The sequence below is a fragment of the Chrysochloris asiatica genome, unplaced genomic scaffold, assembly GCF_000296735.1.
Source record: "Chrysochloris asiatica unplaced genomic scaffold, ChrAsi1.0 scaffold00128, whole genome shotgun sequence".
Taxonomy (NCBI): Eukaryota; Metazoa; Chordata; class Mammalia; order Afrosoricida; family Chrysochloridae; genus Chrysochloris; species Chrysochloris asiatica.
Window position 1 is genome coordinate 5,696,982 of NW_006408646.1, and position 102,612 is coordinate 5,799,593.

Here is a 102,612-nt window from a genome sequence, read left to right on the forward strand (position 1 = left end):
CATGGACAAGGACATAGCCACAGAGGGCTAGAGCTGAGAGTGAAGCATCCAGCTGATATGAAGTGAGGGGAGATGCACAAGAACACCCAAACTTGAATACAGTACCCTTTTGACCTAGCCTCCATGGCTCGATAATCAGAACTTGACTAGAGGAAGATGAAAAAAAAAAAAAAAAAAGACACTCAAGATTTCTTTTTTTAAATCTCAATAACTGGGTGGTGCTAAACGAAAAGTTGGAAGCTCAAATCTACCCAGAAGCACCTCAGCCTGGTAGTCTACTTTAGAAAAATGAATCCTTGAAAACCCTATGGAGCATAGTTTATTCTGACACACTTGGGGTCACTATGAGTCAGAATCGCTTAAACAGCAACTATTTTATTTTGTATTTTCCTCTTCAAAATTATTATGGGAAAAAGTTTGAAAATTGTAAACATTAATGATAGTAAGAGAAGGGTCAGAATGTAGCTGTTTCCTTGCTTAAATAGCTTGCTCTGTAAGTATCTGTTGGCGAATGATATTCTTTATACAAAAGTAATTTTATAAGTATCCCTTTTTAATAATTCTAATGTTGTTGTTGTTGTTGTTAAGTGCCGTCGAGTCGGTTCCGACCCATAGCGACCCTGTACAGGGTTTCCGAGGGTGTAAATCTTTACGGGAGTAGAAAGCCTCATCTTTCTCCCGCGGAGCGGCTGGTAGTTTCGAACTGCTGACCTTAAGGTTCGCAGCCCGATTCGTAACCACTACGCTACCAGATTTATTCTAATTATTGTCATTGCTTTTAATAGTTAATAATTATAATGCTCTAACGGAGTCCCTGGGTGGTGCAAATGGCTAGTAACAAAATGTTGGAGGTTCGAATTTATCCAGAGACACCTTGGAAGAAAGATTTACGGCCTACTTCTGAAAAATCAGCCTTTGAAAACGCTAAGGAGCACAATTCGATACTGATACATGTGGGATCGCCATGAATTTGGAGTCAATTCAACAACTGGTTTTAATATTCTAATATGAATGCGCAAGTGTTTTTTTAAAGGGTTCCACTTGTTCTAAAAGTACAATTAAATAGAAAAACTTGTCTACTCAGAAAGTTTAGAAGTGGTAGAATGTCTGGCCCTGAAGCTGCACACTGCACCCGGAGGAGGCATTGCTAATCAATCACTGCACTCTTCTCCACAAATCTAGAGACTGTCTGTGTATCTTTTTCAATTCTTCACAAAAGGCAGTCAGTCGCTCCTCAGAAACCCAACACATGGTCGCTATGAGTAGCAACCGACTCAGCAGCACTTAACAACAAGAGTGGATCGGAGTCCGGGTGTGGTGTTGTAAGATAAGCACTGGACAGTTCAAACCCACCAGCCATTCCTCGGAAACCCTATCAGAGTCGCCATGAGTGAGAAACAGCGCGATGGCACGTAACAACAACAAGGAGTGGATCAGAACTGATACATGGCGGCAAAAATTCTTATCATTTCTGTGCTCGTGCAAAACCAAGACCCCACCTAGTGATGTTGTTCTTGTTGTTATGTGCCGTGGAGTTGGAACCGACTCATAGCGACCCTGTACAGGGTTTCCGAGGGTGTACCACCTAGTGATAGAATTTCCTAATTGCAGGCAGAGTACCTACAAAGAGGAACAGCCAGCTCTCCAGTTTTGCAAAGACAAACAAAATGACAGTAAATGAAAGTCTTGATTAATTATGGTGTCCTTTCTAGTGGATCATTCTGAATCTCAGCATAAATTTCACTTCCTTTAGCTCAAGAGCTTAGCCAGTAGAAGATTTCAGGTAGTTGTTGGTAACAAAAGGCTTTTAGGAAGCCCCAGATTCTTCCCCAATATTATCTTTGCCAGAGAGTACAGTGGCTCAATAGGAGCTCTGGTAGCGTAGTGGTTACTAATCGGGCTGCGAACCTTAAGGTCAGCAGTTCGAAACTACCAGCTCTTATGCCAGAGAAAGATGAAGCTTTCTGCTCCCATGAAGATTTAAAGCCTTGGAAACCGTATACAGGGTCATTATGAATGGAAACAACAAATGCCAGCAACAACAAATACATCAAGCTTTTCTCTGATGGTTACTAGAGTAGTTTCTTTCCCAGAAATCTTAGAACAGTCATAAAAGGTAGTTAGCATTTCTGCCTGCATATGACCCAAGAGAGGAACTAGACAAATCAAGAGATGATTCTGATATGTGTTGTGAGTGGAGAACCTACTGGGCATTTGGGAGAGGAGAGGTGATGTCTGAGCTGAAGCTGAAGAGTGAGCAGATATTGGCAGGCAGAGGGAAAGGGATGGAAATGCTCTGTGGTCAGCTGAGGGAACCAAGAGATGTTTGGATGTAGGGTGAGTGAGGACCAGTAGGCTGGGCCATGTTCAGAGGGCAGTGGAAAGATGGACAGTTGTCTCACAGCATTACCCAACTCTGTTGCTTTGGGGAAGGTTCTGGAGGATTGAAGAATCTGAGGAAAGGTGAAAGGCTACCAAGGAGATTGATGTCACATCCCAAGACTAGATAGAGCTTGGACAGTAAGTAGTCTGGGAGTAGGCAGATGGAGAATAGCACAGCCTTGGAGGTTGAAGGGTGTGTGCACTGCTGAGGTTGGAGATAGCTGTAGGTTAATGCCCTGCCCCTGCTCCATATGTCCAATTCCCAAAGAAGCCAAGACCATCTCTTCTTCCTGGAGTGCCCCTTCTGTCTGTCTGCCTGTTTCTCTTTTCTATCCGTCTGTCTGTCTTTGTCTTTCCCATCTGTCTCTTTATTCATCTCTGCCTCACTCCGGCTTGCCCTGTCTTGGTCTACTGTCTCTCTTTCACTTCCTTTATCATTGTCTCTATCTCCCTGTTTTTCTCTCTGGCACTTTCTCTCCCCTCCTCTTGTTTCCTCTTCTTCAGGGCCCCCTCCCCAGAAGTATAAATTATTCATCTTGGGGACTTCAGGCTGGGCAGGCCTGTGCGCTCATGAACAAAGAGACATCATCTGGGAATAGGGAGATACCAGAACTGGCTGGCAACTCCAGGGTCTGCTCTGACTGGCTCTTCTCTACTGCCCTTCACTCTTGTCCTATCCACCTAATCATAGAAACTCATGGCTGCAACTCCATATGTGGCCAGTAGGGGGTAGGCTTCACCTCACAGGGACTGGAAAGATGAACAACCTTTCCACACAGAATGCCTTTACATTCCACAGACCTTGGTCCTAGGCTTCTGGCCACCAAGCATCCTTATCATCAGCCTAGAAGTTCCACTGCCAATGATTTTAGGCCCAAAGGAGAAAGAACCCTTGCTAACCATCCCCAGCATTCAATATATCAGCCATTCACATTTTAGTATGAATGAGGCAACACCTTCTCCCTCCCCTTCCCAGCTCAGCAGCCACAGCTCAAGTGAAACTCTATTAGTCCATTTAATGGGAGGAGAGGTGTGGGAATCGATGTAGAATAAGAAACCCCAGAGTAGGGTAGTAGGACAGAGGTGGGGGTAGGATTCGAGAGGAGGCATCAGAGAAGGAAAGTGGGAATCTTGCCAAAGAGAGGCTTCACATCTGTCCATCCCTTCACAGTCAACAAAACACAGTCACAAAAAGTCTTCAAATTCTCACATTATCCTGTTTTCCAGATGGGGGAACCAAGGCTCTAGACCACACAGGAATCAGGTCTCGTAGCTCCTAATACATGTGCCCTGCCTCTGACTTGTCCCCACACTCCACTCCTGAAGAGAGCAGGAAGGTCTTGATCATAAATTAGGGAGGGGCCCAAATTTATGATTTTCTGACAGCTTCCTTCCTCCCATGTCTCCCCTCCAGCTCTGGTCCCAGTACCAGGAGGAAGGACCGAATTGGGTGACAAGAGCAGCTCTGTGGACCATAAATAACTCTGCCAGGCAGCTGCAGGCTGGCCAGGTCCCCCAGCACCTCCACCCCAGCCCAGCAGGTTGCTCCCTGCTTTGAAACAGACAGGCAGCAGGGCAGGCCCCCCTTCATTGTTCCCTAACCTGGAAATACTTGGGGAAGGACCGGCCCTCCAGCCCTGCCTTTTGTCTGGGCCGCAGCTTGGAAGGCTGCTGGTGTGGACAGGGCCCCTCCCCTTTTATACCATTCAGGCGCTTTCCTGGTGGCCATCATGCCTGGGCCCTTGAGGCATTTGGGGGCTGTCTTCAAGGTCCTGGGTCTTCTCACCACCACCCCCTAGGCTCTTTCTTACCTTTAGAAAGGACACCATATTGGTACCTATCAGATAGCCCAAGCCAGAGAGGCTGTTCTGGGGGACACATTCCATGTAGAGGAAGGAGCCACATGGGAGGAATGAGGGTCTAGGTGTTACCCCATGGGAGTTCCCAAGGAAAGGAGGCTGTGGCTCAGGTTTGTTTGCTGTGAAGAGAAAAGCATTTCCTGTTTGGACTACACCAGGATGGACACGTCCGTGAATCTGCAAGAGAAGAGGCTGCAGTTCCCAGACCTGGGAGGTTGTGTGTGTCCAAGTTCATGACCCTGTGTGGCCCACACGTGTGATTCCAGGTCTGTGTGTGTGAGAAAACAATAAGGGCTACCTAAATCTGAACCCAGTTGCCTCTCTTCCCACAGAAGCCCCCTGCTAAGGGCTGTGCCTGAGGGAGGCAGTGCGGCCTGCTGGGTAAGACAAGGGTCAACACACTCACTCTCTAGCTGTGGGCCCTCAAACCAGCCCCTCTTCCCCCTGAGCCCACACCTGGGGACAATAAGAGTAGTGAAGAGGAGGGACGAAGACAATGTAAGCAAAGTGCTTAGCACAGCGCCTGGCACAGGGTCAGCGCTCAGGAAACGGAAGCTGGTGTCCTTATTGGCGGTTGTGGTCTGGTCTTGGCAACATTGCAGACCAGGCCCCCAAGGAAGAGGCCCCACCCACAGGGCCAGGCCTTAAGACCTCCAACCAGTGGGCCCCTCTTGTCTCCATCTCTAGCATACACTGAAACCTCAAATGACCAAAACCCAAGCCTTTGAGGCATTTCCTGCCTCCACTCTGGAAGGAAAGAGGCTGAGGACCAGAAAGCAGACTGAATGTCACCAGGAAGGTGTGACTTTAAAGGGGACTATGCCCCAGGACCACTGCAGGGTGGTCAGAGTCTTATATACTTTCCAGAAGCACAGACCCTTGAGCAACAGAGATCTTTTAAAGACCCAATGATTCATTTTTTCCAGACAAGGAAAGGAGGCTTACAGTGGGGAAGTGATTTGCCACACAGTGCCTAGGTGATTGCTCAGATGCTGATGCCAAGACCTGTGGGGCACTGAGTTTGTGTGATAATCACCAGAATGCACTGCCATAGGTCTAGCTCTAATTATAAATAAACATCTAGACCTGGTGTGCTGGACCGCACGGTCGGCAGTTCAAACCCACCAGCTGCTCCTCAGAAATGCTATACAGGGTCACTATGAGTTGGAACCCACTCTATGGCACTTAACAACAGTCCACAGTAAGGACAGGACCCTCTTTGAAGATAAAATGTCAATAATGGCTTTTACAGAGAGAGTCCCTTTGCTGGAGCAATCCCACTGACAGCTCCTATAAGGTTGGTGGCACTGGTAAAGGAATGTGTATGTCATCACAAACATCTCAGACATGTTGCAAAGGGGTCCCAGACACCTCTCTGTCCTTCTGAGGCATCTCCTGGATGGAAGTCACTGCCCAACACTTTTACTCCCTAAAGATTTGTGTCCCCTTCAAAGTAGCCCCTTGGAGTGATGCCTTTGTTTTTTTGAATCCCAATAAAACTTTATTTGTAAAGACAAGTTATGAGCCATGGTTTATTGGCCCTTGCTCTTGAAGAGCATCACCTTTTTTTTTTTTTAATTGTGGCTTTCATTTGTAACGATATTGTGTTCACATATATAACAAAAAGCTTGTCATTTTAACCAATTTTAAGTGAATAATTCCATGCCATAAGGAGCTCTGGTAGCATAGTGGTTACGAATCAGGCTGTGAACCGCAAGGTCAACAGTTCGAAACTACCAGCGGTTCCGCGGGAGAAAAATGAGGTGTTCTGCTCCCATAAAGATTTACAGCCTCGGAAACCCTGTGCAGGGTCGCTATGAGTCGGAACCGACTCCACGGCACTTAACAACAACAACAACAACAACAATTCCATGCCATTAATTATATTCACCGTGTTGTGTTCCTGAGGTGATGGTTTTTGAGCCCAGCCCCTCAACCGAGTCCTCAGACAGACCCCAGGATCCTCCTGAGAATGGTCCCTCAGTGGGAAACCAGAGTCAAAAAGCTGCTTTTTGAGGGTAGTGGGGCTCACACAGATATACAGAATAGGTGTCAAACATCACGCATGGAAGAAGGTAGGCAGATCTCCAAGGGGGTAAAAGTTGGTTCAGTATTGATATCATGGAAGAAGTAGGGGGCCCTTGGGCATCATGTACAGAGGGAACCATGTATGCCAATCTTACCCACACCTTTATAATGAAGGTAAAACTACCCTCCACCCAGAGGAGAATCTGAGCCCAGACAGGGACAGGATTTGCCCAAGAGGCTAAGAAAGGGCAGAGGCAGGATTTGGACCCAGCTCTCCCTGCCCACACCATGTCAGTCCCAACAGAAAGGGAGAAATGGTCCTGGTCTTTTGGGGATTCTGGGTTCCCTCTGATGAAAGCTTTAGTCCCTCTACATAAATAGGCACTCCTATCTCAGTTCATATCACACACATGCACACAAGTATCACATACATGTAGTATACACATCACGTGCTCATGACCCCCTTCACATACATCATACACATCACACATACATCACACACTCATCCAACAAACATTACACGTACAGTTATCACACACATGCATCACACATCACATACGCATCAAACACAAATCATACATATCCCATACACACACATACTACATACTTGCATACATCTTTATGGAATTTACTGAGCCGCCTGCCTGGTATCCCACATGAGAAACTCCACATGTTGCTAACCCTTACTAGGTGAAGCTGGTGGCACTCTTCCCTAATTGTGGCTAAGAGCTCTGGAATCAAGAGATCTGGGTTCAGATCCTAGCTCTGCCAGTCACTGGAAGTGGGGTTTAGACAGATAACATCTCTCTGAGTCTCAGTTTCTTCATCTGTAAAATGGTCCACACTGCACTTACAGGGTCTATGCAGGGCCTGGCTTCCAGTCTTCACCTCCCAGGGGGATTGTGAGTACCTGAGCCTGAGTGTTCTCATCTGTGAAATGGGAATAACTAATGTCTACCTGACTCACAATCAAAGAAGCTCTGGTGGCACAATGGTTAAGGTCAGTGGTGGGCGCCAAAGCATGAGGTGGCAGTAGATTTCCGGCCCTGGAAACCCTGTGGGGTAGTTTTACTGTATCCTACAGGGTTACTGAGTTGAAATCAACTCCATGGCAATGGATTTGGTTTGGGTTTAGTTTGGAGCATGAGACTGAGCCGGGAGGTGACGTGCCCGCATACAGTGGGGCCTTAATATTCACGAAGCTTTGGTTAGATGGATGGGAGACCGGTGCATCTTATGTGCCGGATCCCACAAAGATGTGGATTCACCCACATTCACCCACCCCCATAATTCCTGAAGGCGTGGCGAGATCGAGATCGGATCCTGGCTATGGCTGTTTTCCAGCTGGTACCGCGCCCTCAAAGGGCCAAGCGGTGCGGGAGGCCGGGCTCAGGTGGGCACCTGGCCGGCCTCTTGACTGGGGCGCCCGGCCTCCCCCCCCCACCCCCCAGCTCCTTCCGGGTTGGCAGCCGCGCGCTAGAGGGCTGGGGGCCAGCGCCAAGGGGCCAGGGCAGGCCAGAACGAGAGCTCCCGCCCCCTACCCGCCTCCGCCCGCCCCCTGCCGCTCGGCGGGGAACTGGGCTTCGCGAGCGTCCGGGGCGGCTGGCGGCGGCGAGCGGCGATTGCCGGGCTGAGGGGCCGGGCGCAGCATGGGCGGCCCACGGGCCTGGGCGCTACTCTGCCTCGGGCTCCTGCTCCCAGGGGGCAGCGCCGCGTGGAGCATTGGAGGAACCCCGTTGTCAGGACGCAGGTAAGGTCTGGGATCTCCTCAACCAGACTCCGGGCACCCCCCAACTTCGGTGCAAGCCCAGGATTGGGAAAGGGACTCCTGTACCCCTCCATGGGGTCATTCGGGAATGGGGACCAGGTCGACAGACCAGCCTGATATCTAGTCCTGTCTCCAGGGATTGCAGGGATCCCGATACCCGGGAGTCTCCTTCAACTCTTTCCTGCCGTTCAGTTCCCCAGAGCCCAAGAGGAGGAGAAAGGGGAGTAAGGAGGACAAGTCCCCAAGACTTTCTCATCGTGGCCCCAAAGACCCTTTTCCTAAATATGGGAAAGGCCTAGGACACCCCCTCGCGGTCCCCCTCCCCTTTCCCCTGCTCTGGCTTTTTTTAACCCGGCTATTTATTTCTTTCTGAGGGAAAGACTGGGGTGGGGCCTCAGAGCACGTGGGTCACTGTCTGCCCCAGGGACCAGGCATTTTGGACAGAGATTGAATCTTCCCAAGGCCGGGAACTGGGAGCTGGGAACATTCCCAACTGGCCTGGTTGGAGCATCTCCCAATACCTGCTCTGTGCTGGGTCTTAGATTGATGTTTCAAGGACTGAATGGAGTAAGGAGATTGGTCCCCATTTAACAGATGAACAAGCTGAGGCTGAAGAAAATAAGCATCATCTTCTAGGCTCAAGGGCAATTGATGGAAGAACTGGGACACCAATCTGGGTGGCTCTGACCTTAAGCACTGCGTGGAACCCGCTGTCCTGTCTGTAGCCCCCGCCCCTGCGGGGTCTCCTCTCAAGACCGCTGCTGTTGTCCAGAGCAGACAATACCGACTGACCAGGCCTCTCCAGTCTTTTTCATGCTTTCATCTCATTCAAAGGCCTGCCCAGCCTCCACACCCCTACGGCCTCAATTCTATAATGCTTTTCAGAAATTCCCTTTTCCCAAGGATCAGAGGCCAGCACCCTTCCCTGCCCCCCACCTCCTTCCAGGCTAGCAGGACCAGGTAAGATGGGTAGAGGTGGCCTAGAATCAGAGGCTAGAAGAGCAGTACCCCAAAGCTTGGATGAGTGGTAGGTGCCATGGCTTCCGACTGTTATGCCAGATTGTGGCTGGCCTGGGCTATCACATCCAGAATCTCCCCAATCAGCATATTTTTATGGTCCTGTTTCCTAAAGGAGGCTGAGGCTCAGAGAGGGGATATGACCTGCCCAAGGCATGGCTGTGAGTCCTGGATCCCAGGATGCTAATCAAGAGGGCATAAAGCCCACTCCCCTCCATACAGGGCAGGACAGAGCCTCACAGCCAGGCCCCCTTGTTGTTGTTAAGCGCCATCAAGTGGGTTCCAACTCATAGCTAACCTGTATAGGGTTTCCAAGGAGCCGCTGGTGGGTTTGAACTGCTGACATTGTGGTTCAAAATCCAGTTCTGAATCTACAGCGCCACACCAGGAGTCCTTGTCCCCTAGCATTTCTTAAGTGGGAGGTAGACAGAAGGGGCCTGGGGCTATGGGCAAGTGCCTAGTGGTCACAGAGGACCCTTACCCTCTCTACTCAACAGGAGGCTGTAACAGCAGGCTAAGCATTCCATAGACGCTGTAGGCAATGCTGTTGACCCCATTTTACAGATAAAAAGACTGATACCTAGTGAGACAAGAGAGACCTGAATCTAGGCAACTCCATTTCCAAATCAAGTATCCTTTTCATCCAAAGAGCCCTCCTAGAGGTCAGATTTGGGGGGGAGGGGTGAGTTTCAGAGAAAGATTTACAGGTCATGATTTGGAATTAGGGGCTCTGCTTCAGACAGAACAGGGGTTTTACTCCTAGCTCTGTTGTTGCCCACTTAATGTATGACCTCAAGCAGGTCACTTCATAGCCTTAAGCCTCAGTTTTTCTCTCTGTAAAGCAGGGGTGATAATGTCACTTCCCGGGCTTATTCTGAACATGGAGTCTGACACACAGGAGGTTTTATCATGATTCCTATATTGTCAACATTAAGTGGGGGGAGGGATCCTGACACGGGAAAGTCTGGGCCTCCATTGCCAGGACCTGTCCCCATGGCCCCCATCCCAGGTTGTCAAAGATAGCATGGGGATGTTATGCACCATCAGCCCGCCCCCTCCACCTCCAGCCCAATGCCCCAGGCACCCCTTGGCAGCCAAGGGACCAGAGATAGAAAAGAGGCTTTGTGCCTGGGGAGGGGAAGGCCTGGGAAGGCATCCAAGGGGCCGCCCCCAGCCCTAGGAATGTGGTGAGACTTTGGGACCCCGTAACCAGGGCTCCTACCTTGCTCACTCCTGCCCTGAAGTTCCCCCAGTCTCTGCAGAGCAGCTTTCTACCCCCTCCAGGATCCATCCCAGCCTGAACTGTGGTTTCCTCTGACAATCTCAGTACTGTGGTTCTAAGATTCAAGCTATCACCAGTGTCCTAGCCCATGCCTCTACCTACTCCAGCATCAACTTCCTTTGGGTAAATCCTAGAACCAAGAAAATGGAGAACTATAAGATGAATGGACTCTTCCACAGCCCCTCTCCATGGGTCAAATCCCGGCTCTACACCCATTGTGTAATATGGGCAGGTGACTTCTTAGAGCCTCAGTTTCCCTCTCTGTAAAGTGCTTCACCACTAATTGTTGTCTAGTTGACCCCAAATCATGGCAACCCCATGTGTGGTTGAGTAGAACTGTGCTCCATAGCGTTTTTAATGGCTGATTTTGGGGGGAAACAGAGTGCCAGGCTTTTCTTCTGTGGAGCCTCTGGGTGGATTCAAACCTACAACCTTTCAGTTAGCAGCCAAGCACATTAACAGTTTCAACCATCCAGGGACTCGTCTATAAAATGCAGAGCCTGTCATTTAATGTTCCACAGTTGACGGAAGGACTTGGGAGGGAAGTTGCATACAGGTATCCCTACGTCCTAGAGAGCTGGGCCTGTGTCTACCTGCAGTCCAGGAACCAGAATTAGCAATAGCTGCTAGCATGCACGCATCAAGCACTTGTCATTAAATCACCCTGCTGGATGAGATTCTACTGTCCCCATTTGCAGATGGACAAAGTGAGGTCCAGAGAGGGCCCAGGCATTGTCCAAGGTTATGGGGTTAGGAAAGAGCCAAACCAGGACAGGATGTTGCCTCCAGTGTAAGGTTCTGGTTCTGGGCTCCCTGCCTCCACTAGCACACCCCCTTTCTTTCCTCTCCTTTTCATAACAGCCCTTGGCCCCCAGCCTGTTTGGCTGCCTCCTGCAATTAGCCCCTATCACTGTTCCGGATCGCAGCCCAGGGCCCCACAGAGACAAAGTCCCCGGGGCCCCTCATGGCAGGGGTGGAAGCGGGTGGGGGACTCCAGTGGGGACAGCCAGTGCCAGGCTAAGCTGGTCTGGCCTGTTTCCCCCCTCCCTGGGGGTTCAGGGAGTCCAGGAGGTACTAAGTGGACAACCATGGCTGCCCAGAGGAGAAACCTATCTCCTCCAACCCCGCCCCTCACATATCCCACAGGAGGCTGCTTATCAATGGACTCTTCAGCAGCACATCACTGACCACATCCACCCCAGAAAAGGAAGTCCCAGGAATAGAAGGAATGAAGGGGAGCTTCCTCAACCAGCTCTTCTCTGGTCTCCCTCATCCCATCATCCAGCAAGCACCCATGAATGCCGTCAGCCAAACCTCAGACTAACTGGGTCCCTGCTGAACCTTCCTCCCAGCACCAGGGGCTGAGGAAGACCCTCAGGCCTGTTGTGGGTGTCTGTGTGGGCACATGGTGTACCTAACCCCACCTGGGTCTTCTGGGAGACTGAGATCCAAAAGATGAATCAGTTTGCTGGGGCAGGCGAGGGACTTTCCAGGCAGAGAGACCTCATGTGCAAAGGTCCTGAAGTGTAGGAGGAAGGGTAGGAAGGTGAGAGAGGAGATATGGAGGCTGTCAGGGAAGGTAATGGGGAGCTCTAGCAGGTGGGAGCTCCTTGCGGGGTGGTGGCAATGATAGGTGTGGGCAGTAGAAAGAGCCTCCAAGTGGGTAGAGGGTTGACTGTGATTATGTATCTCTATGGGCCTTCTTGGGCCTGTCTGTGTGCCATGAGAGGCCCTCTGAGTGTTTGTGAGTAGCACAGCCCTGTGTCTGCAGGTGTGAATGCATGTACCCAGAGGACGGGCATTCCTTAGGCTATCTGTTCTGTAGGATTTGCCTTTGTGTGCACATATGGATTTGTGTGTGCTTGTGTATGTGTCGGTGCACATTTGTGTGTGTGTCTTCCCAGTGCTGTATGTGTGCATGCATTTACATATGTGCACTTTGTGTGTGTTTGTTTGTTTACATCTGTACATTGGCATGTAGTAGGCATTCCATGCCCAGGGATTCCCCCAACTTACCTGGCATTTAGACCTCTCCCCACTCGCTTCCTGGCTTCTTCCCTTACTCCCCACACCCTCAGGTCAGTCTAGGAACCTCACCCAGACTACACGGAACTCACCGCCCCCTGAACTTGGGTACCAGGTTGTATGCATTTTGGTGGGGAGGAGCCATAATGCACTTCAATTTCCCAAAGAATTTATGCTCTCCGGAGCAAAACCCCATCTCTAGAGATCTAGAGAATCCAAGGAGGCAGGGACTTTTTTGAAGTTCATCTTTTTAAACTTATCAAATTCTCACTTGTTCATTATGAGAAAAATCTCCAACCTAAGGTTAAGTCCTGAACTCCAACTATGACTGTGATGCTCATCCTGGAGGCCCTGGGTATGTCACCAGTCTCCAGAGCCTCAGTTTTCCCATCTGTAAAGTGACCATTTAATGGGGTGTGATAGTTCAGGTATGCTAATGCATGGAAGAACCTGGTGCCTGGTACACAGCAAGCGTGATAAACAATGGCTCCTATTAAAATAGACTAAGAAGAAAAGCCTGGGAATCTGCTTCCCAAAATTAGTCAGTGAAAGCCCTATGGATGTCGACAGAACACTGTTTGATATAGTGCTGGAAGATGAGCCTGTCTTTAGGTTGGAAGGCACTAGAAATACAACTAAGGAAGAGCTGCCTCCTCAAAGTAGAGTTAACCTAAATAACGTGAATGAAATAAAGCTTTGGGGACCTTCATTTGCAGATGTGCACTACTCAGAATGAAAAGGAACAGCAGCAAACACCCATTAGTAATCAGACCATTGGATGTGGGATGTACAGTACGTAGATGGACACTGGACCAGGCTCTATTTCGTTCTGTTACACATAAGGTTGGAGCCAGCTTGGTGATAACTACACACCAACAGCTGTTACTGTAGGACTCAGAGCAGACAGAACGCCCCACCCATACCCAGACATGGCAATTTGATGTGCATGCACAATTTTTCCTAATTGTATATATGTGCATACGTGTATAAATCGTTCTTTGGCTCACTCTCGCTCTCTTTTTTGAACAGCAGTGCAATCATTCTGTGATTTGTGATCTGTGCTTACTTTTCCCCCTGAGCTAGGTATGATGGATGGTTCAAGAATCCGTACATGGGCTCAGCAGCAATGTCAGGTTTTCTGTGTCTGGTTCTTCCCTAGCCATCTCGGTTGTCCCCGTTTTGTGTGGTTAGCCACCGTGCTGCAGCAAGCTCCTATCCCCTCTGCTGTGGAGACAACCATTTCCTTGGACCAATTGGAACCAGGGCTTCACCCAGTCTTCCCACCTCACTCCTCTGTCCAGGTGGTTTCCTTGCCCTGAGCTGATTCTGGTTGACACTCAAAGGTGTAAGGACTTCCCATGGGTCCCAACCAAGAACTTTCTCATTCTCATGGATGGGGTGGGGGCAGGGCAGCAGCAGGAAGGATGGAGGTGGGGTGGGCACCTCCCAGGTGGCTGGGGCATTCCAGCTGCTCAGCAGCCCTCAGCCCGACACAGGGTCAGGGCTAGAGGACAAGGGAAGGTTTCAGATAACCCTCTTCAGCCTAAGCTCCCCACGCAAACTTCCCTTTGTGGCCTCAGCCCAGGGTCAGTAGGTTCCCAGACTGGGGCCCCTCACAGAGTCATGGACTGAGGCTGGAAGAGATGGAAGGATTTGTGCATCTGCAGAGAGGGGTCAGAGGCCGAGCTGGGCCATCTACATTCCCCAGTTCAAATCCTGGCCCCACCATGCACCAGCTCTTGTGCAGTTGTCTTCACCCCCCTGAACCTCAGGGTTTCCTCTGTGAAATGTGGGAGGGTGGTGTAAATGCCTATGGCATACCATAGATGCTCAGTATGTGCAGCTAGGATTGTGAGTTGGTCATTGGATGAGAAGTCTGTCTTCCGATGACACATCCCGGCTTTCACACCTAGAGAACTTGGAGATGGGTGAGACAGGGGACCAGACACAAACCTGCAGCTTCATTCAGCCCAGTGGATATGTGGCCAATGGACCCAGGGCAGGGACCTTGGCTCTGTGAGGGTGCAGGTGGGGAAGGACTCTGGGAGAGAAAACGGAACAGGCACACTTTGAAGGTAATGGTTAAAGGAGTCCCTGGGTAGTGCTGTAGGTTAGGCATTGGGCTGCTAATCGAAGGTCAGCAGTTCAAATCCACTAGCCGCTTCTGAGGAGAAAGATGCGGCTGTCTCCTCCTGTAAAAACTAACATTCTCGGAAATCCTAAGGAGAGTTTCTTCTCTGTCCTACAAAGATCACTGTGATTCAGAATTGCCTCAGTGGCAGTAGGTGAGTGGTGCACATGGTTAAGCACTCTAATACTAGCTGAACAATCTGGGAAGATGGGCTTGGAAACCTTCAGAAAGGTCACAGCCTTGAGAACCCTATGGAGCAGTTCTGCTGTGTCCACATGGGGGCGCCGTGATTCAGAATGAATTCCACAGCACCTAAGAGCAATGGGGGCTAGGTGGAGAAGTGGGGGAAGGGCAGCACAGGCAGTGAGCCAACGAAAACCTGTAGGTGTGGGAATTAATGGCAGGCGTGTGAAGAGAGGTTCCAAGTGAAGGTCACTGTCCAATCCACATGTTACAATAGCCCATCTAGAGGGATGTTGGAGAGGAGAGGACAGAGGGCCACTGCTGTTGGCCAGGGAGAGGCAGGAGGCTGTGAGGACCTGGATGGGTCAGGGTTAGAAAGAAAACATCTAATGCTGACTAAACACCCTGCCCCCATTTTGCCCTCTACTGATTGCTCCCTGAGACCTCCCAAGAGCCCCCAGCTCAACTGACCCCTCTGGGCCCATGGACTTCACCCTTCAGCAACAAATAGCATGGTAACACCAACCCGGGGCCCAAGGATTCTGGGAACTCAGGGGCCACGCTGCCTGGGGCTCCTCGCCTATGCCCCCAAGTTCTAGGCATGGGCCCTGAACTCTTCTTTGGGTCTGTTTCAGGAACTGGTGCTCATATGTGGTGACCCGCATTGTCTCGTGCCATATTCAGAATGGCACCTACCTTCAACGAGTACTGCCCAATTGTCCCTGGCCCATGAGCTGTCCTGGGAACAGGTAAGTTGAGCTGTGATAGAGAAAGTACTAATGGGCAAAGGTTAGGTTTCATTGAGTGCAGGGCAAAGCTGGGGCCACAGGAGTAGGTAAAGCCAGGGGGCAATGACCCTATACTTATTCTGAGCACCTCCCGTGTGCTCCAGAGATGCCCCCTGAAGAGGCACCCCACCCTGCACTCACCTCTCTTCCTGAGTGTTCTTGGGCGGCAGGCCAGCCCAGCTTGCAGGGGCTTCCTGTCCAGTTGGTATCCAAACCCTCCCACCTAGGAGGAGTGGGAGGGCTGAACCCCAGAATGCAGGGTAAGAGAGGCTTCCAAAGAGCACACTGGAAGAGGCAGACGGGACTGAGGGATAGGTTGCAAAAGGCCCCTGTCTAAGCTGGACCACTCTTTCAGCTACAGAACTGTGGTGAGACCCACATACAAGGTGATGTACAAGACAGTGACCGCCCGCGAGTGGAGATGCTGCCCTGGGCACTCAGGGCCAAGCTGCGAAGAAGGTAAGACTGCCCACTGGCTCCGGAGCCCCTGCGGTAGTCAGGTGCCTCCCATGCTGGAGCCACTGCAAAGAGCTGCAGAGAGAATCTTAGCCCATATAGAAGTCATTGCCTACTGTCCTGGGGCAGTGGCCGAATGCCTCTTGGCAGACTCAAAGGATCCCTGGGGGAAATTTTGTATGTGCTGTGTAGCTCACATTTGAAGTCACATCACTGTATAATCCAAACGTAGGAAATCCTGAGCTGACATTTCCATGGCATGTGGTGGCAGACATCACATGGAATTGCCATTTCATTCAGAATGGCTCAGTAAGGTGGGGATGGTTGGTTCTAAGGTGATGGGCACCTAACTCCTAATAGTAGTCAGGATTTGAACCCTGGTCTTCTTGGCTCTAATACATACCGCTTCTCCCTGCCTCCAGGGCTTTGGGGATTGGCGGACTTCACTGGGCACCCAGTCCCACTGTGCATGTCCCAGACCGAGGGTCTGGCATTCAGTCTCCCTGTGACCCCACCCACCTTCTCTGAGGTTTAGGGTGGCCCAGGCCAAGCACCCAGCAAGGATACAAGGGAGAAAGCCCCACCTAACCAGACCAAGAGTCCTGGTGTGGCACTGTGGTTTAATGAGCCAGATTGTAAAGCAGTTTGAACTGCAAGGTCAGTGGTTCAAGCTCACCAGCTACTCCTTGGAAACCCTATACAGGGTCACTATGGGTCGGAATTGACTAGACGGCACTTAGCAACAACAACAACAACAAGGTCAGGCCCCACAACCACCTGAATAGCCTGTACCCAAGGTCACCTTTCTCTCTGCTGGGCATCCCAGTCACTCCCACTCCCACTGCCTGATGGAGCCCACTAAGCTCAGATTTTGGGGCACTGAGGGGTGCATTCCCAAAAGGGGCCCTAAAGAGGTTGAACTGGCCTTGAACCAGCCAAGACCTAGGCCTGTTGCCCACAAGAGGCAGCTCGATGGAAACAAGCTTTCCAAGCACAAAGGCAGAACATAAATGCCGTTGTCGGGAGCACCCTGATTCTAGAAATGTGAGCAACCGTCCTGGCACTAACAGAATTCACCATCCACTGAGGCTTCAAGAGAGATTGCCAGTTCACACATGGAGCCCCTGAAGAGGTGGTGTCCCCTATTCAAAGCCCCACAGCTAGGAGGGCAGAACTCACATGCAGTAGGAAAGGGCAGGGCCATGGCAGATTCCAAATATGGCTTCAAAGGGCTAAGCCCAGTGAGGTCCCTAGTAGAGGCAGCAGGGAAGCTGGGAGTGGGCAGGTGTGTGAAGGAAACCAGGATCCGCACCCTCACTGGGAAAGGAAGGTGAAGAGAAGCCAAAGGAAGAAGGGAAGGTGGTGAGACCTAAGGGGCAGGCAGAGAGGCAGCTGGGAGGGACCCGTGCCAAAGAGGCCACAGAGGAGCCAGTGGTGGGGAGGGTGTGCATCCCTAGAGTGTGGGGGCCGCCTGGCTTAGAGACATGAATAGACAGGGCCTGCCAAGACAAAGAAAACTCTGTCTTTGGCTTCCCTCCCAAGGGTAGCCCTTCCTGGGTTCCCGGAGCCTTCAAGGAGTGGCCAAGGGTGGAAGAAAGGTGGAGGCAATACACGTGCCTCCCTTGAGTCCGGCCACAGGGGACTGCACATCCAGAAGGCTACTGATGGTGATAGGGCAGCAAAATGCACTGGGGCCAGGCCAGCCCTCACATCTGCCAGTCCCCACCCTGGGACGGGGTTGTCCAGAGCTGCATGGGCCAGACAACACACCAGCTGTGTGGCCTTGAGCCAGGAACTCCCTGGTGCATTGTGCAAGCATTGTACTCGGGTGCCCGGCTGGGGAGGCGGGTGAGGCTGGAAGCTGACGGCAGGCTTCTTGTGCCCACTCGGAGGGAGGACATCAAGTTGCCAGCACACTTGCAATAGCCTGAGCTGCCCCTAACCAAGAACCACTTTCTAACCTGTGCAAGGGGCAGGGTGAGAGGGTCTGGCTCCTGGGGATGCTGTGAAGTGATGAGTCAGCTTATGATGACTGACAGTCAGGAGGGGCCTCTCCCCATTCATAGGGTTGGACAGAGCAAAAGGAAGTGGGAGAGAGGATACTCAGGCCTGACCATTCTGGAAAACTGCTCTGCTGGAGCTCAGTGATGAGGAGCAGTGGGTCATGGGGACATTGCTGTTCCATCCCAGGCCCAGCCCTTCCTCCTGAAAGCAGGGTTCAAGACTGGGCTCCCGCCAGCTGTTTCCTGTGCTGGTGAGTGTCCTCCTGGCCTACCTAATGTCATGGCCTGACCCTGGGCTGCATAGCTACATCACCAGAGACAACCGAGTCTGGGAGCAACCTGAGGTGAACTGCAGAAGAGAGGGAACACTGGCCTTTCCAGACTCCAGCTCTGCTGTGTGGCCTGGGGCAAGTTGCTTCACCTCTCTGAGCTTCTGCTTTATCTGGAAGTTGTCTAGGATTGAGAAGTAGGGACTCACATCTGGCATATAATAAATGCTCAATAAATGTCTCCCACCTACCCCCTTCTGCCCCTGGGCTGGGGATGCTGTGGTGACTCTTAAGAAGGACCCTGTCTCCTTCCCCTTACTCCATTTCTCAATAAGCTGCTCAACACACAGGTCTTTACCGCACCTAGCCCTGACTTTCTTATCTGCAGAATAGGGGGGATAAGATGATGAATGACTATAGTCTAACTTGATGTTTACAACTCATGGAGAAATGGCAAAAATGGGCCCCATTTTATAGATGGGGAAACTCCGACTCAGAGAAGTTAAGTGTTTATCAGTCATTCAGCATCTAAGAGCTAGGATTGGAACCTGCCAGACTACGCATCCCCTCCCATAGGCCGTGGGGAGCTGGGCTGGATGGTAGGGAGGGGCCTGGTGATCCTTCCATTTGGCTGCCCACTTGTGCTAGACACAACATAGGAGGAAGGGCCAAGGCAGGGTTACATCACATGGGCAGCCTGCCTAGAAGACTGGGCACAGGTAGGCAGGTGGACAGGCACAGTGACAGGGCTATGTCAGGAGGCGGGCAGGCCTGTTCCTGACCCCATGAGTATCCCAGGCAGACAGGCTCTGCTGAGGAAGATACAGCTCTTGTGTCACCCCAGCCCTGGGCTCCCTGTAGACGTATCTCTCTCCCATCAGTCCATTGTCCAGATGATGAAAGTGAGGTTGTGGGTCTTACACAAGATCACACATCGATACGGCTCATGGCTGGGATTCTCCCCAGGGCCTGTCTGCACTGTCTCAAACCCTCTGGAAGCCATAATATGGATGGGGGTGGGGGTGAAAGTTGCCAATCTTCTTTGTGCCAAGACCTGAGGTGCTCTCCTTTGTCCCATCATCCTGCCATGTTATTGAAGGTCCAGGTGTGGAAGCTGAGCTTCAGAGAGGGGAGTGCCTTGGTCAGATTGCAAGAGGTGGAGTTACACTCAAACTTAGTCTGAACCCAGAGCCAGCATTCTTTCCCTGCAGCAGAATGGCTGTTGACTTGGAGGTGCACGTGTTCAGACAGCTAGGGTGCTTTGCGGCTGGTGGAAGTGGGTCTCAACTCAACCCCTCCTAGAAAGAAAGATAGAGGGGTTGGGGGCTCCCTCCTCACTGCCCCTTCCTCTTTCTCATCGTCCCCACTGTCCTCAGAGCACTGGTCCCTTTTCATCTTAGACTCGGTTCTCTAGAGAAGCAAAACCAGTGAAGTGTACACACACACATATGGAGCACAGTGACTGTAGGATAAACACTGGATTACAAACCACAAGGTCAGTGGTTTGAGGACACCAGCTGCTCTGTGGGAGAAAGATGAGACTTTATGTTCCTACAAAGATTATAGCCTCAGCAACCTTATACAGGCCCGCTTGGAGTCAGAGTCAGAACCAACTTAACAGCACTTAACAACAACAAATACATATATATATATATATATATATATATATATATATATAGAGAGAGAGAGAGAGAGAGAGAGAGAGAGAGATGTATCTCAGAGAAATGGCTCATGCATTTGTGGGGACTTGCAATTACCAAATCTGTGGGTCAGGCATCAGGCTAGAGGCTTCTTCTGACTTATGTGGTTGCAGGGGCCAACACAGCCACAACTGACACATCAAATGACAGCCTGTTGGCTCACAGGGTAGAAACGGGTGAATCCCAAAATTGGCACGTTAGGTGGCAGGCTGCAAATGCTGGGAAATCCCTGAATAGGCAGGTCAGACTATAGGCTTCTACCTCGAGTCCCAACAACCAGAGGTCAGATGATGATCAGCCTGATGCATGATCAAAAAAAGGGAAAGCCTTGCTCAAGTATCCATATGCATGGAGGGGATTGTAATCATGGCAATGAAACGATATGATAGGATGAATGTATTGGCAAGCTTGCTAAGTATTGGCCCCTAGCTGACGCCATAATTATGCCTTTAGAAGGCTGTTCCATCATTTTATCATGCCAGCTGCTTCAGGATGAGGGGGAACATGGTAAGACTGGATTATTCCATAAGCATGGGCCCATTGCTACACTTCATTTGTTGTAGAATGAGTCCCTTGATCTGAGGCAATATTGTACAGGATCCCATGATAATGAATAAGGCATTCTGTGTTCATTTTGGCAAAAGCATTGCAGGCAGGGGAGGCTAATTGCATCCAGAATAAGTGTCTATCCCAGTAAGAACAAAACACTGCCCTTTCCATGGTAGACATGGTTCAATGTAATCAACCTGGCTGATAACCTCAAGGAATTGTGCCGTTCCAGGGGCTCTGTGCTGGTAGCTTCTGCTGGCAGATTGGGCACTTGACAGTGACTGTAGCCAAGTCAGCCTTGGTGAGTAGAAGTTGTTGAGCCTATGTTTAGCCTCTGTCCCTACCACTGTGGTCACTTTGTTCATGAGCCCACTGGACAATGGCAGGAATGGCTGGGGAAAGAGGATAACTGGTTTCCATAGAGCACGTTATTCTACCCACTTGATTTAAAATCCTCCTCTGCTGAGGTCACCATTTGGTGGGCATTCACATGAGACACAAGGGTCGTCACTTCTTTGGCTCTTTCAGAGAGGCCTAGCTACATAACTCTTCCACTAACACATTGTCACCAGGTTTCCAGTCATTTTCCTTCCAAGTCTCTGACCATCCAGGCAAACCTTTGGCCATAGCTCACTGGCTGATGATGCATGGAGGGGATTGTAATCATGGCAATGAAATGATGCGATAGGATGAATGTAAAGCTAATGTTCTCCCATGTAAACTATCACAGAATTCACATTTATCCTCCCAAGCAAAGTTGGGGCAGCCAGGTGGACTGCTTGAAATTATGCCCATTGGGAGGATTCCTCTTGCTACTGTCCTTTAGGAAGGTCCTAGAAAGGGGTTTCAGTACTACTGCTGTCCACTTTCAAGTGGCCTATGTAAACCAAGCATGAGTTTTCTCTTCCTCAGTCAATAGATCATAAGGAACTTTCCATGAAGCCATAGGTGCAGGCTAGGAGAGGAAAGGTAATGTGACAAGGGTGAAGATCATTGGCGTTTGAGCCACTTCCTCATGCAACTTACTTGTGCCTTCAGGTCTTGCTCAAGCCCAGTCTCGTATGTATCATTTAATGATGGAGTGCTGCTATGCACATCCGACTTTATGACTCCATGAGTCAAACAACACCCAATTCATGTTGGCCACTCAGGCTGCATGGTGACTTAGTGGCCTGTGGTTCAGTGTTCAGGCCCAGTAACAAGCAAATAGCTGTTTCTCAAAAGAAGAATAGTTTATCTGTAGAGGATGGCAGGGCTTTGCTCCAAAATCCAAAGGGTATGCACTGTAATTCACTAAAAGGGGCCTGCCAAAGACTCCAAACTGTATCTCTATTTTCCACTGTCACTTCAAGCACCATTGGAACAGCTAGATCACATGGCCCTAGAGACAGAGCGGATTGCACGGCAGCCTGAACTGACTGCAGAGCTTTCTCTTGTTCTGGATCCACTCATCATTAACAGCTTTTCAAGTCCTTGGTAAATAAACTGGAGTAGCAGGAACTTACTCAACAGCACTTAACAACAAGAGTGTACCCAAATGAGGAATATGTCGCTTCCAAAACCCAGAGAGGCCTCCTTTTTAATTGTGGGAGGGGTCAAATGCAATAGCTTATCTTTCACTTTGGTAGGAATAACCCAATATGTTCCATACCACTGGATCCCTAGAAATTTTACTGAGGTGAAAGATGCCTGTATTTTTGTTGGATTAATTTCTCACCCTTTAGCATGCAAATGTCACCAATAAGTCTAGAGTCATTTCTTCTTCCTTACTGTGTCTAATCAGCATAACACTATCAATGTAATGGACCCGTGTAACATCTTGAGGAAGAGAAAGGTGGGCAAGGTGTTTGAGGACTAAATTATGACATAAGGTTGGAGAGTTGGTATACCACTAAAGTTGGACAGTAAGGATGTATTGCTGGCTTTGCCAGCTGAAGGCAAACTGCTTCTGGTGTTCCTTCAAAACTGCTATGAAGAAAATGGTATTAACCTAATCAGTAACTTCATACCAGATTGTTGTTATTGTGAAGTGCCGTCGAATCAGTTCTGACCCATAGTGACCCTGTAGAGGGTTTCTGAGGAGCAGCTGGTAAGCTTGAACCACTGACCTTGCAATTCAAACCAATGGAGATATATTAATTTGCTTAAGCAAAGAAATCGCATCTGGAAGAGCAGCTGCAATTGGAGTCACCACCTGGTTAAGTTTACTGTCGTTCTCCAAGATCCATCTTTTTTTAAATTTTTTTTTGCATAAGCCAAATAAACAAGTTGAATGGCAATACACATCTTTTTTACTTTAATGTTTTATTGTGAATTATGTGATAGTTTATATAGGAGAACATTAGCTTTACATTCATCTTATCGTATATCGTTTCACTGCCTTGGTTACAATCCCCTCCATGCATCATCAACCAACCAAAGGATATACCCTGCAAGCCTTCCCTCTGGTCATCAGCACACAGCCCCTCTTTGGGTCTAGAGTCCCCAGCCATTCCCTCTGTCCACGTCATCATCTCTGCCTCCATCTCTGGTGTCACTGCTTCACTGGGTAGGGTCCCGCATTCTGCTGTTCTCTCTTGGTAGTTCCAGGGACTTGCGCTCCTGGACTGCAAAGTCAACCACTCCCCTTGTTTTGCATCAAAATGTCCACCTTTATATTTCCAACCTTCACAGTCAATCCTGATAGCAATTATTCACTATTGTGCCCCATGAGTGCCCTCCCCATCTCCTTTCTTCAACCCTGCCCAGACAGATTGGATACTACTCAGTGGAGAGTCTACCTTCCTCCGTGCCCTCTGGATCTAGGCTCCCTCTTGAAAGCTTGTAAGTCAGTCACTTCTTGCCTTTGTAGCCCCCTATTTTGGGTATCCAATGTCCAAGTTGCCCATCCCTGTCTACCCTGTGTATTGAGGGTATGGGAATGATCCTCACTGTAAAGATTTGTTCTCTCTTTTGAGCTACTGCATCCATAGGTATAGGTCAAGTTCATCAAATTGTGTCAGATTACTCTTGTTTTCCTCTTCTTTCTTCTTCTGGTTAAGTTCTGATCATCCAGCCATCAAAGCCAGGTCAAGTGGGTATTATCTGCACATTCTTGTGCATATGCCCTCACTTATCCACTGAACAATTCACTCTCCACTCTAGTCCTCTGTGTCTATGTCACTGACTCTGGGCCCAAGAGTCCCCAGGTCTTGCCACGCTGCTGGCCAACCAGGTCTCCACCTAGGTTTACAGGAGTCTATTGAACATAGTAGGGCTTAGCTTGCTGCTTCATTGTTGTTTTTCCCTCACTTCCCCTTACGGTGACCAATGTGGTCACCAGTGGGAATACACATCTTTTTAAGTTCTTGATGGTGACAATAATCTCTGTATTGCTTTTGGTTCATTATATTTGTAGGTAGAGGAGATTCTAATGGCTTCCACTTGTTTTTTCCCTATTATGATAATCTTAAGGAGCTCTGGTAGCGTAGTGGTTACGAATCGGGCTGTGAACCTTAAGGTCAGCGGTTCGAAACTACCAGCCGCTCCGCGGGAGAAAGATGAGGCTTTCTACTCCCGTAAAGATTTACACCCTCGGAAACCCTGTACAGGGTCGCTATGGGTCGGACCCGACTCGATGGCACTTAACAACAACAACAACATGATAATCTTTATTTCATGTGTCAAGTATCCAATATGAAGATTCTGAGTATTTTTGAGTATGTCTTTTCCAACAATGGAGTCCTGGTGTGGCGCTGTGGGTTAATACACCAGACTGCAAAGCCGTTTGAACTTCAAGGTTGGCGGTTCAAGCTCACCATCTCCTCCTTGGAAACCCTATACAGGGTTGTTATGGGTCAGAACTGACTCAACGGCACTTCACAACAACAACAATTCCAACTATGCTTTCTGGAACTGGGGAGATCACTACAGGATAGAGTTGGGCACTCACTGGACCTGCTGTGAGATGGGCTATCAATAATCAATAATCTGACCTCTGTGCATCCCCACTTTGACTGATGGGTCACTGTGACATTTTGGGTCTCCTGTCACTAGTGTCAGTTCAGAGCCAGTATACAGTAATCCTCAAAAAGCCTGATGACTTCCTTTTCTTTAGTGGACAGTCACCTTCATAAAAGGCAGTAGATTCCCTTGGGGAAAGGATGTGGAAAAGATTAACGGTATACATTTTTGGCAGTGTAGTAGGATCGTTCCTCAAGAGGACTTGGCCTCCCCTTTCATTTAAGGAGATGTGAGTCTATAAACTAGCTCAAATCTGGAAATTGATAAAATGGTTGTGACTCTAGTCTGACTATTCGAGTTAAACTGTAATTCACTTGATCTAGAATTCTCCCACTTGTACAGATCAATTAAATAATAGATTGCTCATCTGTTTCACTCCTAGGAACACCTTGATTAAGTAGCTAATGCCGTAAATCCATATGAGTCAAACTATTAGAATTACTGCCTTGACTCTGCTGCTTATTATGGTAACCATGCCCACCTTGTCTTTGTCGATTAAGTGCTGTCATTTGAGCCCTACCCTAATTCAGTTAGGGCAGTTCCCAATCTCAAATATGACTTACATAAAATAGCCATCACAGCCATCTTTAAGGATGCTGGATCTTCCTCACAAACGTGTTCCTCATCATGTAGTAAAAGGTGTGTCGTCTGGACATTCCATGGATGGGTCTCTGGGTCCAACCTGATAAATGTACTCTAACTTGCCAATATCTCTAAGTCTTTGGATACCTTCTTCAACAGTACACCAAGGCAGGTCCGGCACTTCAGTTTAATCAAGTGTAGGCCACTGCTTAACGTATGCTTCAGTGACCTAACCAAATAAACTATTAGAGGCCTTCTTAACCTGTGGAACTGAAACACTGTGTAGGATCTGTGCTTAGTAGGATCATTTTAATAAACATAGACTGACCCAACTTCATGTTCTTTGCACTATTATCCCACACCCTCAATGGCCATTCCAACACATATTCTCCAGGTTTCTGTTTGTAAAGAGGGCACTGCTAATCCGTGACATGAGGTAGCAATAAAAATAAGTTAATTTCTATTAGAAAAAGCAAGCAGTTCTTTTGGAGTGTAGCATAACTCTGCCTGGGCCACAGTTTGTACTTTACGTTTTGGGGCTTACTGGGACTTCAGTCTAGTTATATGTCTACGGTGATGGTGGATCCTAGGAACATTCAGCAATGTTCCCAGGTGCCATCTCAGATGAATCTTTAGGCATAGCTGGGTTGATCTCATCAAATGGGCTTGGAAAGAATAATGGTTTTCCTGGGGAGGGTGGTTTAGCAGACAAAGACGGCGTAATCTCTTCTGATGGGAGGAGTGGCAGGAGTAATTCAATGGAATTTAGCTTCCTAGTTGTCTGCCCAAATGTTCCCATCCCAGGTTTCAGGATCCAATTTCTTCCCAAGCATTGCCCTCACTTTAACTCCAGACACCATTCAAGGTTGGGAATTCAATTGGTTTTGTAATTCAGCCATTCTTACAATAAAGCTCCGGGGATTTTGTTTTCAGCAATATTGGCTCTTTTATAACAAGAAATAAGACTTTCTTTCAGGGCACAAACAACAACGTTCAGGTTTTTTTATGCAGTGATAGAGCTGTGACTCAGAAGCCCTGGACTCAGCTCTTTCTTTTACCACTTTGTCTAGTGAGAGTAGGACTAACCAACCAGATTCCCTACACTTCTCATTCTGAAAGAAAAAAAATGTAGAAAAATAGCCAATATGCAGTCACCCAGAGTCTTGTTTCTCACCAGTATTTGATTATTGATGATGATAATTTGCTCATTCCTATGCCTCATAATGCTGTGGGTTAGCAGTGCCCTCTTTACGCTGGAGGCAAAGCCATCAACACCAATAAGACTAGCCAGAATTGAGAGCCAATTTAGGAAACTTATCCTTACTTTCTCTAGAACCACTCTCAGTACCAAATGTTTTAGACCAGGTTCCCTAGGGAAGCAAAAGCAGTGACACGTATAGAGCGAAAGCTTTATGTCAAGGAAATGCTCGTACAGTGTTGAGGTTGGCAAGTTCCAAATCCTTGGCTTCTCCTGACTCATATGGATGCAGGGACAGAAGAGCGAATCAGCAGGTCAGATGACAGCCTCGCAGCTCACTGGGCTGTAGAAACTGGTGAATCCTAGAATTGGCAGGTCAGACTGTTAGCTCAAGTCCCAAGAACCGGAGGAGGTCAGATAATGGCAAGCCAGATGCAGGATCCAGAGTAAGGGAGAGCCTTGCCACACAGTCACATCCTCAAGGAAACTCCCTTACATGAAAATAAGGGTGTGACTTGAGTGAGATGTGACTTTAGTTGTACCCTCTGGTAAGGTTGTGACTCAAGATACACTCTATACTAATCCTGTCTCATTATTATATGTTGTTATATTGTTAGTGCCGTCAAGTCTGTTCTCCCTCATAGCAACCCTTATAGGGTTTCTGAGGAGTCCTGGTGTGGCGCTATGGGTTAATGTGCTGGAATGCAAAGTCGGTTTGAACCGCAAGATCACCAGTTCAAGCTCACCAGCCACTGTTCACCAAACCTCCAACCTTGTGGTTAGCAATCCAATGCTTATTCTACAGCTTATCCCAGGACTCCATTAATATGTAGCAGTTAGGATTTAAAACACGTAAAATGGAGACTAAGTCTACCAGGTCACAAAATAATGGATAACCACACAATACTGTGAAGCATAGCTAAGCCAAATTGACTCATAATATTATCCATCACACTTCCCCATCCACAGACACCCACAATGCTTCTTTTCCATGACAGGGAACCAGAGAGGGGACTAAGCTTGCCAACGCTCACATAACAAATGAGACTCAAAGTTCCAGCCCAGGTCCTTTCCTGGGGCTCTCGGCCTCCCAGGGGTGGGTACTTTTTTGTACACATTTTTTTGTACTCTAACCAGGTGCCAGGCACGGTGCCAGACATGTGCTTTACTTTTCTAATTCAGAGTTCCAAGGGCTGAAACTGGGGGAATCCGGCCAGCCCGTCCACCCCCACTCCTGTCTGGGAGCTCAGCAGCCCCCACCTCTCATCTCCTCTGCAGGCCATCTTGCACCCCCCTCAGCCCAGGCCTTCCCCTGCCTTCATATACTCCTTGCCCACCCTAGTCTTCTCTCCCACCTCAGGGCCTTGGCAGTGGCTATCCCCCACTGTGCCCCCACCCAGCTGTCATTACTCTTAGCTCTCTAGTGCCAGTGCAGGCCTGACCCACAGCGGGTGCTCTGGAAATGAATGAGAACCTCACCTCACCCCAAATGGGGCCAGGCCAGACCCACACTCAAGCTTCCCCAGGCTTCTGGGATGAGCTGGAGGGTGCTCAGAACTCCCAGCCCAGTCCTGACCCCAACCCCTGGCTGAATAAATATTTACATTTGCAAAGTAAATTCCCAGAAAGAAACCTGACTAAGAGGCCGAATCCCCGTGTCCTGTGGTCACTGAACTTAGCAAATGGGTGGGATGTTGGGGGAGGGGAGAGCATAAATTGTGAACAAGGAAGCCCCTCAGTTGGCCCCTCTCCTGGGAGAGAGCATCTCTGAGGTGGAAATGGGACACCCCCAGCTTCACACATCCCCATCCCAGCTTAGGAGCTGTGGTGGCATAGGGCTCCAATCCCAACTGTGTCTCCCTCCTCCTGTCTCTCTGAGCCTAAGCAGCTTCTCCTCCCTACACCTCACTGTTCTCATTTGTCTCATGGGATGTCTGGCATGAGGATCAAATGACAAAGACCATGCATCTGGTCCTGGGCAGAGGAAAGAGGTGTGATTGTGGGGCACGGAGTCTGGAACTGGAGACAGCTGCCCAGGGCAGGGATCATGTCTATCGAGGAAGGCTTCCTGAAGGAGGAGACCACAGCAACAGCAGTAAGGGTAGGGGAGTGTGATATGTGCATGTGTGTGCGCGCATGCCTGCTTGCATGTGTATGGAAGGCAGGCAGGGACTTCCCAGAGAGTGGGAAAAAACTTGAAGTGGGATTGGATCTATGGTCCTGGGCCAACCAGGAGCTCAGTTCTTCTGGGAGATGGAGTCAATGGCTGAAGACAGACCTTCAGGATGGTGAGGGAGGCTCTTAGCCCACTGGGGCCTGCTCCAACGTCCTGGTCACACACCAGTGGGAGCGATGGAGCAAACTCATCCAACAGGATACCTTCCCTCAGCTGGGCTTCTTTCTGGCTATAATTTTGTGCCATGTGGAGTGGTTTTACAGCCTCGTATGTCCCTTCAAGTATTTCTGCCTGTTAATCAGACTTGAAGTGAGTCCTTTTGGATAACTTTTGTGAACCCTGAATCCACAGTCCACATTTTCTCATCTTTTTGACAGTTTTGTTATTTATTGAAACTTCCTTGTGTTTATTATTTTAATTTGATGTTGTTGTTAGCTTTTCATTGTGAGTTGAGCAAAGCTTTACAAAGCAGATCATCAGTTTTACATTCAGCAAATCATAGACTTCGTTTTGTGTCAAAGCCGTCCCCTCATGTAACATCACTTGCTTCCATTCCTCCTTCTTTCCCCACCCTTCTGAATTTTATCCTTAGGTAAAAAATGCTGCCCTTTTGATCTTGAATGGCTGACTATTCTACAGTGTGCGTATGTTGCTGTTGTTGTTGTTGAGTTGGTTCCGACCTATAGCAACCCTGTATAGGGTTTCCAAGGAGTGGCTGGTGAGCTTGAACCACCGACCTTGCAGCTCAAACCAACCTGGCAATCCAGCACACTAACCCACAGCACCACACCCCTATATACCTATCTATTGCTTAACTGAAGATTCAACCACAGGGATTTTCATTTTCATTTTAACTGGTAATTACTTTGAGCCTACTATGCCTGCCCTAAGGGTCATGTTTTCATTCATTTTCCTCATTCTTTCTGGTTCCCAGTGAAATGTCCAAATGAGTTGAAAAAATAATTTCTAACCACAAGTTCATGGACTAATAACCCAGAACTGCCCTACTGTGGTGTTAGATAATTGTATCGCTTAATTTGCTCGTTTTCAAGAACCACTGTGTCTGTGTTTACATTGTGTTGCTCTTTATTTTGTTTGCTTTAAATGCATGTTCAGCTCATGAGTCATCAGTACTGACTGCTGGGCTCTGTTCTAGGCACTGGTCAGTGCAGAGAGCGAGACAAGGTCCCTTCCAGGTGGACAGTAGACTGTGGACTGGGAACTGTACCATAACTAGCATATGTTGTTGTTGTTGTTGTTGTTGTTAAGTGCTGTCACGTCGGTTCCAACTCATATAGCCAGAAAGAAAGAAAACCAAACTAGGGGTGGGGGAGACTTAATACTCTGCCATTGCTTCCTCACAGGGAAAAAAAAATTTTTTTCCAATATGGGGGAGCGGCAACTGATGCTTTCTGTCAACTTCCTACCAAGACCAATAAGATGGTATTTTACATCTTCACCTGGAAACAAAAAGGGTGAGGACGGTTGGAACAGTTTTTTCTCCATCAGCAGTGTTCCTGCTGGACCCTGGGCCTCTCTTCCTTTGACTGACAAGGACTTGGGTGGTTGATGCAAGGTGCTACGCTGCCCAGGAAAGAGGGGTCAAATGAAAACCAGTAAACCCAATTGCCATTGAGTGGACTCCTATTCATGGTGACCCCATGTGTGTCAGAGTAGAAATGTGCTCTGGAGGCTTTAGCTTCAGAAGAAGAAATGTGCTCTGAAGCATTAGCTTCAGAAGAAGATCACCAGACATTTATTCTAAGGTGCCTCTGGGTGGACTTGAACCTCCCATCATTTGGTTAGCAGCTGTAAAAAAAGGGCATGAGGGCAATGTCTGACCTCCGCTAACTTCAAAGGGGGAGGACAAGAGAATTATAACTATTAGCATCAGCCCAAAGCTAATTTCTGTGAGGCGGGGGTCCGAAATGATTCCACCTCCAAATTTTTACCTATTCTGATACCAACTGTCCCTCCCACTGACTTTTTACTTCTCTGCTGAGTTCAATAATCCATTGGCCACACAGAACTCACAGACATTACTGACAATTATGGGGTTTTTTGGGGAAATAACAGGTTACGTTTCAGGATCAGGAATGCTCAGAATAGAGTTCTTCAATCAGGAGAACCTCCTCCTTGCTCAGGCCCACCTCTCTCTGCCCCTGGGCCTGCCCTACTCAGTCATGTGTTACACTTAGTTAGCTCTGCTGGTAAATATTGCCCCCTTACCATTCATCCCAAAGTAAGCCTCATCCCAAAGGCACTCAGCAATAGCTCCTATGGGTCAGCAAACCTGTTGTGTGCCATTGAGTTGATTCTGACGCATGGCGACCCTGTATAGGTTTTCAGCAGCTATAAATCTTTACGGGAACAGAAAGTCTCATCTTTTTCCTGCTGAACAACTGGTGGATTCAAACTACAGACTTTGCAGTTAACAGCCCAGCTGGTAACCCACTAGGCCAATGTATAACCCAATTACGTGCCTGGAGGCAACCCACTCCACCAACCGGCCTTCTGTCCAAAGGCACTCAGCTTTCTCACTCTATAGGCCAGAAAGCCCACCACACCATCTTGTACTCTTGGTTCTGCTGCTGCTGTGGTCGCTACTTCTCTGCCACTGCTTCACACCATCTCTCGTGGTCTCTGGAGTCATAGCTCTGTCTCCTGGAACAAGGGGGCTCATCATCGAAAGGATCTCAGGTCCAAAAGAAGTGCTCATATCATGGCACTTCTTAATTGATGATAGTGAGATCCCCTCTTTTCACCTTGGGATGGCTCATTTTAAACCTGCTGTTGTGGTTAAGTGCCATCAAGTCAGCTCCGACCCATAGCAACCCTGTATAGGGGTTCAGCAGAGCAGCTGGTGAGCTTGAACTGCTGACCTTGAAGTTCAAATGGCTTTGCAGTCTGGCGCATTAACCCACAGGGTCACACCAGGACTCCCTTTTAAGCCTAGTAGGATAGCAATATGACCAATCCCCATGTGAATGTCCCATACACCTTATTTGAAGTTCTGGTGTGATGCTGTAGGATAAGCACTGGACTGCTAACCATAAGATCGGAGATTCAGACCTACCAGGCACTCCTCAAAAACCCTTTACAGGCTTACTGTGAGTTGAAACTCACTTGACATCACTTAACAACAACAACAATCCCAAAGGTGCCTTGTACATTATATTATTAACAAACTATCCAATCCACTTGGTAGGTCACAAGTACCTTACATTTGCACAGTCCTACCCAGTCAGGTGTGGCGCTGTGGACTAATGTGCTGGACTGCAGAGTCTATTTGAACCACAAGGTTGGCGGTTCAAGGTCACCAGTCACTCCTCGGAAACCCTATACAGGGTTGCTGTGAGTCAAGAACTGACTTATGGCACTTAACAACAACAACACCTAGTCACTTGGAGTCCTGTTGTGACGCTTTGGGTTAATGCACTGGACTGCAAAGACGGACCCTGTGGGTTGGGCCACTGTGGGTTGAAACTGACTCAACGGCACTTAACAACAACAACCCAGTCACTTGGAAGTTACAAAGGTGATGGTTGGAATTTCAAAGTAATTTACAGCAGTTCATTGTCTTTCCATGGTCCAATAGCGTGTGAGAACTTTTAGCAGGGAAAAGTGGGAATGAGTCCTATTCACTCATTCTTTTTTGTGAGCATGGGAAATGGAGGAGTGATGATACCAAATTGGTGTAGCTCAGTGGGTTAATGCGCCAGACTGCAAAGCCATTTGAACTGCAAGGTTGGCTGTTCAAGCTCACCAGCGTCTCCTTGGAAACCCTATAGAGGGTTACTATGGGTCGGAACCAGCTCGACGGCACTTAATGACAACAACAACAATACCAAACTGCCCCGTCCCTCAGTTTCCCCATCAGTACAGCAGAGGTGAGACTGGCACCTCCTTACAGGGCTCTGTGAGGATAAAATGAGACTGGATATGTGAAGTGCTGAGACTATGTCAGGCATGAAGCAAGGACTGCACACGTGTGAGCTGTTATTATTGTTGTTGTTAGTTGCTGTCAAGTCTAACAAACCTGAAGTGTAACAGAATGAAACATTGCCGGGTCCAGTGCCATCTTCACAATCTGTGGTGTGGTTGAGTCTGCCGTTACAGCCATCTTGGAAGTCCATCTTGTGGAGTGCTTTCCTCGTTTTCCCCGACTCTCCTTTACACCATTATTGTTGCCCACCTTCTAAGACCAAGTTGGTCTTGGGTAGTACAAACGGTTAACACGCCAGGTTGACAACCAAAAGGTGGGTGGTTGGAGCCCTCCCAGGGGTGCCTTAGGAGACAGGCCTAGGAATCTACTTCTGGAAAAGCAGCCGTGGAAGACCCTGTGGAGCACAGCCACACATGGGGTCACCTTGAGTTGACATCAACTTGACAGCATAGGACATGGCTCACAGCCATCATGCCTCCTACCTAGAGATCCTCGGCCCCTGCCTCAGTCCCGGGCTGGAAATTTTCACCCTGGGTAAATCCTGGGTGAGATTCAACCCCTGAGCCTGGCAAGTCTCTGGTCCGTGTGGGGTTATGCTGGAGACGTGGGCCTAGACTGAGCAAACGCTCTGCAAGGGGACCCAGAGCAGAGCCTGGCAGCATCCCCACTGGGGGCCGGCCAGAGGGGCCCGTCTGGTTTGAGTTCCTGGCGCCTCTTGCTCCCTGCACCAACCCACAGCCGACTCCAAGCTGCCAGGCCTGTGCCTTATTTGGGTCTTGTCTCCCCCCAGATGACACTTCACAGCCTTAAAAGGCAGGCCTGGGGGTGGGGGTGGAAGGGATAGTTGCCACTGCTGCTACAGAGTCCCTCCAGCTGTGTCCCCCTTCCAGCTTGGTCAGCCCATCCCTCCAGCTGTGACCACTGTCCACCCCCAAGCCAAACCTGCCAGGACAGCCTGCTTCTCGTAGGGGTGGTGGGCTCCTGGAACGAGTCCCCCATGTCCTCCCAAGCAGTTGTCTCCCTCTGGTTTTCATTTAAAACCATGGCTGGATCCACTTCAGTCTGATCTTACCAAGTGGGACAAGATGAGAGTGGACAGTGACAGTTGCAGCTTGCTGAAGAGGAGCGCCAAGCCCCCCATGTGTGTCCTCGGGCCTTGCACAAGCCCGGGATGTATTTTTCACCATTTTACAGGTGAAAAAATAGGCAGATCCAGGGAGGACAATATATACGGGTCAGTAAGTGACAGAGTTACCACCTGACCTCATGGCCCTAAACGCTCCAGGAAAGTGAGGCCCCCAGCCTCACTCACAGCCCCCACTCCACTGCTAGTCCACTTCCCAACCCCACTGATTTTCTGCTTTGGTCCAGATGAGCCCAGTTCAGGCTGTATGACCCAGGTAAACTGCCCCACCTCTCTGGGCACTGAAAAGAATAGAGGCTGTGGTGATAGGTGGCCAGGGGCACGGCTTCACCCCACCATCCCTCAGTTGCAGGCTCATCTGGCCGTGCGGAGCCTGGGTGGTCAAGTAACACCATGAGACGAATGGCTCTTCGACCCTCGGCCTTCTCAGGTGGGTCTTGGGGGCAGCTGCTTGGGCCCCCTGGGCTGGGGGAGACCTGGAGGGAGCATGGGACAGTGTGATGAACCAGCTGGGTCCAGCTGTGGAAGGCTGGGGACAGCCCTGCCCTCCCTCCTGGTCAGGAAAAGAAGAGGGGAGAGGAAGAGTCTCAGAGGGAACCTGGCCTGGGTACAGGCATCCTAAGACCCACAACCACTGCTGGCCACCTGCTGATGCAAGTTTTCCCCACTTTGTTTAACACAGCCCCTTCTGAATACCTGCAGTGTGTGAGGTACCCCCTGGGGCTGTCCATCATCAGCTTACTGAAACCTTCCAGTGTCCCCAGGGAAGCTTCATTGTCCCCATTTTTAAGAGGAGGAAGCCAAGGGTCAGAGAGGGGATGTCCCTGCCCCAGGCCCCACAGCTCCAAGCTATGTGCTCATCCTGAGTCAGTAGGTGTGAATCAGGGATGACCCACATCCTAACACACAGGATCATCCCAGGATGAGGAGAAAGGCTTGTAGAGTGCCCAGCACAGTGACTGACAGCTAGGAGATGCTGTCAAGGGTGGACTGTCAGTAATAACGTCAGCGTGTAGCTGAGGAAGCTGGAAGAGCTTCCGGAGGAAGGCTCAGAGGATGGCACCCCTAAGGCCACTGTGGTCCCCAAAGCCCACAAGACCAGACCCTGGCGCCACCCAGGCGGCAAGTAACAGGATTTCCTGCCCCGGCTGCTGCCAGAAAAATCATTCTGGGTGTAGAGACTTCCAGGTGGGGTCCCTGCCCTGCTTTGGGAGGAACAGATTCTCTCTGGAGACTCCATGTCAAATGAAATAATGGTAGACCCCCAAAGGGCAAGGACCACCCTAGGTGGGCACTGGAGCTCTGCTTGCTTGTGTGTGGGGGGATTGTTGGATTAACTCCTCCCTCCTATAACCCTGAAGACTGAGGGGCTTCAAGGGGAACCAATGTCCCCTGACTTCAGTTTCAACCTCTTGCCTCTCCACAGGTTGTCTCAATTGCAGCAAAGTGTTGGAGCTGACAGAGCGGTTGAAGGTGCTAGAGGCTAAGGTGGGTGAGCAGTGCCCCAGGTGCCTCCTGCCCCAGGACGCCCTACCTTCTTCTCCATGCCCAGCCCACTCAGGTCCCTACCATGCACCTGTAAGCTAAGCTTCAACACCCTCACCCTTCAGGACTCCTCACCGATGCCCCCTGTCAGGCAGGTACTTCTCTCTCTCCTCCAGTGGCTCCCAGTCAGATACCTGGCCCTCTCTTCAAGGTAGCTCTACCTCCAAGGTGTGCCCCTCCTCCAGAAAGCTCCCTCCGATGCACCCTCACCCCCATCCCAGCCACCAGCAAGCACATAGACACTCTAGAGGTAGATCCCCCTCATCCACCTATTACCTTCTTCCCTTACCCCCCACAATATTACCTGCCTAGTTTCAAAGCTAGTGAGTCCTGGTGTGGCGCTGTGGGTTAATGCGCCAGACTGCAAAGCTGTTTGAACTGCAAGGTCAGCGGTTCAAGCTCACCAGCTGCTTCTTGGAAACCCTATATACAGGGTCACTATGGGTCAGAATAGACTCGATGGTGCTTGACAACAACAAGTCTGAAAGCTAAAATATGTACTGCACATCTTAAATGTTTTCAAAATAAAAGGTTGAGAAACATTAAAAAGTACGACCTTCTAGTTTAAAAAGGTAAAAAACTCAGAAACAAAAACCTACCAGAAAGCGATTCAGAGCATGAGTCACAGCAGACACCTGTGCCCCTAGACTGAGCAACTGTTCACATTCCAGTATCTTCCTTTCTCCCAGATTTTCTAAATGTCCATGTTAAGTGCCGTCGAGTCGGTTCCGACTCATAACGACCCTGTATAGGGTTTCCAAGGAGCGGTAGATGAATTTGAACTGACCTTGTAGTTCAAACCGACTTTGCAGTCCAGCGGTTTATCCCACAGCACCACACCAAGATTCCACATGTCCTTGGAAGCATGTATATTTCATCTGCCATTATGCCACTCTTCCCTTCTCTGGGAATCTGTCTTAGTTGTGCAGAGCTACTGTAACAAAAATAGTACAAGTCAATGGCTATAAAGAACGGAAGTTTATTTTCTCACAGTTCTGGAGAAGTCTGAATCAGGGTGTCAGCCATGCTAGTTCTGTGTACTTCCTTGTAGGTTGTTGTTGTTAAGTGCCATCGAGTCGGTTCTGACCCATAGCGACCCCATACAGGGTTTCCAAGGGTATAAATCTTTACGGGCTTTCTCCCGCGGAGCGGCTGGTAGTTTCGAACCGCTGACCTTAAGGTTCGCAGCCCAATTCGTAACCACTATGCTACCAGAGCAACCCTTGTAGGTAGTCCTGGACAATTCCTGGTTCGTTACCTTGTCGTCAGTCTTCTTATGAAAATGCCCTTGTGTCTGAACTGCTCTTTGTATAACTCAGAAGTGATTAAGTTTACTCTGGGATTGGTTGGTTGAGTGACTGATAACAATGCATTAGATTGGTGCTGTAGGATAATACACTAGACTGCAAGGTCAGTTTGAGCCCAGGGTTGGCGGTTCAAACTCACCAGCCACTTCGAGGAAACCCCATATAGGGTCGCTATGAGTTGGAACCAACTGGATGGCACTTAACAACAACAGCAACCAATTGCATGATGGAAGGTCATTCCATTCTATTCCATCCTACAGATATAGGGTCAGGATTTCAACACATGTGAGGTCAACTTCAAAAAGTTCATGGAAAAATTCCATTGCCTTTTAGTTACATTTTTCTACAGACTTTGAAGCCCCATTGTATTTGGGTAGGGGGAGGCACAATTTGATCCTTATCAAGGATATGATTAGATGTGAAGATTATTTACCAAAGTTATAGCTAGCAGTGGGAAGGTGTGAAAAACCAAACAGGAGGGTTAGATATCAATGTTGTAACATCCATTTTGTGGTGTATATATACTAGGCAGTCATTAGAAGTATCTCCATTTTCTGTCCCTGATTTATTAAGTGAAAAAAAATAAGCTACTGAACAGAATGTGCTAGAAACTGAATCATGAGGCACAGGAACCTCACGGCTTCTGCCCAAGGTCCTTCCTAGGAGAAGCCCCGTGAGAAGTAGCTCAGTCCTAGATCCAAGATGGTGGTTCTCCCATCAGAATCTGCCAGGCAATGAGTCTAGCTTGTCTTTGGACAGGCTCCACAAGATAAGCCCCATCCCCTGCCCCAGTCAACAGTCTTTCTGGCCTTGCTTGATCCTAGCAGCTCAGGATGGGGAGGGTACATTGGCAACTGAGCCATAAAGTGAGTTTTGTGAACCACAAGTTGCTTCATAGAGTTTTCAAGGCTGTGACCATTTGGAAACAGATCTTGGCTCTCCAGTGTGGCATTGTAGGATAAGCACTGGAATGCTAACCACAAGGTCCTCAGTTCAAACCCACCAACCCCTTCTTGAGAATTCTGTACAGGGTTGCTATGAGTTGGAACCAATTTAACAGCACTTAACTAACAAGTGTCCCTTCCAGCTGGCCTGTCCCAGACCAATGCTGATCCATCCCCACTCCTCCTCCATAGGTGGCTATACTGACTGTTATGGAGCAGGCAGTGCTGCCGGCCTCAACTGCCCCCAAAGACCCTGCCCCACTCTGGGGCTCCCCACCTTCCCAGGGCAACCCTGGGGATGGACACCTGCAAGGTGAGTGGGTCAGGGATGGCACCCACACCCCCCTATGAGAAAGAACACTGGAATGGGAGTCAGAAGCATGAGACTGTGGGCTCTACCCTGCTGCTGACTCCCAACATGACCCCTCATGTGGGGCCTCAGTCTTCCCAGCACCCCAGTGGGCCTGAGGGGATGGTCTACAGGGACCTTGTCCCAGGGAAGAGCTGGGGGCAGGGACTCTGGGTGACTCTCCTTCACCCAGGCCCAATTGGAACACTCACCCCTGCCTACCCAGGGCCACCGGGAGCCAGAGAGAATAAGAGGGCCCCACTGCTTCCTCGAAATGGTAGGTGTGGGCTGAGGGGTGGAACCAGGGTGGGCGCAAGAGCAAAGCTGGAGTTGCCAACCGCATATGTTTCCACCCCTAGACCGAGTGGGTGCTCGGGGGCTGCCTGGGCCCACTGGCCCCAAGGGGGACACCGGCAGCCAGGGCCCTATGGGGATGAGAGGCCTGCCAGGTAAGTACTGAAGGACTGTCCCCAGCTCCACTTGTCAGCTCTCCAGCTGAACTCAGGCTAGGGCCTGCTTTCTTTGACTCTGACCCTGGCCCAAGGTGTTCTGGGCCCTTCTGCCCCTTACGCTTGTCTTTCTGCTCACCACCCTTCCAAGGGTGCCCCACTCACATCTGGGCTTCCTGGAATCCTGTCTTACATCTACTTGGCCCATTTAGGCTCTGAATCAGGCATTGGGTGGTCCCAGCAGCTTGAGGGGATTTTGGAGACAGCAGAAGAACAACAGTGCCCTTCTCACATCACCAGCTCTGATGGAGGACATCAGGGATAGAGCAGCCACGAAGAAGGAAGCCCAGCTGCAGTCTGGGTGGGTGAAGGTCAGGGAGGGCTTCCCAGCAAGGTGACATCTAAACTGTGACTTGAAGAATGAGCTGAAGTTTACACCAAGGAGAGTAAAGAAAGGACTGATAGAGGGAAGAACTCATGCAAAACCTGGAAGTAAGAGGAAATTAGTGTGCCAGCTGCTCCGTGGAAGAAAGGCGTGGCAGACTGCTTCCATAAAGAAAACCCTTTGGAGCATAGTCCTACTCTGTCACATGTGCAATTATCATGAGTTGAAACTGACCTGACAGCAATGAGCTCCAGGTCTTTTGTTTGGTTAATTGGGGTTTTTTTTTTTGTGCGAAGTGTCTATTTTCATAAAGACCCTAGGGAGAGGTAGGTTCTTCCCCCTAATAGGCATAGAAACTGAAGCCCACCTGGCCAGTGAGAACAGAGCCAGGGCTTGGCCCCAGAACCCACTCTGATGTTCTGCCCAAGGCCCTTGGAAGCTACCCTGGGTCTGTCCATGCCTCCTACACATCTGTGGTTCTGTTGCAGGTCCACAGGGCCCTCCAGGGAGCCCTGGCCAAGATGGAGCTGTAGGCAGCCCTGGAGAGAGGGGACCTCCAGGCCCCCCTGGGCCTCCTGGCCCCCCTGGCCCCTCAACCCCTGTTGGACCATCCCTCACTCACATCTCTGAGCATGGTGAGTCCTTGAGGAGTCATGCAGGTCAGGGAGGGGAGGAGGAGCCTGGAACCCATGACTGTAGAACCCTCTAGCGCTTGCCCTTGACAGGTTATTTTCATCTAGGCCTCCAACAGGTGCTGTTCTCTGTGCACAGATTGGGGAAACTGAGACCAGAGAAGAGGCCACTTGCTAGGGTCAGCCTCTGCTGAAAACCACCTGGTTCAGGCCATCTCGCCAAACTTCAGAGCTGGCTGGGATCCAGCTCTCAGAGCACCAGGAAGCCCAAGGGCTGGCAACAGGAAGCCAGCCCCAAGCTCCCAAGGCCACAGTCTGGCCCAGTGCTCTGAGAGGTCCCGCCCCCCTCTGCCCACGTGGGACTCCTCCCCAAAAGTGTGCCCCATCTGCCTGGGATCAGAGCTTGGAGTGCCAGGTTCAACCTCGTCTACATCATAGCTTTGGTGCGTGGCCAGGCACATCATTGTCCCTCTCCAAGCCTCAGTTTCCTCAACTGTAGAATGGGATGTTGACAGTGCCAGTCTCTCAGAGATCTATGACACCCATGCATAGAAGCCTGGCATATAGTTGATTTTAATAAATGGTAGCTTTTGTCATTCCCATTTCACGTGTGCCAGTACAGGCTCAGCAAGGTGAAGAGTCTTGCCACATGTCACCAGCTAGACTCTGGTTGTCCTGTTCACTAACAGTTCCCCAGCTCAGTGGGCCCAGCTGTATTGCAGGTCACCCCTAGTACAGTGGCACCAGGCTTGACCGAGGTAGCAACTGAAGACTCCGGCCAGACCCACCCATTTACCATCTCTTCTTTCCCCAGGGGACCCATTACTATCCAACACCTTCACTGAGACCAGCAGCCACTGGCCCCAGGGACCTGCAGGGCCCCCAGGCCCCCCAGGCCCCATAGGTAAGTTTATGACAAGCCTGAGATAAGGAATGGGGTTCGGAGATGCAGAAGGACTAGGGCTGTGGCCATCAGGAAGGATCCAATGATGAACTTCTGGCATTGTACACTTCTCTTATTCCAGGTCCTCCTGGGCCTCCTGGTCCCATGGGCATCCCTGGGAGTCCAGGACACAAGGTGAGTTTTCTCCAAGTTGTCTCACCCACCCATGCATGCATACTCCCATTCATTCAATGGAACTACCTTCCAAAGAGCTGATTCAATCCATGTTTCAAGAAGTAAGAGTGTCACCTGAGGCCAAGAAAGTTGGAGATTCTGGCCCTATGGCTGCATCCAGCAGGGTCCAGATGAGGCTGGCTACTGTCTGGCTCCAGGGCTAGACCTCTTAACACTGAGCTATGTAATCTGCCCACTTGGCCCCTCTGCTCCCCAAGTCTCCTGTTTATTCTGCCTCACCCCAACACAAGGCTGAGGCTCTGTCTTGTTGCTTAGGGACCTCCGGGTCCTACTGGCCCTGAAGGAACCCCTGGCCGCCTAGGAGAGAAAGGCGAGCGAGTGAGTACCGAGGTGACCCCAAGCGGGGAGATGGGGGGATCATGGGACCCTCAGTCAGGCTCTTCCCACAGCTGACTACCCTCATTTCTTCCACATAGGGACTGCGTGGGGAACCTGGCCCCCGAGGCTCCACTGGACAGCGGGTAAGTGATATCCTTCTCCCTTCAACTCCTCCAAGATCCCACAAGCCCAGACCCCTGCTCTGACTCCATCCCCTATGGCCAGAGCCCCTGACTCTCCCTGTCTGCCCTGGGCATGCTCCATCACCTCTCAGTTGTTCCCTGTTTCTGGGGCCTGTCTCCTTCACTGTGGTCCTCATGGCCTATCTGTTTTCTTCTTCTCTCTTCGCCCTGTTTCTCTGTATGTCTCTTTCACTTCCCATCTTTCCAACTGTGATTGTAGATTTGTCTATTTTTCCCCTTTAGATAGGTCAAGTTTTGCAATAAGTATTTTGAAGCTCTGTTATGAGATGCATAACGCTTAAGATTTTAATATCTTCTTAGTCCTTTTATCTCTGTGGAATGAATTTTTTTGTCTCTGGTAAAACTTCTTGTCTTAAATTTTACTTTTTTTGACATTAAAATAGCCATATCAGCTTTCTTATGCTTAGTATTTATATAATGTATCTATTTCTATCCCTTTAGCAACCTATGTTTTTAAATTGTTACTCTTTTTAAATAACGTATGCTTGGATATTGCTCTTTAAAATAGCTTAATTTATTTGTATTTAAATCAAAAGACGTATTGCATTAGGCAAATCTGCTGCACAAGACCTTTTTAAAGCATTGAAGAACAAAGATGTCAGCTTGAGGACTAAGGTGCGCCTGACCCAAGCCATGGTATTTTCAATAACCTCATATGCTTGTGAAAACTGGACAGTAAATAAGGAAGACCATAAAAGAATTGACGCATTTGAGTTATGATGTTGGAGGAGAATACGGAAAGTGCTATGGGCTGTCAAAAGAACCAATAGATAGATCCATTTTGGAAGAAGTGCAGCCAGAGTGCTCCTTGGAGGCCAATATGGCCAAACTTCATCCCTCATACTTCAGACATATTGTGAGGAGGGACCAGTCACTGGAGAAGGATATCATGTGTGGTAAGGTAGAGGGTCGGAGAAAAAGAGAAGACCCCCAACGAGATGGGATTGGCCAGGTGGCAGCATCGATGGACTCAAGCTTGGCAGCAATAGTGAGGTAGGCCCAGGATCGGGCAGTGTTTTGTTCTGCTGTGCATAGGGTCACTGTGAGTTGGTACTGACTCGATGGCACCTAACAACAACAACACATGTAATTATTGATATGGCGTCTGTTCAAGTCAACCATCTTGTTTGTTTTTTGTGTTTTATTTATCCCATCTGTGCCTTGTCTTTTTTTCCTTTCTTTTCCTACCTTCTTCTGGATTGAGTATGTTTTACAATTCCATTTTACATACCTCCACTAATGACATTTTGAAGGATCCCTGACAGTGCAGTGGTTGGTTGGTTGGCTGCTAGCTGAAAGGTCAAATCCACCCAACAGCTCTGTGAGAGAAGACAGTGATCTGCTCCCATAAAGATTGTTGTTGTTAAGTGCTATCGAGTCGATTCCGACTCATAGCGACCCTGTACAGGGTTTCTGAGGCTGTAAATCTTTACGGGAGCAGAGAGCCTCATCTTTCTCCCGCAGAACAGCTGATAGTTTTGAACTGCTGATCTTAAGGTTCACAGCCCGATTTGTAACCACTACGCTACCAGAGCTCCTTCCCAAAAAGATTACAGCCTAGGAAACCAGTCGGGCAGTTCTGCTCTGTCATATGGAGTCCTGGTATGGCGTTGTGGGATATAGCACTGGACTGCAAGGTTGGGTTGAACCAAAAGGTCAGTGATTCAAACTCACCAGTTGCTCGTTGGAAACCCCATACATGGTCACTATGAGTCGGAACCAACTTGACGGCACTTAACAACAACTCTGTCATATAATGAGCCCTGGCAGCATAGTGGATTACGAGCTGGGCTGCTAACCACAAGGTCAGCAGTTCAAATCTACCAGTCACTCCCCAGGAGAGAGATGAGGCTTTCTGCTCCTGTAAAGATTGATGAGCCTTAGAAACACTATTGAGAGTATCTATAAGTCAGAACCAACTAGATGGCACAACTACCACAACCACCACTCTGTCATATACATTCACTATGAGCCAGATTTGACTCCATGACACACAACAACATTTTAGTTCTACCTCTTGGTATTATTTTTTTATGGTTGTTCTAGGGTTGTTCCTCAACATACAACAATTTTCTTGAATTAACATTGTAACACTTCATGTATAAGTAGAAATGTTACAACTATATAATTTTATTTTGATCCCTTCGGCCCTTGTGTTATTTCTACTATGGTATTTTACATCTACATTTTTCATAAACCCACAGTGACTTATTATTGTTTAAAACAATCAGCTGACTTTTGAATAATTAAGAAAACAAAGAAAAATTCATTATTTTGTATTTACCCATGTATCTACCATTTCTAATACTCTTTATACCTCCTGTAGATCCAGATTCCCATCTGGTATTATTTCTCTGCAGTCTATAGAACTTCTTTAGCCTTACTTGTAATGTGGGTCTGCTGGCAACAAGTTCTCTTCACTTTCATTTATCTAAAGATGTCTTTATTTTACCTTAATATTTGAAATGTATTTTTAGTGTATAGAATTATGGTTGGCAATTTTCCCCCTTTAAAGATACTGTTTCATGGTCTTCTGGCTTGTGTAGTGTCTCATGGGAAACTGCTTACCTTATGGTTTTTGTCCGATATGTAATATCTTTTTTCTCTGGCTTAAAAAATTTTCTCTTTATCCTTGGTTTCCACAGATTGATTATGATGTGCTTGGGTGTGATTTTCTTGATTGATCCTGTCTTGGGTTCATCGAAATTCCTGGATCTGGATGGTTGCAAGGAGTTTTGTTTTTATTGGTTATTTTGTTTTGTTTTTAAATAAAATGGTGAGGGGGGCCAGCCAGTATTCTTCAGATATTTTTTATGTTCCTGCCTTCTTTTCTATCATTCTGGAACTTTGGGTTGGTTGTTACTGTTGTTAAGTGCCGTGGAGTCGGTTCATGCTTACAGAGACTCTGTATAGGGTTTCCAGGGCTGCAAATTTTTGTGGGAGTAGAGAGCCTTGTCTCCTGAGGAGTAGCTGGTGGGTTCGCAGTCCAGTGTTTATCCTACAGAGTCACTGAGCTCCCTATTGTACTTGGTATTCTCCCACAAGTCTTTGAGGCCCCATTAATTTTTTAAAACAATTTTTTCAGGTTTTGACCTTTTTAATTTGCATTTTTAAAAACGTGTGCATGCCAACAATTCAGATCACTTGAACAATAACAACAACAACAACAAATGGCACTCCAATCCTGAACGTTTTCAAGACTCTGCCGCACTTCCCATGTTTGGTCCCTAGTGACAGTCCGTGGGATATTGATGTGCAGCGACGGTCTTGACACCTCTCTGCTTGGATACACCTGCTTTATTCATGATATAATATTTCAAACTTCAATACAGTGCATTTTATAATCTTCTTGCCCTTTCTCATCATTTCAAATGTGTATATACTGTTAACAAAATTGTAACTGGAAAACTAAAGCACTGATATTTTCTGGTGACTTATATATCCCATGTTATAAGACAATTTATTAATAAGAGCAAATGTGAAGATTTCATTTATAATCTAGAGAAATAAATATATTTTATTTAATGTCCAAAAAATGGCACACCAATTAAACTATTCTGTGCCTGCAGGACACCTTGGACCAGCTTTGGTTTTACTGTATATATTTATTCTCCGTCGCCCCACCCAGCTCTTTCCTCACCAACGTGCAAATCCTTTTCCTTCCTTGACAGCCAGACAGGCCTGTGGGAGTGACAGGCGCCAACGTTCTAAATTCTTTGATGTGAGAAGGGACAGCACAGCCATTTAAACTTGATCCAACCTCTACATCTAACAAAGTTCAGTAGATAACATAAGAAAATAAGAAGGCGATGCTTGCTTCTCCTGTTCAGTTGTTTCTTTTGATGGCAGTGGCTTTTTCTTCCGTTTCTGCCTTTTTCAGTTTCGATTTAGAGGATTTCTCAGTTTCAGCCATGTTGGATTTGTCAGACATGGTTGGCGAGGAAGCAAACCAGCCTTCAGCGGATGAGTCTGTGTGCATGTGCGTAGTGGACGCTGCCAAGTGCTGGGTGTGGTCTTATAAAAAAAAAAAGTTTTTTTCTCTCTGTGCTTCAGTTTGAATGATTTTATTGCTCTATATTTAAATTAACTGATTCTTTTGTGGCGTCCAGTTTAATCTGTTAATGCCACCTACTGAAATTTTTATTTAGGGTATTACAACTTTCACTTCCAGGATTTCCATTTGATTCTTTCTTGTAATAACCCCATCTCTCCTGAAATTCCCCTTGTCACCTATTATATCAATTCCAGTAGATTCTTTAGTATATATTTATCTTTGTTGTTGTTAGGTGCCATCGAGTCGGTACCGACTCATAGCGACCCTAGCCCTGCACCAACCGTTGCTATAACCAAACAATTGTTGCTATTTTTGAGTTTGTTGCTCCTGCCACTATGTCAGTCAGTTTCGTTGGGGGCCTTTCTCATTTTCACTGACCCTCCACTTAACCAAACATGATGTCCTTCTCCAGGAAATGGTCACTTCTGATAATTTGTTCAAAGTATGAGAGTCAAAGTGTGGCCATCCAGACCTGTAAGGAGCATTCTGGCTGTACTTCCAACATATTTGCTTGTTCTTCTGGCAGTCCATGGTACTTTTAATATTCTCCAACACCACAGCTCAAGTACATCAATTCTTCTACAGTCTTCCTTATTCACTGTCCAACTTTTGCATGCAGATGAGATTATTGAAAATACCATGGCTTGGGTCAGGCACACCTTAGTCCTTAAAATGACATCTGGACTTTTCAACACTTTCAAGAAGTCTTGTGCAGCAGATTTGCCTAATGCAAAACGTCATTTGATTTTTGATTGCTACTTCCATGACTGTTGATGGTGGATCTGAGCAAAATGAAGTCTTTGACAACCTTAATCTTTTCTCCATTTATCATGATGTTATTTATTGGTGCAGTGGTGAGGATTTTTTTTTCTTTACACTGACGTGCAACCCATACCAAAGGCTTTGATCTTCATCAGTATTTTAAGTCCTTTTTGCTTTCAGCAAACAAGGTTGTATCATCTGCATATCGCAGGTTATTTCTGAGTCTTCCTTCAATCTTGACGCCACGTTTCTTTTCATATTAATCATAGTTTTTTGAAATTCCTTGTCTGCTAATAACAGGTTTGGCTATAGGAAGCCCTGGTGGCACTGTGGGTTAGGCTTGGGCTGCTAATCTCAAGTTTCAGTGGTTCCATGGGTTAAAGATGAGACTGCCCCCATAAAGATTTATAGTCTCTAAAAGAGCATATGGGGTCCCCATGAGTCCGAATTGACTCTATGGCAGTAGGTTTGATGAGTTCTAATGACTGATTGATCTATGAATCATATTTTCCCATTTCTTTACATCTGCTAATTTATAATTGTATACTAGACAATGTAGATGTTAAAGAGACTCGGGATTATGTTCACTTCCTTCCCCTGAAGGATATTTGAGTTTTGTTTTGTTGTTACTGTTAAGTGCCATTGAGTTGGTTCTGACTCATAGCAACCATATGCACAACAGAAAGAAATACCGCCCTGCCCTGTGCCAGCATTACAGTTGTTATTACATAATGTTTGAGGCCATTGTTGCAGCCAGTTTATCAGTCCAATTTTGTTTTAGCACAAATAAATCACCTTGCTCTTTTTTTAACTTTTCATTATGAGTTGAGTCGAAGTTTACAGATCATTAGTCCCACATTCCACAAATTATATACTTTGTGTCATTACAATGCTTGCAATCCACTCCACGTACCATCAGTTAATAGTATTTACCTATGTTCACTTTATTTTTTTTCCTCCCGCAGCACCCACCCACCCTGTAACCATCATAAAATATTTCATTTAGCAAGAAAGTCCTTTCTTAGCTTTTTACAGCTGTGGTCTCATGCAACATTTGCCTTTTTGTGATTGATTAATTTCACTCAACTTAATGTCCTCCGGGTTCATCCATGTTGTGGTGTGTTTCACAGATTCTTCTTATTCCTCAACGTTTCGTAATATTATATTACTATTTAACCATTCTTCTGTTGATGGGCATTTAAGCTGTCTCCATCTTTTTGCTGTTGTGAGTAGTGTTGCAATGAACATGGGTGTGTATATATATAGCCATACCACATCTCTTACTTCTTGAGGATATCTACCAAGTAGTGGAGTTGCTGGATCATACATTATTCTATTTCTAACTTTTTGAGAAAGCACCATACCATTTCCACAGTGGCTGCACCATTTCACAGTCCTATAAAGACCACAGCCTTTGGTATGGATTGCATCTCAATGTAAAGCAAACAAAAATCCTCACCACTGGACCAATAAACATTCTTGTCAACAGAGAAAAGATTGAAGTTGTCAAGGACTTCATTCTTCTTGGATCAACTATCAACACTCATGGAAGCAGCAGTGAAGAAATCAAACGACGTATTGCATTAGGCAAATCTGCTGCACAAGACCTTTTTAAAGTGTTGAATGAAGAGCAAAGATGTCAACTTGAGGACGAAGGTACACCTGAACTTATGGTATTTTCAATAACCTCATATGCATACGAAAGCTGGACAGTGAATAAGGAAGACCGTAGAAGAATTGATGCTTTTGAGTTGTGGTGTTAGAGGAGAATATTGAAAGTACTGTGGGCTGCCAAAAGAACCAACAGATCTGTGTTAGACGAAGTGCAGCCAGAGTGCTCCTTCGTCTCTCATACTTTGGACATATTGTCAGGAGGGACCAGTTGCTAGAGAAGGATATCATGTTTGGTATGGTTGAGGGACAGAGAAAAAGAGAAAGACTCCCAGCAAGATGAATTGGCAATATGACAGCATCAATGGGCTCAAATGTGGCAACAATTGTGAGGTTGGCCCAGGACCAGGCAGTGTTTCGTTCTGTTGTGCATAGAGTCACTATGAGTCAGTACCGACTCAATGGCACCTAACAACAACCAACAGTGTAAGGAGGGTCCCAGTCTCTGCATACCTTCACCAACATTTTCTGTGATTTGGAACTTTGCTATTAATGCTGGAGTAAGATGATTTCACATTTTTGTTTTGATTTGTATCTCTGGTATGGCGCTGTAGGATCAGCAATGGACTACAACCCCAAGGTCGGTGGTTTAAACCCTTGGAAACCCTATACCGACCGGGTCACTATGAATCAGAACTTACTTGATGGAAGTTGATAACAACAACAATGGCTAATGATTTCGAGACTGTCTTCTTTGGTGAATTGCCTGTTCATGTTCTCTGCCCATTTTTAAACTGGATTATTTGTCTTCTTGTTGAGGCGTTGAAGTGTCTGATATGTTGTTGCCAAACATTTTTTCCTAGTCTGTGCATCCTCTTTTTATTCTTTTGATGAAATCCTTTGATGCACATAAGTGTCTAATTTTTAGGAGATCCCAGTCATCTAGTTAGTCTTCTTTTTGTGTGTTTTCAGTTATGTTTGATAGTACATTTATGCCATGCATAATTGCTCCTAATTGATTATCTGTATAGTTCTAGGTTTTATATTTAGGCCTTTAATCCACATTGAATTCATTTTTGTATATGGTATCAGATATGGGTCTTGTGTAGTTTTTGTGTAAACAGATTTCCAATTTTTACAGCACTGTTTATTGAAGAGACTGTCTCTTCCCCATTTAATGTATTTTGGCCCTTTATCGAAGATCAACTGACCATAGGTGATTAGATTTACTTCTGGATTCTCAATTCTGTTCCATTGATCTAGGTGTCTTTTGTTGTACCAGTACCAGGCTATTTTCACCACTGTGCCGGTGTATTAAGTTTTGAGGTCCAGAAGTGAAAGGCCTCCTACTTTGTTCTTCTTCTACCATAATGCTTTCATTTCCATATAAAGTTAGGTTTATTAGTTTTTTATTTCTTTAATAAAGTTTCATTTTTCTATTTCTATTTAGTTAGTTTTTCTATTAATTAGTTTTTCTATTTCTTTAAAGAATGATATAGGAATCTGAATTGGGATAGCATTTTATCTATCGATTGCTATCGATTGTAGTGTTGACATTTTCATCATGTTAAGTCTTCCTATCCATGAGCAGAGCATAGTTCTCCATTTCTGTGTGTCTTTTTGGGTTTCTTGTAGTTATATTTTATCATTTTCTTTGTATAGATCTTTGGTTTCTCTGGTTAGAATTATTCCCAAGTATCTCCTGGTGTGGCACTATAAGATAAGCACTATATTAATAACCAAAAGTTCAAACCCTCCATCTGCTCCTGGGAAACCCTATACAGAGTTGCTCTGAGTCGGAACCAACTCCATGGTACTCAACAACAACAACATTTCATCTTTTGGGTGGCTATTGTAAATGGTATTTTTTTTCTTGATTTCCTTTTCAGACTTCTTTTTATTAGTACAAAGGAATCCATCTGATTTTGTATGTTGATCTTGTACCCTGCCACTTTGCTGAATCTGTCAATGAATTCCAGTAATTTTCTTTCAGAGTCTTTGGGACTTTCTAAGTATGTTGTTGTTGTTAAGTACCATGGAGTCAGTTCTGACTCATAGTGACCCTGCACAGGGTTTCCGAGGCTATAACTCTTTACAGGAGCCTCATCTTTCTCCTGAGGAACAGCCAGTAGTTTTGAACTGCTGACCTTGAGGTAGGCAGCCTGATTCATAACCAGTACGCTACCAGAGATCATATTATTTGCAAATAGAAAGAGTTTTACTTCTTCTTTGCCAATTTGGATGCCTTTAATTTCTCTTTCTTATAGCTCCAGAGCTATAAGACTTCCAGCACAATATTGAATAGAAGTGGGGATAGAGGGCATCCTGGTTCCTGTTCAAACGCCTTGCTGTTTTGAAAACTTGGTTTTATGCTTTATTAGAGAAAGTCCATTGTGGTTTTGCTGTTAGTCCTAGAGCAAATCCCTTAGTACTGGGATTCCTAAGTCACGTACTTTCTGGTGTTTTATTGGAAAGCCTTGAGTATACAATAGGAAATCTTAGTGGGCACTGTGGTTTTAGTATTAGGCTGCTAAATACAAGGTCAGTAGTTCAATTCCATCAGCTACTCCTTGGGAGAAAAATGAGGCTGTCTGCTCCAAAGATTTAGTCTCAGAAACCGTATGCAGAGTCACTGTGAGTCAAAATCAACTCAATGGCAATGGATTTGGAGTTCTTTTGTTGTTGTTGTTTTGGTTGGAGGGCGTATTAACAAGCCCTTCAAACTTGGTGGGATTTAAGCTCCAAATTCTGCCTCCCCCCAAATCCACTGTTATCAAGTCAATTATAACTCATAGCCACAGGTTTCTGAGGTGGTAAATCTTTATAGGAGCAGAAAGCTTCATCTTTCTCCTGTGAAGTAGCTGGTGGGCTTGAACTACCAACCTTGCAGTTCACTGTGGGTTTTTTTCCTATTGTACCACCAGGGCTCTTATCTGTCTTCCTAATGGTGAGCAATTGCTGAAATCTATGACTAGTTCTACCAACTTTTCGATGGTTTTTCCCCCTGGGCTCCTTGGAGTTTTGTCCAGTTCAGGGACCATCCAAAGATGAGGTCTCTTTTCTCCTTCTTGTGGCTCCCCGCTTCCCAGTATTTCCCCCTTAACTTCTTCCTTCCTTAGTAGCCTGAACTCCAACTTCTGGGTCCTCAGTCCAATTAGATTTAAGCTTTCTCCTTGAGTTCCCTTTGCTAGGCTGAGGGGACTGGGTATGCTGACCGATGTTGCAGGGGCAGGGGTGGATGACACAAGAATATGGATTTTACCCAATGCAATTCCTTCTTTCAAGGTTCAAGTATTCTCCAGTTGCTGGCTGCTCTTGTTCACTTTCCATTACCTTCAAACAGTTTTTGTTTTCGTTCATTTAATCCACCATTAGTCCAATTCAAGTTACTCTCTGTCTTTTTCTGTCTCTTGCTCCTCTATATCTGTCTCTGTCTGTATCTCTCTCTCCTCCTTCCTCTTTCCTCCCGTATTGATTCTCTCTCTATTGCTCCTTTCAGGGAGAACCTGGACCCAAAGGAGACCCTGGTGAAAAGACCCACTGGGTAAGCTGTAGCCCAGCACCCCACTACCCCCAGCTCCTCTCTCTCCCTGAGTGTTCAGAATAGTATTCTATCAGTGCTGGGCCCTTGGAATTGGGGTGCCCCATCCACATCCGCAGTGCCACCTGGTAGATCTCAGCCCTAGCTGTCTCCCCCATTTTGTTCCTCCCAATTGGGCAGGACCAGTCCAATCCACAGACCCCATGCTCTCTGTCTTTGTCCTGGTCTCTGTCTTCCTTTTGTGGCCTTTCCAGGCCAGAGTGACTTCACCTGTTTTTCATGGAAGGTTTGGGCTGACCCCCACCAGACTGCACCCTCTGCCCTTAGAGCTTTAGTTTCTGCTCCCATCTGTAGACAGGAAACATGGAAACAGTATCCAAACAGAAGATCAGGAGAGGGCCCCTCAGAAGCCCCATGGTAAAAAGGAAATCGACTGAGATGCCACCATACACAGGGAATCCATGAAGTTTGGGAAGGAAGGCCAAATAATCCATCTTGTACACAACTGTACATTGTAAAGAAGGTCAGTCCAAAAGACAAGATCCTAAACATCACCAGGAGATAGATGAGGCTTTCTGCTCCTGCGAAGATGTACAGCCCTGGAAACCTGATACAGGGTCACTATGAGTCAGAACCAACTCAATGGCACTTAATAACAGCAAGAAGATACCATCACATACATAGGACACCCATGCAAAATGGGAAGGGAGACCTAGAAGCCACCACATACACAGAAGAACCATGGGAAATTGGAAGGAATGGATCTAGACACCACTATACACAAGGAAACCTATGAAAAAATGTCAAGGGAGGCCTCAAAACTGTTATATACATACAAGACTTGGACAAAATGGAAAGGGGAACCTAGAAACCACATGCCCAAAACCATTATGATCATTGAAGATACTTGCAATAATTGAACCTTGGGACCTAGAAACTGTTACTCACCTAAGAGACACGCAGGAGGAGAGCCCAGGAGCCCAAAAGCTCTGTGATGAAGGGACTTAGAAACCGTCACTAATTTAGGAGACATTTGGAATATGGTTGGGGAGAGAGGAGCAGACATCTCGGAAGCTCGGTTGGAGGGTTCTATCATGCCTCACCCCAACCCACCCTGCAGTCTGGCTGGGAAATCCCACTTCCTGGCAGGTCCTAATTAGCGAGAACATGGGAGGCAAGTCTGCCCTGCCCTCTCAGCTCCTGACTGTGGCGTCAGTGATGGATACAGCCGTGGGAGCCCACCCCCACCCCACCCTGCACGAGTCTTCCCATGTCTCCCCAAGATTCTTAGAAACCTGCTACCTCTCTGGCAAGCCTCCCTCAACTCCCCTGCCCTGCTTCCCACCCTGGGGCTCCAGAGCCTCTTGAGAGTCAAACATGGTCATTTAGTGCTTAGTTGAGCAGGATCAGATAGACCCTGGGAGCTCAGCCCTCTGCCTTCTCTAGGCCCTGACACGTGTCTCTCCCAGACTCTTCCTTGGCCTGGTAACATGCTTTCTGCCCAACTTAAGAGTGGGGAAGGTCAAGCTTGAGGCACAATTAGACTGGGCAGCCTATCCCTGCACAGGGGCCCCCATCTAAGGAGCAGGATGCCTGGGCTTCTTAACCTGTTAGGGTCAGACCAGGTCTTGCACGCAGCACCACCTGCAAGGAGTGGGGCCAAGAGGTAGCAGGGACTCTTCTCATTCCACCTTACCTACCTTGCATCTCTGCCTGCCTGCTGCCTGGCTGGGAGGGGGCCTGCTGCGCTGGGGGATGCATGAGGTTTGGGGGACCAACTCTGTTGGGAGCAAACAGGGATGGGGCACCAGTATGGGAAAGGGCCCCAATGGCTCTTATACTCATAGTCCTCCTACCAACACCACCTTCTTAGTGCAGCTTTCAGACCGGCTGGCCCAACTTCAGCTCAGTAGCGGCACCTGGTGGTCACAGAGCACACTGCAGGTCCTTCTCTAGAGAGACTGAGCTGAACCAGCCGTCCAAACCAAAGTTTGCTCCTCTTCGGACAGAAAAACTGAGACCCAACTGGGCACAGCAAACAGGACTGGGACCAGAGTCTGGGCTTTTTATCTCTCGAGCCAGGAAATTTGCTAACATTCCCAAGCACCTCTTTGATGGGTGCCTGGCCTTGAGGTGTACCCTGGGAACCTGATGCTACTCAGACACATTCTGCACTTGGAGTAGTATCCATATCCCCTCTGTAACTAAGGTGATCAATGGGGTGGGGGAAATAGGTCTGCAGCCAGCAGCCACAGGAAATGGGGAGCTCAACTGTCAGGGAACACTCCGGCAGCTTTGAAGACCCAGGGACAGAGTCTTGGCCAGCCTGGGTATCAGGGAAAGCCTCCTGGAGGAGACAGAAATTAGGGCTGAGGCCCAAAAGGTGCACTAACCAGGCAAAGGGTGTTCAAACAGGGAAGGAACTACATGTGCAAAGGCCCTGAGGCAAGAGTGAACCTGGGGTATTCAAGGAACTGTAAATACTCACAGTGACTAAAAGTGTATGAAAGAAGAGGCAGATAGAAGCCAGATATTTCAGGACCTAGGAGGCCATTTGAAGAAACTGAACTTTGTTCTCTGGGCAATAGTGAGCCATCTCAGTCCTAAGCAGGGGAGTGATATGATCAGATTTTTGTTTGTGAAACATCTCTCTGCCATGTAGAGAATGAATGGAAGAAGAAGGCAGCATGGGAGAAGCAGAAAGAGAGAGACTAACTAGGCAAGAAGCTGTGGTGGGCACCCTGGTGAAAGATTGTGGGGATTGGAACTGGGGATCAGTGAGGACTGACAGATGTCGATGGAGCTAAACAACACTTGGGTGCTGGTTTGAACAGGAGGGGGTGCACAAGGAGTTGGGAGAGAATTTCACAATAGTAAGAGAGAGTAAGAGGGAAGTGGTGGTTTCACAGTAGAATTGTTGCCTTCCATACGGGAGAGCCAAGTTCATTTTCCGACCAGTGTACTTCATGCACAACCATCTGGCAACACTCCATCTGGCATTGGAGATTTACCTATTGCTATGAGGCTCAACAAGTTTCAGTGGAGTTTCTAGACTAAGCTGGACTAGGAAGAACAACCTGGCAATCTACTCCCAAAAATTAGCCAATGCAAACCATAGCAATAACAATGGTCAGATTCTCACCCATTCACTGGGATGTTTGGTTCTTAATGGGGTTGCCAACTCAACAATAACTAACAACAACAACAAAAGAAAGCCAGGAGAAACCAGCACACTGAGTTTCATAGATACAAAAGGTGAGCTGTCCATAACACAGCCAAGTGGGCGTGTCTGGCTTGGTAGGGAGTGTGGACAGGCCAACCTGGGAGGGGACCCAGGTGTCAACAGTGCAAACAGCCAGCCATATGGGAGGAACTCCCAATAATGGAATTTTTTTAACATTTTTTCCCCAGATCATTATTTTGACATTTTTTAAATGTATAGAAATTGTTATGACTACATTACATTTCTACCCTTCCTGTAGATTCACCAGTTGTTAATATGTTCCCCATTTGTTCTTTCTTTGCCTCTAACAGACCCTTGTTTCTAATCCATTTGAAAGTAAGCTATAGGTTTTATTCACATCTCCTCTAACTCTTCAGTGTACACAGAATATGGAATTCTTCTCCAGAACCACTATACACTGCCACAGTTGTTGTTGTTATTGTTAAGTGCCTTCGAGTTGCTTCTAACTCATAGCAACCCTATATAGGGTTTCTGAGGAGCGGCTGGTGAATTTGAACCACCAACCTTGTGGATCAAACCAATCTTGCAGTCCAGTGCATTATCCCACAGCCCCACACAGTAATTCAGTAAAAGAATTCCATTAAATACATTTGGTATGTAATGCAAAGGAGCTTCAAAATGTTTATGGGAAAATGCCATGATCTCGTCATTCCATTTCTCCACAAACTTTTTGAAGCCCCCTAGTATATGTGAATTATACCAGTTTTCCCCAAAATGTCTTATAGCTCTTTATTTGATTAATATTTAATTGCACTTTGGGTAAAGGTTTACACAGCACCATAGGTTCCCACTCGACATTTTCTACATAAATATAATTCTTTTTGGAGCCCTGGCATGTTGCCATAAGATAAGCACTAGACTGCTAACTGCAACACCTTGGAAGCCTTATACAAGGTCATTGTGAGTTGGAACCGACTTGATGGCATTAACAACAACAACTGGTTTGGGGTTTTGTTTTAAACTCTTTCGAAGTTATTTAAAGTACAACGGAGTTAGGAGCTATCCTCTAGAAATTGTGGCTCTTCTTTTTATGTGTTTTTTAGTTACTGTTTCTACTGCAAAAGTACTTCTGGTGTGGTGCTGCTGGATTGCTAACCACAAGGTCATCAGTTCAAACCCACCAGCTGCTCCTTGGAAACCCTACAGAGGGTCGCTACGAGTTGGAACCAACTCCAAAGCACATAACAACAGTAACATTTCCACTACAAAGATCCTAAAGATCTCATAGCTGGGTTTTGGTTGTTTTGAACGCCAGATCTAATCAAAAGTTCACACATTGTCCTTAGGGTTCACACTGTCATTCTTTTTGCACTGAGACCAGGCTCTCTGTCCTTTTCCCCTTTTCGTTGACATTATCTTCTTGGGAATGCCCCACAGTCTGGATTGTTTGATCATTTCTTCTTGAGCAGGTTAAATACTCTTGGCAGAAACACAAAACACAACATGGTTCGTGTCTTGTTGCTTCTCCTCAGGGGGCTTACATTTGCTTGTCCCATCATCCGTGCCAGAAATGGTTTCAAGTAATTTTTGAAGGTCATCCACTTTTAAACCCTGGTGTGCAGCCTGTAGTGACCTTGGGACACTCCCTCCAGCCTGAGGATAGTCATGTCCATGTGATGTGAGCAGGATAGCTGGGTCAGAACAGACGGTCTGTGCAAGGTCCCGACAGGCTTGCTCATACAGGCACGTTGGGAGGTCTCTCGGAGGTTTAGATGCTTGTGGGAGAGCAACTGCTTCACAGGGCTGAATTGCAATTGTACCAGTGTGTTTATTAATCATCTCTTCACTCAAGCTTTACTAAGTATGGGACACGAAGAGAAGACTTAAGCTGTTGCTGTCAAAACTGGAGCAGGTCTGTTTGCCATCCTGGGGCTCTGCTGGAATTAAGATAGCATCCTTCCAGAAATATCTGTAGTTTGTACTAGGAAAGAGTGAAGGTGCATTGGCAAGACTGTGAGCCCTATGCTGGGGAAGGAAAGAGCAGGCAGACTGTCAGGAAACGTAGGAGGTAGGTGGCTGGCATGAGCAGCTGGCACCACTTGATGAATGGAGAGCCCCCAAGCGGGGACACCTGGGGGAAGAGGGCTTTGGTTTGTTGTTGTTAAGTGCCACATCCCCTGCAGTGTGGGGAGGGTCCAGTGGATGAGAGGACAGAATCTCAGCCCTTGGAGGGAGCCAAAGTGAGAAGGGTTAGGGAGAGGGCACCCAGGCTTGAGCTTTAAGCACAGATTCCCCTGTGACCCACACAAACATTTTCTCCTGTGATTCCAATCTATCCACTTTTACACAAATGGAAATAATATTGGGAGCTGCTGTGTTTTGGTGCTGGGGTGGTGCAGATGGTTTGTGATCGTTCTACTAATCTAAAAGGTTGGTGGTTTAAACCCACCCAGGAGATCCACGGAAGTAACAGCCTGGCAATCTACTGTCAAATTGCTTCTTCCTGTTAGGGGTCCTCAAGTCAGTTCCAACTCATAGCAACCCTTTTATCCACAACAGAACGAAACACTGCCTGGTCTTGTGCCGTCCTCACAATTATTACGTTTGAGCCCATTGTTGCTTCTACTGTGTCAGTCCATCTTGTTAGAGGGCATCCTCTTTTTCTTTGACCCTCCACTTCACCAAGCAGGATGTCCTTCTCCAAGGTACACTAACCAGGCAAAGGGTATTCAGATGGAGAAGGAATTACATGTGCAAAGGCTCAGAGGCAAGAGTGAACATGGGGTATTTGTGAGATCCACGCAGATTTCAAACAAAGAAACCCTCTACTGTGGAGCCGTTCTACTCTATCACACAGAGGGTTGCCTTGAGTTGGAACAGACTTAATAGCAATTGGTTTGGTTTCTTTTGGTAATGTAGTGAGCAATTAAGGCAGAAAGTGAGTCTGGTTAGAGAATATCAAGTAAACGAAGGCGGGTGTCCTGGGATGAAACAGGAATCATGCACGTGATGTGGGAAGGACTTTCGTTGAGTAACAAGAATTAGAAGACAAGGTGGACTCCGTGGTGGGTTCCAATGCAATGTCTGAAACCAGCACCCCCTGCTTCAGGGTGTGGGGAAAGAGCAGCCAGCTGGGATCCCACCTGACTTACTGAGGAAATCTTCGGGGGCTACTTCCACCTGCCTTGTCCCCTCCTGTTCCTTCCTGGTCTTGTTCGCTGTCTGTGGGCCCTGGGCTGTGGTAGGTGTTGTGGGGCTGCAGGTGCATGTCCAGGGTGGGGCATGGGCCACCCACAGGCTTTGCTGGGTTCCCCTCCCCTGCCCCCTTCACGGCTGCATCTGTCTCTTTCCTCCACAGGGGGAGGGGTTGCACCAACTACGCGAGGCTTTGAAGATTTTAGCTGAGAGGGTTTTAATCTTGGAAACAATGATTGGGCTCTATGGTGAGTAGAGACAGACGGACAGACAGCCCATCCTGCCTGCCAGCCTTTCTCCAAGTCCTCCTGGGGTGGAACTGGTCTGGACCCAGTCATGAGGCTGGAGCAGGTGCCTGCTCCAGGCCGTGTTGGGAGGACTCAGAAGACCTGAGATGCCAAGACCACCCCTCCCTCAATGACCGGTCCTCTCCTCCACAGCTGAAGGGGGCCCTAGAAACCCAGGCTCCCACCCCTGTGGTCAGATCTGGGCCTTTAGTCATTGTGGGTAATGGGCTACTTTGGGTAACATGGTTTCGAGAACAGCAGGGGAACCATAGGTAGAGATTACAAGTTTGGGTAAATTTATGGTTAATAGAGTCAAACTCCAGGCCAGCCCCTAGGGGACTGTGGGTAATGATAGAGTCAGAGCCCAGACCTACAGGAGAATTATGGATAATGGAATCAGACTGGCACTAGGAACAGAGAAATTGTGGGTTACAGAGCTTTTCTCCAGCAGTGGGTCATGGAGCTAGATTCCAGAAGTATGGGAACGGTGGGTAACAAAGCCAGACTCAGCTCCTAGAAGACTGTGGGTAATAGACCCACAGTGACTCTCCCTCCTAGCACCAGATCTCCCACTTCCAATATCCCTGTTGACCTTCCTAACCCACCTTAGGGCTCCAAGAGAGCCAGCCCTCACCCTGGGCTTTCACTCAGCAATCCTCCACCCATCTGTCCACTCACACTGGCACTGAAGCCAGCCCTGGCCCCACCTTAGGAGGGGAGGCCAAGGTCTCGAGAAAGACTTTTCTCTGACTGGAGTTGAACTCCTGCCCTATAGCCAGGTGGCACCTGCCCCCCACCCCCTCCTCTTCTACTCCCCCAGCCCTCAGAGGCTGGACTTGCACCGTCTGCTCTTCTCGATCTCCCATCAGGCTCCTAGCTTACAGAGCTTCCTGCAGCAGCAGGCTCAGCTGGAGCTCCTGACCAGACGGGTCACCCTGCTGGAAGCCATCATTTGGCCAGGTAACGACAAGGCGGGCAGGCAGGGGCAGCCTCTTCCAGGAAAGGCCTGGGAAGGGCCTGGGAACATGGAGGTACCTCCCGGTGCTTGGCCCAGACCATCAGACATTCATCCTTCAGTCCTTCCAGCCAGCAGACAGTGCCTGGCACAGAGAGAGCACAAGTAACTACTTCTTGAGTGAATGAGTATCTGCATTGTGCCGGGCCCCTTGCTGCTGGGCTACAGCAGATAACATAGAGCCCTGCACTCATGGAGCTCAGCGGGTAGACAGATGGCCCTGCAGTTAAAACTGAGGGAGAAATGCTAGGGTGGGATAAGTACAGGTAGCTACAGCCACACAAATGCAACCCTGACTGGGCAAATGGGGAGTGGAGCGAGGGCTTCTTAGAGGACATGACCTTGAGTGGAGACCTGAAAGGTGAGGAGGTGTTAGTTATAATTAGGGTAAGAAATGGGAGAGAGTGAAGAGGCAGACAACAATGTGGGCAAGACCAAGAGGCCAGAGGAAACCTAGAGGGATTGTTCTGAGAGGTTGCTGAGAGCTAAACCTAGATAATCTGGCAGGGCCCAGGTTGAGAAGGTCCTAGAAGAAAGAATAAAGAGACAAGGTAGAAGGTCAGAGCCAGGGCAGGCAGGACCCTAACTGTGTCTGGCATGTGGGTGCCTGGTAGGTCATGGTGGGCTCAGGAGGTCTCTCCCCACCTGAACTGGAACCTGTAGTAGGCCCTGGAGAGAGGGCCCCCTCTCTACAAGTCCTCCCAATCAGGGTTGGCCTCTGTTCCTTACCTACTGACTTAGAGCCTGAAAGAACCCCTCTTCTCCCATCTGCTCCAGCTGCCTCACCTCACAGCCCATTCCAGCACACCCGTGTGCAAAGGCCTCGAGCCTCATGTCCAGCCTCAAAGGCCTAAAGCAGAAAGGAGCACCAAGCCTCCTTCATTCAGCAAATGCTACAAAGCACCTACTGAGTGCTAGCCTGGCCTGCTGCCTCCCTGCTCCCCCCTCCGCCCCCCCAGGGTACAGGAGCATTGAGGGATGGAGTGAGGGAGCAGTCACTTCATGCTGGGGCTTGGAGACACTTACTTGGAAAAAGAGCCCTCACAGAGCCCAGCACAGGCAAAAGCCTGGAGACTGGACGGTATGTGTGGTCAGTTGCCACACTCTTCCCACCACATTACTCGACTTCTCTCAATTCCAGAAACATCCGTGCCATCTCTCCATTCCTCCCCCCCACCACCACCACCACACACACACACATCCAGCTCCCTTCCAGAGGAGGAACCAAGGGCTAAATCCCAAGCTCTCAGGACCTGAGAGTTTCAGAAACCCTAAGGAGCAGTTCTACTCTTCTATAGGGTCACTATGAGTCAGAATTGACTTGATTATAGCAGATTAATCCTCACCAGCTTGCTGGGTGGGCAATAAGATGCCCATATTTACAGATGAAGAAACTTGGGGGTTCCCAGGGCTCTCTTGGGATCACTGTGGTAGTAGCGTTAAGTCCAGGGTTCCAACCTAGATCAAATGCACTGGTTCTTTTGACTTCCATTAGCAAAGGTTGGCTGGATGCCTGTGCTAGACAATGGGTTGATGAAGGCCCTGGGGAAACAGTGGACCCAGAAGTTGACTGTGTCAGAACGGTATTTAGTGACCAACTCACATTGAGCAGAACCTGAATCAAAGCCACAGTAACCCCCTAACCATAGTCCATCAGCCTTCATTGTGACCATTTTTCCCTTCTGGTCCCACTAAACCACTAGATTTAGTGCAAGAAGATGTGCCCACATTCCAGATGAGGCCCAGAGATTCTGACTTGTCTAAGACCTCAGAATTGGGACATGGACTTGGCCACCTCCCTCCCTTTGCAGGGACCACACTTCCTCTGTCCCAAGGCCTCAAGACCCATCTCAGAGGTGTGGAGGCTGAGGGTCAGGATTGATTACAAGAGTCCAGCCAACTTCCCCAGTAGTTAACCTCATAGAAAAGTTGGTGCTCACCAGAGTACAAGTATTCCTTCTGTGAATAGAGTTTGGGAAGCTGTCATGTCTCCCATCTTGGGGGTCTCCTCCCTGAGCACTCCCTCCCCCTGGAAAAACTGTCATCTTCTGATCTGTCTGAACTGTTCATTTGGGGAGCAACTGAGGTGGTAGTCACAGAAGGCTACTTGGTGGAGGTCAATCATGAGTAGTTTTCTGGGTGACAAGAATGTCCATTATCTGCAGTTTTACTTTTGGGGACCAGCTTATTTAAAGGCTGGGGTATGTCTCACTTCAGTTAATTGTCAGAGCTGACTGGAACATCAGAATCTCTCTGGAACTATACCCCCTTAGAAATGAGACAACTGACTTGCCCACCTTGGCTTTCCTAAGCCCTTCCCCAAAGGCACTTAGTCTAAGGACAGTGGGGTTGATTCAAGATATACCTTCATGGAGCACTTTACTATGTGCTAAACATTGAAGTCCTGGCATGCTGCTGTGGGTTAATGCACTGAACCTCATGGTCACTTTGATCTATAAAGTTGGTGGTTCAAGCTCACCAGCCGCTCCTCAGAAACCCTATATAAGGTCACTATAGATAGGAACGGACTTGACGGCACTTAAACATTTCATAAATGTGATAGGTTACAATGGAATCAGACAGAGGCCTTGAGTGTTCCCAGTGGGTTTGAGGGCCAATAACCTCCAGGCTGGAACACTAACTAAGCAGCCTGAAGACCTCCTTCTCTCCCACAGCTTGGCCACCCAGATGCCAGAGTAAAGCACACTTGGCAGATGGTGCCTGATCCTGCCACCCCCCAGAGGGCCAAGGTGAGGTGGGTACTGCACATGGATCCTGCTAACATGACTTCTCTCCTTCCTCTGGCAGAACCAGAGCTGGGGTCCGGGGCAGGCCCTGTTGGCACAAGCACCCCCAGCCTCCTGCGGGGCAAGAGGGGAGGACACGCAGCCAACTACCAGATCGTGGCTCCCAAGAGTCGGAACGAGAGAGGCTGAGGGCAGTGGCAGCCATTCAGGGCGGGCCAGGCCAGCCCCCTCCAGGAACCACCATCCATATTTATTGATGTCCTCTGGATCCCTTCTGCCACCTAGGCCTTTGGGGCTGGCGGGTCTCTGGCCTGGCACCCCACATGGTTGCAATATGTGAGGCTGAGCAGAAGCTGAGGCCTGAGAGGGAAGGGAAGCCACATGGGAGGTGAGGTCTCCTTCGGGCAGGACCCTGGATCTCAGCTGTCCTCCATAAAATGGGGTGATGCTGGCCTGTAGGAAGAGGTGCTTCTTGTCTTTTCACCTGCTGCCTGGGCACCCAGGCCTGCAAGCCCCAAGGGAATTCAGAGCTTGTGCTCTGCCCTGCCCTCAGCAGGAGAAAGGGTTGATGGTTTCACCTCCACCTCCACCCCACCTCCTGTCCTTGTTTTCTGGTGCTGGCTTCCCAACTCTGAGGTTTGACTCTCCCAGATCTCTGATTGAAGGGTCGAGTCTCCTTGCCTCAGTTCTGCCTGTGTCCTAGGTGGGGGTGGAGGTATGGGGAGAAATATGCCACCTGCTCCCACATGCGCTTGTGACAGGAGCCAGGAGGTAGATGTATCATGGCCAATAAAGGCCTCCAGTCTGATGCCCCCCCCCCCCAGCCTGGTCTCTGTGTGTGCTTAGATGGGGGGCAGGACCCCCACCAGCATCTCAGCAGCCTTCACTCCTCACCTGGGGGGCTGGAGACATGGGAGTGGGTAAGAAGAGAGTCTCAAGTCACCCCTGAGCAGCAGTGACTGAGGTTTCAGAATGACTTGTGGAGAGGGCCACTTGTCAAATCAAGCCAAGGGATGAGAAGCTGCCACAGGTCTCAAGGCAGCGTCTCAGTTTCTTCATCTATAAAATGGAATGGATGGGGCCACTCTCAGGTTTGAAGAAGCAGGAGACTTCCCAGCTTATTTGTCACCTACCAGCAGGTGACCAACAGTAGGAGTGCTCTCTGTTCTCTCCAGCCCTCCTCTCGGGCCGTGGACTGGGGTTCGTTCCCCACAGGTAGCCAAAGGGTAGGCCTGATCCAAGACAGGCAGCTTGATACACAGATGCCCCCTGGAAGCCCAGCTTCCCAGACCCCCTACAAGTTACACATACATACACACCACCAAACTCAGGCCCTGTGTTGTCTAAACCCCCCTCACCTGAGAAGGACAAAGATAGGGGCTGACCAGAATGTAGGGAAGGGCTGCTGTTTCAAGGCGGGGGATGTCCCTCCCCACCACAAATTTCTGCCCGTGGGTCCAGCAGCCACTCTGGGCCAGGCCTGAGGAGACGGCTTGAATCCAGGCTGAATGCCAAGTCCAGGAAGGCTTCCTGGAGGTAGAAATTAGCTGGGCAGTGAGTCTTGGCAGCTGAAGCCGGCAGTGAGAGGAAGCACATGGAGCAGGAGCCACTTGGTCAGTTTTTCATTTCAGGAAGTCAAGGAGCTGTTTGTCAGCAGTCATTCACCCACTGCTCAATCATTCATTCATTCCCAGTGCCAACACAGACACACACATCACTGCCCCGCGGAGATCCAAGGTGAAAAACAAAAACTGGTTTTTATTCTAAACAAGTACCAGGGCAGGGTGGACTGCTGATCACAGGGCAGGGGCCCAGGGCCAAAACACAGGGCCAGGCCTACTTGTCACCCTAGGACCTGCCTGTGTCCTGCCCTCTGCCTGGGCTAGGGGGCCCGGGGCCCTCGGGGTGGGCAGGCCGGCCCTTCCCCTCTGTGACCAGGGCCTCAGCCCCAACCTGTCCACCGACCAGCAGTGACACAGCACCCTCCACACGGCCCGTGGCTGCCAGTGCCACCACTGCCTGCTCCGTGGGAAAGCCCATGCGTTCCAGCTGCTGCAGCCTAGCAGAGTGCAGAACAGGAATGTCAGGCAGTGCCCATGGCCCCACACCAGGGGGCCCACATTCCCACCCTCTTACCGCAGAGAAGAAACTGAGGACTTGGGTAGCCACAGAGGGCTCTCAGGGCCCTGGGCCGGCCCCTCCTTAAGTGAGGCTTGGAGCGCTTCCTGCAGAATCTGCTGGTCCAGGGCCGCCCACAGCGGGGTGTCTGGGGGGAAGCTGGGCCCAGCCCATGCCAGGCCTGCCTCTGAGGAGCCCTCCCAGGCTGACTGCACAGATCCCAGACTTGGTGGGAGTGGGACTGAGGCTTTACTGCGGGGCCATAGGCTAGGGGAGGCCATGAGAGCCAGTCCCTGCTCAGAAGGCCTGGAGGGGCAGAAGAGGGGGTCTGTTAGTCACAGCCCAATTTCCACTGTCAGGGTTGTCACCCTCCTGCCAGGCAGCCTCACCTCACTCCAGGGGGATGGGTGACAGGTAGCTCAGCCAGGCTGCCTGGAGTAGGCAGGAGCTTCAGTGGCCAGCACCCCGCCAGGACTCTGCATACAGTGCCCGCCTGCAGCACCTGTAGTCGCTGCTCCGACAACTCCAGCCACCAGAAGGCCCCCGCTGCATCTGTCTGCCCAGAGTGGGGCGGCTGGTCAAGGAAAACCAAGTTGACTGTGGGTAAGCTCACATCGCATGCCGGGCCCGGTGCCAGGTGTGTGATGGGCATTCCCTCATGTCCTCATCTGTCCCCAGCAAATATGTGTTGTCACACAAGTTAGCGATTGGGGCTCAGAAAGAAGGGAACTGCCCAAGATGACCCCACTGGTAAGAGGAGCTGGGACATGGGCTCACCCCCTCCCCTGCTTTCAGCCACCCCCTGCCCCATACTGTCCCCACAACCCTGTGCCTGCTCAGGACCAGTATGAGTCCCTCTCAACCAGGCCAGCAGGCTCCCCTTCCAAGTTCAGACAGGCTGCTTTTAGCGCTAAATAGGCACCTCCCTTGAAAAACAGGAATGACTCCAAGGGTCCAGCCTGAGCCCATTTCTCTCCAGTTGCATTTCTTTCTCCCAACAGGCATTAAAGAATCCTTGGAGCCACAGGCCATGGGGAACCCCTTTTCAGTTCCCACATCAGCCTCTGCCTTACTACACCCTCTACTGGACACTGCCTTTGCTCAAATCTCTTTTCCTGAATCCCTCACCCTACAGTCTCAACCTGGCAGCCATTTCCTCTGAGGAACCTTCTTTGATCTCAGGCTGCCTCTGTCCTGTTGGGCTCCCCACAGGGATCTCTAAATGGTCACTGTCACTTCCAATTAGTCATGTGACCCCAGCTCACAGCCTGGTACACAGGACTCAGAGGTGCTTCTGAAATGTGCGTACACTACATCCTGGCACTAATTGGGCCTGACCCCCATGTGCCATTTCCTTTCCAGGTCCCCTAGGGATCCAGCCACAGAACCCACGATTCCCACAAGCCCAGGGCCCCAGGCAGGATACAGGCCAGGCCAGCCAGAAGGCCACAGACGAGTTGCAGGAAGGGTGGTTCAGAGCTGAGCAATGGGGTCAAGCTCAACAGCAGCCACGGCAGTAGCCACCGTGGCAGTGCCCCCCGGGGCCGTGGGGGCCGGCGATCTTGCCCCGCCAGCATGGCCAAGTGGACAGGCATATAACCGCAGCCACCTGCCACACTGGGCACTCCAAGGCTCGCCAGCACCACAGCCAGCAGCCCAGTGGCCAGGGCAAGCAGAACAGAGGTGTGCAGGAACCACAGGGTGCCCAGGCGGCGCTCCTGTTGCCAGCCCAGTGTAGCCATGAGCAGCAGGCTCAGGAGCAGGCCCGGCAGGGACACGTGGCCTAGGGCATGGGTCAGGAGCCTATGCGCTGAGACAGAGAAAGAACTTAGATGCCAGATGTACAATCCAACCTCCCAGGATGCACCAGAGTTTACCCTCCACCAAGGCCACCGCTGAGACAGCTTCCCTCCAGGATCCAAAGTCTGTGGTTGCCAGTACTTAAAATCAGGACAGGACCAAGGGCCATTCTGGCCATACAGTTATAGAGTGCCTGATGTGTTCCATATGTATTTACTGAATCCTTCACATGCACTCTGATGAGACAGCCTGCTTCAATATTGGACCCACCCCACTACTCCAGCTGTGTGACCTTGGACAAGTTATTTAACCTTTCTGAACATCCTTTGGTTTCCTCAAATGTATATTGTAGCTGTTATTATCGAAAAACAGGTGCTCAGTTGAAAGCCTTACTTATTTCATTGTGAGAGGGAGCCCTGGTGGTGCTGTGGGTTAAACATCGGGCTGCTAACCAGAAAGTCATCGGCAGTTTGAACCCACTTGCCGCTCCAAGGGAGAAAGATGAGTCTGTCTGCTCCTATAAAGATTGACAGTCTCGGAAATCCTATGTAGCAGTTTTATTCTGTCCTACAGGGTTGCTGTGAGTCAGATTTAATTCTGTGGTAGTGAGCTTGACTTTTGTATGTGAGAAGTTCTCAGAAAATAACTCCCATGAGATCCCCACCCACTCTGCTGGCCCTCTGTCCTCCCTTCTGGCTAGAGATGAATTGGATGCACTCGCATCCAAGTCTGGCCTTATCCAAAGAACTGGATTCTGTCCCTCTCTCCAGGGTGTCCCTGTCACCTCCCACACACAGTGAAGCTTCCACCTTTAGCCATTGCCCACCTCTCTGCTCCCCTTTAGAACAAAATTGCCTCCCCTCTCAGGCCTCCCTCATCCCTGCTACTCCTCGAAATCTCCCTTGAGGATCACTGATGCCCTCCACTAATGCCAGGTGCGATCCACATCGGTCTTTAGTCACCCTGGGCCACACTGTCCATTGTAGACATCCAATGCCACTGATATACCTATGCCTACCAAATTTCTACCTCCAACCCAGACTCCTGACTCATACCCAACAGTCAAGTCAGCTCACTGCTTGCCTTGTATCTAATCCAGTTCTCAGACATCCAGTGTCCAGAGCCAATCTCTATTCTCCACCAAAACTGTTCCCTCCAGGGCCCACCATTCTTTTAGTTACACAGGCCATAAACCACCTACCTTACCCCTCTGCTCTCACACCCAACATCCAAGCCAGCTGCCAATCCTGTCAACTCTGTCCTCAAAATCTATCTGCAAAGTCACCCTGTCTCATGGGCTTCCCAGTCTCCTGGGCCAGACTATCCTCTCACACTAGGATCTTTGCCCAGGCTCCTGGCTTTACCACTTCACCCCGTTAGACCTATTCTCCACCCAGAGAGGGTGCTATCAGAAACCCAATGCACTCGATAGTCAAAGCCCAAGTGCTCAAGACCTTCCAGCTCCCCCAGTCACCCTTTCACAAAGGCCATCCGCGCTCTACCCCCAACTCTGTTTCACTTGCTTCTCAGCGCATACCAGCTCCAGGCCTACTAGGCATTCATTTGGTCATGCCTTGCTTATTTATTTATTCACTTGTTCAGCTTGCCAGCCCATGGGAACATGGCCTTTGCTTTGTTCATTGAGAACCATGTGTAGACAGTACATGCTCAATGAATATTTGTCAACTGACTGACTAGATGGATATGGTATGCTTATCAAATTCTGTTTTGTGTTAGATGGTCACACAGGGACCTGCTTAGACAGCTCTACCCAACTGTCCTGGATAAAAAAATGAGCTATTAATATGGTCCACAGTTTGCAGGTGAGGAAACTTAGGCCGAGAGGACAAGTGACTGGTATTGGTCTCACTGCAGGTCTCCTGCCTCTTCCAAGACCCATGTGGTCCTTACCCTGCCAGGGTTCCTGCAGCAGCTCCGGGGCCAGGGTGAGGCTAGGGCCAACTCCCACTAGCCATAGGCCACTCATCAGCAGCATCAGAGTCGAGGAGGTAAGAGGCAGGGCCGGGAAGAGTGGGCCAGGGGGACCCCTGGCATGCATGTTGAGAATGGTCAAGGATGGTCCTGGGGCTGTGCTGGGAGTAAAGAAAAAGAACAGTAATGATTATTCTCACAGCCACTGACTCCTTCCCATCCTTCTACCAACAATCCTATTTTACAGACATGGAAACAGGCTGAAGAGGCAAGCCAAACAGCTTAGCCATGGCAAAAGTGAGACCTTAACCCATGAGCCTAACCCTAACCCCAACCATCTGCCTGTTCACATATAAGGATGTGAGGGGTCCAAAGGGCCCTGAGCCTTTAAGAGGGGTCTGAGGGTAAGAGGCCTAGGGGAGTTAACTGGGGCCCTGGGCTCCCAGAAAGATGGGTGCAAATCCAGTGCCAGCTCTAGCCCTTCTCTAGCCTACCCTTCTCTCAAGCTGGCTCTAGTTGGCCAGCCACCTTCCTTCCTTCTTCCCTCCACTGTACCCAGTCTTAGAGCTCCAGGTCCTCAGGCTAGGATGCCCTTGACATCCTAGGGGGCGGGGCTTGCAAGAAACCACTGTAAAGCCCGCCAGCAAATAGACTAGCAGAATGGGGAGGAGGTGGGGGAGGAAGGCTGGGAAAGGACAAGAGTTCCCTCCCCCTGTGCATACGCTAATTGCCTCTTCCTTCTCAAGTCCCATCACAGCCTCTCCTGCCCAGCCGTTTCTCCCAAGAAGTTTCAGGTTCTGCCCAGCCTCTTCCTGCTACATGTCCCAAGCAAGTTTCTAAACTCTGAGCCTCTCCCTCATCTGTAAAATGAGGATTAAGAAAATCCTTTCCTCAAGGCTGTGCGCTGGTGGCCAGGAGGCAGGCTTGCCCTTTGGTTACTTAAATGACTATATATTTCTGAGTGTTTTTGTGTCCACACACACACCCAAAAAATAAGAAAAAATCCTTATAAAGTGATAAGAAAAAAGGGATAGTCTCAGGTGTGGTGCTGGATTGGTAAAGTTGTTAGTTTAAACCCACCAGCTACTCTCATAAACCCTACATGGGGTCGCTATGAGTTGGGGCTGATTCAATGGCACACAACAAGGCCTGGCCTGGCCTGTAACTCCTACTCAGTTAAACTGTGCCATCCTCCCTCAATGTGGGAGGCAGATGTAGACACCACTGGCTGGCCAGACCCCTGTCCAGGCCTAGCTGATCTAAACCATGGCCCTCAAACATGTTCATTCGTTGCCCACAAAGCAAGGGATGAGCATGTTCTCCCTCTCCCAGCCAGCCTGAGCCTTTAGCAGGAAGTAAGATCCCAGAGAGACATGGCTGCCTCAACTGTTCCCTTGCCAAGAGTGTCCTCAGCACCAAAACCCACCTACCAGTTTCCAGTAGGAAAAATGTGAAAAGCTCTTCTACCTGTAGTGTCCTTCCCTCCAACTCTCCAACAGGCAAACTCCTATCTAGCCTTTGAAGCCCAGCTTCCCTTCCCCTTCTCAACATAGAGTTTGTCCAATTTTCAGATCATGGCTTGTCCTTTGTATCTCAAAGCAGGTGGTCTGACATCATCAATGAGCCTCTCTTACTCATTCCCAAGGTTGTGAGTGTGCATAGCAAGCACATAGTGGTGCATTCTATGTGTTCACTGAAAAGCATTACCTTGGCTATAGGTCCACTGAGGATCTACATGAGCCCTGCAATGCACCAGGCCCAGGGGCCATCTTGGAGGTTCCTTCTAAGGCTGGCTCTGAGGCATCCTCCACTGCAAGCCTTGTCTTGCACCATCACAACTACTCTCTCCCAAAGCACTTCAGGAGGGTGAAGGGCTCCCCCGTGGATACTCAGAACTAGGACTTGAGCCCTCTGGGCCTCAGTTTCTTCATCTACGCAAAGGGGCCGTGCACCATCAGGCCTATGTACCTTTCTGGGATACCGGGACGGCAGAATGGGAAGACAAGGGCAGGGGAAATGCTTCTGGATAGTGACAAGAGTGGAAGTTCCTGGGTCTGCATTAGTCTCAGTTTTGTGACTTTGGGCAAAGTACCAACTTCCTCAGGGCTCAGTTTCCCCTGCTGTAAAAACAAGACTATTGGATAAGGAGTGATTAAGGGGCCTTCTCAGCCTCGACCGTTATGGGGGGGGCCGCAGAGCCAGACGAGGCGTTAGGGACCACCCATCCCGCGACCCGGCCTCGGCCCCCTCCCCCGTCTCCCGGGCCACGCGTCCGGGGTACTCACTGCGGAGCGCGGCCCCCCCCCCCCGGAAGGCTGAGCCGGGCCCCGGTTGGCATTCGGGCCTCTAGCCCCCCATCGAAGCCCAGGCGCCCCGGACTAATCTGCACACACACGGGCGCGTGACCCCGACTGGCCGTCGCACCGCCCCCTCCCCCGCCGCCTGTCGATTAGTCAGCAGTTGTTCTAGGCCCTAGTCCCTTCCCCCAGCCCTCCCGCCGACCTCCGTTTCCCTCCAGGGAAGACTCTTCAGAGACGGTCCCTAGAACTACCGGGCGTAACCATTACTAACGACCTGCGTGCTAAGAATCACTCGGCTTGATACTGAGATTTGCTCGCCGACCGCTCTAGCCCCTAAGGTGCAATTTTGCCCTGCGTTTGGTGTCATCCAGCGCTCTTTCTAGGGGTTTGAAGCAAGAATTGCAGACGCAACGACGAGAAAGCGGTAGTCATCTCTCCTTATCCCACCCCTGTAGCCTGGTCGGATGGTAGCGCCCGAGGTGGGGGACAGGCTTCGCGCCTGCGCAGTGCGGGGCCTAGCGGGAAAGCGAGAGGGAGACGGACGTTGAGAGAACGAGGAGGAAGGAGAGAAAATGGCGTCCACGGGTAAGTGTGGTGGAATCGCGGTCGCGCTGGCGACTGCTGGGACGCACAAACGGGGGACCGCTCGTCTCTGAGGGTGATCGTGACGATTGAGTGGCTTTGCCGAGAGGGCTTTGAAGTACCCTCCGCAGCCAGACGGGCTCAGGTGCCCGCGGTACTTTCCCCTCCCCCCACCTGGAGGGCTGGTTCTGGAATCTTCCGGCGCCCCCGGCGTGCGAGGGGCTCGCGGCGGCGCGCAGTGGCGGGGGCGCGCGGGCTCCGCCGGGGCCTCTATTGTGTAGCGGCCGCCGGGCCTCGGACTCCGGGCCGCCCGCCACGTGGGCGGGGCCTGCTGCCGCCGGGCCTCACATGGGGGAGGGAAACCCGGCTGGGCCTCGAACCCGGCCCTGCGCAACCGGGGGCTGAAGGGTGCACGGGTCAGCTCTCCCTCGGATCTCCTTTCTCTTCCCAGGAGGTGCTCGGAGCCCGAAGGGAAGCTCGGGGTGAGGGAGGAGGGCAAACAAACAAAAATGTCTACGATTTGTTAGCTGTGGGGCGCCGGCCTCTCACTCGGCCTTGGAACTGGATCGCCGTTGCTCTTGCTCCCCGGATGACTGGGGGCGGGCTCCAACCCGAAACCCCACTAATGCCCCACGGAGCTATAGACCCGCTAGATAGCGCTTCCAATCCGTTGCTCTGTTGGGCTTCTTCCTTTTCATCGTTATTCTTAATCTACAGACACACACACACACCCCTCCCGCCTCTCCCCACAAAGCGATTGAATGGCTTCCCAAGGTCCGTTTCCGCCGACGCGGATCGTGAGCCGTTGTATAACAAGGCCGGCCTGGATCTCGAGGCCCGAAATCTCCCCAGAGGAATTTCTGGCCTCTGACCCGAGAGGAACAAAAGGCCTGAGCCGGCACTGGAATTCGGCTTAAGCAATCGTCTCACACGTTTGTTCTCTATTGGGGCGATGGGCATGTTTCTGCTGTGAGTTGATGGAGGAGAGGGAAAGGAGGCGTCCAGTGGAGACTCGCCAATTGAGGGGGGTCTCTAAGAATGGACTGGAAACCACCTGCGGTGGTTGGCAGGGGTCAGCCAGGGCGGGAGGAAGGAGGGGGTGGTCTCCATAATACAGCAATTTAAGCATAGGTTTCTGACACTTTCCCACTGTATGGTTAGTAAGCAAATGTATGCTTACTTACAAGAGGATTATGAAATACCCAGCCATTTTACACCCCCAGACCCTTTCTTGCAGGATTTGAATGGGGGTTAGGGTTAGCAGACGGATCTCTTCTTCTTGCTCAAATCCTGTTGATTGTGTTCGAATTACAGTTGTGTTTTATCCACACACACAAGTTCGTGGGAAAATTCCATTCGCTTTCAATTCCATTTTTCCACGAACACCTTGAATCCTCCTTGTACATAAAGTATTAGACTGGGTTGAGGGTCTTGGCGTCATAAGACTTATGTGGACTATAGTTTCAATTCCTGCAAAATTAGAGTATTGGGCGAGATCTTTTTAAGGGCTTTTTGAACAGCAACTGCTGGTCTTACAGCAAAGGATGTTGGCTAGCACAAAGTTGCTTTATACTGACTTTGATTTAACTAGATAGTCTGAATATATTTGCATCTATACAGCTTGGATAGATAGGGACTGTCTTGAGTTATGTTAGATGTCCTCCCCCATACAAACCCCATATGATGGTTCATAGAAATTATCTAAAGCTTATGGCAGGTTTAGCTGAATTAGCACACAAACTCTCAGATCAAGAAATAAAACATTGCAAATGCTCTAGCTTCCTGGACCACTGCTCCCTATTGAAGTCTTCAGCTGCATATTTGGGATTTAAAAACAAAGTATGAGGGGACTCCAACAAGTTCGTGGGAAAATGGAGTGAAATTTTCCAGCAAGCTTTGAAGCCCCCTCATAGAACCAGTTGCTAACTAATCTAGCCAGAGTGTAACTGACATATTTGAGGTCATATGATGGTGTGTTATAGGTAGATAAGCCATAATTCTCATGAAGCAAGTTTGCTGCCTCCTGTAGGATTTGGTGAGCCCCATCAGTAATAGGACTACTTTTCCCTGATTTCACACTGATATAAGGTAATCAGTTGTTCCCAATCAGCTTTGCCAGTTTTACGTTACTGCTCTTGCATAAAAGTCCTCTTGCAAACATGGAATTTGCAGGTCAGCGATTTGGAATCACTTCTCATACTACAAAAAAATCTGCAAAATGTTGAATGTAAGATTGTAGATGCTATATTGGTTTTGTGAATGCCCCATGAAAGAAATGATTTGCATTTACTTTTATAGTCCTGTAAAGAGCATGGCTGTAGTGCTATTGAAAATGACTTAAAATTGTCTTAACAAAACAATTTATTCAATATAGATAGCTTTAGGGCGGATAATTTGATGTTGATGATTCAGGTTCTGTTTTAGGGGTCATACAGAGTAGTTGTTAGTGACATCTAGTGGGTTCCAGTCTGTAGAGCCACACCAGGACTCCAAGTGAAGGGGTTGTTGTTGTGTGCCTTCATAGCAACTCTGTGGTTTCCAAGGAGTGCCTGGTGAGTTTGGACCACCAGCCTTGTGGTTTAAGCTGACCTTGAGATCCAGTGCTTATCCTACAGCACCACACCAGTGAAGAGGTAGAAACTTGAAGAGACAGATTAAGCAAAATGCTGTCAGCACAAGAGTGCGAGGCCAGCTTTGGATGGAGTAGAGGGAAACCTTCACTCCTTGAAGAACTGAAATGTAGGCCACTGTTTTTTGATCAGGGACTACTTTTGAGTCCTAATGTTGTGGTGCTGTAGCATAAGTCCAGAATTACGAACTATAGAATGTTGGTTCAAACCCACCACTCCTCGGAAAACCCCATACAGGGCTTCTATAATCGATTTGACAGCATTTAACAACACAGTAATAAAGTCCTGGTGTGCTGCTGTAGGATAAGCACTGGACTGCTAACTGAAATATTGGTGATTTAATCCCAACAGCTGATCCACAGAAACAGGGTCACTATGAGTCGGAACCAATTAGCATATAATAACAATGGCAATGCTATCTTTAAACAAAATATCCATTCTTGTAAAGAGGAAAGACAAAAGAATTGGGTGGTATTCTTTAATATAATGAACTGCTTTTTCAAAATAAACTGAGCTTGCATAAGCTTACTTTAGCAGCGCTGTGAAAATTCCCTAGCCATTATTTTTATTTGTTTCCAGTTGTCCTAAGGTAGTCTTCATTGGACCACTTAGTTTCTTTTGACATGACACATGTACATCTTTCTATGAAATGGGAAATTGGGGAAGGTTTTCCTTAGAGATGGGTAGAAAAAAAAATTTTTTTTTTTTAAGTTAAAAATCACTGTTTAAAAACATTTGCTTTTGTGTACTTCCGCCATAAACAAAAACACACCAAAAAAACCAGAGGGAATGGTAGCAAATACTGTTGAATGATATGCAGGGAAGAGATTGTAATCATGGCAATGAAACAATGGTGTGCAGCCAATTTTTTTTCCCCCTATGTAAACTACCACTCAATTCACAGAAAAACATTATTTAAAAAAAAAAAAAATGCTAGCCTATAGGTCAATTTAAAGCCAAATTACTCAAAAAGGTAATTAAATGTTTCTGCCTCCTTGCTGATTTCCAGAATTCTGCCTTGAATCTGCTCTATTGAGGGTTATACTTACTTTATATAGCTTTGGGGTTGTTGTATAAATGTAATCCTGACCCAATCCTTTGTTGTTGTTAAGTACCCTGGAGTCGATTCCAACTCATAGTGACCCTGTACAGGGTTTCCGAGGCTGTAAATCTTTACAGGAGCAGAATGCCTCATCTCTCTCCGGTGGAACCACTGCTAGTTTTGAACTCTGCTGGCCTTGAGGTTGTTAGTCTGACTTGTAACCACTTTGCTACCAGAGCTCCTTCAGCACACTGCAAATCCTTTAGCACACTGGGTTGTAATACCTGTCCTCTTGTTCTTTGCCAGTTCATTTTGTGATCCTTGTCTTGTCCTAAGGGAAACCTGGTGGCACAGTGGTTAAAGTGGTCAGCTACTAATCTAAAGTTCAAACCCACCAGCCAACCTATGGAAGAAAAGATGTGGCAGTCTGCATCCATAAACATTTACAGACTTGGAAACCCAATGAGGTGGTTCTTTATAGTCTTACTTGCTAAAGTGAGGCAATTATTAGAAAAACTAGTTTTTGAGGTGATCAGAACCAATCTGATGTTAAACACAGAGATTGTTCCATCCCTCTTATGTTATTTGAAAGTAAATTTTACACTTTTGATGATAATCATGTCTTTAAAATGACAGCCTGTGGTGGGTAGAGGGGCCTTAGGGTCATGAAATCTGTGCTATATCTTTGCCAGATCCATTAATCTGACCTTGTTAACTGGTAATATACTTAAACTTTCTGAGTTTCACTGCCCCAGACTTACTTTTTGGTTTGGTGTTAAGAGCCTGAAGGTCAAGTTAAAGAATTCTTCCTACCATCTAGATTTCTTTTTTCTCTCTAATGTATTGACATATATTTTCTCTCTTATTTTCTATAGATTACAGTACCTACAGCCAAGCTGCAGCCCAGCAGGGGTAAGTCAGTCTTTAATGACAGTATTTTATGGTTGAATAATGTCACTGGACCACAAGGTCCGTGATTCAAATTCACCAGCTGCTCCTAGGAAACGCTATACAGGGTCTCTAGTCGGAACCAACTCAAAGGCACTTAACAATAACAGTAAGGAGTCCTGGTGTGGCTCTGTGGGATTATGCACTGTATCATGAGGTCTGTTTGAACCGCAAGATTGCCAGTTCAAATTCACCAGTCACTCCTAGGAAACCATATACAGTATGAGCCAGAATGTACTCTGTGGCATTTAACAACAGCATAAGAAGTCTTGTATGGCACTGTAGAATAAGTATTGAACTGCTACCTGCAAGGTCAGTAGTTCAAGCACACCAGCTCCTCAAATTCCCTATATAGGATCACTGAGTTGAAACCAACTAATGGCACTTAACACCACCAATATAAGGAGCCCTGGTGGTGGTGTAGTATAAGCACTGGATGCCTAACCTCAAAGTCGGTAGTTCAAAGCCACCAGCCACTCCTTAGGAAAAGATGAGGCTTTCTAGGCCTATAAAGGTTATAGCCTTGAAATCCCTAGATAGGGTCGTTTTGAGTCGGAATCAACTTGATATGTCAGTGGGAATAGATGTCAAGGATATAGTAAACGAATTTGGGTGCTCTGTATTTACTTGCATTAATTTCTTTCACAGCTACAGTGCTTACACCGCCCAGCCCACTCAAGGATATGCACAAACCACCCAGGTAAGCATTAAGATAATTCTGTGTTGTTGCATTTCCAAACAAAATGTTTTCTATCCGGAATTAAAAATAACATAGTTTTTTTTTAAAAATTAGAAAACAAAAAAGTAAAATAATCATGTGCTTGTAATCATAAAATGGCCAGGTATTTAAATTTTCACAGGGAGTATTTACTGTTTCTCAAGTATGTATACCTTGTTCCATGCTTGGTACTCCTGCATCACTTATTATGTTTAGATGTATTCGACTTAATCATCACAGCAGTACTACAGGTGAAGGTGATATTATGACTCTTTTGCAGATAAGAGAATTACAGTGTGTAAAGATTGCATTATGTAATTTGTTGGTGGTTGCACAGTAAGTGGCAGGGTCAGCTTAAAAGCCATGGCTGCCTCACTGCAGCTCCTGAGCACTTTCCAGTACACACGTCTCTTCTTTTTTAAAAGCCTGAGCCAACAGATTCTAGAATTAGCCTCCTAGTGTTCTCAAGATCACCTCAAATTTTGAAATGCTCCGTGGCATTCAATGGTTGCTAATAACTCTGGCGGTCATGGAAGCCTATTCTCGGACAGCCAGAATGTGTTGTCTCTGGATGATCTTACATAACTGGTCATTCAGAGAAACATAGAATAAGATAATGCCAAAATCTAAAAGAACAGCTCATTCCTTACCTGGTTTTAAGTATTTTTGATGTCCACGTTCAAAAAACAGTATTCTTGATTTGCTAAGTTTAAGAGGACATAGAATGCTCTGATTTGTTTTCCCTGAATTATTATTTAAAAAGAAACATGCTGAAAAGCTGGTTTCTAAAATTGACAAAATTTAGCCCTGTCCTCATTTTCTTCTCTTTATAAGTTTTTGTCTTACTAACGTTTGTTTCCGGTTACTGACACTGCTGCAAGAAGTGCTGGCAATTATACACCTTTGTCCTTGTTCTTCTTCCCTTGAGGACCTTGTTACTCTCCTGTAGTTAACTAAGATCTTGCCTAATTATCTCAGGAGCTTTTTTCTCTTTCTTTTTTTGGTGATTAAATTTACTTAGATTGGATAAGGGATACCAAGCATTAATAATACTGGTCACTGTTGTTGTTAAATGCTTTTGAGTCACTTCCAACTCATAGCGACCCTGTATAGAGTTTCTAAAAAGTAGCTGGTAGGTTTTAGCCGCCGACCTTGTGGTTAGCAGTGCCACATCTGGTCTAAAATCTTTTTCTCAGAAAGCAGTATTTTTGACTGTGATTCCTTAATTTAAAAACTTGGGCACATGCTAGTCCTTTTCCTTCCTAACAAACAAGGTTCATATATGAAGTTCTTGTGTCCACTTTCTTTGGAGCAGGCATATGGGCAACAAAGTTATGGAACCTATGGTCAACCCACTGATGTCAGCTATACTCAGGCTCAGACCACTGCAACCTATGGGCAGACTGCCTATGCAACTTCTTATGGACAGCCTCCTACTGGTAAGACCTGCTGTGGCGAGAATGTTGGGTCACATGGCTAGGGTACTTGCTAAGGGTTTTGTTAAGGTGGGTGTGTATTCTGGCCATATATTGACATCTTGGGGTCTTTTACTTGGAGGAGGAGGTGTATTTTTCTTTTTCCCCTCTAATAGATTGTGGGTGGCATAAATCTCAAGGAAGAAAAGAGCTTCCCCCTTAACTATTTTATATATAGTTTATTGCATGGTGTCTTATGACAAAATGAAGAGTATGTGAAAGATGATGTTTATGCTAATAAAACTGGGCAATAATGGACTTTTAAACTGGAGCTCCTTAAAATTCAAACAAGTCTTCACACGTTTGCTTTATCTAGTAGCTACTCTTTTTTTTTGGTGCATTCTGCAGTGCAGAGGGGTTGTAGACTGTCCACATATAGGAAATGTTTTTCATCTTGTCTAACCCCTGTAATGTTAGTTTTCATTTGTTTAACCCAACATTTTTTAGTATCACAAACACAGTACTATTGGGAAACTTCTTGAGATGCAGTTTGCCCTGTCCTTTTCTTCGTATGGTTTTGGGGAAGATTTTATTTCCTATTTTGTGTCAAACTTTAATGATAGCTGTTATCTTCCCAGAGGTATTTCAACTGACTGGTACCTGATTTTCTCAGATTCCCTGAAGGATAAATTGCATGATTAGATTTATTTTGAGGAGCAGACTGCCACCCTGAATATATCACGTTTGCCTATTGGTTTCCAGTCTAAATACATCTGGATTTTTGTTCAGGCTTTGGGAAATATTTCTTAAATGGTGTGATTAAGAATTAGAATATATTCGCTCTTGAGCTGGGGTTGAGAATGGAGTATGTGAAAAATGTTTAGTCATTTTTCTGGTGTGGAGTCCTGGTGTGACACTGTAGAATAAGCATTGGACTGCTAACTGCAAAGTCAGCACTTCAAGCCCACCAGCCGCTGAACTGACTAGATTGCACATAATAACAGTATTCTGTATTTCAGACTCTGTACTTGGTTTTGTTTTGTTTTTTAATGACTATTATGAAAAAAATTTTTACAAAGTCATAAGGATGTTAAAAACTCTTGCTTTCAAAGTGGGTTCTATTCTGAAAAGTTATATATGATTTGTCAGTCTTCAATGGAAGAGTATGAATTTCTCTCTTTAAGTAAAGATGTCCTGGATTAACCAAGGTAATTCTTTTATATCTCAGTGTGAACACTAAGTTGGGGAATATGGAATCATTACTGTAAGGAAAACAATGTATCAGCAAATTCTTATTTAATATATATGTTGTTGGTTCATTAACATTGAATTTTTGGCTAGCAGTATTAATTCATGCCTGAAGGAAGCTTCTAACTTATATTTTCTCTTTGAGGTACATAACCTCTTTCTTATACTTAGGAGACAGCTTCAGAACCATGCCTAGAGGCATTTTAAATATTAAAGTCACCAACAAAAAGCATAAAAATGCAAAAAAAAAAACTGGCACTAAATTGCTAAAAGGACTTTTGTTTATAGCTTGGCAACTGAAACAAGAAGGCAAAGTATTGTCTTGTTCAGTCTCAGCTGGGAACAAGCTTGTTGGACAACTCAATTTTTTTGCCTTCTGCAAATTGTTGGAGAAGCATAATTAAAAACAAAATCTGTCAACCCAGACAAACTCTACACCAAAGTAGAGAAAACGAAAGGGTTTATCATTGAATAAGCATTACACCAGAATGCCGTGTAGATTGTTGGCATAAACAGGAACTTTGTCCTTTTATATAGCCAAGCAAATGCAGCTCTCTTCATAGCATTTTCTCAAAATAATTAGTCCTCAAATAAGAGAGTTTTCCAGCACTCTTCGGTAAATGAATGTTGTTAGGTGCCCTCTAGTCCATTCTGACTCAAAGCAACCCCATGTACCACAGAACGAAACACTGGCCAGTCTTGATCCTCACAGTCCTTGGAATGTTTGAGCCCATTGTTGTAGTCACGTTTCAGTTCATCTTACTGAGGATCTTGCTCCTTTTTTCGGACTTTCTACTTTACCACGCTTGATGTTTTTCTCCATGGATAACATATCCAAAGCACATGAGATGAAGTGTCGTTGTCCTCTTCTAAGGAGCATTCTGGCTGTACTTAAACACCGATTTGTTCAATCTTCTGTCAGTCCATAATATATTCAGTGTCACCACCATAATTTAAATGCATCAATTCTCCTACAGTCTTCCTTATTCAGTGTCCAATTTTTACATACATATGAAGTGATTGAAAATACCATGGCTTGGTTCAAGTATATCTTAATTCTCAAAGTGGTATCTTGGACATTGTTGTTGTTAAGTGCCATCAAGTCGATTTCAACTCATGGTGACCCTGTGTAAGATTTCCAAAGAACAGCTGGTGGGTTTGAACAGCTGACCTTGTGATTGACAGTCCAGTGCTGACTAGTAAGTAGTACATGCGTATCTTGGCTTTATGACACTTTAAAGAGGTCTTTTGCAGCAAATTTGAATAGCCAGCCTTGTGGTTCACAGTGCCACACCTGGAGTCCATGTCTTAGACTTAGACACTTAAAGAGTTCATTTGATTTCTTGACTACTGCTTCCATTGATATTGATGTGGGTCCAAGTAAAATAAAAATCCTTGATAACTTCAGTCTTTTCTCCATTTATGTTGAGGTGTGATTCTTATAATATCTATATACATTTTAAAGAGGCTAAGAAGTCATCCCTTTTTCCTAGCAAGAAGAATTAGACACACACACACCAATTTATATTTGCTTTTAAACGATGTTTGAGAATAACTACAAAAGCATCGAGTATTAGTTTTGAGTTACAGATTTTACTTTATCAAAAGTACAAAATCTCCAAATAAGTGGTCTGGTCTTTCGACTTTCTAAATAATGTTCACAGGGCTGTGATAAAGTTACTTAACACAAGAAGCAGTGGTCTTTTGGGTGCCTGTATTCTCATTGACATTGACTGAGAATCTCACATCATGGTTGTGGACCCTGAAAGGTGTAGGTCATTCTAATGCAGGAACCAGTGACTTTGACGAGCAAGTGATCAAACTTACTGTAATAACAAGGAACGTTTGTTTATACTGTAGTTTTTGTGGACCCCTCATATCTCCTCACAACCACCTTTGGAGATTGTACCTGAAGAGCAAACAGAAGCTAAGTGCCATCTAGTTGGTTCCGACTCATAAAAACCCTGTATAGGGTTTCCGAGGAGCAACTGGTGAATTGGAACTAATGATGTTGATAGTTCAAACCGACCTTGTGGTCCAGTGTATTGTTCTTTAGTGCCACACCAGAATGAATAAAAATGCATTGTTATCCCTTTAGAATATTTTCAAAAGAGAGGTTTTGTATAACTTGCAATAGATTAATTGAAGTGGAATTCAAAATTTTTAATTAATTTTTCATTTTAAACAAAAATTTTGGTCGGTTTCTGTGATGTGTCTCATACTAACACTGCCAGTACATTGTTTGTTGTCATAAAGTCATACTGCTGTTGACCCTTGCTCATTCTGTGTGGCTGTTACAGATTTAAAAGATTTTTATTAACCCTCTGTTTATTACTATACTCCTACAGTAGTACAAAGCTTTTAGTTCTCTAGTTTTATGACATGAGTTATTGCCCTGGTTAATTTTAGTTGTTTTTTTTTTTCTTTTCTTTTTTCTTTTGATTGATCTTATAAATCTTATGGATGGCCTGTCATCGTATAGGGAAACAGTCTGTGGGAATAACCATGTGGGTGGATTTGGATTCTGGTTAAATTTAAATAAACCATTACTTTGTATGGTTGGATTTAGAATTCTGCAAAGAATGTGTAAGTAAACAGTTTGCATTATCATCATGTCAGCTCAAACCATTGCTTGGTTGGGTTGCTCTGTTTTATGAAATATAATTTAATACACATTTCATCCCAACCATTTTAAAAAGAAAATAACTATATATCATTACATTTAGCATGTTGAGGACGGAAAAGAAAGTATATGTTCTGTGTTGTAAAAGATAACACTTTAGATTATACAGAAGAAAGTTCCTTTTTGGTTTTTACCCATGAAGTTGTATATTTAGTTAGGACACTTCACTCTAATTGTTAAGTGCCATCAAGTCAGTTCCAACTCATAGCAACCCTATAAAGAGTTTCTGAGTAGCGGTTGGTGGGTTAAAACTGCTGGCCTTCTGGTTAGCAGTCCAGTGCTTACCCTGCAGCACCGTATCAGGACTCTTTATTAATTAAAGACACTGAAGTTTAACTAAAAGTTGAATTAATTCAAGACTAGTTTTTAAATACTGAAATACTTTTCTACTTTAATGAGATTTTAAGTTTTCTTTAAATTTAAAAATCACAACTGACTTGTACCCATTGCCCATGAGGAAGTAGAAGAGAGAAGGACTCCAGCAGCAGGAGAGGGTTAGCTGTATAAGAAAGGAGTTGTATAGACTTTTCAGTTTTTGTCATGCTCTAAGCCCAAATCTCATAGGGTAGAGGACCAGGCATATGGACCCTGCGCTGATAGGCAGAGGCCTATGAACATTCATAAAGCCAAGGCAGGAACTCGGAGAGAACCCGTCTTGGTCAATGGCACACCTGTGAGAACAGATCTTCATGGCACCACGTCAAGGGAGAGGATTGTTGTTAAGTGCCATGGAGTCGGTTCCAACTCATAGAGACCATGTGCAAGGGAGGGTTTCCAAGGTTGTAAATCTTTACGTCTCCCGCGGAAGATAGGCACCTGCTATCTACCTCCAATGTTGGAAAGCAGGGAAAAGGCCCTTTTATTATAACTAGTTGTATTATATGAAAAGCAATTACCCTTTAAAGATTTCTTTGGAAAAAGAAATTTAAAAGCTTACTACTACAAAAGTTTTAAAAAAATCTGTACTTTTTATATATATGTGTATATATATACACACATATTTGATACAAATACAGTTATGTAATATAAATAACTGGAGTCCTGGTGTGGCACTATGGGTTAATACGCTGGACCACAAGGCTGGTGGTTCAAGCTCACCAGCCATTCCTCAGAAACCCTATACTGGGTCACTATGAGTCAGAACTGACTCAGTGGCACTTAACAACAACATACCTAAGCAAATATAATCTATCAGTATATCTTTACTGTTCATATACTGATAACAAGCATCCTTTAGTTGTTAACCTGAATGAAATCTGTGCTCACTCTTGTTAATATTTGTCACTGAAAATGAAGCATGAACTGCCCCTAATACAGTATTTTAGAGTGAAGTTTTCATGCTCAAAATGAAGAGAGCTGCTCAAATTGTAGCTTTAAGTACTGTTGGCATACCCAGTACAGAATTGACAGCAAAAGCAGACTTACCCTTATTAAATGTTTCCAAGAGACACAGAAGGATTCCACAGTGATGCTAACATGTTAGAGTCCTGGTGTGGCGCTGTGGGCTAATGCAAGTCAAGCAGTACTTTCCTGAGAGCTTAAATACTGGTTTATTGCTTCTCTTATTGAAGGAGTTGCATATCATGATGGTTGCAAATAGGTGGTGTAGGGATTGCTTGGTTCATGAGGGTCTAGGCGCGTCTTTGGGAAGACTGGCATTGATGTAGCTCTCCTTTGTTACAGGTTATAGTACTCCAGCTGCCCCGCAGGCCTACAGCCAGCCTGTCCAGGGCTATGGCACTGGTGCATATGATACCACCACTGCTACAGTGACCACCACCCAGGCCTCCTATGCAGCTCAGTCTGCCTACGGCACTCAACCTGCCTATCCAACATATGGGCAGCAGCCAGCAGCCACAGCACCTGCAAGGTATTGCATCACCTATTTTGACGCTGTACCATCCTTGGGTTTTAAAGGGGAAGAGAGCACTGTTCATGCTCAGAAATCTCATGCCTTCATTCTTTTTTAATGGTTACTTTCACATACTACTCTTGGGTGTTAACTGTATTAATAGTCATTGTGTAACTAATGTGTTAGAACACCAAAACAAAGATGTTCCTCATTTACTAGAGAAATAATGCCATCCAAGGGCCAAAGTGAGGAATGCCACTGAATGGGTTGTTTGATGTCAGAATGGTGACCTTTTACTTTTCCTGAGCCCAGAAAAAATGAAGTATGTGGTTTCCTTCACAGCTGATTATACTGATTATACTTTTGATGCTTTTATCCTTAGTTTCGCTGATCTTGTCATAGATTACAGCTTTCTCTTTGGGAGAAAATACAGTACAGCATTATGGATTTAAGATATATAACATATTTCTAAGAAAGGATCTTACTATCCAGGAAGCCAAACATTGGTGTCTCTGCTCTAGCAGTTGGCATGATTTTCTCTAGATTGTGAGGAGTCTTTGAAAACCTAAATACCACAGACAAGTATAAATTATTAACTGGTACCCTATTATGGAGTGAATAATAAGGCAAACAAAGCTCATACCCCGTGACTGGTTGTTGTTGTGTGCTGTTGAGTCGATTCTGACTCAGCCACCCTTTAGGACAGTAGAAGAACTAGACTAAAATCTTTACCAGAAGCACACTCCCATGTCTTTCTCCCAAAGAGCTGCTGGTAAGTTCAAACCGCCAACAATTCAGTTAGCAGCTGTGCACTTAACCACTGTGCCACCAGATTAACAGCAAATAAACATTTTTTTAAAATTTCAGGACTTTGTTTTAGACAGTCTACTTTGATGAGTCTTCAATCTTGAAGGAACATTGAATTCTGACTTGAAAGACAACTTTAGGTAATACCTGAGTTCAGCTTGTAAGCTAGACTTGTTTTAATGTTGAGGTGAGGCAAATAAACTGACACGCGACGAAGTTATTTCTAAAATGCACAGGGATCGCTCAAAGCCAATTGGTGGTATATACCTGCCCAACAGCTTATGCATTCATTTAGTTGAACTCACTGGCTGATTTTGTAGACTGTTTCAGTTGATGAACACTTGAGAATGTGACTAGAGGTGCCAAGGCCCCCATTGGATGCTACATTGCAACAGCATATCCAATCATAACTGGTGGGTTTTGTACATGACATTTTAAAACAAATTTTTTTTTTTTTTTTTTTTTTTGGTATAGTGACTCTGTGTACTACTTCCATCTTCTTTTGATGCTTTCTGCATCATCAGTTTTATTTTTGTTGTTGCTGTTCCAATCTTTTTTTTTTTTTTTTTTATTGTTTTTTTTTTTGGTTCCTTTTTTAATTTTCAGTCCTACCACTTTAAAATAGCTGTCTCTTGTGATCAGTGACCACTCCTACCTTTTCCACTGGAAAGAGTGGCTTGTGACCAGTGACACCTCTGTTGAGAAAGCAGTACTTCCACATCCTCTGTCCTGCCTACTGATTCTTGGGGCTTAGCTTAAGATAGCTCAAACTCACTCTGCTACAGCCTTGTTGTAAACAGTAAGGACTGACAGATGATTCAAGACCCCTGTGTTTTTCTGTGGTTTGAGATTGGTTTTCATCACTTACAGAGGTACTTCCCAGTTCATCTGAGCATGACTTTGGCATGCCACCTACATGTATGCCCAGTCCTACTCTAGTATTTGTATTATGGAGATTTGGAGGCAAGGTTAGATTTCTTTATGGTAATCCACATAGGAAGTTCATAACTGCACATTTATAAATGCCATGGACTTACATAAATGTTAATTCAACCTAAAATTGCATTATTATTAAAGCTTTATCTTCATGAGAAAATTTATTTGCCCTTAACAAACCACCTCTCCTCCAGGTCACTAAAATTGACAACACAAAACATTTTAACTGCTTTGTGTAGGTGTTAAATAAAGAACAAGGAGTTCCTGGGTGGCACAGTTAGTTGTTAACTGTTCTACCACCAGTCCAGAGGTTGGCTGTTGGAACCCACCCAGAGGTTTCTCGTCTTTTTTTTTCAATGTTTTATTGTGAATTGTGTGATAGTTTTCATGGGAGAATATTAGTTTTACATTCATTCTGTCATACATCGTTTCATTGCCATAGTTACTTACCATCCCATCCATGCATCATCACCCAACCGAAGGGGATACTCTGTAAGCCTCCCCACTCCCCCAGTCCTCAACACACAGCCCCTTTCCCTCTCTGGATCTCAAGTCCCCAGCCACTCCATCTCTTCATGTCATCTCTGCCTCCATCTCAGGCCTCACTGCTTCTCTGGGTAGAGTCCCGCTCTCCGCTCTACTCCATTGATGGTCTTAGGGCCCTCTGCTCCTAGACTGAAAAGTTAATCACTCCAGAGGTTCCTCGTCTTTTAAAACCCCAAGGAGCTATTCTACTCTGCACACATGGAGTTGCCATAAATCAACTTGATGGCAGCTAGCGACAGTACTGTGAAGGAATGGAGCATGACAATTCCTCTCACTCTTCCCATTCTCATACAGCACATGCAGTTGCAGACACTGGGTTTGATGTAGTGTTCTTTTACTGTTGTGTACGTCTCCAAGCTCAATGTTAACATTGTGTATTGCACATAGATTGTTGTGTTCTTAACAAAAGAGTTTTGTGGTTGATAAATAAAGTCTTGCTTTTTTTTTTCCCTTTAGACCACAGGATGGTAGCAAGCCTGCTGAGACTAGTCAGCCTCAGTCTAGCACAGGAGGTTATAACCAGCCCAGCATGGGGTATGGACAGAGTAACTACAGTTATCCCCAGGTTCCTGGGAGCTACCCCATGCAGCCAGTCACTGCACCTCCATCCTATCCTCCTACCAGGTCAGTCTCTTCATTCTCGTGACCAAACCATTTGACCAGACTTTGGACTACCTTGCTTTGGTTTCATAAAGTGACAAATCTTTGTATTGTTACATGAAAGATACCTCATTCCTGGCTTCCCGTAGCCTCTTCCTTTAAAATTTTCCTGTTTTAGTTTATTCAGAAGGGTGAGAATCAAAAGCTTGTGAAAACAATTGCTCGGATCAAGTAAAACCACCTTCTCCAAAGCAGTTTGGGTAGGTAGCTGCCCGTTAAAGTGCAAGGCATTATAAAAAAGGACAAGAAACCTCACCTTATTTAACTTAACATACGTACATGCCCATTTATTATGCACCAGTGTTTTTATGGAGTGCTGGTCTAGTGCTGTGCATTGGGCTGGACTGCAAGGTCGCTTTGAACCATAAGGTCAGCCATTCAAGCTCACCAGCCACAACTCTAAAACCCTATACAAGGTCACTGGGAGTCGAAACCGACTCAATAGTGCTTCACAAATTTTATGTTGGGTCAAGGTATTCTCTTTTGACTACAGGTTTATTTGTCCCCAAGTCTTGGTCTGGCATTTACCACACCCGCACCCACCATGTCTGGTTTTGGGTTGTTGTTGTTTTTTTTAACCAATTTCCCAAATTTTGTACCCTCGTTTCAAGTTAAAGTACAGCCTGTGTGAACCAGGTGTAGGAACAAAAAGTTACCCAAAAAGGTTGTGTCTACAATTTGGAGTAAAAGTGTACAGGGCTTATAGTTGTTCCCAGAACCAGCCTGAGCATGTTACCTTGAGAGCAGTTACTTAGGAGAGTTAAAACGGTTCACATTGATTGAAAGAGGCTTAGTTTCATTGCACATTTCAAATACATTGTTCTTTTTGTTTTTCATTATTATTCTTACAAGAGTTCATTACCAGTTCTTTTAAGCCATATTTCTATGAAAGAATATATCTCTGTTGACTTTCCCTGCTTATATAGTCAATGTGCTGATCTATAATAAATCATTTTTTCCATACAGGGTCTTAATTCTGAGGTTTGCTTATCCATTGTTTTATTGATGCTCAGATTTCATAGACGATCAGACATGTGTGAGAATTTATAGCTTTATATTGAACATTTGGACAAAACTTAAAGGGGAAATAATCCATTTTTTGTGTGTGTACCCCTCACCCCTCCTAGCAGCCTTATACCTTCAGAAGATCGTTGTCATTGATCAAGGAAATTACTGGAAATAAACCTGAATGTTTTCTCAATGTTTTTTACCCCCTAAAAGATACTACAGGTTCTTCAGATGACTTGTAATATTCTCTTTCTTTGAACGCTATATTGTTCTGAATACAAAAATATTTGCAAATTTTACATTCAAACTGTAGTTATATAGAACGGAACTACATTTTTAAGGATCTCAATGTCATCTATCATCAGTATCACTTATTCAGGAAGCTTTGTTCCTTTCTACAAAACTTTTTTTTCTTTTTTTTTTTCTTTTTTCAGCTATTCCTCTTCACAGCCGACTGGCTATGATCAGAGCAGTTACTCTCAGCAGAACACCTATGGACAGCCAAGCAGCTATGGACAGCAGAGTAGCTATGGGCAGCAGAGCAGCTATGGTTTCCCCCCCCCCCCCCCCCCCCCCCAGACTGGATCCTACAGCCAGGCTCCAAGTCAATATAGCCAACAGAGCAGCAGCTACGGGCAGCAGAGTGAGTTGCTAAGAGAAAAAATAAGAATGCTTGTGCCTGGAGCATCTGAGCATGGGGATGCACTTTTCCTTGGTTTACTTTGGAGACTCCAGAGTACATCTTTAGGACACAGCATCCTAACAGACAGCTCAGATACCCCTGTACAGAGAGCACCGATTGTCTCCAGTTTAATTTGTTAGGTCTTTGCGTTTTGAGGGGGTTAGAGATTTTGTAAATGGATGGGAAAAAGTGTTTTGGAGTGCCAGGCCTGCCCTTTGGGAAGGTTACATGCAGCGAGTGAAGCCATCGTTACACATGGCCTGCCCAACCTGAGTCATATGAGTGTGTAGCTAGAGAGAATAAGCAGACAGCTACTGAAAACAGTTTGATAGTCACATAAATGTGTGTGTGTGTATAATGTATATTTTAGTGTGTGTGTTTATACATATACGTTAAGTGCCATCAAGTCAGCTCTGACTCATAGTGACCCAGTATAGGGTTTCCAAGGATTGGCTGGTGAGTTTCAACTGCTGATCTTGTGGTTCAGAAGTTCATAAGTGTGAAAATTCTTCATATAAAATACTGTTAGTTCGTTTGTTTGAAAAAGTAACAAAACCTAAAATTGTCTTGTTATCTACTTGTATCTTGAGTGTAATTTAAAGAGACCCCTTTTGAAGGCATCTTAGGACCCAGAACCTTATAAAACTGTATGTTGTCCAGGAGAATTTTTTTTCCTTTCTGTCTGGGAGTGGTTTATTCCAGGATAATAGATAAGGTTATTTTAGTCTTGGTGAACTAAAAGATCTTAATGGCTAGGCATGTTTTTATCATGGCATAAAGAAAAAGGGACTTTGATTATTGTGTAAAGATGTAGAAGTCTGTGATTCCAGGAGAAAGAAAGTACATCATGGGGGTTGAATGCTGGTCCATGGCTTACAGATGTGACTCTTTCCTCAGGTTCATTCCGACAGGACCACCCCAGTAGCATGGGTGTTTATGGGCAGGAGTCTGGAGGATTTTCCGGACCAGGAGAGAACCGGAGCATGAGTGGCCCTGATAACCGGGGCAGGGGAAGAGGGGGATTTGATCGTGGAGGCATGAGCAGAGGTGGGCGGGGAGGAGGACGCGGTGGAATGGGGTAAGAGCAAACCTTTTCTCCTTTTACCTAATTTTGTTTCATCCATAGGATTTTCATTGGAAAGAAGGGACTGAAAGACATAAGAAATTTGTTTCTACATTTCCATGGACAATCTGTTGAGCTCAAGCCATCTTCTAAATCATGGAAATGTCATCTTGGTGGCATATATTAAGTGGCAGCTTGCTTTTTTTCCTGCCAGTACACTTAGGTTGGGTTGGGGAGAACAAAGAATGGTTTTGAAACTAGAGCTTTCAGTTCCCTTCATGGTTTCCAGAGGTAAAAAGCCTCTGTGGGTGATAGACTTGGGATGGAACACACACAAACCTTCTAACAATCCTAAGTTTTTAACTAATTATCCCTGAATGGTTGTCTTGAAATACTGGTGTGTATATACTACAGAATAGGAATGCAGCTATTTTCCATAGTGTTTGTCCCCAACTTCTGTTTGTACTTGGAATTGTGGAACATAATGATGAACTTGGTCCCATAACCTTTAAACTGTGGCCCGAGGTACATAGAGTTTGATTGGAGCACAGAAGAATCTACACACATCTTACAAAGTAATGTGTATAATTACAGGATTGCTGTCCACTGGGGATTTTGCGAAGTCTAAATCACTTTGACCATTTTGATTGATGACACAATCTGGTTTAGAAAACTTTGTTCAGATCAATAACACGCCCCTGCTTCCTCTGCCTGCCCCTGCCCTCCCTCCTCCCAGCCCTCCTTCCCTCCTGGTATTTGTGCTTTAATGAAGGTGAGGTGTACTGTTGGTGGTTAACGTAATCCAGAAGGCTTAGTCCTGTGTGTGTTCTGTCCCTTTATAAGCTTGTTAAAAGTTATGCAGAATGTTATATTAAGAAAATTGGGTTTAATGTCGTTGTTGGTTCAAGAAAAAATTGACCTTTTGTTCCTGTTAATAGAAGTGGACTTCAAAATTGAATTGGGAAAATAGTCTATAACTTCCATATTAGCACATCTCTTTACTGTTGATATTTAATGTTCTTGCACATTCTGCATAACTTACAAAAATAAATAAACTAAAGTCTTTCAGTGAAATCTTTATTGGCGGAAGTAGTCCTTTTATGACATGCAAAAAGATGATGAGTAATTTGATATAAAGTAAAGTTAGTCTTCTGATTTGGAGAAAAGCATTCCATTATAAAGGTTTCACTTCTTTATGGATGTTTTAAGATAGACCTAGACACTTGAAATTACTATCATCACGTCTCAAATCACCTAGAATTCCTAGTATTTTTTTTTATCGTAGAATCATTTCCCAGTTTATCTATTTGAATACTCCAAAAGTCATTTTAATAATTTTGCTAGGAAAGGGGCCCTTTGTGGACAAGAAGTCTCCCTTAGCCATTGAAAGGTCATGGCTTTACCCAAAGGTTTTATCAACAGACTGAAACAGTCAGTTGGGTCTTGTGGGGACAGGAACCAGGGCATTACCTTCCCCTTTATTTTGTGATGTGGTGTGGTGATGGTTTTCAGTGTCTTCTGCAGGTAAGGCACTCAATGTTTTTAACATGCCCTTTTTCATTGCCTCAGTATTTTGATATTTTCATTGGCTGTTAAACGTGGAAACTTTTTAACATGCTTTGTCGCATTTATATGCTACAGGTTACAAAGTGAGAGCCTTGTATACACTTCAATACTTAAAAAGTACCCGTACTCAGTACTCAGCCGGCAGCATAATGAAAAGTGGGACTAGACACGGTGTCCATATGGAGAGGAAAAATATACATAGAATATTTTTAACAAAATGTATTCATTGTATAAATGGAATCCTTCTGTAACTTTGGTAACTGCATACTTATTGTTTGGTAATGAACCAGAGGAGGTATAATAATCTAGAATTGTGTAACATTAAAGTATAAACTTTTGTGTTAAAGAGAGAGAACATTTTATGGTGTGTACTTTTAAAGGAAGCAAAGCTGCATGCAACAGCTTGAAATTGTATATTCAGGTATTAAAGGTGCAATACTGGTTAGAAAAAACTCAGGGCCTCCAACTGGGCAGCTGCCTTTGTTTAATTTTGGGGGAAAAAGAACCTAACCCAAAAAAAGTTGTCTTTAATATATGCATGGCAATGACTTTTATGCTGTCATGGTCATTGTTGTTAACTGATATGTCTATAAAGTTGCACCCTTAGTCCATTGAGCCTTGGAATTTGTTGTAAATTATTCTTTCACCGCAATTGTTAAATCCATGTGCCTGAAATGTATGGCTTTATGCTGAAGATTGGATGGATGCGTCCTCTGATGTGTGTTGTGGGCATATAATGCAGTTGTCTCCTGCTTCATTATTCTGTGACTTGTTAGGAAGCCCAGGTCCTCATTGGCTCTCCTATGGGAGAGGTTGAGGGTGCACCTTTATGAACATGGAAAGTGTTATCATAGCTGTTGTCTCAGCTTGCTACTTCTTTCTACACCAAGTTCTCCGTTTCTCAGTGGATGGGGTGGGTGTTTGGGATCTTTTTTTTTTTTTTTTTTTTTTTTCCTCCCTAATTTGCCAAGTATTGCACTATTAATACCAGCCCCCAGAAATGAAAGGATCCAACCACATTGGTGTGTACAATCAGTCAAGCAAGGTTGTATATAAAGGAAATTTGAGCAAGCTGCCCTGAAGAAAGGCATAGTGACAAGATGAGAGAGATGCGTTGTTTGGAGATGTGTTTAGCCAGTGCCCTTCTTCCCCACGAGCCCCCCCCAAGGCTCAGAGCGGTACTGGCTTTTAAAGGGAAAGGCCTTCATTTCTTCGTTTATCCCCCCAGCAGCGCTGGAGAGCGAGGTGGCTTCAATAAGCCTGGTGGTAAGTTTTTGAGTATTACCATGGATAGTGTTTAAAACAAATACAGTCAGTTTTTAGAAAACTATAATTTTTTATTAGTTTCATAAGTGGTTTAAAGATGATCTATACAAACGAGACTAATGGGTACTGCCGGCATTGTCTTAGGGGTAATAAGGTTAACCTATGGTTACAAAACAAAGGGTAACTTGAAGTATTGAGCAACTGCTTCTGTAATGTGGGGGAGAGTACATTTTTTAAATGTGGTTTATATGGAGGAAAATTTTTGAATTAAATTTAACACTAATTTGGCACCTAAGCAATGAGAGTGTATTTGGTTAATGGTTTAAAAGCAAATCAGCAAACAAACCCTAGTAACAAACCTATCACAGATGTTAAAGGGGCACTGCATCATTTTAGCAGTGCGGGTCATTTTGAATTTAATGAAGCCCCATCAAATGGTGATGTAGTAGATAGCTATGTGTGTTTGTAAGGTTTGTAGCTTACAAGACATGTACTGATAATATCTTATGTCATCTTTCCTGGTTGGCAGGACCCATGGATGAAGGACCAGATCTTGATTTAGGTAATTTTTGAAATGCTCTATTTTATAAAATGAACCAAACGGAATTGTGTGCATGCTGAGTTTCGTAGCATTGGTAGATCCTGGGGTATGGTATTTGTCAAGGGCAAATTGGGACTTCCTTTATCTACCATAATAGCCCTAAATTAAACCAAAAGTTTCCTAGTGTTCTTGTTAGATAGTTCATAGTTCTCTTCACTTTGCGGTGAGCAGTAGTAACCAGTTGTTTCATAAGCTCTTGTGAATGCATGACAATTTGTCTTCTGTCCTATTTGCTTGTCAAGGCCCACCTGTAGATCCAGATGAAGACTCTGACAACAGTGCGATTTATGTGCAAGGATTAAATGACAATGTGACCCTAGATGACCTGACGGATTTCTTTAAGCAGTGTGGGGTTGTTAAGGTCAGTAAAGGCATCTCCAGATAATCTGGCAAGATTTGGGATCACTAAAGTGCTTTCAGAAGATTAATGTTGGATGTCATAATAAAGATTTTACAACGATAAACACGTAATCTACGTCTTGCCATAAGCAGAGCTTTCTGAGTTCCTTTGAAGCGTCCTGATTATTCCTTATCCTGTTGTATCCCTTCTCTCATCTCTGGATTTCATCATTCCTTTATAGCCTATCCTCAGTAGAATTTTGTTTCACATATTTGTGGGCTTGAATGTTTAATGAGCACTACTAGGAGGTTGTGAGTTTGAAGCTTAAATTTAGTGGAGATTGTAGAAGTGAAAATTAATACCATGTGGTAGGTGATGTTATGCAGGAAAATAAGTAAGGCACGAGGGCAGGAGTAAAGTCATTTTACTCCTGCCAGCAAGTTCAGATTCTTGTGCCAGTGTCCACTGCATGCATTTCTCTGATGTGTGTGCATAGGTGTTTGAGCTTCAAAAGATGGCATGTCTGACCAATTTAAAGTCCCTATAGCATCTGGTAGCGTAGTTGTTACAAATCGGGCTGAGAGCTGCAAGGTCAGCAGTTCGAAACTATCAGTGGTTCCATGGGAAAAAGATGAGGCGGTCTGCTCCTGTAAAGATTTACAGCCTCAGAAACCCTGTACAGGGTCGCTATGAGTCGGAACTGCCTTCACGGCACAAAACAACAACAATAGCATCTCCAGTAGCACTTCTACCACATCCACACCACTACTAGACTTGGTGATTTGTACGGATTAGCTGGGAGATTTTGAGTCATGGTAACCTTGTATAGAGTTTCGAAGGAGCAACTGACGGGCTTGAACTGTTGAACTTGTGACTCAAACTGACCTTGCAGGCAGTCCAGCACATTAACCCACAGTGCCACACCAGGACTCCAGATCAGGGATGGGGGGAACCTTTTTTCTGCTAAGGGCCATTTGGATATTTACAACATCAATTGATATAAATTTATGTTGCTATATTAAAAGTAAAAGCTCCTGGGATTCCCACCTGCTTTTGCTTTGGCCAGACCAAATGATTTTGCCAGCTTCACAACTTCATGGGCTGAACATTCCCAACCCTGATTTAGAATTTTAAAAAGGACCATCTCCTTAAAAGCCTTGGAACATCATTAGTTTTATTTCTAGCTTCAACTTTCTGTGATTAAAGGGCCTTTTTTAAATGATATTTTCTAATGATTATAGCCATATAGAAATTTGGTTGATTTTGGTGGAGCTTAAAACACAAACGATTATTTTTCAATATGCATATGTTTATCAGGGTGCAATTGATATTTCCTAGTTAAGAAAATAGTGTTTGCCATCATTTTAGGGCAAAAAACATCTATTTGCACCACCCAGGGACCACGACCTCTGATTACCAACTCATTTCCCAATCCAAAGTCATAGATACTTTGTAGGACAGTAGAACTGCTCCAGAGGGTCCTTTCCAAGGTTGTAGTCTTTATGGAAACAGACTGATTCCATGAAGGTTCGAACCACCAAACTTCTGATTAACAGGAACACTCTTTAAGCACTATGCCATCGGTGTTCCTTCAACAGCAGGGAGCTTGACTAGCCAAAGGTGGCACTCTTGAATCCATAACATTTTCACCAGGCTACACTTCTCTTAGGTCTAGGTCTTTCTTAGCTGGTGGTAGAGACCAGCAAAGATCGGAAAAGCAGGTTTGTTTCTGAGGGACATGAGACTCTAATACTGTGCTTTGGCTCCTGGACTCCCTGCATACATTGCTGAACCTTGTTTGGGATAGGGAAGCCTAGAATATACTTCAGGGAGTTCAAACAGGCATCCTGCAGCGTTCACTAGTTCCTTTTTCATTGTCTGTACACAAGCACGTCCCCTCGTAAAATTGTTGCTCTTTTTTTTTTAATTTACATAACATGGGCTTCATTCCATTATTTGACATATTTGTTTAGTTTTAATGTATTTTGTTACATTTTATTGTTAACTTTTTGTGAGCCCTATAGATACATAGGAGTCCTGGTGTGGCACTGTGGGCTAATGCATCAGACTGCAAAGTCGTTTGAATTGCAAGGTCCGTGGTTCAAGCTCACCAGTTGTTCCTTGGAAACCCTATACAAATTGCTGTAAGTCAGAACTGACTGGACAGCACTTAACACAACAAATAGCTTTCAAGTATCACTGGATATATAAATTATTAAACTTTGATCATATGCACATTTAGTTCAATGTACTTGTTCTTGTAAACAATGTGACTCTTGAATTCAAGCCAACTGCATCTTGTGTGTAGCTGAAACACTTGTACAACGTGCAAATCTTTTTAATTCTGATAGGAAAGTTCATGAATCAAGAATCCGTTAAGACTTTGTATACTGTCCTTTAAAGATTCAAGGATAGTTTTACTTCATGAGTTCTGTGTGCTGTGCTGGCATCTCAGCCTGTCTGCACTCACTGGGTTTGTCGAGATGCAAGAACAAAATGAAGCGATGCCTAGGAAAGGAATGAGGTCCGTACTGTCCATACGCATGCTCTGAACTCTGGAGTGGTTTTTGTTGTTAAGTGCCGTCAAGTTGATTTCGACCCATAGCAACCCTCTATAGGGTTTTCGAGGAACCACTGGTTGAGTTTGAACCGCTGACCTTGTAGTTCAAACGGCTTTGCAGTCTGGCGCATTAACCCACAGCACCACACTAGCATTCAGCTCTGGGTTTAGGTTAGTTTTTATGTTAAAATATATTTTTGAACTGTTAACAGTAAAGTGAGCAGTTCAAACCCACCAGCCCCTCCTTGGAAACCCTATACAAGGCTGCTATGAGTCAAACCAACTCCATAGCACTTAACAAGGGAGACATCACATAAGGATTGGTGGTTGTAGAAATTAGCAAACAACACCTTCATGACTGGAACTGAACTCACCCCCGTGGTTAAATTTTCAGCCAAGCCATAGACATATATAAATCTTTACATATGGTGAATGTAAAATAAGGAAGTACACATGCCTTAGAGCCATTTACAACCCAAAGGACAACATGTGCACAGAAAAAGTTCAGAAAGCAGGAAAGGATATAAAAGAAGGACATTTGGAAATGGTAGGCACAGGCAGGAAGTAGAGTGAGTGCTGTTACATTGTGGGGATTGTAATCAGTGGCAAAGAAATTAGGAAGTAAGTCACCCATAATTCTACTATGCAGGGATAACTCACTATCTTAATGTATGTGTGTCTGCTTGTGAAAAGTTACAGCTTTGACCGTTAGACTTTTCTGAAATTCACATGGACTTTTCTCCTCACTTTAATATGTCCTAATCTCAGTTTAATTGTGCCATTTTATTTCCAGATGAACAAGAGAACTGGGCAGCCTATGATCCATATCTACCTGGACAAAGAAACCGGGAAGCCCAAAGGCGATGCCACTGTGTCCTATGAAGACCCACCAACTGCTAAGGCTGCCGTGGAGTGGTTTGATGGTAGGATCCTGGGGTCATCAACAAGATGTGCTCATTGTCATTCTTCACCCTTGTCAGCTCTGGGGCACAAAGGGGCTTGCTGATGTATTTAACGTTGACTGTTAGAACACCATTTTCTGAAATGGTTCTAAGAACAGAAAGGACAGGTGCACTTCCACTTGGGTTAAGGTTTTAAGTATCTTGAAATCTTTTTCTGGCCATGCCAGGAAAGTGATTTTATCATGGCCAGAAATGAAAAGGGGCAACAAGTAGGGTCATTTTAGAAGAATCTGTGAAAAGGTAACCTGGCCTCTAGAGTCCCCTGAGGAAGAGTGACTGCTGTTCTCTTATCTTCTTCTAGGAAAAGATTTCCAAGGAAGCAAGCTTAAAGTCTCTCTTGCTCGGAAGAAGCCTCCCATGAACAGCATGCGGGGTGGAATGCCACCCCGTGAGGGCAGAGGGATGCCACCACCACTCCGAGGAGGTATTGCTTTATAGGACACATTCTCTCTGAACTGCGTCTTGTTGCTTTATGATAATACACTTAAACAATACATTTGTTGTCCTTGAAAAACCAGATTTCTAGAAAGATGTGTGGCGTCAGTAACAAAACTGTTGTCAAGGGGAGTAGTCCCTGGGTAGCACTCAACTCCTAGCTAAAAAGTTGGAAGTTCTGACTCACCCAGATGCCCCTTGGAAGACAGGCTTGGCTATCTGCTTTCAAAAGGTCATATAGTCTTGAAAACCCTACTTAGAAGTGGGTCTACTCTGCACATGGGCTTGGAATCACTGGTGGTGTCTGTGCCAGTGAATCAGTTTCAATTTATAGCAACCTTGCATAGAGTTTCTGAGGCTGTAAATCTTTACATAAGCAGAAATCCTTGTTTTTCTTCCTTGAAGAAGCTGGTAAATTTGAACTGAGCCTAACACAAAACCCAATATGCTACCAGGGCTCCTTTGGAATCAAATAGATGTCAACTAGAAAGGACAATGCTATTGTTAAAAAATGGTGGTGGGTTTTGGCAGGCAATCAGTACTGGTCAAATTCTAGATTGTTACATGCTGAGAATAAATATTTGTGGGAGAAGGGGAATTAATGGTTTGGGAAGGCTGGAAGTGGAAGTCTGTGGAGTTGTTTTGCCTGGGTATCATCCCTGGTGGTATTGTCCCCTGGTTTTTCCATGTGTCCCAGAACTGGTGTGGAGCTGAGTAAGTAATGTGCATGGGAAGTAGTGTCCTGGGGACCTGGGGATGGATAGGAAGATGCTAAGGCCTGCATAGGACCTGCAGGAAAGGGGAACAGTGAGCTGAGGGAATTCCTATAGGAATTTGTATTTTCCTTAAGCAATTCTGGTGCGATAAGAACGTGATTTGATGCTGTTTGTTGCAGGTCCAGGGGGCCCAGGAGGTCCTGGGGGACCCATGGGTCGCATGGGAGGTCGTGGAGGAGACAGAGGTGGCTTTCCCCCAAGAGGACCTCGTGGTTCCCGAGGGAACCCATCTGGAGGAGGAAACGTCCAGCACCGAGCTGGGGACTGGCAGTGCCCTAATCCGTATGTACTTCTCTTGTAAATGAGTTCTTCCTCCTAGTAAAGCCTGGCCCTTTGCCCCCTATGGAGGGGAGGGCTGCTGACTTCGACTTCTCTGTCCAGACATGAGTGTGATGGGGTCCTTGCCTTTCCACTTCAGTGACCTCCACCCCACCAGATGAACAGGGTGTGCCCATGTTCTGCTCAGTCACACATGGGTCCTGTCAGGGCATTGCTGCCTGAGGCTGTAGTTCTACCACTGTCGTCTATGGACAGGCCCAGTGCATGGGGGGCAATTGAAATCTATGCCTGCTCAGGGCCACTTTGGCTTGTTCAGCTGTAGTTTTTTTTGTCGCAGTTGCTAAGTTGGGCTGTGATGTTATCTTGTATAGGGGCTGTGGAAACCAGAACTTCGCCTGGAGAACAGAATGCAACCAGTGTAAGGCCCCTAAGCCCGAAGGCTTCCTCCCGCCACCCTTCCCGCCCCCGGGTAGGTACAGGTGTTGTGAACTCCCCTCAGCTTCCTGGTACTGAACCTCTTTAGTGAACCTTGGTGGGCTTCGGAAACAACAGCTCCCTGCTGTTAAGAATTCGGGTTTCAATAGGTGCACCCTACTAGAACTGGGCTCTCTAGGTTATAGTTGTGACCCAGGTCTTCAACTGGAGTGCAGTAAACAAGTCCAATGATTGTGCTCCTGGTGTGGGAGCAGAGCCGCAGCGAACTCAGGCCCTTCCACAGAGCTGCTGCAGCCACCATGCTATACCTCACCACTCATATGTTGTCTCCCACCCTGTCCCTTTCCTTAGGTGGTGACCGAGGCAGAGGTGGCCCTGGTGGCATGCGGGGCGGGAGAGGTGGCCTCATGGACCGTGGCGGTCCTGGTGGAATGTTCAGAGGGGGCCGTGGTGGAGACAGAGGTGGCTTCCGTGGTGGCCGAGGCATGGACCGAGGTGGCTTTGGTGGAGGAAGACGAGGTGGTCCTGGGGGGCCTCCTGGCCCTTTAATGGAACAGATGGGAGGAAGAAGAGGCGGACGCGGTGGACCTGGGAAAATGGATAAGTAAGTGGTAGTGAAACCTACTTCTGGGTCAGCAGCTTTTCCCACTGTGACAACAGGCAGCAGGGAAGGAGGAGGGATCCTTTCCCAGCCCCCAGTCTAACTGCACCTCCTCTCTTTGCCTTGCAGAGGCGAGCACCGCCAGGAGCGCAGAGACCGGCCCTACTAGATGAGACACCCCGCAAAGCTGCATTGACTACCAGATTTATTTTTTAAACCAGAAAATGTTTTAAATTTATAATTCCATATTTATAATGTTGGTCACAACATTATGATTATTCCTTGTCTGTACTTTAGTATTTTTCACCATTTGTGGAGAAACATTAAAACAAATTAAATGGTAGTGTGCTGAGTTTTTTTGTTTTCCTTTTAAAAATAAGATGGTTGTTTAAATAAGACTAAACAAATGGGAACCCTTGTGAGCATGCTCAGTGTTGCTGTGGAGAATCTAGAGGGCCTCTAACTGTAACAATGTTCATGGTTGTGATGTTTTTTTTGTTGTTGTTGTTTTTTCTTTTTTCTTTTCTTTTTTTTTTTTAAATAAAATTCCAAATGTTTATAAACAGTCATCCTTCTCAGCCTCTGTTCGGCAATCCCTGCCTGTCTCACCAGAGCCGCCCTGTCACCAGTGTCCTGGGAGGGAAGTTTGGAAATGGCTGTGACTTAACAAACCACATGTTATGGGTGCTCGTGGCGCTGCCAGGAAAGGAGGGAGGGCATAGAGTGGCACTTAGCCCTCCTGGACAGTGCTGGAGCATCTGACCACCACCTAAGGTGGTGGTGGGTATCTTTTGTTGGGTCCTCACATACCCTGACATCTTCAGACTGAGTGCCTCAGGAACAGTTCCCTATAAGCTCAGTGATGCTGAAGCTTCCTTTTAGGTGTTAAAAGTAGGCTTAACTACTGCTAAGCCAGGGAGGTCAAGACTCCCTGACTGCCCTGTTCAGGGTCAGAGGTCAGAGCTTGTTTCTGGTGAGCATATTGCTGAAATTCTTGAAGAGACAGTGAAGTGAGCTTCAGACCCTTTACCTGCCAGTGCTCTTGGTCAGTCTTCTCTCATGTACTTATGACAAGATAAAATTAGGTTGAGGTCAAGAGCAGTGAATCTTGGTACCCTGTGCATTTCATTAGTGGTGGTGTCTGATAGTCAAAGATTGATACCCTGACATTATGACCCAGGAAAATGTTTTGAAGTAAGCAGTCATAATAACACAGTCTATAAACAATGAAGTCACTTACCACCAGACACTTTCAAGAAACGGAAACTCGCCTTGACACACCCTCACAATCAAAAAAAAACAGTTACTGTCCAAAGGTTCCAGAAGCACTTGTTTGTCACCTTTAGCTGGGAGGTTGGGGAGGTGCAAGAATTTGGAATAAAGGACTTAACTTTCCTTCCCGTGCTTAATGGGAGAGGAGGCTGCTTTAGGCTGTGTTTAAAGGTGGTCAGTCTCAAGCCTGGGTTAGATGTCAGGCTGGGCAATGCTGATGAAATAAGATCAGCTGCCAGGTAAGTCTCACTGAGAACCAGAGGTTCGTAGATGCACCAGATGCAAAATGCAGGCTCAAAGGAGCAAGCAAGCTCTGCCAGGATGTCTGATATAATGGAAGCAAGCCACACCCTTAAGGAAACTTACTTTCGGTTGATTGGCTGCTCATAGCAGACCTTGTCATGGAGTTGTCAACTGCCAAGCCACTGAAAATCCTGGCCCTGTCAAATTGATACAAAACTATCTCAGGAACTTAGCACCCAAGAAACTGGACTACCCCCTCACTGACCAGCTGGGTTGAGTAGGAACACCTGTGCCCCTTGCAAGGCTGGGGCAGGTCCTCACCATTGATTCCACACCCCTGCTGAGTAAGTATGGAAGGTATAACATCTCTGCCGGAGAAAAAACTGAAAATGTTAGTCCCTCATGAGCCTACAGCCACTGTACCAGTTATGATCCCTTTTGACAGAAAAAACATGGAAACCTTTGAGTCCAACCCACTTCCAATCTTCTGCTTCTACTGCAACATTAACTGCAAGTCACCAATGAAATGACCTTGTTGCCAAATAAATGGCAGCACATAACAGCTTTGGATTCTTGTTGCCTTAGCGCTCTCGTCCCCCTTTCTGAGGCCTAGGAGGACCCAGGTAGTACAAACCTTTAATGTGCTCAGCTGTGAAATGAAAGGGTGGTGGTTGAGTCCATCCAGAGCATCTCAGAAGAAAGTCCTAGCCATCTACTTGTAAAAAATCAGCCATGAGTTGGGGTCAGCTGGCTTCCTAACTCCTAATAGGAGAGCCCCAAAATTCATGTTATGGCATTGTGGGATGGGATCATGTATTGGACTGCAAGGTGGGTTTAAACCACAAGGTTGGCGGTTTAAATTCACCAGTTACTCCTTGGAAACCCTATATAGGGTCGCTATGAGTCAGAACTGACTCCATGACACTCAACGAGACTCAGTGTTAGGACTCCTTTGACACCCCCCTCCCCCCGCCCTTCTTGCGGCATGAGGTATATTCGTGGACTGATGAGATATTTGCAGCCCTCCCCTGAACACGAGCTCAGCTTGGTTGTCTGGTAAGCTTACAAGACTTAATAACCTCTCTGCCCTAGCACCACAAAGAGCAGCACTTGCCCCAGGTAACCCGAACTCTGGAGTCATTCTTGACTCCTCAATATCTCCCATCCCTCCAGTCCTTCCATCAGACCTTCCCTCTGAAATACAATATGGCTCAAATCCACAGTGCCTGCTCCATCACTTAACAGTGGTCCAAGCTGCCTACTTCCTGTCCAGACTCCTTACATCTCCCCTCATCCTTTTAGCCCTTCCTGCTCACAGAGGCCACAGTGCAGTGACTTCTTGACCTCCTAAGTCTTCATCCTTAAGACCTTCTGGAGGATCGATTGCTCCTCCAGAATGGAATTTTGAATGGAAAACTGATCTACTCTGTAAACTTTCACCCAGTTCACAATAAAATGTTTGGGAAAAAAAAAAACTGTCCGAAGACTCTCACCATACTTGCCATGCATGACCCAGCAACAGGATGAGCATTGAGGGCCCCTCCGCTCTTCCATCTTGCTCAATGCAGTCCAGTCACATGGCTAGCGCTATTCTTCCAAGGGGCCAATGACGCTCCCATCTTGGCTTCCTGCCAGGTGTCCAGAGGAGAAGCATCAGAGCCAGTGGGCACACCCATAAAGCCCAGACTTCACTATTGGGTTCTTGTGTTGTGCCTGGTACTGCACTAAGTACCTCAGTACATTTAACTCCTAATAACCTCTGGTAGCGTAGTGGTTACGAATCGGGCTGCGAACCTTAAGGTCAGCAGTTCGAAACTACCAGCCGCTCTGCGGGAGAAAGATGAGGCTTTCTACTCCCGTAAAGATTTACACCCTCGGAAACCCTGTACAGGGTCGCTATGGGTCGGAACCGACTCGGCGGCACATAACAACAACAACAACAACAACCTCTTGAGATAGGTAGTCTGTATACTTTAAGCAAATAATCAGAGAAACTGGGTTATATGAAGAACATGGCATCAGGATTGGAGGAAGACTCAATAACAACCTGCAGATGGCACAACCTTGCTTGCTGAAAACGAAGAGGACTTAAAATGCTTATGAAAGTCAGAGACTACAGCCTTCAGTATGTGTTACACTTCAATGCAAAGAAAAGAAAAATCCTCACCACTGGACCAATAAATTTAAGCCTCACCTTGCAATATTGAAGGATTCTATATGCAATTGAACGATGCAGAAAGCAACAAAAGAAGATGGAAAGAATACACAGAGTCACTCTACCAAAAAGAAACAATGTTCAAACATTTCAAGAGGTATCATATAAACAAGAGCCAATGGGAAAAACTACAGAACACTATTATAAGAAACCAAAAGAGACTTAAACAAAAATGGAAGAATATACTATGCTCCTGGATAGGAAGACTTAATATTGTAAAAATGTCAATGCTACCCAAAGCAATCTACAATTCCAATCCCAATAACGCAATCCCAATCCAGATTCCAACAACATTCTTTAGAGAGATGGAAAAAACAATTACAAACTTTATATGGAAAGGAAAGAGATCCAGGATAAGCAAAGCACTCCTTAAGAAAAACACAGTTGGAAGCCTCTCCCTGATGTCAAAATTTACTACATGGCTACAGTGGTCAAATTAGTCCGGTACTGGTACAATAAAAGATACATAGATAAATGGAACAGAATCGAGAATCCCAAAATGAACCCATCCACATACAGCCAATTTGTCAATGGGCTAAATTACATTGAATGGGGAAGACAGTCTTTTCAACAGATGGGGCTGGAAGAACTGAAAATCTATATGCAAAAGATTGAAACAAGACCTTTTACCTCATGCCCTATACAAAAACCAACCCAGCAAGGATTAAAGACCTAAATGTGAATCCTAGAACTATAAAGGTCATCAATTAAGAAATTTAAGGACTCTAATACAGGGCCCACACACAGTACCAAATATTGCAAAAATTACACAAACAAAAAATGACAAAGTAGATGATTGGGACATTCTAAAAACTGGAAACTTATGTGCATCAAAGGATTTCACCAAAAGAGTAAAAAGGGAGCCCACAGAATGGGAAAAAATATTTTGAAACGACATTATCAGACAAGGGACTCATTTCCAGATTATACAGGAAAC

General features: G+C 46.6%; 3 protein-coding genes across 7 annotated transcripts; 2 read left to right on the plus strand and 1 right to left on the minus strand.

The window, feature by feature from the left end:
- Positions 1–7,918: 7,918 nt before the first annotated feature.
- Positions 7,919–61,343, plus strand: EMID1 (EMI domain containing 1). Of its 2 annotated transcripts, none has more exons than XM_006869202.1 (15): positions 7,919–8,019; positions 15,311–15,424; positions 15,819–15,922; positions 33,835–33,918; positions 34,915–34,976; positions 37,477–37,597; positions 37,993–38,082; positions 38,956–39,102; positions 39,914–40,003; positions 40,125–40,177; positions 40,493–40,555; positions 40,654–40,698; positions 50,685–50,729; positions 57,269–57,353; positions 61,216–61,343. In XM_006869202.1, exons 1-15 carry the CDS (start codon positions 7,919–7,921, stop codon positions 61,341–61,343), a joined length of 1,332 nt encoding a protein of 443 aa, XP_006869264.1. The 2 variants fall into 2 exon arrangements, with proteins under 2 accessions (XP_006869264.1, XP_006869265.1); XM_006869203.1 differs by having other exon boundaries at positions 33,841–33,918.
- Positions 61,344–63,002: 1,659 nt separating this feature from the next.
- Positions 63,003–67,131, minus strand: RHBDD3 (rhomboid domain containing 3). Its single transcript, XM_006869302.1, has 5 exons — positions 66,984–67,131; positions 64,699–65,082; positions 63,662–63,824; positions 63,291–63,578; positions 63,003–63,213 (listed from the first exon to the last, which is right to left on the minus strand). The coding sequence occupies exons 1-5, from the start codon at positions 67,129–67,131 to the stop codon at positions 63,003–63,005; spliced, it is 1,194 nt and encodes a 397-aa protein (XP_006869364.1).
- Positions 67,132–69,836: 2,705 nt separating this feature from the next.
- Positions 69,837–98,288, plus strand: EWSR1 (EWS RNA-binding protein 1). 4 transcript variants are annotated; one of them, XM_006869204.1, is made up of 17 exons: positions 69,838–69,889; positions 74,434–74,470; positions 75,155–75,206; positions 76,540–76,663; positions 82,254–82,440; positions 85,168–85,335; positions 86,814–87,022; positions 87,959–88,139; positions 90,919–90,956; positions 91,486–91,518; positions 91,800–91,918; positions 95,251–95,380; positions 95,721–95,843; positions 96,750–96,912; positions 97,281–97,378; positions 97,696–97,948; positions 98,075–98,288. In XM_006869204.1, exons 1-17 carry the CDS (start codon positions 69,877–69,879, stop codon positions 98,112–98,114), a joined length of 1,968 nt encoding a protein of 655 aa, XP_006869266.1. In that variant the 5' UTR covers positions 69,838–69,876; the 3' UTR covers positions 98,115–98,288. The 4 variants fall into 4 exon arrangements, with proteins under 4 accessions (XP_006869269.1, XP_006869266.1, XP_006869267.1 ...); XM_006869205.1 differs by having other exon boundaries at positions 90,922–90,956; XM_006869206.1 differs by lacking the exon at positions 85,168–85,335 and having other exon boundaries at positions 69,872–69,889; positions 98,075–98,287.
- Positions 98,289–102,612: the final 4,324 nt, after the last annotated feature.

What these genes read in the sequence shown, in the direction of transcription:
- EMID1 (XM_006869202.1), top strand. Translation starts at nt 7,919, where the DNA reads ATGGGCGGCCCACGGGCCTGGGCGCTACTCTGCCTCGGGCTCCTGCTC. An exon ending in AGGGCCAAGCTGCGAAGAAG is followed by an intron (nt 15,923 to 33,834) that starts GTAAGACTGCCC and finishes ACCATCCCTCAG; the next exon opens with TTGCAGGCTCATCTGGCCGT. An exon ending in AGGCCCCCCAGGCCCCATAG is followed by an intron (nt 40,004 to 40,124) that starts GTAAGTTTATGA and finishes CTCTTATTCCAG; the next exon opens with GTCCTCCTGGGCCTCCTGGT.
- RHBDD3 (XM_006869302.1), bottom strand. Translation starts at nt 67,131, where the DNA reads ATGCATGCCAGGGGTCCCCCTGGCCCACTCTTCCCGGCCCTGCCTCTT. An exon ending in GCTGCAGGAACCCTGGCAGG is followed by an intron (nt 65,083 to 66,983) that starts GTAAGGACCACA and finishes TCTCTGTCTCAG; the next exon opens with CGCATAGGCTCCTGACCCAT. An exon ending in CCTTCTGGCTGGCCTGGCCT is followed by an intron (nt 63,825 to 64,698) that starts GTATCCTGCCTG and finishes CTGGGCAGACAG; the next exon opens with ATGCAGCGGGGGCCTTCTGG.
- EWSR1 (XM_006869204.1), top strand. An exon ending in CCATCCTATCCTCCTACCAG is followed by an intron (nt 85,336 to 86,813) that starts GTCAGTCTCTTC and finishes TTCTTTTTTCAG; the next exon opens with CTATTCCTCTTCACAGCCGA. An exon ending in CAGCAGCTACGGGCAGCAGA is followed by an intron (nt 87,023 to 87,958) that starts GTGAGTTGCTAA and finishes CTCTTTCCTCAG; the next exon opens with GTTCATTCCGACAGGACCAC.